General features: G+C 38.0%; 3 protein-coding genes across 7 annotated transcripts; 2 read left to right on the forward strand and 1 right to left on the reverse strand.

The window, feature by feature from the left end:
- The first annotated feature begins 6,485 nt into the window (after positions 1-6,485).
- On the forward strand, positions 6,486-20,341 carry LOC136825029 (NAD-dependent protein deacetylase sirtuin-3-like). Its single transcript, XM_067081057.1, is given in 7 exon segments — positions 6,486-7,222; positions 10,908-11,020; positions 12,109-12,231; positions 13,415-13,510; positions 13,513-13,565; positions 15,160-15,276; positions 18,779-20,341. Coding segments are annotated over 7 exon segments (1,266 nt in total). The 5' UTR covers positions 6,486-6,656; the 3' UTR covers positions 18,977-20,341.
- A 6,740-nt stretch (positions 20,342-27,081) lies between these two features.
- Positions 27,082-48,743, forward strand: LOC136825031 (pre-mRNA-splicing factor RBM22). The gene is made up of 4 exons (XM_067081064.1): positions 27,082-27,234; positions 34,753-34,868; positions 37,551-37,665; positions 47,167-48,743. The coding sequence occupies exons 1-4, from the start codon at positions 27,181-27,183 to the stop codon at positions 48,343-48,345; spliced, it is 1,464 nt and encodes a 487-aa protein (XP_066937165.1). The 5' UTR covers positions 27,082-27,180; the 3' UTR covers positions 48,346-48,743.
- Positions 48,744-57,869: 9,126 nt separating this feature from the next.
- Positions 57,870-116,102, reverse strand: LOC136825030 (longitudinals lacking protein, isoforms H/M/V-like). Of its 5 annotated transcripts, none has more exons than XM_067081059.1 (8): positions 78,911-79,168; positions 78,003-78,295; positions 68,022-68,168; positions 66,120-67,101; positions 65,433-65,826; positions 64,980-65,227; positions 64,092-64,282; positions 57,870-60,582 (listed from the first exon to the last, which is right to left on the reverse strand). In XM_067081059.1, exons 3-8 carry the CDS (start codon positions 68,137-68,139, stop codon positions 60,392-60,394), a joined length of 2,124 nt encoding a protein of 707 aa, XP_066937160.1. In that variant the 5' UTR covers positions 68,140-68,168; positions 78,003-78,295; positions 78,911-79,168; the 3' UTR covers positions 57,870-60,391. The 5 variants fall into 5 exon arrangements, with proteins under 5 accessions (XP_066937160.1, XP_066937161.1, XP_066937163.1 ...); XM_067081060.1 differs by having other exon boundaries at positions 79,032-79,140; XM_067081062.1 differs by having other exon boundaries at positions 78,961-79,044.
- Positions 116,103-121,896: the final 5,794 nt, after the last annotated feature.

The following is a 121,896-nucleotide window of genomic DNA, read 5'->3' on the forward strand; positions in this document are numbered from 1 at the left end:
CATGCTGCAATCTAACTTGATTTGTGACAGAATCTCGATTTCTCTGGCTTTTTTTTTTTTTTTGTAAAATTAACCTTAAACTCAGATAAACTAGCATTAATGAATAGGAAGAATAAAGGAAAGCTTATAATAATGACGAAATCAATGCGGAGAAACAGATAATCAAATAAGGAGAACTTGTAGTGTAACTTGACAGAGAATCGAGAAATGGAAAACTAACAGAGAGAAATTAGTAAAAGATGCATGAGTGAAATGAAACACGTTTCCCTTTCTTGTCATTTACTAACGTCCAAAAATCTTTTTTTTGTACGCAGGGAAAACGTAGCCAGATAACCCCATAATTATAATCGCCGGATAACCTTATCCTGAAACAAAGGAACACCCAGATGATATACCATTTATAGAAAAAAAGACAATATTCTTCAAACTCTGCTTGAACAAGTTATATGACAATGAGAGAACGAAATCTTTGCTTATCACTGATATATAATACGACGCCAGGACACAGTATGGAAACTTCAGCAGTTTCAAAACCACTGGAAGGACAAGAAAATCCATCAATATATACAAAAGTGTAATACAAATATATATATATATATATATATATATATATATATATATATATATATATATTATATATATATATATATATATATATATATATATATATATATATATATATATATATATATATATATATATATATATATATAACCATATTTAACCAGTTGTAGGCAGGAAGGTTAAACAATAACAACAGCAAAGGCTAAAAAGAGATGACTACAATTATCATTGAAGTATATGCCCTGGATATGCTTGGTACTCACGGTAGTCGATCCCAGCAAGAAGCAGATCACGCTGATACTTCGTAGAGCGTTGTAATAACGTCAGAATCTTCCTCATTGATGAGGTACTGTCTGAGATCAAGGTACGTAATATATACTGTGGTAGCCAGAGAATATCCAGATGGACACAAAAATTAAGTCCAAAACATGAAGTCACAGGGACAAATAGATACAGATGCTTCTTTACTCTTTGGAGTTGATTCTAGCATTCCTCCCCATGGAGGAGCTGATGGAAGTGCTGTATATTGCCTTAAACAGACGGGAGAACTTTTGGCTTGAATCCTTGTTGAGTAAACAGTGTAGTGAGTCCTTGGTGCTGTCATAATCATGCTTTCCAGAGCTAAGTTGTGTTCGGTGGCCTTCAGGTCTAAAGAAGTCAAAACTTATCTTGGCCTTGACAGCTATGGCGGCGTAGCCAGTAATGGATCTTTCCCATTTGTTTTTTTTTTTTAATAAGACTGCTGATTTCATTGCTCCTAAGATTACTACTATTTTCAGGAGATTAACTGGACTTTCAAGTTTTCCTACTGTTTGGAGGAAAGGGAATACAAGTCGATTTCAATTACCCTTGGTTTATCTAAGGCTTTTGAGAAGCTTAGCTGCTCTCTAAGGTTCTTTGCGGGTTTGTTGAAGATAATAACCTGTTATCGCCATTACAGTTCGGGTTTCATAAAGGCCTTGGTACTTGAGATGCACTCTTGTCAATACCTACTGTCTTGCAGAGTGCTAATGACGAGGGTGCAGAGGCACGCATGGGCGATCTAGATTTTAGTACAGTTTTGGACCATGTCACTCATGAAGCACTTACATACAAGATGTGATCATGGGGAATCTGTGGCTCTTTTATTAATATTCTAAATTAATTTTCAATAGGGAGAATCCAAAGGGTCTGTGTTGATGGCCGGTATAGTAGCTTTAGTAGTGTCATTCAGGCATTCCAAAATGTATTGTGTCCCTGGAAATTTGCTGTTTATTATCAATACTAGTGACACGTGTCAAGGTTTGGAGAACAAACTGATTGCATTCGCTGTTGTTCTTTCTCTGTGCCTTAGGTCTATGGTTGCACTCTTTGAATAGAGACCTAGCACGTCTTCATGAATGGAGTAGGCTTTGGGGTATGAAGCTTTGCTCCTCTAGAACTCAAGGTACGATAATCGGTCTAGAATATTTTTGCCTTTACATCCTGGTTTACATTTAAATGGTAAAGTGTCAAATGTCAGCGAGTCGGCCTACCCGCCCAGTTCTCCTCGTGCTGCTGGGAGAAAGGGAGCGGGGGATTCGGTAATACATGTACACATTCGTTACCGGGGTCTACCGATGTCAGGCAGGGCAGCCGATCGAGATTACTGCTTACCCCACTTTCCTTCAAAGAAGGCACCGTGCTTACCCCATATAAAAATGGGAATAAAAGCACGTTAAAACGAAGAAGAAGAAGAGTGTCAAATGTCAGCGACTCTTTCAAGACTTTAGGTGTAGCTTTTGATAACAAAGAAATTGACTTTTGAGAGGCAGATACATAATATTGCTTCTTCTTTTTCTCAAAAAGTTAGTATCTTTCGGAAATGTTTTCAAATGTTTCGAAGTCTTTTTCTTCTTCCTTGATTGTAGTACTGTTCTCCAGTGTGGTCTTTTGGTGCTGACTCTTACCTCAAACTCTTGGATAGAGCTCTCACGTCAGTCGTATGCCTTTTGCCAGCTCTTAATGATGACTTGTGGTTTTAATGATAAAGTTTTATATATATATAATATATATATATATATATATATATATATATATATATATATATATATATATATATATATATATATATAAAAAATGAACCATAACGACAAACGTCCTCTCCACTCTTCTTTCCCAGACCTAGCTGCTTATGCTCGCAAGAATAGACAGGCTGCTGCTGTAAACAGTGTGTCGTTTTCTAGCACCAGGTCTAGTACTATCTAATACTGCTCAGTTTGCTAGGAGTATTATCTTGGCTACAGCTAAGGTTGTAGCCAAGATAATAGTTTGCCTAGTACAGTTGTGGAATCTTCTGATCTCCAAATATTTTTTTGTTTATCACCTTTTCCTGTAAATTCTCTCTCTGCAGGCTGATTTCCCCTTGGAGCCTACTTGGTTTATAGTCTGTTGACCCTGTCCGTAAGGGTTTTCGGCCGAAGATGTCAAGAAAGAGAGATAAGAAAGCCTAAAGCGCTCCTGCCACTCTCTACTGCGTGTCTGATTTTTCCCTCAGTCCTTCTAACTCCTATATCACCCGGTATTTGCAAGAGTTAACTTGAGACGTTAAGTGCCGGTAATACAGCCTTCTAAAATGTCCATCTTCTTACGGATAATCAGAAAAACCTGAAGATTTGTTCCGCTAGTTGTCCTGTCTCGTGCGTGCAGTTGTGTTTATCCATTCCTTCCGTTCTACTCCCCGATAGCTCTTGACATCTCAGCAAGGATTTCACTCTCCTCGTAGCCTAACCTACTTTGCTTTTAACTGGCCCCTCGTTTCTTCTCCTTATTGGTGGACCTTTCAGTAATGATGTGATAATTCTATGCTTCTTCCTGTCAGCTTCAAATAGTTTTGTAATATGTTGTATTTTCTCCCTCTCTCTACACTCCTTCATAATTAAACTTTCTTTCTTTTGTTTCTCTTTCTTCTCTTATAGATTCTATTCGCTCATGCATTTTTTACTGATTTTTCTTTCTAAGTTTTTTTTATCTTGATACCTACTGTCCAGAACCAAAATTGTCCATTGCTTGTTCTCCTTATTTTATTATCTACTTCTTTGTACTTGATTTCAACTCATTATAATCCTCACTTTATTCCCCTACCCATTAATACGAGCGTATCTGAGTTTGAGATTGATTTTACAAAAATCCACAAAAGTGAGATTCCTGTAATAAATTAAGTTAGACTACCGCACCTTGCTTGAACAGAATAGCTTTTGAACTCTACCTCATCTAACAGCAGTTTGTTTTTTTATAACCCAGTTAAATTATGTACAATATCAAGGTAATTTGTCATGTCTTGCAATTCCAGCAGTATCGAATGTTAAAAGTTAGGCTACTTGATATTGGTTTAGCGGTGTGATTGAAATATATTTTAACATTAAAACGGTTGGAGTCGGCGGCAGTTTTAGGATTAAAACCACAGCGGAAATATAACGGTTGAGTTATGCCACTCAGTGGCTCTCTCCCAACAGACTCTAGTACGTTCTCTCTCTCTCTCTCTCTCTCTCTCTCTCTCTCTCTCTCTCTCTCTCTCTCTCTCTCTCTCTCTCTCTCTCTCGGAGAAGCAGAACATCACCACCAACAAAACTTGAACATTATTATTTATTTAATAATAGCGTGAATGTTAAGCCATTTCTGATTGTTTATTTTGGTCAAGAAATGATTTGTCCATTCTTGTATATGAGAATAGGAACCAACGAGAGAAAGTTTATGCCTCATTAGACGGACTGAGTGGCCTTGGTGGCGAGAGAGCAAAGCGTATCATGGGATGAGGTTCCGAGATAGATTCCTTCGCCGGGGCGAGTGGCGTCGCCCTGTAAACCGGCGTCTCGGTGGCTTGGGCCAGTGGATGGCTTGCGGTGGGGATCACTGCTGCGGAACTGTCTATGTTGAGTGGGTGTCCGCACTAAGCTCGGCATCAATATGGGCGCCCTTGGGGAGCCATGGGGCGTCCAGGTTGCCTAAGGAGGTGTGAACCGGGCCAGGGGGGAAACCCAACAGCCAAAAGCACCCATGTCGACCAGTAGTGGGATCGCGCCCGTGAGTGGCCAGCCCGTAGCAGCCTTACCAACACAGGTGGACCTGGTCCTTTTTTAATCTCCCCCCAGTATTTTAATTATTCAGGAATGTTTGGAGACATTCATTATATTAATATAATAAGTACCCTTATTTTACACGGACCTGTTTCGTAATCAAATAAACAAAATTACAGAAGGTATTTTGAAATTAATACAGTAAATTCATGTTTTTATTGGAATAAGATAATAAATTTAAGGGGAAAACGGAAATTAAAAACTTGAAAACAATTTAAAGGTAGCAGGGTCTCTGCAGAAGGTTTGAACAGGAAGAGAGTCTATGGAAAGATAAAAGAGTCACCCTTTATAAAAGCGTACTGAAAGATATTTGCAGGAACAACAAAACAACTAGATACCTCACAGTAGCACATAACCAACACTGATGAAAAAAAGTGAATGAAAACTGCAATACACAATTTACTCTGTTTCCGGATATCAAAATTAAGAAATCGGTAGGTATTTGAGAAAAATTTGGCAGATGTCAGAAGCAAACACGAGAGAGAGAGAGGCGTAGGGTACGCACCAAAGCTATGCATAAAAATAAAAAGAAAATAGCTAGCCATTGATAAGTGGAATAAGTAGTCTGATAATTAAAAGGATTCCTGTCACGTACGGGAAACTGAAAAAGAAATTAAAAATGAGATATAGTACAGGTACTTTGCCTATGAATGTATAGGTGAAAGTATTTAGTCTTCTTTTTTTCTTTATCAAGAATACGAGGAAAGAGCTATGAAAGTGCATGCATTAGGCATCACTCAGGTAGTTAGGAAAGTGTTGTTTTGTAAACAGAGAGAAATAGAAACATCTTGTGGAAGAAAAGTAACTATGAAAGAATCAACACACCAATAGAAATGCCGGCAGGATACACGAAAACAGGAGCCGTTGAAAAGGTCGAACCTCCTCCATACAACAAAAGGGAAGTGCCCAGCAATGAATTTGATGGAAAAAATGCATAATTATGAGAGGATTGCAATGGGGGTCAAGTATCCTCTTTAGTCACTTATTTATTCGCAGAAAACATGAAGAAACAACGGTGGGATTTAAAAATTATTTCCTAACAATTGTTAAATTATTGTATGCAGGTGATGGATTGGTTCTAAATCGTCCTTTAGAAGAAACAACAGAGACAAACAATATATTGAGAGTATAAAAATAGTGAAACAGTTAAGATAAGTAGAGGGTGCGACTATCAGCATGAAAAACTTCCAGAAACTTAAAAAAAGTGCCCATATCAAAGCAGAACAGACGAGCAACATCGCATATAAGTTGCAGAGTGGTTATGATATAGCTGTGCCACAATGATGAGCAATGCTAACTTTTATGTATGCTAAGGAAATAATTGGTTACCCAAACAAGAAGTAAAAGTTACAGTAACAGATAACCAAGGGAATAGAACAACAGTCTGCTGAAAGCACTAAGTTTTAATGTATACTGTGCCTTCAGATCCAAGAGAAGTTCGAAGCATTCTTTCTACATTGGGATGGTCTCTATAAGGTTACTGTAAGACTAAGCAACTCGAATAAAACATTTATATCATAAACAGATGAAAGTCAACCATAACAGAAGCCTGCTATGATAAAACGAAAAAGGAAATAACAAATAAAACAATGTACGGTGAGCAAACCAAATGTTTACTGTATGAAGAAGAAAATACAAGTTAGGAAAATTGATGCCATGTAACAGCCATGCCAAGAAAGTAAGGAATAATTAATACCTAATGTGCAATTGTGTGTAAAGAAGAACGTGAAAACTGGAAAGAGTTTATAAAATCATGATATCAAAGGAAAATAAAATGTAGTATGGAGGGTTGAGTTTTTGTAAAGCCACATTCATCCAATTACTACTACTATTACTGCTGCTACTACTACTGTACCACTTTACAACGGTGTATCAGACTGCAATTAACTTGAGACCAGAACGCTTATCTACATTATGAATCACACCGTGATGGTCACAGTTCACATTAAGATGACTCATATTTATTAAGTGGTGTATATACCTAATATAATACCAGATATGAATTACCGTAGTAAGGTTGTCGTCTTATGTGCTTTGGTTCGACCAATGAGTCGTCTTACCAAAAGTTATGTCAGTCTAATTGACATGGGTTTAAACTTATCTTTAGGCCCGTTTGTCAGCAGACGCAATGGTACTTTTTGTAGGCAGTATATTAACCTGAACGGTTCTACAAAGTCACAAAGCCAGAAGTGTTCGTTAACCGAATTTGCTGTCAAGACAAGTCGCTCATCATGTAATCAAGTCCGCCACTTTTACAGTGGCTTGAACTTGAACAATATAAGCCTTAAGGCTGGAAAAAGGTTGCTATGTAGTCCTGGTGACTCCCACAAGTTTACGTCTTCGTCATACAGTATTTTAAGGACCGCACACCAGTATTTGGGTGTAAGAAACCATCGCCCACCACTGTCAGCGGGCTCGAGCCAAGGGAGGTTCTTCTCTACCTCGGAGAGCGAGTCTGATGAGATCTACGAAGAGGTGGCCAACATGATCAAATGCAAAGCAACAAACATTTTAGTTATGGCGGGAGCTGGCATAAGTACCCCATCAGGAATTCCAGATTTCAGGTGGGTGTGTCTTGAGGTGCTCATGAGCCATCCTCTTCCTATGTTAGGTTAGGTTACAGAGTGGCCATTCACTTAACTGTGATACAAATAACACTGATCACATTGTACACCCAAATGCAGATGAATCCAATATATGTTAAACATTTCAGTTATGTAGCGACAAGTCAACCGAAGGCCAGTGCAGATCACATTGCAATTCAGTCATTTTATATGGCAGGCAGCATAGGTTAGTGTAGGTTATATAATAAACAATTTTGTGAACTTTGTAAGCCACTATATTTGACGGCATATAAAACCCTGTGCATTTTCAAAAGGGGATATTAAGAAAAAAAATTTTTGTTGATGTGCAAGCATTTAATGTTATCAAAATATATATAGCAACAGTGTGGCAGAAAAAACCAGGACACCTGGAAAATCTTTTCAATAATAAATCTGCTGTAATTTACAAGAGAAAATGAAAGCTGCTTTCATTTTCTCCTCAGCCTTGATGGATAACTCCAATGTGACTGTGAATTTATAAGTGCTTACCTATTAGATTTTCTGTAAGTTTTAAGTAAAGATGTGTACATGATTGCATATGTGTTCCTTAAAGTAGATGTGTAAACCTAGCCTATAGGCTAGCATACATGTGTGTATGTAAATGTATGCATCGTGTTAAGTAAACTAGTCTCTCTCTCTCTCTCTCTCTCTCTCTCTCTCTCTCTCTCTCTCTCTCTCTCTCTCTCTCTCTCTCTCTCTCTCATACAGTATGGTTTTGTAATTAATGAAGTAGCCTAATTTATTGTTACACATATATTTTCCAGTATGTGTATACATACACATATGCATTACATTATGGTAAATTATGCACCTACTGTGTGTTTACTTGCCCCCTGACTCCTCTCTGACTCTCTCTCTCTCTCTCTCTCTCTCTCTCTCTCTCTCTCTCTCTCTCTCTCTCTGATAAATCTTTTTTTATAAAGACTAATGAGAGAGAGAGAGAAAGGCAAGCAAATGCACAGTAAGTATACAGCATTGCTGTATACTTACTGTGTGTAGTTTCAGACTGTTTGCTGTCTAAAGCATCAGCGTGTGTGTTTGTGTCTATCATCTGCTGTATTAATGTATGGATTTAATCAGTACAACCCTTGGGCCCAAGTTCTGGTTATGAGGGATTCTATTGTAATGACAATAAAACAGTATTAACAATAATGATTTTTTAGCAGTTACCAGTAATGTTACAGTACAGTATTATGGAGTTTGTCTAGCTACAAGGACTGGCAGTATGTGGTGCCTGGGTAAACAGCCTAACTACCAGGTGCCTCAGCTTCACATTTAAGACCTGGTGCATATTTTTAGGCAATGATAAGATATGTCATTAGGTAGAGTGCTTGACTAACATATGTCTTAATTGGCTTAATTCTAAAGATTAGGTAAATTTAAATACTGTATCGCCCTTATTGCTCTTATATATAATGTAGAATCACAAAAACCCTATAACCTTAATATTCAACCCAAGGGTTGGGAGAATAACGTACAAATTACACACTGTACAGCTCTCTTATTCACCCATTTGTTGGGCAGTAAAATGCAGGATCAGGCTTATTCCCACAACAGTTGTAGCAATTATGGGAATAACACACTACAGCCCAATTGGTGGGGTGTAACAGTTTGGCTAAAAGGCTTTTCCAGTTGGTCAAGAGAGTGTCACATGAGCTGCTTCTGGCATATTGTCATTCATAGCCACGAAGAAACTCAAGTGTGTGTTGTCACAATGGCCAAATACCTTTAGAGAGCATCTAAGTAATACACAGAATACAGGATACACTATTTATTATTCTGAATGTTAAGCCTTAAAGACACTTTGGTTCTAGGACACTTGTTCCTGGACATTTGCGTCTGGTACAGTTGCTTGGATGGTTGGGTACTGAGGCAATATCTGAAATGTTTGAATGAGTTAAAGATAATCTTAAATTTTTTAAAAGTTTATTTTTGCATAAAATACATCATCAAACTAAAAGATGCTCCTATTTGGAAATGTTTATTTCAAGAATCAAAATATGTTTTGAAAAACTAAATCAACAGGTTGTGAGCTATCCCCTATGTGAAATTTATTTTATCCTTAGGATTGTGCCCTTCTAATAGTGCCATGATTTGCTTATTTGCATTTTTCCTCTTCTGTCACACTGAAGTTCCTCTTTAAAAGTCACTTTTTCTCTGATGCAATGGCCTCCTCCTTATGTAATTCATTTATTAAATTCCAAATAGAGGGCTGTTGGCAGGTTACTGAGGACTGCAAAGCATTATGCAACCCCCTCTAAACTATTGTTAGATCTGGGCAACTGGTTTAAAACTCCGTGTTTATGCTCATCAGTTTTTGTGGTTATTGAACTATTCACTGCATGAAATCTTGCTTAACAAGATTGCTCTACACATTTCCAGTACGTGTTTGTGGCATTGGCATTTTCCTTATGACAGTGATAGCTGAAATTCTCCTCGTCCACAGATATTTTACCACCAGTGTTTGATTTCCGAAACTTAGCCATGGGTCTTGAGATAAAATCTAGAATCTAGGAGATGTTTGTTGTGCAGAGTTGTTGAAAGAACTAAATTACAAGTGTTTTGGTTAATTTTCACTGGGTTTGAAAAGTTGCTTTTCACACTTCATGGTACAGTATATACTTGTGCTTATTTATCAAAACGTATGGTAACTACCCTTTTGGTTTTTTTAGAATGGTTAAATGTTTTGGGGATGCAGTTAGCTGTGGCAAGTGCCAGTTAAAGTGGATGGCTCACAACCGTTTAGTTTATCAGTGTATTTTATGTAAAAGTATAATTCACAATTTTCTAACTATTATGCAATTATCCAGGGACACATTTGTCCTGGGACATTTGTCTGGTATACAACTATCCATTACACAACTATCCATTACACAAATGTCATGGCTGCAAGTGTCCATCCACACTTGATACTAACTAAGGTTGATCATACACTTACAGTTGCCTACATAGCCTAATTTTAAAAATTGACATTGTTTTTGAGTAGTCATTAAGAGAAAACCTTTTACAGACTATACTGTTCTGTATAAATCAACTAGTACTGGTTAACCATACATAAACCAGTTGTAACTTGTGTAATTTTCAGTTGGAGGAAAATGTTAATCTTCAGCAACAAGATGACAAATACATACCATGACAGATTTACCAGCAATAATGAAATGATTACTTTGTGCAAGTTCTGGTGACAGTACACAAAAAAACTGCTAGGAAATATGCTCTCATGTGACATTTTTTTTTATCTCTGCACAGCTTAGTTTATGCTAAACCTAAGGACTTTATTTAGACTGATGATTGCATTTATGGTAGTTGTTCATCTATATTCACTCACCTAAACTTTAAGCTTCCTACTTTGAAGAAGATACAGATTACTGTGGAGACATTTATAACATTGCAGTGCCATATATTTTCCCGTAGTATTTTCTTAACTCTTCTTGAACAATACATAAAGTAATGTATCTGAGAGGGCAAGCCAATTATTTTTCTGAATATTGGAAGAGATACTGTATTATTATTATTTTGTTTAATAGTACCACAAAATCACATTTATAGGGTTTTATAGAGAAATAATCCAATGAAGTTATCTGTTATAGATGGAATATTTCAGAAATCGTTGCATAATTAGTACCTGTACTAAATATTATTTCAGAACTCCAGGAACTGGTCTATACGACAACCTCCAGAAATACAATCTTCCGTATCCTGAGGCAATTTTTGACATCCACTACTTTATGATGGACCCCAGACCTTTTATTGCTTTGGGTGAGTTCTTTCAAATTGTTGTGCATTTTCTGTATCTTTATGAGTCTCTGGTACATATCCTCTGTTTTCAAAAGTAAGTATCTCACCAAAACCAGAGTCACTTTCATAAATTCTCTTTTGGCTTGTCCAAAGGATTTACCCTTGAATGACATAAAACAGAAGTTTGGACAGCTAGATTGGAAGAGACCAGCAGGAAAGGATTAAAAGTAAAACAGCAACATCAAAGTAGCCAGAAGCCAAAGTGACACTGTAAAGAAACCTTGTTACCTTCTTTAGAGTACCATGCTTGACCCATTGTAAGCAGTATACCCCCTATGAAGCAAACGCCATTGATTAACATAGGAAGCTTATACAGAAGAGACTGCTTATATGGAAAAAGTGACAACAGAGCAAAGAGAATAATAAATAAATGAAGCTTATCAAATGCAATAGGTTGATGTGTATTATTGTATACATACCTAAATGAAGTCATGAAAACTAGGCAAAGATACTTGATGATTTAAATTACCGAGTGATATAACTTGTAAACTTACAAGTGCTGTATCATAAGCAATACTAGCATCAAGAAGGCTGTTCTACAATTATATACTGTAAAAGGAATCAAGACCTTTGGTACATTTCAATGTGAATTTGTGGAACCTCAACAGGTTAGGGAGTAAATAATTTAGGTGAATAAAGTTTGTGTGAAAATAGGTTATCATAAAATGTTTTACATTATTTTTCCATTATTAATCTTTCATTTTAATGTTTGTAAATTCTGGTTACTTTTTTTATGAAGTGTTTTATAGTGTATTAGCATAAAACCAAAAGACATTTGCAAAGTATCATTTGGTTTTATGCTAATAGACCAGGTGCTGTAACTTTAAGATTTTACTTCAGTTGGAAATAGTGAATGCTAACACAGTATCCCTGTTAATTATATTATCTTTGTTTTGAATGACAATTAACACAATTTCATTATTATAGTGTCTTTGTTTTGGGTTACTGGATGTAGATTTTGGTATTTTCATCACTTGGATTATAAATATTGTATAAGTTTTGCTCTCCCTTATTTATTATATTCAGTCTGGTTTCATATTTCTTTCCAGCACAAGAACTGTATCCTGGAGTAAATTACAAGCCCAACATTGCTCACTACTTTATACGACTTCTTTTTGAAAACCAAAAATTACAAAAACTCTACACACAGAATATTGATGGCTTAGAAAGAAGTAAGTATAAACCTAAACTTTGTCACTATTAACGTTTTACCAATTACTGCTGAATGCTTTTTGAGATTTTCCTTGTGCATAAGAGTTAAATTCTCTCTCTCTCTCTCTCTCTCTCTCTCTCTCTCTCTCTCTCTCTCTCTCTCTCTCTCTCTCTCTCTCTCTCTCTCTCTCTCTCTCTCTCTCAATTTTAGAAATTGCTCTAAAACATTTATTGATATTTATCATAGCCTCCAGATGTTCTCTTTGTATTTTACCAGTCTTTGTCCATTTTGTCATATGGTTGCTAACTGGAGTATTGGTATTTGATGTGTATGTCGTTTTAAGTTTTGAAATATAATTAGCTTTTGTCTATTACCGTATCTGGCTGCTTTCTGTCTGATAAAAAGGCATCCAAGAACCATTCTTTGGTCTTGCACCTTATTGTTTACTAGGTCTTTCATTTTTGTGTTCTCGTGTCAATATTTATTTATAGAAGTACTGTACACTGTTCATGAATCCATACATTTATATCTTCTTAATGCTATCCCAGCTTTTTCAGAAGTGATATTCTCTGTTGGGCTTTTTGGTCAAATTAACATCCATCTGTTTACCTTCATTCTCTTCATGAAATAGCTTTCATAATATTACTGCAGTTGTTGTATTGTTTTTTTTTTTCAACTTTAATGCCTCAGTTTTCATCTTTTATGTATTATGTACAAATATTGTCCTCCTTCATATATTTTTGTTTTTCTTCACCTTTTCTAGAATTTTGGGCATTTGTTTCTTTCATCTACTCTGTTAAGACAAATTTTATTATCTCTGCATCTTCTTCCTTACCCAGGCTGCTTCTGTGGCCTTCCTCCTTATCTTTATTTTTTTCTTCTGCATTATGACTTTAAGATTTATATATTTCTTATTTTCTGAAGTTATTTTAGACTGGTATGCAGTTAAGGCATTGTAAATGTGGAGAGTAGTTGGCATATTTCAAATTGTTAAAGCTTTTAAAAATTTTGGGTACCTTGACGTAATGAATTCCTTATATCTTGCTCATGACTTTCTTAAATTTTGAGTGAAATAAAGTTGTACTTATAATTGCAGGGGTATCACTGACCAGTGTAAAGTGATAATTCTTGTATTGTACATGCATGTATAAACAATTTGATATAAGGCCTTGTTTTGAATAGTGCCTTCTGTTATCTGACAGTGGCTGGCATCCCAGAGACAAAACTCATGGAGGCTCATGGGACTTTTGCAACAGCTTCTTGCACACTTTGCAGCAAAATTTACCCTGGAGAAAAAGTGAGGAAGCAATCCTTAATGGGGAAGTTCCCTTTTGTATAGAAACCAAATGTAAAGTAAGTGCCGTATGATTATAACAGTTCTCATGCATTTAGTTCCTCTGTTGAGCAGATATGTCAGAATAATTTAGGAAGTTTTCTTTTTAATTTTTGATGATAAATTTTTGACGGTAAAATGCCTTTCTGGAGAAGTGGTTCTGACCTGCTTCCAACATTTCTTCTTCCACTCTTTTATGGTGTTTGTGTCTGAGGATCAGTAAAATTAGAAGAGCCATGATTGTGTGTCAGTAATGCTTGAAAGTTATATTTTTTAAAGGACTTTTTGCTGTGCACTTGGAAGTTGAAATGGACTCATCTAGTTTGCACTGTTGAAAAGTAGAATATGAGGAAACCCTTTTATCAGGAAGCCAGTGATATTCTTTCTTCTTCTGTCCAGTTTCTTTAACATTTTATCATGTTCATCTGTCAACTTGTGCAGCCCAAAACTGGCAAACAGTAAAATGTTTTTCATAACTTTTTGAAACATGGAGTAATGTCAAAAAGGATCTTCAATAAATGAAGTTCAATACAGAGCTTGTAAAAAAAAGCTTGCCCATTAGGTACAAAGGTATAACTGCTTAGCTATTTGAGTCTCATAAGACATTTTTCTTTTGCTTCCCAAGAATAGAACAGCATTTCTTTTATGATCATTGTTTATTAATTAACACTCTGGTTCTCTACCAGTGTCAGTAGTGTGTTAACTATTAGCTGAGAGAATAGTTTTCTTGAAAGAAGAGTGAATAACCTTCTTGGGCAAGTGTCGTACCTTTGCAGAAAGTAGCCACATACTTAGACATGTTATCAGACATCTTTCTTTCTCATGGCTAGCTGCTGAGCAGGTAATAGGAAGTGTTTTTCTTCTTTTTTAAATCAAATTGATGGTGGGGGAGTTCAGCCAAAATATGGTAAAGTACACCACTGGTGCTGGTTATTGCCCCATGAGCAGATAAGTATAGTACAGTGCAAGTATAGTATAGTATAGTGCAATGCCCATGGACATTTTTGTAAAGACATTTCTCCACCTAGATAGGTGACATGCATTTACATTAGGATGTATTTTTCTTACACTATTTTTATTCTCTGCTTAACTAGGCATAGTTAGTTAGCTCTGCTTCATGGTGTTCATTTTTATTTTATAGGCGCATGGTGGCTGACTATCCATTTAAGGATTCTGAGAATATATCTGTATTAGGTTGTGTTCAAGTCTTGCTATACATTGTTGACTGAAGTGAGAATACTGTAGCTTTAAATATAATTTACCATTAATACATATCATTCTCCATTCTGTAGCTATATTATGAGGTCTGGATCATTTGGTAGCAATTTGTTAAACATATTAACTGTACTACTGTATAGCCTAAGACTAAATATTTTGAAATATTGTGGTGCAGTACTTGATCTAAGATCAAAATTCCAAGGAGACCTCCACAGTTTCTTAAAGAAGAAAGTTAGAGTTATCTTTGAAGTGTATTATTGAATGTTTTAGTATTTCATTAAAGGTATAAATAAGAATAGTTTTGCAATTCTCATGGAGCTGGAACCAATATAAGAAAGTACTTTATGAATTTTTAGATGAATATGAATATAACAGTTTGGCTTTTCATTTGTACAGGGTAAAGTGAAGCCAGATATTGTTTTCTTTGGTGAGAATTTGCCCATGCAGTTTTGGGATTATCATACAGAGGTCCACTTCACAGATCTTCTCCTTGTTATAGGGACATCATTAGAGGTAATAGTACTCTCTCACATGGATCTTTCATGAAAATCCTTAAGTTTGCTGTAAATTTCTAAGGTCTTTTGCTTTGGATATAAAATCATTGCACTCAACCCTTAAAGTTTTTTAACTTTGAATAGAGAATCTGACTGAAATGCAGTATCCTTCACTAAGGAAATCCCCTAACTATTAATGGAACTGCATTTATGTATACATGTACTGTATAAATAATGCAGTTGTTTATATGGATTCCATTACAACTTATAGTTGCAGGACATTACCTCCTCACTGGTTTGATCTTGAATCTGAGCAGAAATCTGGTTTGCTTAGTTCTTTGTTGAATCTCAGGATTAATGTGTAATTTTAATTTTAAGGTATTTTAGTTATTTAACGTACAGTAACAGACCAGCAACTCTATGGGGCATTATTGTGAATTTTTGTTCTTTCAGTCTTTCCATGATTACAGATCCACAGTTTGTCTTGTGTATTATATAATTCACTTTCTGCATTTAACCAATGTATGGGTTGCTCTTATTTTGTTCATCCATCCTTACATTTATCGTCAAGGCAGCTGATCTGTAACTATGGTAAAGGGAATGTGAGACGGTTTACCACAGTTTATTTACCACTTGACTTGAATTACTCAGACAGTTCTGTATCAACTATCATCTAAAAAATATTGATTTTAGTGTTAACAGCTTGCATATGGTATTTAGCAGTAATCTTAACAGTCCTCACATGGTGTGTAGCATTAATTTATTATTATCTGTTATCAAAATTACTGTACTGTAACCGTAATCACAAACATGCTCAAATTCTACGAAGGGTGATGTCACAGGGAATCTATTCATTATACTCTTGTAAAATTTCTTTCATTGAAAATCTGATCATCGTAACTGCTTGCTTGTTACTTATTAATATTTTCATCAGGCTGTATTCTGTTGAATTGCCCTGGGAATAATAATAATAATAATTTCCAAGGCTGTGTGACAAAAAAGACCTTTGTGACATTCTGCCCATCATGCTATGTTCTCAAAAGATTTAAGTAGTTTCATTTTCATACCATGATTCATGCCCTTATACTGTAGTAATACTAACTGTACGAGACATAAGTTAAAATCTTATTTTCACATGCAGTTTCAGTCAGTTTTAATTTTGAAATCTTGTTCAGCCTGGCCATTTTTTTTTTTTTTTTTTTTTTTGTCTTCCACTAAACTTTAACTCAATAAAACTATCATTGTTCCAAAATGTCTGAAAGACTCAATGTCACTGGTACTTTCTACATCTAGTGTTCTTTCATCCATTTTTACACTCAATGTCCTCATTACTTCAGTTTTTATTAGATTGATCCCATCTCTCCAGATAAAAGATGCATTCTCTTAACCAGACTGTGTACATATTGTGGTGTTGTGCTGACAAAAACAGCATTATCTTCATGTTCTTAGTCTGTTAACTGTCTCATTTCTCCAATGTAAACCTTCTCCTCCATCTCCAACCACTTTTTTCATTATAAAATCCATGAGAAAAGCAAACAGCAAAAGTGGTATATTGTACCCTTCTGGCAACTCACTAGTTACTGCAAATTCAGTTTACAAGACCCTGTCCACATAACTTTGCATCTACTTCATTCTTAGGTCATCTCAATTAGCATTGCACTTTTAACAGGAATGGTGTAATGGTGCAAGACTTTCCATAACTTGAGACTAAGGACACTGTCAAATGCCTTCTCATAATCAACAAAAGCCATCAGAAGAGGCTCTTTTAAATTCCATTCATTGCTGCACAATATGTCGTAAAAGACATATTTGATCTGTGCAAGTCCTGTCTTTTCTGAAACCAGCTTGTTTATTTCTAAACATTTTATCAGTTTCTTTCTTCAGCCAGTTGAAAATAAACATCTGAATATGTTTATTACATCTGACACAAGGGCAGTGCCTTTACAATAACCACATTTGGTCAAGTCACCTTTCCTTGGTACCTTTGCCATGACTTCCAGTCCCCAAGCATCAGGCTTTTTCCTCATTTGTATATTGTGCAAAACATTCCAGTACAAGTTGATCATCACTAATCAGGCATCATTGGAACCAGGCAGGGTGCCAGATTAGTGATTTTGTCAGATTAGAGTGGTTAGGTAGGATACACTTAACCCAAAAGTTACCACCTCATCCTACCTTTAAAATACCCTATAAATCAGTACAAGTTGGTTAATAAGGGAAAAAGCAAAATTAAATGAAAGTTAAATGAAATTTTGATAAAGCACAGGCAAAATAAATGACACAGGTAATTCTGTTAACTTACACAAGAAAGTTCATCACTGCCTCTTCCAAAGTGAAGAGCTGGAATTTGCAACTAAGCACATTTACATGTCTTGAGGTGAAGGGCAGTCAGGATTTCCATCTTCTTCATCTTGGATTTTTTTTTTATGTATTTTACAATATTCACATTTATATTTTTACTGTATTTTCACATTTTTTATTTTTAAAACCCAAAAGATAACGTAATTGTGTGTATGATACATACGTACACACAAACTTATTTGCTGGCATCAGTGAACTTGATGCAGCTTGTTTTGGTTCATGTTGTTACACTTATGATTTTTTGTTATATTTTACTTTATTTTCATATATATTTTTATAGTATTTTCTCATTTTTTTTTAAATTTTTACAACCCAAAAGGTAGATGCAATCATGTGAGTAGGGTATGCACATACACACAGACTCATTTGCTGCCATTGGCGAACTTGCTACAGCTCATTGGTTCGTGTTGTTACACTTATGATTTTTTATTTATATTTTACGCTATTTTCGTTTATATTTTTACTGTATTTTCTCATTTTTTATTTTTACAATCTAAAAGATAAACGCAATTGTGTGCATAGAGTTCGTACATAAGTATACAGTTGATCCCCGGTATTTACGGAGGATGAGTACCACAAACAACCCCCCCCCCGCAAATAGCTAAAATCTGTGAATACTTGACACCCCTCTAAAAGTGCATATAAGTTAAATCTGTAGTTACGCTTATTATTTTCTTATTCACATTTTATACTACAGTACTATATTCTCATTTATATTTTTACTGCATATTTCTCATTGTTTCTACACCCCAAAGATAGGTTGGTGCGATGACCCAGGAAATTTGAAATTATGATAGTCAAAATTAGAGCCAATTTAGTGATAGAACCAGATTAGCGATTGCCAGAATAGTGATAGTCAACGTGTAATTAGGTTACCAGGTGTCATTTCATGTTCATCAAGAGTCATCTTGGCAGTGATTCCATAATAGCTTGGTGTTATCCATCTCAAACTAATAGTATATTAACAATAATGACATTCATTTATCTAATAAGTAGGTTTATCAATTGTAAAATAAAAAATCTTGTAATTATCCGATGTAAAAAAATTCAAATATTGACAGTAAAAATAAGGTGATGAAAGTCCAAATCATGATTTATTTCATATAATTACTGCTTTGGAAATATTCCATAATACTGTAGCTTACTGTATTTTTTTTCAGGTGTATCCTTTTGCTGGCATAGCTGATGCAGTTAACCATCAAACGCCAAGAGTCCTTATTAACCGGGAGTTAGTTGGTAGTTTTGGTACACGTGCCAACGACTACATGCTGCTCGGAGACCTTACGAGCTCTGTAAAACGACTAGTAAAAAGCATTGGATGGGAAAATGAGCTAAAAGACCTTACGAAAGATCATTAGAAAGATGAAGACCATGAAATGCTGTATGTGTCTACTTTGCTTGTAGCATCAACCGAGGTAACAATCCATATTGTATTGCAACTTATCAAAAGAATATGAAACAGAAAGTAAAGGGAAATATAGAAAGAGATCACTTACTAAAAAAAGAAAAACATAAATTAACAGTTAGTGAATAGATGAAAATGTAATTAAATTATTAAAAGACAAGGAGAATTGTATTAGGGTAGTGATATATTGCATCTTCGCTTGAACTTCTGAAGTTCCAATTGCACGACATCTTCAGGGAGACTGTTCCACCATCCAATGGTGTGAGGAATACAGGACCTCTGGAGCTGAGAACTTTGATAGCGAGGCATATTTCCTGCATATTGGTGCTGCTGTTCAGCAAATCTGGTTGCTCTTGACAGAAAAATGGGATCAGGGATCAGTTGTGAATGCAAAAGATCTCTTTTAAAATAGAACTTGAGAAAAATTGACACACAAGAGACCTACCACCACTAACCACTTCATCTAAAAGAGATGTCTCTGGCAAAAGCAGACATCCACACGGGAGAACAGTATTCTAGTAAAGGAAGGACAAATGATCTAAACCAGGTTGCTGTGATTTTGTGACTTACACAGTAAATACATAAGGCCTTACATACAATACCTAACTTTCGTGCAGGATTTGCTTACACTTTCATTAGACGTATCTCAAAAGTAAGATGTGAGTCCAAAGTTACACCTAGAATAGTTAAAGCTTCAGACTCATTCAGCAGAGTTGCATCCACCTGAAGGGGAGGATGTGGTGGAAAATCTCTCTGAGATCTGGTAATCAATAGTGTTCTCGTTTTACTGGAGTTCAGCCTCATACCATTTTCAAGGTAATCTTAATTTCTTGAGTTCACAAAGTCAAAATGACCCTCTTGGTTAAGCTTGATTATAGATAATTTTCAAAAAACTTGCAAAATCTAGAGCCAATTTGTTGTAGGGTAGGAATGCATTCCACCTTCGCTTGAACTTTTGAGGTTCAAATTGCTCAGCATCCTTAATGTCTGTTAAGATTTCATCTTTAATATTTAGATGTCTTTGACAAGTTATAGTCCTGTTATAGTTTGGAAGCTAATCTTTTGATAAACAGTAAACGCTTGATGTATATTTTTAACTCACGTTAGAAAAATACATACTAGTTTAAATATCAACAGTGAACTTAAAAGGAAATAGTAGGCTGAAAGCTGAGTTCCACCAACGTAACAAAATGTTGTTATTATTCACTTTTCTAACGTCTGTTACCATGTAATGGGAAATGCACTTGATGTTTGTCATACGTTAGGGGAACGTTTTTGAAGGCTACGTTGTCAATAAAACAATTTTAACAATAATAAACGTTTGTTTTAGTAATGTTTCTCAGTTTTGTCAAAGAGCATTAATGTTTTAAGTACTAGTGGTATTATCCACACACACTCATATATATACATAAATACATTATACATATATAATATATAAATATATATGAATATATATATATATACTTATAAATATATGTATATGTAAAATATATACATATATATATTATATATACTGTATATATGAAATTTTATATCACACCATGATTTATATACAATTATGAAGCTACAAATGTCGCTTAATATCAAATTCACACTACCTCGGGAGTATCTCCGATGGAGAATTATCACCGAAGGGGAATTTATATAAGTGATAAATGAATTAGTACCACCGGGACACGAACCCTTGACATGGACCCATTCAGCGACTCCAGTAGACGTTACCACCGCGGTGGTAACGTCTACTGGAGTCACTGAATGGGTCCATGTCAAGGGTTCGCATCCCAGTGGTACTAATTCATTTATCACTTATATAAATTCCCCTTCGGTGATAATTCTCCATCGGAGATACTCCCGAGGTAGCGTGAATTTGATATTAAGCGACATTTGTAAATATATTCAAGTTACTATAACGAGCAATCCATCAAATCTTGAGACTTTGTCTTCCTTTCCATTAATACCAATCTTATTCTTTACAATGTATTTTTCAGTAATCAGCTCCGTTCTTTGGAAGCTTCCGTCTTCTGGTACCTCCAATTTTTCCCTCGTGTAGTTTTTCCTACGCCAAACTACTTGCTATCAATTACTAATACGTATAGACACCCAAAATGATTAATCTCTCAGCAAAATTAATCCCAAAACCAGTTGCATATAAATACAGTCATCAACCATTGTGTGCAAATTAGAGTTATTCCACCTCAGTTTGTAAAATTCTTTATTCTGAACTTATGATATTGTGCCAATAGCTTTCGAGCAATTATAGATGAAAACCCCATTTGCTAATATAACCCAGTCAATTCCACTGAGCTATAAACGAATAGATGGGTTTTAATAAAACTGGAATCTCATGCATAGCAAGCATTGAGGAAGCAGGTGACTTGTTTGGGGGCATTCTGTTTAACTTAGGTTTATCCCCAAAAATGAAAAGTTACTCGTTGTTGAATTGCTTTGCTTGTATCCCGGATCTCTTTCAGATGATGTGGAGAGAAAAATCTGTTGCGGTATTATTCGTAAAAATCAATCCCAAAAATGTAATCTGCAAAAATTTAAGCATATAGAAAGCTAAAACCAAGCTATAGAAAACTATATAAGTCATTCTTTTTTTTGAAAGTTTATTTTACATAGGTATCTACTGGCATGTGCAATTTTATGTTGCTAAACAGATTCCTATTTTTAAAGGTTCATTCGTTTTCCAAAATATTGAATACCTATTTTATATATATATATATATATATATATATATATATATATATATATATATATATATATATATATAATTCTGCTTTGTCTCCCTTTCATTGTATCATTTTAATCAAAGATCCTGTTGGAATTACTTTTCTTGTGAATTCTTACTTTTGAGTTATAAGAGGTTCTATCTCACCATTTACCAAAAAAAAAAATCTAGTGAGATAAAAGACCTCTTTCATTTTTTACATGGAAATATTTCAGTCATAATGATCAACCCTTAGTAATATTTAACGTGTGTAATGATCAAAAGAAATAAATCCATAACAATATTTGCCTTGCTTATATGTTCATGAGGTGCCTCAAGCCCTTTTTGAGATTTCCAACTCAAAAGATAAATTGCATTAGTCTAAACTGACATCTCATGATTAGCAGTTACTTCTGCAAAAGACCATACCTTTCTGTGCATTCCTGGAACTTCGATTCCAGTGAATGGTTACTGGAATCCCTTTGAAATATGCAAGAGAACGGAAGAGATAAAGATTGCAGAACAAAGGGGAAAACGAACGTAATTGATATAATATAATAAGGTTAATTTAAAAGTCATTGTTTTCCCATTGTCAGAATTGAAGAAGGGGACCTCAGAGAAAGTAGTTTTATATTGCTGTCGGATTTATACACTTTTTGATTATTCAGTTTCTTTTGTTTTAATGAAAGGGTCTGACAAAACAATTTTTTTTTTTTTTTACCATTGGAACAGAGGTTTTACAAAAATGCTCCCCTGAATTGTTCAATTTCACCTTACTTAAAAAACAAATCCCACTGAATTTTTTTTAAACCTGCCTCAGTATTATTCATGTTTTGTTAACGGGAAAATGATGCAGTTTCATCTTACTAAAAAAAAAAAAAAACAGTTTCTAGTACTTGTGAATAAACTTGAATTTTCTTGTTTTTAAAAAAAAACCGAATTTATCATCACTCGGCAACATACCACTCCAGCACTGGTTTTTTAATTTTTTTTTTTACTTTAGTAAGAGAATCATAATTCATAATATATTTTCTTAAATCCCTTTGTCAGAATGTATGACACACATTGACATTTGCTAACAATTTTCACAGAGATAAAGATACTGTCAAGAAAATTGTTCAACAATGATTGTGTTAATGTCACTGAAGAATTCTTTTAAATGTTTTCCGTACTCTGCAATGTGGGATTCCTTGTCTAATAAAAATTCCAGTACCCACATTTATTCTCAGGGAGAATGAAGACTGAAAATCATGATTATTTCTTCGACGCGATCGAGTTTTCTGTACAGCCGCTACAGCGTATAATCAAGGCTACCAAAAATAGATCTATCTTTCGGTAGCCTTGGTATAATGCCCTATGAGCCGCAGCCTATGAAACTTTAACTATGGCCCGATGGTGGCCTATTCTGCATCGTTGCCAGAAGCACGATTATGGCAAACTTTAACCATAAATAAAATAAAAACTACAGAGGGCTGCAATTTGGTATGTTTGATGATTGAAGGGTGGATGATCAACATACCAATTTGCAGCCCTCTAGCCTCAGTAGTTTTTAAGATCTGAGGGTGGACAGAAAAGGTGCGGACACAAAAAAGTGCGGACGGACAGCCAAAGCTGGCACAATAGTTTTCTTTTCAGAAAACTAAAAATAAGTCATTTCGTTGACTTGGTGGCTACAGCATCGAGCACCTCTCTCGGAATAAACTGATTAAGTATAAGTGTAAATCAGTGCTGGAGTTAATTTACATCAGTCTTATGACTTTAATAAATAAAAACGGGTAATTCAGGAGTATAATCCAACGCTGTTTCAATACCTGCGGCCATTATATGGTGCTGAGAACTTGCAGAGAGGTGCTAAGTTTAATAAATACTCATGAAAGATGCTCCTGTTGTTACGTATATAATTTTGGTGCTGGGAGTTCTATAAAAGGTTAGCTCACGCTTATGACCAATGCATCACGAAGGGACACGTCCTTGAGAATATTATAATTTATTATAATAATAACCTAATGAGGATAATTATTTGAGAAAGTCTCTGTCTGATCTACGATGCTCCTACACTTATAATAAGATAACTAACACTTGGCCGTCAAAATTGTTTCTTTAGAGAAGATTTATGAAATTTAGGCTGTCAGGCCAAACACTAGGTGGGCACTTTCGGCCATTCAGCGCTTGAGAAAGTGAAATGAGGGAGTTGGAGTGGTTGGACAGCAAGATAAAGACAGCCAAAAATTATGAAGGGAAACAACCCCACAGTTGCACTAGGCAGTAATAGTTAAAGAGGTTGGACAGCAAGATATCTGCAAGGAAGCGAGAATGGAAGTAGAGTAAAAGAGTATAAAGTGGTGTTGATGTACTTGGTGTGTACTTATTTTTTTTATTAAATCATAATTGACAAGCAATCATAGGACGCGATGCGCTAACAGCTATATATAGTTTTTCACTTCTAGTTCCTATAATAATGATATACTGTTTAGTATATCATTACTATGACTTTACATGATACAGCTCCGTAATAAAGCTTGTCATCCTTAACTTGCTTTAATAATCTGAAAGGAGGTTATTCTCAAAGTTTATGCCATAGCACAAAATACATTTGAGTTTACCTACCCTTAAATATTTTAAATTTTAGACAAATAGCAACAACAATGTCATTATTGGTCCATTATCATGATATGGAAAGTATTGTGAGTTATCAATTAACTAATCACGAGTTTAATGAATGAAATTTTGCTCTACACATGTGTACGAGAAGAGATTCTGTTACGAAACAATGGAGCAATTTGAGGCAGGGACCTGAAGACACGAATTATTTTGGAAAGGTCAACATTGAAGATATTAACTGAGAACAGTGGTTCTTAACCTTTTGTCAACGTATGCACCCATTCAAATCGACAGTTAGTTCTCGCACCCTCTCAATTGCTGAAATAAAAGAAAAGGCAAAAATAATAGGAGATGGTGGATAGCAAGATGGAAGAAAGATAATATGAAAGGAGGTACAGTAAAAGGAATGAAATGTGTTGTGACTCGAGGCCGAACGGACGCTGAAAAGAACCCTTTAGCATATATCTCCCAGTGACCTCTTTAGCAAATAAATGACACGTGTCCCTTTGGCTTATCTGCTATTCGTAAAAAATTTACACATGTAAAACCGAGGAAATATTATCATCATTTATTCATGGTAGTTGATGTAGAATAAATGAATATTCGTTATTTATTTATAAATATAACTTACGAATGATATTCATAAATATTTATGAATATTCAGTTTTCCAGGTCAACGACTTAGCTCAAGGGATGTATCGGATTTCCAACTCATTTCCTCTTCGTTTCTTCATAAAATATATATCAGAATACATGACAAAAATCTATTTGAGTTCTACAATATTGTATTTCCGAGGAGACGCTGCTCAGTTATATGATTGTATTTATGCAATAACGTTTCATATATAATAGTTTTTAAGTGTATTGAATATTCCTTGATATAACATTTTTCATAAGTGGGAGATTTGTTTTGGGGAGGAGTTTGAAACAAACACCCAAGTCCCTACCAGTTTTCTTCCAGCCCAGGTAACTGAATGAGGGTGGCTTCCTAACTAACAAATCTGCGGTTCGGTTTGTTAGTTAGGAAAAATACAAATTGATTAAAAATTTGTCATTTGTTCATACTCAGAACAAACCTTTGGTCTTGACGTAAGGGGAGACTTACTCTTGGAGGGTGGATGAGGAAAGCCTCAGAACTGACTGGAGGGTCGGCTCACCTGGGCTCACTTCCTGGCCAAAGATAGGACAAAGGAAGGAGTCGTAAGCCTCTGATCTGTTGAGCATAAATTTAATGAACAGCCAAACATTTGGGCTGAGATAATGTGAACTTATATCTGCATTGTGTCTCAGAGGAAGATAAAGAACCTATAATTGTCGGAGACAACAAAACGTTACGTTTTCTCTCTGCTTGTAAGAGAGAGGAAGGGACATGCTTCTGCAAGGAATTTGTATTTTGTAGGACTAATCAAATATAACAAAAATAATGGGAGTTCCCTCACCTGTGTCTAACCAGTTCCAGCACATGATGAACCAATTCTCTCCAATGTTTGCCGGTAGAAGAGAAAACGAAAGAGAAAGGAAGAAGACCAGTCATCCTATTCACTCACTTTCATAATCAACGCCTTAGGTAAGATATAAACTGTCCCACTAGGGGCACTGGATGAGTTACACAAGTGCCCAAGGACCTGTGGGAAACGTGCCTTCAATCCTGTGAACCAACAAGTTCTTTTTGAAAGAGATTGAAGGGCCTAGGCCCCTAACACCATGTGCTCTTGCTAGCACTGTATCGACATCTGAATGTGAAGAAGTACTGTAAGCTTGTCTAATGATTTCGTTACACCAAAAGGAGACTGTGTTCTTGGATACTTCTTTCTTGTTCTGGCCTGTGCTAACAAAAAGTCTTCGACACTCAGGTCTGAGATGACGAGTCCTTTTTAGAAAGCTACGCAGTGCCCTGACAGGGCATAAGAGTAATTCATCTGGGTCGTTACCAACAAAATCCCCAAGGGAGGGGATCGAAAAAGGCTCGAATCTGTCACTATGAATCAAGGGATTTTGAATCTTGGCTACGAATTCCGGTACAAATTCGAAGGCTAAGAATCCCCTCTTATGTCTAATATTAAAAGAGAGTCCATGAAGTTCACCAACTCTCTTTGATAAGGCCAGTAAGGAAACCATTTTGAGGATTAAATTTCTGTCTGTTGAATCATGTAGAACTGATTTAATATATTTATGAATGGTTTTCACCATTTGTAGCAACATCTTCCAGGTTGAGGTGAACATGTCATAAAGTCCCACTACCTATTCAAGTACTTTGCATTTTAATTATTTTACTGTTGATAGTTTTTCTTCATTAATAATTGTTTTTCTGGATTTTTGTTCGTTTATTTAATTTCACTTTCCCCTTCTTTGGCCCTTGCCCCTAGCCGCGTCCTGGCCTAGTAAAAGTGCGTAAGAGACGTATCAGTCGTTTTAAGCGTTTCACTGTCCAGAATGCGTAATTCTATAGGCAAAGTTATTACCATTATAGCATGAAAATTAATACTTTAATTTATACGAACCTCAGGTTCAAAGTACAGTGCGTTACATTTTGCATTATGCTGAAATGGCCCACTATAAATCCTTATTCATGCCATGCAGCCTTTTTCACCTGGTGTAGTTCAGCATGCAATTTTTTTCAAACAATGTCAAATTGTGGAATCTGAGCATTCACGATCGATATTTATGTTTAAGTTTTACTTTTATAGTAATAAATAAACTATTTACTGTATAAATATATCTTAATTTTTGAATATTTTAGATATTCCTTTACACCGTTCGAAAAACTCGGCCTGAACTAAGCACGTCATTCATGTATAAACAAAAGTTTGCTGTCGGCGTACAACTACAACATTAAGAACGTAAACATGGCTATGTCCAAGAGCACCAACACGTATAACAGGCAAAATTGGGAAGATTCCGTGAGTTTTAGTGGCCTGTTTTTGTCGTAAAATACCATTATTGAATACAGAGTATTCATTTATGGCTTAGTTGTAGTAAAATTGATGTCCGTTAGCATTCCCAGTGGCCCTGACCTTCCATCACCAAAGAGGTTTGCGTATCCGTAGACAAACTTCCGTCTTTTAGCTCGGGCCCAATACATCGACCACCATAGGTTGAAGTGTCTTAAGGGATTATAAGGATATATTTTGTATTTGTGGGGGATTACAGGCTAGCCAATATTCTCGGATGACGCAGGCTAATCCAAGAATACTCAACCTCTCTTAGGCTAGGTTAGTTGTGTCCGAGGCTGGACCATAGGCCTGTTAATAGAATTTGGACTGGTCATCTTTAACACCAGACACTTACTTTGCATTAGATTCTACCGGTAATTCTAAGCCGTAGTTCCGCCGTGAGCTAGACTATGGCAGTTGACGTCTTCCTATTTTATTTTACTGGCTTTACAAGAATTTTAAAGTAATATTTTGTCGGCTGGCTGTAACTAAACTGTAATTGACCTTTGAAGACTACACTACCAACGCGGTAGATCTAAGCCGGCATTCCGCGGCGAGCCCCCCACCCCTCTCCGTAGCTAATACAGGAAAATTGTAACCAGTAAACACCCCTGACATGCCCTAGGGCTGTTTGCTGGTTACAATTTTGCCATTTCAGCGTATTAGCTATGGAGGGGGTTGGGGGGCTCGCCGCGGAATGCCAGCTTAGATCTACCCCAGTGGTTCTTAAACTTTTTTGCCTTGTGGCCCCCTCTGCATTGTATAGACCCCACACCCCCCTACCCCTGAAATTTTTGCCAACTATAATCTATAAGCAATATGTTGTCTATTTGTATGCTATTATACTTATAACAATAAAAGACAATTCATAAACAAGATTTAAAATTAAAATTTACTTATATTTTGATTTTTTGGCATGTTTTGAGATAATAATTAGAAAACATATGGAAGCAGTGATAACATTTTTGGCAATTTTGTAGTTAACATCACAAATTAAAAAAAATAATAGGCACCATCTGGCAACTCCGCTTGCACCCCCCTTGGAAGCTTCTGGCGGGGGCGCGCCCCCCAGTTTAAGAATCACTGATCTACCCTGTCGGTACTGTAGTCTTCAAAGGTCAATTACAGTTTAGTTACAACCAGCCGACAAAATATTACTCTAAATTCTTGTAAAGCAAGTAAAATAACATAGGAAAACATCAATTGCCACAGTCTAGCTACCCGTGGAACTACGGCTTTGAATTACCACTCTACCAATTGACATAACTTTTAAGCAGTGTGTTTAAAACTGACAAAACTAAATATGAGGCCTAGAGGCACTCAAAAACTGTTTCCCATAGCCTAGGCTAGATGGTCTTCTGACTTGACAGGCCTAGATGTAGAGGCAGGGTAAAGGGTAAAACAGAGGACTTTTTCCTCACCCCTCTGGTTCAGTAACAACAAGTTTACGTGCAAATGGGTGCCATGTTTATTACCAGCCTTTAAACACAAACAAAAGACTAACATGAACACAAATATAAAGAAAATGCAGTAAATCTTCCAGTTGGCGACTGGTTGGAACCAGGCCGCAGTAGTAGTCTTCAGTCTTTTACCAGGTAAACTGCTGATCATTTGGAATGCACGTGCACAGTTACTACACTGGCTGCCTTATTGTATACAATGTTGGTGTCTAAATAAACATTTGTTCATTATGGTCTGACACCCTAGTTGTTTGCTGCCATTTCCTCAGTTTCTCCATAATATACTGTCTTTTGTTAATGTTTTTAATGTTCATCTCTAAGCGGCTGGGACTACGCCTAATGGTGGAAGCTCCAGAAGATGCTGTTTAGTACAAGCCTGTCAGGGATGAAACTCAATGAAAGTAAAAACTTGAAATAAAAACAGCAATTTTCTCATTATCTCAGGAAGTTTCACAAATTCTCTCACTTGTATTGCATTTTGTACATTATTTTCTGTATTCATGAGTCAGAAAACTACATCAGTAAATGATATCTTCGTCCTTCTGTCTCCTTTAGATTTACTGAATTCTGGAGTTGAAGATGTGACTTTTCTGAGCTTTAGTGTGTGTTTTAAATGTTTCTGACCTGTGTATTGGTAGCAGATTTGTAGTTTTTGAGATTGGTTGGGGTAAGAGAGAACAAGAGGCAAACAGGGGTGTAGTCTAACCTAACCTAACCTAACCTAATCTAGGACACTGTAAGTTAAAATAAATAATAGGGTGAAGCCTAACCCAACCACACCTAACCAAACCTAGGGTGCTGGGTCCTTACTGGCCGGGTGGGACCTATGCCCCCCTTGGTCACTTCCGTAACTTAACCTAGGGCAGTGTAAATTTTAATTAATTATAAGGTTGCAACCTAACCCACTTAACATAGGACAGTGTGTCCTTATCTTCCTTATCTAGTTTGTGTGTGTGGTGTCACTTTAAAAATGTTCAGTAAATGTTATATTAATCAGAATAAGGACTTGTAAAAGTATGTTAGAATATGTTACTGTAATTCACACATTTTGTGTTTTTTCCAATGCAAATGACCAGGTTTCCCACTGTGCTCTTGCCATGGCTATAGGATACATGAGGGTTCAATATTAAAATGTCAGAAACAAAAAAATCAACAAAAAATGTCATATGAAATTTTGCTATGCAGCCAAAATAATCTAAGGAACAAGAGTTGCATGTCTGCACCAAAGTAGCCATGACTGAGAACTGAAGCTGGTTTTTTTGGACAATACCTGAATTCCAGAATCCCACTTAATTGATGAAGCTTGTAACAGATGAACCAATCAAGTTCCAGCGTTGTCCAAGTACCCACATTTCAAGATGAAAATAACAGAAGGCATTGAAATTATATTAGCCATCCTTACTCAAAATCCACTGGGATGAACAAAATCCAGTTGGGCGCCCTACTTGCATATGTACCAAAATACAGTATAAACAAAGAACATGGGAAAAGTCAAAATGGGTAACAATTTTCATTTATAAATATGTCAGTAACAGTAAATTTGCAGTAGATTTACTTCATATTTGTTCCTACAGGAACACAAACCATCACCTGTTATACAGGAGGGGTTGTCAGTAGGAGCTGGAATGGTCATTAAAACTTAGTAACAAGTTAGTTAAATGGAGGTAGGTGGGTACATGGTGGGACCCTCCCCTTTAGTAATTCGCTCTAATCAGGCACTTTTTCTTCACCCTGTCAAGTTAAAATGTCTAGCTGTGCTCTGACTGACTATGAAGTTGAAACTTCTTTAATCTTTTTAGTTGTGAGTATGATCATGTGTGTTTTTGGTTGAGCATGGATTGGAACAAGAAAAGTGAACAGTGTGAGGTATGAAGGCTGTAAGTTGGCATTTGTTTGCAGTTTTGTTGTTCAGTATTAGTAGGTGTTGTGAGAACTGCAAACTGGCCTTCTTTGCAGTTTAGAGGTTTGGCAGTAAAGTAGAAAAGCCAAAAGATTTTCACCAGGATTTTTTAAGGGAACTGCTTAGTACTTGGCCTCCGATACCACCAAATCCTTTTGGCTCCTTCCTCCCGGACTGCCTTTCTCTCCCCCTACCTTCAGCTTGTTCTCCTGTGGCTTGTCAAGGGTGATATACATGTGAAGGTAGGCAACCAGCCTACACTTTCTGACAGTGCCATCCCAGGTGCACATGCTGATCTCTCCCTAGTTGAGTCAGCAGCACATGTTTATAGTTCACTACTGTCCACCAATGCTTCTTTGGCAGCTTTGCTGGGGTAGTGACTGGCATTCAAACAGAAAAGTATCTTACCTGAGTACTGGCTTAGTTTAAGTCTGATGTTGAATGAAGAATGACTGGTCTCTCTCTTTTTCCTTCCAGTTGGAGCATCAGTGATTAATTATTAAAACAAGTTGTTTTATCCTAGGTGTGCAGACCATAGCTTTTTATAATATATTTCCCACCACAAGCACCTTACTTTGTCCCTGAGACCAAAGGAAAAGTGCTTGATGGTGGCAGGTTATTAAGGTGTATTCCCCACTCACTCCCCATAATACAATCAGTTACCTACCTTGTTACCAAGTTCAGTGACCTTTCCCAGCTTGCAGTAAGGAGTACTCCTATGTAACAGGCTCTGGTTTGTATACCTGTAAACATTCTGAGATTGTGTGCTGGGTTCACTCCATAGTGATTTTTAGCAGCAACATAATTGTTGTGGCTTTCATCAACAAAGGGAGACAGTTTCCGTTCACCTGTCAGTGATGATGCAGATGAACAAGGGAGTAGTTCAGCAAGCTGTCAACCAAATACATCCTGGATAAGAGGAATGTTTTGGCATACCAAATCAGCTGCCAGGTCAGGTATTGGACAGATTATCCTTACAGACTTGAGTGTTAGAAAGGTTTTTCAAGTGTTGGGAAACACCAGTGATCGGTCCATGCATCCTTACTTAGCAGAAAGGTTACCTGTTCAACACATGGCTAAGCAGAGAGCTCCCTGTTTTCTTCTTCACAGTGCCAGATCCATGGGAAGCCCTGAAAGATGCTTTCTAGCCCCCTGGGACAATCTGGACGTTTACTGTTTCCACCATTCACTCTGATTCTCCAAGTGATTAACTGCATGTTGATCACCCTTGGTAGCTCCTAGTTGGAGTTTTCCCCATGGCCCACTCTCTTCCATCATCCGCATGTTTAGAGGTGCCATCACATGGCATGGGCCCTCCAGCTTCATGCTTGGAGGTTGTCCAGCAGCTCCTTCAAGAGAAAAGCTTTTCCCACGAGATGGTACAGTGCATAGAAAGGCTATTGCTGTGCCCAGAGTCAGTTCTTCAAACTGGAGGGCATAGACCTCTCTGCCTCGGTTTAGTTGTGTATGCAAGTGAGGAGCTTTGAAGAGTTGCCCACCTTGGGAACTTTTGCTTCCAAAATGTGACCCTTGTCCTCTGCAACCTAACTCATTTGTCAGAATAACCCTTGGGTGAGGCCTTGGACCAAGATCTCACTTCTAAGCTGTCTTCTCGCTAGCCTTAGGGTCAGTAAAGCATATTGGCTAGTTGATGAGAAATTCAAGAATTTTACAATTCTCTTTCTCCAGGACTTAGTTGATGGTGATCCTGATGAGAAGCTTTTGTTGCTAGTGCAAGTCTTGAAGTACTACCTAAGAAAAGCCTGACCTCTTAGGCCAGAGTGTAAATGCCTCTTTGTTAGTATAGGCACAAGTAGGAGGTAGGCTTCCTGGAACACTTTCTGGCTTGTGCTGCAATCAAACTGGCACGGGGACCTATCAGCCTGTGTATCCCAGTGCCAGGTTATATGGAAGGCTCCAGGAGTCAGCTCCTGTTTGTTCATGGCAGTAACTGCAGGCCAATTTCTGTTCTCCCAGTGCTCTCCAGAGTTGCAGAAAACTTATTTTGAAGCCACTATATGAATATGTGGGGTCCAAAGGATTGTTAGCTGATAGTCAACATGCATATAGGAAGCAGTTGGGTACATACGATGCTCTTTCAAATTTGACATGCTCTTTTAAATTTGACCAGCTATATGCAAGAGAACTGTGGTAAGGGTTTCGAGTGTAGAGTATTATAAATAGATTTTAGTGCTGCTTTTGATTTAATAAATCACAAGTCACTTATATATAAACTTCAGAATCTTGGTGTGGGTGGGTATGTTTTAGGCTTACTTCAAGATTTCCTTACAGCAGTGAGTTGCTGTTGATGGGATCTTTAGTGAACCAAGACCTATTGTGTTTGGAGTTACGCAGGGTAGTGTTCTTGGTCCACTGGTATTTTTAGTGTATACAAGTGATTTGGTTGTTGGCCTGGAAAGCAAAATTGTTAATTGTGCCAATGATGCAACACTTGTGGTTGTAGTTAAGTCTCCACTTATGACGTGGAGTGGATTCGTGAATGGTTTAGTCGATGGGGTCCTTCCTTTACTAGAATACTGTTCTCTGGTGTGGATGTCTGCTTCTACCAGAGATTTATCTCTTTTAGATAGAGTGGTTCATGGTGGTAGGTTACTGTTTCCTAAAATTAGCAGTTATGACTTGGACCATTGATGAATGTTTTCATGTTTATCAATTTTTCACAAGTTGTATTTTAACAAAGATCTTTGACATTCACAACTGATCCATGATCCCCTTTTCCTGCCGAGAGCAACAAGATTTGCTGAACAGCAGCATCAATATTTAGTAAATGTGCCATGCTGTCAAACTTCTCAGTTCAGGACGTCCTGTATCCTCAAACCTTTGGACTCTGGAACATTCTGCCTGAGGATGTCGTGCAATTGGAACTTCGAATGTTTGTGAAAATGCAGTGCATTACTACCCTTTATACAGTTCTCCTTGCATTTAATAATTTACCTACATTTTTATCTAATAATTTGCTCATTTATTTTTTCTTTTTTAATAAGTGAGGTCTCTTCTTTCTGTATTTCCATTTACCTCTATTTTCTAATGAATGCCATATTCTTTGGAAGCTTGAGTTTCAAGTTAATGGCCCTTGTCGGCTTGTCCCTTATGAATAGGATTCATCTTTTGAAAAATAATACTAATAATAATGTACATGACTGTGAATCTGATAATTCCTGGTGGTTGTGTCACTGTTCCTTCAATCTTTTGCTGTAAGCATGGACTTGTGGAATGTGACAGAGATTCAAAACTTCAAATGATCTTCCAGTAATTCTGTGAGATGACCCTTCCCCCTTAAGAGTATTCTCATTTGTACTTGTAAGAAGCAGTGGTTTGTATTCCATAGGAATAAATAACAAATTTTCAAGGTACAGTCATTTTTATTTATCTTAGATATACAAACCATCACTCCCCTACCTGCATCTTGTAAGCACCTTGTTCCCAAGTTTCAGTGACCATTTCCAGCTTGCAGCAGGAATACTGTACTCATATAAAAGACTCCGGGTTTGTATATTTTTGAAAATGTAAATTTATCTCAAAATAAGGTATTTTAGCATAATGCACTTACGTTACATCTTGTTTTTGTTCCTCTTTTTTCCTTCTCAGAGATGTTGATGTACAGTAACTAGCTACCTCATATCTGTTGTCATATACAGCTCAGTATCTGAAGTTTTGTTTCTCTTAGAGTTTTGCTTCACCAGTAGTTTTTGTCATCGTCTGTCATCTGTTATTTCCCTCCTCTGTTCTTAAATTAAGGTAGTCATATGCTCAAAATATAATTTTTATCTGATAATGAGTGTGAGCTTCCATAAAAGCATTTTTGGCTATTTGAAGCTCTGGAATTGTTTTCAGGTGTGTAGCTAAGGAAACATTGTTTTACCTGCTGTTCAGTCATCATTTCTTAAAATTTAATACAACACCATCATGATATTATTTGTTACACTATAGAATGAGGAATTTAAAAGGCGAATTTCTGTTAGTTATGGTGACTCTTCTAGTGTCAGAGAAGATCGTTATTTCAAACTTAACATTTATATAAATTACAGTAGTGTGTTCACCATTTTATATGTTACATTTATGCTTTACATTATCTGTATTTCAACTTTGTACTGATCTTCGCAGGACTTCCCAATATTGTGTCAGACATGTTTGGGAGACAATCCATATGTGCGGATGATGCGAGATCGCTATGGTAAAGAATGTAAGATCTGTACAAGGCCTTTCACAGTCTTCCGATGGTAAGTGCAACGTTATTCTTTTTACTTGTTTTTCATGAGACTTAAACTGTTTTTACTTGGCTTTCATAAGCCTTAAGCTGTTCCAGTTTGAATTAACTTCAAATTCATTTATTGTAGACATCCCAAACTTGCTTTTTATTCAAATGAATTGAGTATAGACCCAGAAAACTTTTAAAGAATAAAAAGCTGTTGAAATTTATAAAGGAACTGTAGAGAAAGGTTATGGCATAAGCAGCTTTTATTTTTTATTTAACAGAAGCTTACAGTGGTTATAAGGTCTGTATAATACCCTAGGCAGCAGAAACATGGAGGACATTTTGAAAAGTTTTGGACAAAACATTAAGATTCATGGCTGGAGTACAGAGCAAAGGTAGTATTATGAATGAATTATTGATAGAGAGATGTGGTATCAAGTAACTAAAAAAAAAGACAGATGGTTTGGACCTGTAATGAGAATGAATTAGGAAAATCAGTAGCTATGGAAGTAGCAGGACAAAGACCTGTAGGAATGTGTAGGAACTCAGGGAAAATGGGATAGATGAAGACTTAGGCCTGGTCGGAGTTAAGGAAGAAAAGATTGGAGAGAACTCACTTTTTGTAATCCAATACAAGGAAAAGCTTATGATGAAGTTTATGATGATGATGATGCTGGTTTGGGTTTGTATAGGACATATGCCTCTGAGGTAGTTCGTGTATACTTTTAGATTCAGTTATAATTCAAGGCAGCTGTATTTTATTGTGGCAGTTGATAGCTGAGAATTGTTGGTTATGTAGTTTTTAGCAAAATTAACCTTTCCTGACTGGTTTTTCAGATCCTTTTGTTCAGGGACTTTTGTAGTTTTCATCTTAACTAGTGAATTGAGTTCATGATTGTTTATCATGGAATTAATATAGGGACTATAGTATGCAGATGATGCTATTCTTGTTGCAGTTATTTGTCTCCCGGAAATGCAGGGTTTGTTGCCATCCATGACAGATGTCAAGAATGGATCAGTGAGTGGTGTGGTTAGTAGGATATGAGTCTTAACTCCAGTTTAACTGGAGTGTCATTAATTAGGTGATTTTGTAGCATGCTTGAACTGTATAATTCACTTAGTTTAGGAAAAACTATTCTGTACATGATGACTGTCATTAGTTTAGGAAAAACTATACTGTACATGATGACTGTCATTGACAAAATAGGAACACTAAGGAATGTTGCTCTTAACTAAATAAACCCGATGTCAAATAAGTCAGAGACATTGGCCTGTGTCAGGATTGAAGATGTCCTGATCAAGAATTGTATATGGGATGGCCTTCTAGACCCTCTGCTCATAAGGAAAGGAATGAATGGTTACTTCCTGGTTCACTACAGGAAGACTGTAAGATTGTCATGACTGACACTTTAAGGCAGAACTCTAGGAATCATGTTAGAAGGGATATTACATTCCAAACTGGACAAATATTGCTAGAATCGTGCAGTATGTGTGCAAGACTCGTGTAAGATCTTTTTGTGATGTTTGATCAGATGATGATTGGAATGTACATTGCTTAGAGAACCTGCAAGATTACTCCTTTTTCCTTATATGGTCTTTGTTCAACATGGTATGTCTCTGAATTACTCACTGGCAAAAGGAGCATTACCTAGTCTCTCATCACTCTTATTGCAGGTGTCTTAGATAAACCCTTCAGACTTTGTCACGGTCTACAAACACTACTCATCTATGCTTTGAAATTTCTTCCATTTCTTGAATCAACTCAGCTCTCACATATCATTTTGTTGGACATTCCAAAGTATCAACAGTCCTTGTCTGTTAAGCACACTAGGATATATAGACTCCTGGAAGATGAAAGGATTCTTTCTAATCAATTCATAGTAAATTTAATAACCACTAAGTCTTTTGGAGAAGGGGTGCTCTTCACCTGTCTGTGAAATACTTTAGTGTCAGGTTACCTGTACCAGCATTTAGGTTGGTATCACTCACAGTTACATTTTAGTGATATTTCACTAATCAGACTACATTGGTAAGTTTCCATAATTTATAGAGAGGATTCTACAGAAAATAGTTTCTGTAGAATATATTGATTATAGTCAACTTCCAATATCAGGTACCTACTTCTTGAGAATCCTTAATTGGAGAAAAATAACAACTGAAGGATTAGGAGTTGTCCAGGTAATTTTAAGTAATTATAAGTACTGAATGTGTGAAAGAGCTTGTAGTTCATGAAGGTTTACAATTTTTTTTTAGATCTCTCAGCCACAAACTGCCATCCGCTTTAACTGGCTTTTTCCAATCCCCTTCAGTTAGTATCAATATCTGGTATGCAGACAGAACTAAGGTTGGGGAGGTTGTACCTGTTATCAAACAACCCCTTTAGCTTACTGAAAGCAGCTAATGAAAGCTTTGTTAGTCCTCCCTGATTGTTTAGGCAGAAGATAAAGCTATAGGTTCGTATTTTTGAAATGTATAACTTTATAATATTATTATTGATAAATTTATTGCTTCTCTGGCACATGATGGTGAGAAGATTGTACTCATTGCAGTACAGAAGATTGTACTCATTGCAGCACAAGATTTATGCTAATGATTGTGACTTTTTTATGTACTCACATTTTATATATGTGTTTCATAGTTGTTTTTGTAATTTTTCAACTTTATTAGTTCAGTAATAAAGGGTTCTTTATTTTCTCCCCTAATGAAGGTGTCCTGGGGCAAGGATGAGGTTCAAAAAGACAGAGGTCTGCCAGACTTGTGCAAAGCTTAAGAACGTGTGCCAAACTTGTTTGCTGGATCTGGAATATGGCCTTCCAACACAGGTAAGTCGGAACTGGACGTTTGAATGATATTTGCATTTGCATTGTTACGTACCTGTGTTCAAACAAATTATAAACTTGCTTATTACTAATGGTATCCCACTGGGCCTGAGGTGGTAAAAGAGGAATTGAACCGCAGCTTTTAACAAGTGATGTGGCAGTTTGAAAGTTGGTGATGTGTCCCAGTAAAGGAGAGCCTCGTATCTTAAATGCTTAATTGCCCACCTTATTTCTTGGGTTAGTAAATCATAAATGTGTGTTTTTGTTTTCACTAATTTTAATAGCATAAAGTAATCTTTAATATATTTTAATTTTGTATAAAATCAGCATAAAAAAGTAGTTTGTTTGCAATGCATTTATGTTATCATTTTCACTAATTCTTATCACCATTAGCATTTTGTATAAAATCTTAGATTAGAAAAAGTATATGTTTGTTTGCCACCTGCATTTATGTTATTACATCTAATGGAAATCAAGTCTTAAGAATCTATCACAGCTGTCACTGTGGATGTCATGAATGTTTTATGAAAGAACTAGACACTTCCAAACACTAAGGAACAATGTATACATAATGTAATAAGGATGTATTTATTTAAATTACAGTTTTCAAAAAACAGGCTTAATTTTTTTACAAACCCATTGCTTTACAGTAGCCCAATCCCATGATCTGGAGATCTCCAGACTCAGTCCAAAAGTTAAGGAGACTTACACCGGATCAGGTAGGCAGTGTTTTTAAACAATGAGTAGGCACGAATTCTTGCCTGCTTTGTGCTGCTAGTTAGGACTTGCATCATGCTCTCAATAGCATTTTTGAAGAGGAAATGTCATCAGCCAGGGAAAAAAAAATCGTGCTGCAGATCAGTCTGCATCTTTCTGTTTGGAGTTTTCAGTGCTGTTCCTTATTTCCAAAGTGCTTTCCTCTGAAATCAGAGTAAAAGAGCTGATTTCCTTTTAACATTGCTTTGTTTTGAGCTGCTGAGCAAGTTTGCTCACAGAACCTTCCATCTGGCTGCATCACCCACAGGAATGGATATCTGCACCACTATTTTTTGCTCAGGGCTCAGACATTGTCACCCCTTTAATGTCTGACTCTATCAGCCCTGCTGTTTCAGTGATGTCCCAGTGCCATTTTTGTCATTTCTGCCACCTTTTTCTTTTCCACATTTGACTTGTTTTCAGGAGTAATTTTTGATTAATTGTCAAATGTAATGCAAGAACTTCTTCAGCTCAAAATCACTTCTTTGATATTCTCTCTTCAGCCCTTTGTTACAACTGCTCCTGCTTCTTTGCTCCCAGTACCTGCAGTTTCTGGTTGGTCAAGTTTGCCTGCTACTCCATATGCCTTCTTCCTTCCTGCTACAGCTCCTGCCACACAATTCTAGTGGATTTGATGCTTTAGCTACCACTTCATTTTTCTCCTTGCTCCCTCGCTGGGTGAGCTGGTTCCGTTCTCAGCTACCACTCTGTTGGTAGCGAGTTCTACCAGCCAGTGAAGTTTTGATATAAATTCATTTCTCGCTTTAATGTGGTTCGATTCCACAATAAGCTGTAGGTCCCATTGCTAGGTAACCAATTGGTTCTTAGCCACGTTTTAAATCCTAATCCTCTTGGCCAGCCCTAGGAGAGTTGTTAATCAGCTCAGTGGTCTGGTTATACTACGATATACTTTTTTTCTCCTTGCTCCTGCTTCAGTTACTTAACTGCCACAGTGTCTGTGGACCTCCTGGTCTCAGTCACTTGGCTACTGCAGTTGTCAGTACTTTATTTATTCCTACTTGTCATTCTATCATTGTCTCTGCATATATTTGAGGAGAGTTATGTGCTTCTGTTGTATCCATGGTAGCACCAGCTTTTCAATATTAGAAATTCAGGCTCATGCACCTTCTGCTTCTGTGCTGTCTGCTGCTGTTGGGATTTCACCTTTAGCCCAATTGCCTGCCTCATATGATTTGATCTCAGAATCTTCTCATCGCTGAACAGCAGCATCAATATGCAGTAAATGTGCCTCTCTGTCTGTCGAACTTCTCAGTTCCAAACGTCTTTTATTCCTCACACTGTTCGACTGTGGAATAGCCTCCGAGAGGATGTCGCGCAATTGGAACTTCAGAAGTTCAAGCAAAGATGCAGTGCACTACTACCTTAATACCCTTCTCCTTGCATTTTAATACATTTTTATCTATTTATTATTCTTATATATGTAACTTACCAAGTAATTACATAGCCTATGTTTCTAACTCACGTGGCAGCTAAAAGTTTGAAATTCACAATAGCATTCAATTGTTTTAGTGTAGGTGACTAGGTCCCGCCCACTATTGGGGGAGGAAAGGTACAACACCGCTGAATAGCATCAGTCTGTTTCTACCAGTTGATGACTGTAGTTCAGTTGTCACAGCAGGTATTGTTTCGAGATTGGTCGCCAGATGGTTGCTCTGTCTCCGTTTGGTAACTTATTCCGAACTTTTGGTAGCATTTAAGCTATTTTCAAATAGCCCAGGATTCATTAGACCCACTATTAGTGAATTATTTCCCGATCTTGACTTTTCATGACAATGTCTGACACTAGCTCTTCTAGTATCCAGTTTTGCAGCAAAGGTGCAAAACTAGACTTATGAAAGTGTCTTATGACTCCCACACAATCTGTACTAATTGTAAGGGACAAACTTGCTCTTTTGAATTACATGTATCAAGTGTAGGGACTGGGATCAAGGTAAAGTTAGAACGAGACAGGAAGGGGGAAGTGGTTCTTAGAGCTGAGGCTAGGAATGTAACTGATGTAGAATGTTTCCCAAATCAGCAGTTACCAATTTACCTGTTCTGTCTCCTTCTCCTACTCCTATTTCCCCTTTAACCAGTCCTCTACCTATCCAACCTGGCCCCCATGCTTCTGAGCCTAACGTCATTGTTATCCTTGAAGCCCGTGTTGGTATGAAGTTTGGGCTCATTGTTTCGACTATGGAACAGTTAAGTGCGTCGGTGAAAGTGCTTATGGATCAAGCCAGTAATAAAAGTGCAAGTGTTAGTGGTGGAGGAGGTGTCTACTTGTCCCGCCAGCTCTCTTAAACCAAGGTCACTGCCAGGCTCCCATGCATCAGGGAGAAGGCATACTGGTAGTCCAAGGGAGGTCGGTGGGGTTTGCCCACAGGTCAGCGCCCCCTCAACCGAGCCTGTTGAGCGGTCCCAGGACAAGGCAGACAGCCACTGGAAAGGCATCCGTAAGGAATTGCACAACCTTTCTTCTAGTTCTTTGGACTCCAGTTTGGACAAGAGGTGCCACGGGCGCTTTTATTAGATCTCTCGTCTCTCAGGAGGTGCATAGTGGTTACCGACCACACTTCCCTGTCTCCTTGCAAGTGTGCAAAGGATATTGAGTGCAGTCCTTGGCCTTCTTGTAGTTTGTGGGCCATCCCTGAACAATCTTTGCCACTTTGACAGTACAGTATTCGCCGCCCAAGCACTCGTCCTTCTCACGGAAGCGCCCCCCCCTCATCTCATAAGCGCCCAATGGATTTGGAGTATTTAGCTGCTCCCGAGCGCCCGCCAAGCACCCAGTGCCCATTGACTGCCCAGCACCAACCAACTGCTCAGCGCCCACTGAGCGCCCAGCACCAACTCCTGTTCGTCTGGTGCCAAACTCAAATCTTCCAGCATCGCTCCCCGAGCGCCCGACTGAGCTCCTGGCATCCCCTCTACTGTTGATTCCTTTGTCTGCTATCAGCCCCGCATAGCATATTTTGCTGATTGGTCCTATTCAGCACCATTTGGATGAAATTATGAACCTCTTGCAGAAAAATCAATCGGCAACACAGGATCCCCTTGACTTGGCGCCTTCACTGATTTTTTCAGAGGAACCAGTCTGTTGAGGTCTCCAGGCTTCCCAAGGTGGTCTTGCCTTCCTCATCCAGGAAAGCCTTGAGGGAAATGTACTTCTGGCTCTCAGACAAGAGAGAGGACAAGTGGCTTTCTGCAATCCACCCAATCATCTCACTTCTAAGAGATATCAAGTGTACGCTACAAGAGAAGCTGCCTCCTCCCAAGGGGACTTCTCCTGTCTGATTGACTGTAATAGGAGGTCATCCTTTGCTTCAGCTAAGGTTTTGCTTTTGGCAACCAAGCTTGACCACATCATCAGGAATATGTTTAAAGTTTTCAAGGTCCTAAGCTTTTTGGACTGGACTGTGGGAGCACTGGCAAAGAAAATCGAAGACTGCAAGGATATGTCAGAGGGCTTGTCTGCAGACTGGCTGGAAGTTTTATCCTGCTTAGATAAAGCTATCAGGGACGTGATGGAACTGGCTTCAGTATTTGCGATGGGTGTCATGAAGAAACATGAACTTTGATGCTCTTTTACCACCAAAGGTGTAACTACATCTCAGAAGTCAGCACTTCTCTTTTCTCCTTTGGACCGCATGCACCTCTTCCCTCAAGCCATGGTCCAATAAGACAAGATTCCACACTAGACGGCGCTCCAATCTGCGTGCAGCACGCTCAGCCAAAAAGGCTCCTCAGAGCCTCCCTCTTGTAAATGAGGATCCAGTCTTCCGTGTGCCAGTAGGCACAAGACTCCTGCACTTTTGGGAGAAATGGGAAGCCAGAGGAGTAGACCAGTGGGTCTCGATAGTACTCAAAGAGGGGTTGTCTGTGGCTGGAATGTTGTTAGGGGAGTCTGCTCCTATCCTACCTCTTTTTGCCTTGATTAGGATGTTGAGTTCTTGGGGAGCCTGGGGGCACTATGTACCTGGAGTACCCACCAGTCCTTTTTTATGGTTGAGTAATTGTTTTAATTAATATAGTATATAGGTGACAGAGTTTTCTGGTTGTATGTATTCATGGTACTGCGCCCAGGGCAAGGGCACTCTTGTATGGTTCTGTTATCCATCGGACTACTCCATGAGCTGCATAACCTCCATTGATGCTTTGTGGCATTCGAAATACTCCTTTGCTGCAATGTCTCCCATTAATATAGGGGCACTCCACAGCGTCACTGCTGTGCCACTGCAGTTGAGCGCCACCCAGAGGCAGTATCATTCTGCAGCAGCTCTCTTAACAGGTAAGGGTACAACACCTTTGTTAACCAATGCTAACTAGAATTTTTGTCTCATATTCATTCTTTTACTGAGAGTTTTTGAGATTACATATGTCCATGCATCCTACCTCCTGTCAATATGGGATTCAGCTGTGCAATTACTTGGTAAGTTACATATATAAAAATAACATTTTTATAATAAAATAAAGTTTTATATATACTTACCAAGTAATTACTGAATCAGAGCCCTCCCTTCTCCCCTCTCACGGACATTGAGGGCACAAACAGACTGACGCTATTCAGTGGTGTTGTACCTTTCCTCACACGATAGTGGTCGGGACCTAGTCACCTACATTAAAACAATGCAATGCTACCACAAATTTCAAATTTTTAGCTGCAGGTGTTAGAAATATAGGCTTGGTAAGTATATATAAAACTTATTTTATTATAAAAATGTCATTTTAAAATTTATTTTTTCTTTTTTATAAGTGGGATCTCTTCCTTCTGTATTTCCTTGTACCTCCTCTTACTTCTTCCTAATGAACATCATACTCTTTGGAAGCTTCAGTTTCAAGTCAGTGGCCCCAGTGGGCTTATTCCATATGAATAGGTTTAATCTGCTGAATAATATAATAATAAGAATAGCCAGGCGTTATGCATCAACACTTTTTTCTGATGGTGTTAATCCCTTCTGTAAAGTATCCTTGCTTGTTCAAATTTTTAGGGACCACTGCTAGGCCCTACCTTCATGCTATAATTGCATTCTTGTTTAGTTTGCCCTCAAGTTAACTGCTAAGACTTTGGGAGTTCAGTCGTCAGTGATACTTTTGCCCGTGGTTTGTGGGCTCCTGGTCCCAGGCAGGCCTTCCACTGATGGTTTTTCTAGAACCTTGTTCCTTCCAGATATAGTTCCAATGAATCTGCTTCTGCAGGATTCTCTTCACCTAGCATTTATTCTGTAGTTGTTGCACAGCCAGAAATTCACACTCCTACAACCAGTGGTTCAAGTTTTGCTGACCATGATGTTTTGAAAGATTATCAGATGGATGGTATTTTGAAAGATTCCTCCAGTTCTTGTGCTTTGAGTTGGTGCCATTCCTGGAGATCTCTTTAGTGTCTTAGAAATTGTGGTTTGGACAATGCTACCAGATCAGATTGGTTTTCAGTTGTCAGTCTTTAACCAGTTAGCTACTCCCAAGCTTCCAGGAAAGTATCTACCAGTAAGCTTGTTTGAGATTTAGCCCCCACACTGTGGAAAGGAATTTCCATTTTGTTGTGTCTCCTTGTATTCCAAGTCTCTGTACTCTAGTGATGCTGATGTTTCATTAAATCTCTAGACATACTGATCGATGTCTCTCCCGAGCTGAGCTAAATAGTTGCTATAAGTCATTTATCGACCATTGAAGTGCTATGAATATCTTTCCTGCTAAATTCATCCAAACCAAATGGCACGTAATATTAATACTCATATGAGGATTCCCATCCGTTAAGGGTTAAGCTATCTGTTGATTCAATACATGATATTGAAAGGAACTGGGTGAATGTCAGATTGCTAAAATAATGAATAAATGTTCATTGTATATTTTTTGTAAATATATGCATTTCATTTATGTTCCAAATATAATAATCTTAAACATTCTTTCATGACTTATGAGAAGCACAACAAATTTCGATAAATTTTAGTTTCTTGCAAAATGTGTCACATAGTCTAACATAGGCTACTGTATTTGCCAGATTACATATCAAAATGTTTTCACACATCAGTTGTATTGATGGAATAGGGTAATACTTTTATCTGGAATTCACTTAATGCAGTACTTTGCCAGCATCTTTTCTTGCTGAGTAATAAAACATTTTAAATCATGGGAAGTACATATATTTTTGAATTTGGACTTTGAATTATTGCAAAAGTCACATACTACTACTATTTTGGCAGACTGACACTTTTGCCTGAATTATATAATTATAATGGATTACTTGTATTATTTCCATAATATAAAACAACCCAGAAGTATTCCTGAATAGTTGGGTTTCTGCTGTCATACAAGCCATGAGATACACTTTTTAAGATAAGATAATGCTTTGATGGGTTGCTATTTTGTGATGTTGAATCTGTATCCAAAAGTAAGGCAGAATTCTAGTAATGTAGCCAAGCTACCTGTGTTTCTGAAATACATGTTAGGGTTCCAATTTTGAACGCCACATTTGTGTCTTTTTGGGTTCTGCCAGCAAAGCTGTGATCACAACCTTTTATGGAATAGTGATTAAGAGTAATATTTTAGTTACTGCATAAGTTCTCAGTCTGAACTGTACTGATGTTACTAGTGCCAAAGATCTTAAACAATTGTTTCAACACTTGGAAATGGGATCTTTCCTGAACTATTTATTTCCTTACCAAGGCTCCATTTTAATCTCTGGTTAATACCTTCTTAAAAGTTCTTTCCATGGAGATTGCCTTATTACTGGCTTTTGCTCTCGTCAGACAAGTGAGCAAATAGGATGCTGTATTAGACCATGTCACCCACACCAGGAATTTGCCATCTACTAGTTTTTTCCTTTTTCTTGACCTCTGCTATCCCAGCATTGGCCACTAGCTGTGCTTGGGATCATCATCTTTGGTCACTAGAACTGTTCAACACTATCTCAAGATTACCAAGGATCTTCAGTTGGAGACTGACTGGCTGTTTGTTTTATACTAATCAGCAGAGAAAGTTTATCTTTAAAAATGTATTATCATACAGTACTGGCTTTAGCAGGATATCCTTCAAGCAAATTCTAGGGCATCTGAGGAGGAACCTTCTCAAGTAAGAGTGACTGTTCACGAAATCAAGGTTCATTGAACTTTTGCTCATTCTAAAAGGAATCTTGAGGTTCAGTTCATTATAAGAGTAGGGACATGGAAATACAGTATTGGTTAACCTTCACCAAATTGTACCTAAGAGATGTAATGCTTAAGAGATTTGGTGTTTACTTAGTATAACTGTTGTGTTTGGAGGAGGATGTGTTACCTCTGTTTGAAGAAATGTTACATTCTTCATTTTATTCTTCTTAATTCAGCCATCACTCATCTTGGAAAAATGGACTCCTGGTTACAAATGGCTTTGTCTTACTTTGAATGATTCCTTTCTTGCATGCATTTTGAAGTTTTTATGATACTAATCATTACTTCATATTCAGGTTGGGTTTGGACAGTTGGTTCCAGATTCTAGACTCATCAAAATTTTGTTGATGTTAGGAATCATTTTCTTTAGTCCTTCCACCTAAATATTGGTTATTATTGATGGGCTTGTTGAAACAATTACAGCTTGTATAAAGTAAGGAAGTTTTCTTATAGACCCATCAATCTTAACAAAGTACCCTCCCCCTAGTCTCATTGTTCGCAATGTTTTAAAAGTTTTATGAAAAAGAATGAAGCCAGCTGTTTTAATGTGCTGAAGGGTTAAAAGTGTTCAAGTGCCTGTTATCACTCAATGGTTAATTTTTAGCTATCTGTCCTCTCATCTTCAAACTTCATACACTGTGTCGAATGAATTCAACACTATGTATTAAGACTAATAGTGATTGATGGGCTTAAATGAAAGTGTTTTATTTTTTGTAAATGCTGCAGTTTTCTAGTGTCACCCCTCTCTTTGGGGATGGAGTGTTAGTGCTGTCAGTGCACCTCATGTGGTGCACTGTACTGTAGGCTTTATTAAAGGGTGTTTGCAGCATCCTTTCACCCCCTAACTGCAGTTTTTTTTTTTTTTTTTTTTTTTTCCCACTTTACCCCATTCCCACTTCCCTTCTTCAGTCTTGATGTCCAGCATCTCTGGTCAGCACTTCTTAATGCAGCGGTGTGGTTCCCACAGTTCCATCTTTAGAACCTTGTACTTCAGCTCCCACTTTTCACTTTTAAACACAGAATGGCAAAAAGTGCCTCAGTGCTGGGCTTGACAACCAAAAATTCATAAAATCAAATCTAGTGTTATTGTATTATTTCATCATTCATTTATTAAATAATGGTGTTATTTTTCATGCTTTGTAAAGGTTAATTAATTTCTCAGTCTGCTATTACCCTTGATCAGGTTTGAAGACATTAGTTATAACAGTTTGTATCTATAAAATGAAAAAGATTTCTTTTTATTTATAAAATAGTGGTGAATTTGTCAAGAAGGGCAAATAACTGAAATGCCTGTAGCAGCTGAAGTGATGTCTTTTGTGTTTAGGAAATAAACTCCAGAATTAAGAATGCAAGCATTTAACATTATAGTATATATAAAGTTCCTGTTGCAGTGACCCTCTGCTGCTCATTACATCTTGTGATTTCTTATCTGCCATAAGTGGTTCTTATATTGCATACTCCCCTTGTTAGAACTTATATTAAATTGCATGCAGCGCTGAGATGTCATAATATTCTGATGGGAGAAAGATATTTTTCCCCACTGGTTTGAATGGCTCCACCATAGTCTTATTTTTGAGCTTCAAGACTCATTTATTTTCAGGTGAGGGACTCTGCTTTAAGCCTAACAGATGACATGCCCAAGAGTGAAGTCAATAAGGAATTTTACATTCAAAATATGGAACGCCAGATGGCAGCAACATCTGATGGAAGCACACCTGGAGGAGTTTTGGGTAAAACAAAAACACATTCTGAGATGTTGTTGCGTCTTGCCCGCACAACACCATACTACAAACGCAATAGACCACACATCTGTTCTTTTTGGGTTAAAGGAGAATGTAAAAGAGGAGAGGAGTGTCCTTATCGTCACGAAAAACCAACAGACCCGGATGACCCACTTGCTGATCAAAATATCAAAGACCGTTATTATGGTGTTAATGACCCTGTTGCAGACAAACTCCTAAAGAGAGCAGCAGCAATGCCACGGTTGGAACCACCAGAGGATAAGTCAATTACAACTCTGTACGTAGGTAACCTTGGTGACAGAATTGGAGAAAAGGAACTACGTGATCATTTCTATCAGTACGGGGAGTTACGAAGTGTTAACGTAGTGGCAAAACAGCAATATGCTTTTGTTCAGTTTACCACAAGAGCTGCATCAGAGGTAGCTGCTGAACGTACTTTTAATAAACTTATCATACAGGGTCGCCGTTTGAACATAAAGTGGGGTCGTTCACAAGCCAGACAGGGAGCATTAGGTGGCATGGAAGGCCTTGAAGGAGAAGATGTTGCACCTCAGCCATTAGAACCAGTACCAGGTCTCCCAGCACTTCCCCCTCCTCCTGAAGAACTGCAGAATAACTTCTTTAACCTACCCTCTGCAGCAGCCAGTATACCTTTGCCTCCTGGTCAAGGTCCTCCAACGTCAGGGGCACCAACTATACGACCACCAAGGCCACCAGGCCAAGCACCACCAAGACCACCAGTTCCACCACCTGGAGGCATTCCAGGTGGACCTCCACCACTAGGACCATTGGGTCCTCGGCCTCCTGGTGTGCCACCAGCTCCTCCTGGCCATTTACCGCCTCTACAGCCACCTCCATTTTTTCCTCCTCATTTGCGGGCACCTCTTCGTCCACCTCCTGGTGTTCGTCCCCCGGCATTCTTCCCTCAGCCACCACCTATTCCCGGAGTCGGTCCTCCCCCTCCTCTTACTCATGGTATTATTCATTATCCATCACAGGATCCTACTCAGATGGGTGCAAATCCAGATAAGAAATAGCATGATGTTATTTGTACTTTTGAGTAATTGCTGGTTTTATGTGACAGGTGTGTAATTCTGTTGTCTCAAAATAAAACACACAACTTTGATGTTTTTTAAAACCCATATGAGAATTGATGCTTGTTATAGGTTTGGTAATGTCGTAAAATCCTATGTAGATAAATCAAAAGAAAGCTTCAGTACACTGAGTAAGGGATGTTTAGAAAGATGAAAGTGAAGACTAAAAGGTCCATTAGTTGTCTGTTACTTAGGGATGTGTACCACAATACAACACAGTATAGTATGAAAAAACATGTTTCAGTCAAATTCAAACAAAGTGTTTCACCAACAGTGCCAGATTGTTATGTGCTTGTGAGAGATGTTTGCTCGACATATTCAAATAAAGAAGGGGGAAGGTATGAGTATCTGTATCTGCTGTTAGCCTAATGCCTGATTTCTTCTATTTTTCCCTAACTTTCAAATTATTTTTAACTATCTTACACTTTTCATTAAGTGATTGGTAAACAGTGATATAGTTTATAAGATGATCCAGTATGTGTGGCCAGTATGAGATATCAGTTAATCAGTGACAGAAGCAGGTTTTTAAATTAAGCAGCTACATTATAGAAGGTGTATTATATAAAAAGGAATAGGCAATTTTCATAAAACTGTGGAAATTAAAGCAGAGGATCCCAATAAGACTATTTAAGCTCTTGATGCTGTATCATAAGACAAGATTTATAATGAAGACAATGGCATGGTTATCAAGAATTTGAGGTACATTGTTGGCTATTAAGGTTCGTCACACAATTCTGTACATACACTTTGTATTGTAGTAAAAGAGAAGGCTAAAAAATGTGAAAAGTCTTACCTCTTCAGTGTTCTTAGTGTAGATGACCTGATGGTAACAGTAGAAACTGAAGAAAAGTTTGAAAAAATGCTTAAAAGATAAAAGGGTGGAGTAGAGGCTAAATGGTTGAAAATAAAATTAATTAAAACTGGTCTTATGTACTGAGAAAGGAAGCAATGGAAAAAGTACAGAAGAAGGAGCTTTCAGTTGGATGCTGCAGAATGTTTAGGGATGAATGCAGTATTGTGTATCCAATGCAACTATATTACAGGAGATGCTCAGGATTGTGAAATATAAACGGATTGAGGCATTTTTGGTGTCTAAAATATATACGTAAAGTCAATGGGGAAGATAGTGAGAATGAGCATGTAGTTGAATGGCAGTCCTTGGAAGAGGCACATTTCAGTCACCTCAGAGACAAAATGGATTGTGCAACTGATACTGAGAAGGTAGTAAGAAAAAGAACAGCAACAGGTTGATTGACATGCAAAGAGGACTCTCAGCTACTAGTGAAGAAGAGTACTCCATTAGTAAAGAGCAAAAATTCATGATGCATGTAAAAAACCTGTAATGTGTTTAATTGCAGGAGAAATTTTGAATATGCCAAAATTTATAGCTGGAGCACTTTGAGGAAGTCACATGACATTAAGTTTCTGAAAAATAGATGAAGATTTCAAGGAATGAGATGTTTTGTGCACGTAGTAAGAAGGAATGAAGGGCAGTAAGGAAGTATGTAGCAGAACAAATACCTACTATTGGAAGGCCCAGGAAAGCATAGAAAAAATTATACATGAACACTTCAACCACATCTGAATTTAGGCAGAAAGGTCATAAGACAAGAGATTATGGAGGATTCATTTCGGATCTAACCTCAGAAAGGGTTAAATGACATAGAAATGTTAATATGATGAAGTATTACAGATTATCTCCATGATTTTCACTTGACAGAGCGAACTCTACGTGGTGAAATTCTTGTATCACATTTGCCATCATGCAGCATGGAAATAATTGCCGAGTTGGACTTGCTTTCTATCAAGTCCTGGTGCAGTAAATCCAAGGAGCAGCAGCATTCATTGAATTATGCTGGTTGGATCTATTTAAAAAAAACATTATGAACTGTTACCTGGAATCCTGGAGTGAAACAGGGCTATTCCCATTGTTTCATGCCTTAATAGCAAGCAATTTGCTCCTGTGTTGTGAATGTGACACAGTTGCTGGTCTGGAAAATAAGAAATTTTTATTCACATAGATCCACGCCGAAGGGATTGTTTTTATAAAAAAAATCTGCAGCGTATGCATATGCTTGTGCTCTTATTGTAATTATTTCCTACCCCAAGTGCAAATTGGAGTAAGTGCCAGCAGTTACAAATCTGTAACTGAACAACAACAATTACTGTCGATTAATTATTCCTACTTTACAATTCAAAGTATTTGAAAAAGTAATCAAGGCTCAAGGCTTTTTTTTTTTTTTTTTTTTTTTTTAGCACTTGGACTTTACTAATTACATAAATATACAGTACATACCTTGCATGAAATCTTGTGATCTGTAACTAGAATATTGTTTCCCTATTTGGATAGTTGGTCTTATGGGATTTTTATTTTCTAGACAAGGCTGTTAAAGTATACAGTAATAGTTTCCTCTTCCTTAACAAAGATGACTGCCATGGAAACTATCATTAATTAGTATCTTGCTTTGCCATCTTTTGTAAATTTTAATTTCAAGTATGGTTGAAACTTTCCTTAGCACTTTCAGTGCCATTTGCTTTGTACTTTGATCTACAGTATATGGAACACTTTATAAGCAGTATTACTGTATTGATAATTAAGCTTATTTTAGGAGACACTACTTAATGCAGTACAGTACAGCATTAAGCATTTACTTAGACCACCATTCTCGATGGCTTGAGAGATTTTGACATGTTGCTGTCTATGTTTGTTAATGAATCATTATACATTTGATGTTTTCTGATCTTTTTCCATTCATGGGTACCAGCTTTACAAGTTCTTGGCTTTTTTGGATTGATTAGTTGCTCTACTGAATTATAATGTCAAAGACATTTTCTTACAGCCAAGACTTCTTAAAATGTTTTATTAGTCTTGAGCTGTGAGAAATTTACATAAAGGAGGTAAAATTTGGTAAAATCATAACTAGCCTTCATATTACTGTCTTTATTACTGTGTTTCCAACATAAATGTAACAGTTACAGTATTGTTAATATAAAATATACAAAATGAGTACACATTAATAACAATTATGGAAGGAAGGAAGTCAAAGTGAAGATATGTATCTTTGATATGGCAGCTAAATACAACTATGGTATTACTTGAGTTAAAGACTAATGCTGTTTTAAGACGATAAATGAAGAAAGTGCTATAGCTTATTGCTTGTGCTATGCCATCTAAGAATTCAGTCTTAAGTTACTTTGGACACAAAACTTAACAAAACTCGTAACAGTGATATCAGTCATGGAAAGTGATGCGAGAGTTGCTCACAGCACGTTCATGTTACAAATTGGAACAATTTAAGATTACAAAAATAAAATGAACAACATTATGGAATGATTAGGAATGCATTCTTAGGAATGAATATATTTTTTGCCCATTTGACTTAAAAATTGCAAGTACTTGGTTTGTTCTATACCGTACTGGTCAGTGCAACTGAAAGTCAAAGGGAATTCACAGCTTTTAATAAACTTTCACTTGTCATGCATTTTTAAAGTTAATGCATCTCGTGTTTTAAAAGCCATGCAGTTTAAAACAAGTGAAAATGGTTGGGATAAGAATATTTAATAAAAATATCCAAAAAGTTAATTGAAAACAATGGTATTAAAAATAGATAAATTCATTGGAAATCAGCTTATACTGGATTACCAGCACTTGCAATTAAGGAAAAACATGAACAGCCTTTTGAAGAATACAATGTGGCATTTGAATACGTAATACAATTGTTAGTTTTCAATAGCCTGCAACTACTACTACATCATCATCTGATAAAATGATTCCGTAACATTTCTAGGTTTGTAGAGTTGGCCCCAAAAGATTTTGTCTTCACCACGAGATGAATTTTAGGGCAGGATGGAGTTAATGAATGATATTGACCAGTTAGGCAGGCAGAGACCCATGGAAACAGGTAAACGTAAAATGACAGAAAACAATAAAGCTGGGGCTGAATGAATGCTGTAAGCCACCTTTAGCACTGCACATACTAATGTGGTAACACGCTGAGCAGATCGCTCATTGTACCTTAATTTTGGGTTCATCTTTAGATGCTATGTATCAATCTTGAAAGACACCATTCCATATCTTTACTGTAGCCTTATTTTCACTGCTACTATGAGTTTCTCATTACAGTGCATTATCTATTGTTATATTCCAAGCTTTTACTTGCATTTCATAGCTAAGCCAGGTACACTTACTGCATAGGGAATGGCTACATTCTTAAAGAAATTTCCTACCAAGTACATCTCAAATTCACGCTTTTTTTCCACAACCCTTTTCCCACTTAGCATCTGTATTTTCATAACTGGATATATCATGCATTTCATATTTCATACGTAATTGGCATGAATAACTGGCGTGGTCTGTACCCTAACAGAAAAACTTTTGCATATCCATAATTTTCATATAAGTTTTAAAGAAATGTAATAAACAATTTCCATGATATTTTCAGAACTAAACTTATCAAACAAAGTTTTAAATTTAACTTGACTGAGTTACCTAAATGTCTGTATAATGTAAAAGTGGTAGGTCGAAATTTTCCACACACTTGACTTACAGCATGGTAACAACAAAATAAAGAAATTATGATACTTTTTGCAATTTTCAATTAGTAATACCAACTACAGCAGAATTGACACCTAAAAATTGTTTATATTTTGTTACAAGCTATTGAAAACAATACAGCACTTTTAACAAGATGACAGCAAATGTCGTGCAGTTCTCACCTTGCTAGGTAATAATGAAAGAACAAACGCTTTAGTACTACTAAATGAAAGTCTGTTTCTGTGAAATACACAATAAAGCTCTAAACGCTTAGATTGGAAACCACAATGCAACTGAAAATATTTATAAAACAATTACAGTACTGCATATTTTTTCCAAATATTATCTTTAACATAAAGACTCTAAGGTATCTTTAGCAACCAAGAGGGAAGAACTGAAGGAGAGTGGTTTCCCATTTTGTGAGTGTGAATTTGCAAAGTTTGGCACAGCATTTCTTTATATGGCACCAATTTAAGAAATCAAATAAATAAGTAACAACTGTTCCTGTCTATGGAAAATCATCTACTGTACTATGACTGTACTACTTGTTGCTGTGACCCCCAGTAGTATATTAACATATTTACAAACACAGAACTTCAGATTCACTTGACAAGAGTTTCCAAATAATTTTATATACTTTTCTTTGGAAAACTGAAACAGAATAAGTCAGTGATAAGGAACCTCTGTCATAACACTGGTCTAGAGTCATCACAGCTAAACAAGAAGTCAGTACAGTAACTCGATAGTATTTGAGCTGCTTTTAAAACCATAAATATATTTATATATATTTCCTATGTGCAATACATATATAGCATTATTTTACAAACTTTTGCAAATGTGAAATATTACACAAGAGAAAAAAATAAAAATTCTTTTACAGGAGGGAGAAATATGTGATATAATTACTGCATATCATTTATATATACTGTATATGTACCGTATTGTGCTATTAATACCTTTGCATAGTATAACCCTTAGCAAGGTGCTTAGTTAACTACGAGACAGCTTTCACATTAAAAAAAATATATAGAAAATACCTTTAAGCCTAAGATAAATAAGGCATATGGATCTGGAACAATAAATGCTTTTGTAATGTTTCATGATTCATATAAAAGTAAACCATCAACCCTGGAGAACTGCACTCTTTCAGTTTTACCATAAAAAATTTTCCTTCGCAAAACAGTCAACTAATTGTACAATAATTTTCTCATGTTTTAACATCTAACTTCTATCAAACTTGAGGACTTTGTCACTACACATGTACTTTTAGAAACTTCCTGCTTGCTCACTGCTGCTTCATGCAATTAAGCAATGACCAATGGGAAATCTGTAACTAATAAGTATCACACTGTACTCTGTGATATTATACATTCAGTGACAGTCAGTGATATGAAAACTTTACTCTTTATCTCTTGTTAATCCAAGTATCTCAGCTTTAAGCAGTTTATTTTCCTTGGGAGGGATTTTTTTTATACGGGAAGCAAGGCCTGAAAAGTGTACAATACAGTAAACTGGGATGAGTTCAACATGCATAATTTTCACATTAGCCCCTAAATCAGAAAAAATACAATAATCCTGCAAGTTTCTGCTCATGAAAAATAAAGTGACTTGACAGAAACATATGAACTTCATAAAAAAAACCATAGCTATTATGGTTTATGTGTACAAAATGTTTCTTAACCCAAGGTCAATTCCCGAAGGGAATCCCTTCAAAGCATAAAAATATCACAAAAAGTTTTTTAAAATACAAAACTTTTTTAATATGTATCAAAATGAACAGGAAACCTGCTATCCACGTTGGCCATTACATGAATCACATTAGCTTTCTTGCTAAGGGCTTTTGCTTAGATATGAAATGCAATTATGTGCTCCTAATAAACTTCACTACCAATTATATACAAGAAATTAAATGTTTCATTAAATTATATTAATGAGCAATAACAGCTAATCATATCTATCAAGCATAAGTTCATAAACAAACAAACAAAAAAAAATATAAGGCCACAGTCAGCAAGACTTTTCATGTGAAAATTGTAATACAATGCTTTGGCAACAGACAAAATGGAGAATGACCATATTCTAAGCAATATTTTATTTCATTTTATAAGTCTTCAATACTTAAAACTATTTTGTAAGTATAAAAAATGTGAATAGTCATGATAACTGTGTCTCTTCATGAAAGTAATAGCCTCTACAACAATATTAATTAAGCTAGTTAGAATATACTGAGAAAAAAATTAAAAACAAATTTCCATGTTGTCATTGATCGGGTGCAAAATTAAATTGCAACTACAGTAATATCTACTTAGGTTCAACATCAAACCTGTTATGGAGTGATGGTTATGTTTAAATATGAAGTACTGTTAGGCATTTTCCAACCTGACAAAACAAAATACAAAAGATGTTGGCTTGCTAGCAAGCTTGAGTTTTTTGTTTTTACAAAATCTTATTATTACATTGCATTAAAGCTGTGCCTGAAATAAGTGTGAGGTAAACTAAGGTTCTACAGAGGCTGTAATGGAAAAGAATTGTTTTGGGACATCAGTTTAATTGTAGTATTTATTATGCTCATGATTACTTATGAATAGTTTTCTGACCTTTTATGCCAGCGAGTGTTTAATTCAAAGGGACCCAAAAATTTAGGTTAAAATAAAAGAACTATTTTGAGGGTAAACTCCCTGATGTTTCAATATCAGTTTTCAGTTGCTGAATCCTTCTATAAACAGCTGAAAATGTTATTACTATAGCATTTGCATCATAGAATTATGTAAAATGAAGGTGAATGCTGTTTATTACTACTGAATTACTGAATATTTTGTGATAAAGAGCTGAAAAAGGTATTAATAAAGCACTTGCACCATGTGTTTAACACTGAACAAAAAAAAATTATTTGTAATGGGTCAGCATCAGTAATGTAGATCAATTATGTACTACAACAATTACTTCTGCCCAAGAGGCCTGTGCTTAATACTCAAGATTCCCTGCTTGGTGATGTAGTATTATATTTAGAATCTGGAAAAAGCAGCATCCTAAAACATTCCTTTCCAATACCTACCTCATATAACCCTTATTTACTACTGGCAAGTAATTTTTTACCACCTTGAAATTTATGGTAATTACAAATTAACAAAAAAATGTGAACACAATATTTCTTAAAAGCTTAATTGTAACTGACTGGAATGATATTCATAAAAAAATATAAAAATATGGTACTGTACTCAGAACTCTTCAGACATGAATTAAGAAAATAACTTGGCTGACTCAAAAACTCACATTCTCATTTGTCCCTCTGTATTGGGAAAGAATCACAAAATTACACAGTAAATTATCAAAATCTGTAATTCTGAACAGCATTCCTATTAAATATGTACAAATATATTTTATCAATAAAAAAATTACAGAATGTGTACTTCAAACATTCAAATGAACTATTTTCCTGTACGTTATATCACAAAGAGGTGTGGCAGATTAGTGAAATATTCACTTTAATACAAAACTGGGCAAAATCCCTTACAGTGATCACTGTTCATTAACAAGACTTTAATTATAATGGATCTTGATAATAATAATAAAATATTACACTATCACTTAATTGGAAGCTTTGTGTAGAACTGATATGCAATAAAAAGATGACTACCAAAATTGTCATAATGTATTCACTCATCTACAGTATTCAAAGAGCTCGGGATAACAAAGCCAAAATATTGGCAAGATAATAATATTTTGTAAATGGATATTACACTGCTTAGAACAATTTCTTTTACATAGAGCAATTTACTACTTTATATATAGGCAAAGCTTTTTTTTTTACTAGCGAATACGGACAGTTTTGGAACCATCAGGAGATTTTGATTGGAGAACCATACATCTAGCGATAAGAGTATAAAACATGCACGAGCATCAGGTATGTACATTTACAATTTCTGCATTAAATCTCTAAAGGTGAATATGGCAAGATAAGTTGGTGCAGATTCAAAATCTATAGACTACTATTAAAATATATCAATACTGTATAAATCTGTCCACCACAAAGAATATGAAGAAATTTTAGCTTATAAACATTGCTTTTTGTAAGCAGAGTAAATCCTGGACATACTGTAAAAGAAAATGAGAGTGAGCTGATAATCCTAATATTGTAAAATGTCTTATTTCATTAGTACTGTAAATAAACATTTTTTACATTGGGGAACGTAACTTTGAGAATTTTATTGAGGAAAATTTTATATAATATACATATATATGCCATGTGATATATATACTGTACAGAGGACTACAGTATAATTGAAAACAGATCAAAATGAAAATTTTGAAAGTCAATTTACTTCAACCTAATTTTTATATTTTAACCTAACTTTTATATAAGACTATAAAAGCCTAATGAATGACGTTTACAAAACCATATACCACACCTTTTACCTCTCCAAAGGTAAAAATTTTCCTTTTTAACTATCTATACGATCATTACTCTTCTCTGAATGGTTGAGAACGACAAAGGAACAAATACCCTTCGGAGAATGAGCTGAGTACTTGCATATGTAGATGTTAAAGGCAGTAAGAGAATGTTAAATTAAGCAAAAGAATAAGCTCTCTGCCTCTACTATCCCTATGAGAAATTTTATTCAAAATAGGTGAAAGACCAAAACAAATACCTAACTTATAAACCAAATGCCTCAATGAAATCATTCGAAACCCCATGTGAAATAGGTACACAGTAAATCACAATACTATACGTACATATTTCCTAAAGTTGCATCAGACTGTAATGAATGGTGTTACTGAAATACAAATGCATACTTACACGAATCCGTTCGTATGAGGTTTACTGCATTTCTTAGCTTAAAAAAATATATATAATGAATTTTACTTCTGTAGCAAGTAGAAGCAAGGATCCAAATCAGGGCAATCCTAAGTGAGGACCCTTCCCTATTTCCTCTTTGTTTTTTTTAATGGTGGTATGTCCATTTTTTAAATTTAATATCAATGATACATTTGTAATAATTTCTCACAACACTTTTGGAAATGCACCTTTGAAAAATTCTGCTGCATAACTGCAGTACGCAATGAATTCTGCTATAGCTGATCTAATAGTCTGCCTTCAAAACATCTCTACAATAAACTGATAGACAATCACATTAGTCAATAATTCCATATCTACAACGCTATTTTCAATGTAGCATTTTTCAGAAAGTACTCATCACATTTTCTATTTTAAAGAGTTGAAATACGGATTGGGTACAGAAAGTCCTTAAAAAAGATTTAAAAGGCTGTAAAACCAGGGAAGAAAGAACCTTTAAACTAAAACAATAGTGTAGGATTTATCTAGTTTCTTAGCAAACATATATGTATATAATGAAGATGTATTCTTGGTAAGGATTCAATGCTAGTCACTCTTTAATTAATATCACAATAGTAGGATTACAACTACAGTATGAACAGTATTAGAAAGAAATTTATATTTTTCAGGTAGCTGAGGAAAATATTCAAAAGATAAATTTGAAATAGAAATCCTCTCAACGCAGCATAAATATACTGAGGAAAAAATATCATAGCGAGGGTGTAACTTAGTGAAATAACGCATTTATAGACAACTGATATACAGAATTCCAATTCACTTCCAAGAATATACTGTATTTTGACAAAAAGTCTTCTTTTATAAGAGGCATAAAAACTCGCCACCTCTGAGTAGAAATGGGAAACAATTTTAGAGAAATAAAACAACAGGATTTTAACAATAACAGAAGAGAATATTGGAAAAAAATACATGAATATCAATAATAAATAACTGGCAAGACACACAATAAAATAACTTTTAACATCTTGAACATGACAATTAAACATAGGCAAAACTTACGTTATATTTGGCACAATAAAAATCTTAAATGTTTGGCCACTGATTGCATATCAACCAAATGGGTAATCTCTAGATTTCGCAATTAATCACAAGCGCACAAAAATATACAGCATTCAAATCACCTCATGTTAATAATGAAAGACAATGTTGTAATGACAGAACAGAGAAATGATTTGGCAAAGAACATACGAAGCAGCTAGCACAGGGCTTATAGGGATTTCCTCTACTCCTACATAATAAGTAGTGCTCGTTATAATATGATATGGCAGCTGTTTCCTTACCTTGATATGGCAACAATGATATTCTACAAGTCATGATATGCTTCATTATTTTTCTTGATCTGTAACACGATAAAACTCTTCTTTAAAATTCACACTTTTTTACCAATTATAAAAACATACTTGGGCAAAGCAAAAATTAAACCTACATCATATTTTACAATTCTTGTAAAGTTAAGCCACAAGCTGTTTGGTATTTTTCCATTCTAATTCCATTAATATTGCTAAAATGAACAGCAAAAATTTGTTTGGTGAAGCACTAATGCATATTAAAATAAATATCTGGAGTATATTTTGCTAAACTTGAATATTTTGTGGAATTTTTTCTTCTGCACATGTCTACATACATAATGCTAAGATCTCTCAAGATAAAAATATGACACTACACAATGACGCTTCGAAGTTTATGGGTATTGTTGGGTGTCACAGGTGAGATTATGGTATTCATATCCCAAAGGTTAAGAGTAGTATTCATTAAAACACTGGTGATATCAAAGCATAGAATTAAGCAAAAACTCAGTATTTATCACAAGTGCTTAAGAACAATAATGTCCAATTATTTTAATATATCATACTCTTTTTTTGGTACATAAATAGAGACCCAATAAATTAGTGAAAGCAACAAATGCAGGGTACTAGTTGATATCTTTAACCTGTCTCTATCTTACAGAATACATTATAACGGTACTGTATACTTGGAGATCTGATCATTATTTGAAAATATACTGCAATCACTATTTAACCCTATGAGAGCCTATCTCCTGATTATATAAAATCTGTCATTTTGAGCACACTGATATGGCTTCTTTGTTTCTCTAAATGAACAAAATAGTATGCATCAGTTCAGGTGATATGTAAATGGAAACTTAATGCACATCTTAATCCAGATCTAAAATGGATGACATTCTCAATTTCTAATCCATATAAGAATGCAATATGTGAAGTGCAAATCCAAATTACGCAGTGCAATACCATCACTAAAATTCAATGCTAATACTGTACTAGAAGACACAACTGCCTTCTACATACAAACTACATATGGTGCCAGCAGACATCAAAAAGCACTTCGTATTAGTAATAAGTAGAATATTATTTTCTTTCATAGGATTTGTTTCACATCATCACTGATAAAATGTGTGAATGTAAGGAGCAAGGAGTCAGTGGCAAAGGAACACTCAATTCTAATGGCACAACCCACTTTGGGCTTAAATACTGCAATTCATACACCATGCATACAATTAAAATGAATCTAAGATGGATACAAATTGCAAATAAAAACCCACAGGAATTTATAATTTTCAAAAATTTATATATTCTTATTTAAGGTCACACACTCACTGTTGTTGCGGTAGCCGTCTTGGCTCTTGTGCTCATCTGACTTCTCTTAACCTGTGGAGCAACAGAAACATTGTTGTTGTTCACTTTTTCTCGTGGTTCTTCACTCGTTTCAGTGCCCTTGTCATTGCCTTCGGAACTAACTTCACTTTCTTGAGAATGAGACAGACTCTTACATGTTGCTGAAATGAAATTAATAAATTCATTGTTCATCATTATTATTATTATTATTATTATTATTATTATTATTATTATTATTATTATTATTATTATTATTATTATGTAGTTCAACAACCACTGAGTTAAAACTCCTATTTCAGAGGCCTGCCAAAAGAGTTTATTTCTAATATTAGAATTTAGTTGTTTTCTAATATATTTCAAAACTTAAACATTTAATGACTGGATAAACTGAAAATGAAGAATCCAACAAAATTTTCATAAATAATTTGTTCAAACCTTGACATTCAGTGTTGGCTGAAGTTTTGACAAGTAAAATACTGTGTTTAACTACTGTATTATTATTGATCTGCATTCACTGCATACAGTTAGTGGGTAGCATGGATTATTTGTCAAAAATCCATTCTGGGGTGAAACAAGAAAGATGAATCCAAAAAAGAGATTACACTGAAGTTCTTCAGTATATACAGTATAACTGATATACTGTATCAGCAAATTTAAACTTTTGAAAGCCTGCACAAAAAGGTAGTTTTGAATATTCTGACTACACCATTTACACTTTAACAGATAGTTCAGGATTCCATGGTCATTCTTGAGATAAACTGCAAGACTAAGTGTAAGAGTTTGTGGAGATTGTAGTTGCAGGTGCCTACACAGACAGCCTTCCAGGTTCCTCAGAAAACTGAACCTTCTAGTGAGAGTATACAGCAAAGGAATCTATGCTCACATCATTACTTGAGAGGTAGTGGCCCTCCAAACAGTTCTTATACTGATAAATCCTTGCCATGTCTCAAGCATCATGTAGGAAAAGTAGGCCCAGCAACTGAAGACTTGAGCTCTCGTCTATCCTGATTAGGATAGGTGTAACCTACCTGACTATACTGTATGTAGGTAGTTGAAAGTGAAAGGGACCAGTGTTTAACTGGAGCTACAAATCAAAAGGGCCAAAATCAAGGGTAGGTCTCCCACAGAACATTTAGGAGATGCAAAATGACTAGTATCCATCACTTGAGACTGGAGAACAGCTTACTTCATGGCACTCATCTACATTAACCCACCTTCTGGGCTAAATTGGTTCTCTCAAGAAACGTAAAAGAAGGAACTCCTCAAGAGACCATGAACCAGATCCTTCCAATAGGGTACTCATATCCACAAAAGGAGCTTGAGGACCTACAGACCAGATTCCCCTATGAACACAGGAGGAGTCTCCATACATTCTCTTGCTGCTCTAAAACAAGATATAGTATCAACAGGTGAACTCCTGGAACTCCCAAGATGAGGAAGTAGATGATATGAACTGCTGTCTGGGGATCCTGGAGAACTACAGATCAAACCAGGCTGTAAAGGAAATATATTGAGCCTCAACTGGATGTACAAATGATTCCATCAGGAATCATTGCTTCTAGTTAATCATAACAAAATTCTTAAGTATGTTCTCATATAAGTAACCTGTCAAAGTCAAGGCCAAGCAATTAGGAGTAATTTTATAGTAAGTACAACAAATTCAGACCAAACCTCAAGTTCAAAAAGAGTATGTCAGCTTGATAGTGCTTACTCTTACCAAGTGATGAGTTTTGAGATACAAGGAGGAAGGAAATATCTAACAACTTTATCAAAGAAGTACAGTGTATTCAGTTAAATACCCCCCCTGCCATGTTATTCCCACATCCTCTCACACTCAAGACTCACAGGAGAAGGATCAAAACTCCTGGACTGCAGTGGAGAGTAGATCTAGGTTATGTGGTCAGATTTACACCAAGTGATTTAATTAACATTCCATAACAGAAGCTTCATCTTGTCAAGGGTTTGGGAATTGATTTCTGATGCTGGAAATGAGTCATTCCACTTCATGTTCTTCTTTTGTTGGCTCATTTAGCAATGGGTCTCCTTCTCTTGTTGGCTGGAGGTAACACAGTACAACTCGATGCCAGTGAATTCCTTTAATGATAACAACCAAAGGATTTGCATTTGCTGACAAAGAACAATACCTACAATGATCATTGGAACCTTATGAAAACGTCTCAAATCCAGAATTATTGTTGAGGCATTTCCAAAAATTAAAATCCAAGTTCATGTTAATTTCCAAGAGATAAAAACTGGCAATCACAATGGTGCAGAAAATATGTCTTCACAACAATGAGTGAGCCTTGTTTGCTGGAACAACCAAAAGGTACCAAAAAATAAGTCATGTATGCTGGAAGGCAAATGCATTTCTCTTAGCGAGGTGTCAAAAAATTACCATAGCTTACGTCTTGAAAAATAAGTGCTGAGTGCATAAATGGCATAACAGGATCCTGTTATGGCCAGTGATTATGAACGAGACCTGAGAATGACTGGCGTAGCACACCTCTCTTCTGTAGGAAAGACCCATGTGAAGTCACTGCCAGTAATAATGACAGACCTACCCGTAGCATGATGGTGGTACACGCATCATTGGCCTAGGTGGAGTGTGGTGTATGTTCTTCTTCCTTTTGTGTGACCTGGGAGCTGCTGACTGCTATATTAGGCACATGTAAACTGATGGAGTTGGATTAAACAAGTCTTTATTATCTCTGGAACAACACTGCAGACTTATGCCTTAAATACTTATTGTATGCGGGACAATAAGTCATTCAATTATCATAATTTTTTACGTGGAACTCAGAACATAAGGTATTACTGAATACTGTAATATCAAAATGAACTTTTCCCATGATCAGTATATATTATAATATAATATTTATTTCAAATTTACAAAACTTAGAGAGACTGTTCCCCACTGCAGCCTGAAAGCTTTGACCCAATATTAATAACAAGGTTAACAAAAAAAATTGCTACATGATGCACTGGCAGAATGCTTTATAACTTGGACTTTAGATTATTAGTGGTCAAAAATGAATCTATAATGTGACAAGTTGGTTGATAAAAAAAACATTGCATTCTTACCCTCTCATAAGGCTTTACAAGAACAACAAATATGTTAAAATAAGGTCTTCCTCAATAAATTTATAACAGTGTTAAAATGTTAATCACTAGAATTAACAAGATAAGAACAGTGGCAGTGTTACACCCAGAATCATATTTCCACATTCGGGGAAGATAGCAAAGATAGCCTCCAATAAAACTTGAAATTTCCAAGCAAAATCGTCCTCACATTACTGTACAGAAACCAGTTATGTGGACCTAAGCCTGGTGGATGTAGCATTTCTAATGCATGCATAAATGTGATTTGAAATGGCCTAGAGAGGCACAACACTTAATGAGAACTTCCAGACTATAAACAGTGATATATCCATGCAATTTTAACACTCCTTTTCAAACAAAAAGTAGTTTTTAATGCTATGTATTCGCAGTGAAGAGTAATTAAACCACCCATTCTTTTCACTGATAGAACTCATGCAACTTAAAAATTAATTCAGTGTTAGACTTCATACAACCATACCTAGAATGTAATTTAGGCTTTTCTTAAACTATGGCATCCTCTTCCTTACCTCACACTGCTCTCAATAAACAAGAGGAATAAAAGAGTCTATACCTGAACTTGTAGCAGCTTCTTCTTTAATATGTATGTTTTCTGTAGCTGATTCACCTTCATCATGAGCTTCCTGTTCAACAGTCTCTTGTTTAGCTGCAACACCATTTGTTCCAGTAGTGGTTGGAACGTCAGTTACCGCCTCATTTTGTTTAGCTCCCTTCTTTCCTAGAGCTACTATAGCATTTGCTGCCCTGAAAGGTTGGAAATTATTACTGAGATTTAAGGAAACAACTTATCTAGGAAATTTAAGTCTCACAATACCAGTAAACATCATTAGATAAACCTTAATAAAATTATGATAAGACAGTGATATTTTTCAGGAATTAACATGCATTTTAGATATTCAAATCTCTGAAAAACACTGTAATTAAGTCATTTATATTCAGCACTGTACTAAAATTTTTGTACTGTACTCGAAAAAGAACACTAGTTCATGAATAGGGGCTCGAATGTTGAACTTAAAAATACTAATGTGATCATGTAACGCCACTAGAGATATGTATTTGCTAATTACTATACCTCCAAAAGGATGAATTCAGGATGAATATTACCCAATTTTTGTTACATGAACACGTTTGCAAAACTTTTGTTTCCAAACATACAAACTCTCCTTTCATATATACTTCTACCAGTTAATTCATATACAGTACCCTGTACAACACCATAAATTGTGTGCACCCATGAGAGTTCCAGAAGTGAAATCTAAAAAAATGATGAGCAAGCAGAATTTTTTTACATTAAAGTAGTCTATTTCTATTGTCATCGTCATTTGTACGTCAGGCTTCCCTATTATGACTCTGAATGTTGAAGGAGTTGGTAAAAATGCATCTAAACTAACTCGCATATAAAATTTTTTTAAATACTGTACAGTACTCTAAAAAAAAATACCTGTAAGACTTGTTGACTTCTTTTTGCATATCTACATCATACTTGTGGTATTTTTCATACATACTAATGATGAGATCTCTTTCTTCTTCTGAGTATTCTTCTAAAGACGGGTGGAATCGCTTTGCATGTTTTACATAGGTGTTCTTTCGTGGGCCATCATATGACTTGAAGGTAGTGAAGCAAAGCATACAGATACTCATATTGGTTCTTGTGTTGTAATCAACTAACAGCTGACGGCGCCATTCTTCCTATAAATGTTATTGATAAGATGTTATTACAGAAACTAAATGCATATCTAGTACATAATTAATTTCCATGCAGCATCTCTTTCAAACTGCAAGCAGCACTACGCATTAAAGTTCTTGAATTATTTAATGCACTCACTGGTTTTATGTACAGTAAACTATAATGACATCAAACTTCATTGATAGAGAAAAATAAAATACCTCATACCTTAAATGTTCGCATGTTGATTGTTACTCGTTGTGCATTGGTAGAAACTGCTTCCCCATTGGTATTTCCCTCTGCCACTTGACGAAGAATAGTGTGGAAATAGGGGGGGACTTTCTCTTCTCCAGATTCTGATGGAGGAGAAACTGTTACAGTGTTAGTGGCACTGGTAAGGGTGGCTGTGCTGGCCGGAGTTGTATAAGCCGATGATGAACTAACATCATCTATGGCACCAGAGCTGGACAGACTAACTTGAGTAGCTGTAGTGGTACAAGTTGGGACGGGTGTTGTTGCACGTGCTCGACTTGTAGTAGTGAGATCACTTGGAGTTTCAGGAGCACTCTGTGTGTCACTTTCATCACTATGCACTGCTACTTCCTCTATGGCACTTGTATCACTACAAGAGAAAACACATAACTGATGAAGTATTCTTTATCAATCAAGGATGAATGTGATTTGACTGATTTGACTTATGAACTTGATCAGCTATCCTTTCCTTGGAACTACTTGGTCATTCAGTACAGGATCAGTATGATAATCACAAGAAAGCAGACAAAAGTGACAAGTATTTAATGTTTTCATATATGAAATTACGTTAGAAACAATACTTTATAGCCTAGTCATGTAGGTGAAAAATTTTATACTTCCTTTAAAACTCAATCTTAGTACTAAGAAAAGTAAAGGACTTACCTTAAAACCTCAACTCTTTCTGTTTTAACAGGTGACTTTGAGGTGACAACTTCCATTTCTTGATGCTCATGCATTGGCTCTTGTTGAGAAACTGCCACATGACATTCTGCATGGGGTCCAGTCTCATAAACCACTGGCTGGGTCTGAGTAGTTGTCGTGGAATGTGAAGTTACAAAAGATGTAGCAGCACCAGGAGGTAAAGTCAGATTCATTAAAGGAATTTGAAATGCTGGGTGAGCAGGAAGTGTGTTGTTTTGAGAACCTTCTGCCACACGTGGTCGTTTTGTCACAGGTGGAAGAACTGAGGTATCTTGAGTTACCATCACAGAAGCTTCTCGCATAGCTGCTGCTTCTCGTAAAGCAGCTTCTCTGGCTTCTCTTCGAGCTTCTCGTCTCTCCTCCTTTTTGCTTCGCTCAGTAGCTGCATAGAGTAAGTTATCAAGTCGGTTCCTTCTCTCCTGTCTTTCCTGTGGAGTTTCATCATGGATGTTTTTTAAGGTTCCGCTGAAAGATAGATTAAGGGGTGATGGGTCCCGCTCAACATGATCAGGTACAATTTGAGTTTGTGGTGATATTGCCTGTGTAACGAGGCCATACATTCCTACTGGGTATTCAGTTCCTAATGTATATATAGGAGTAGGCTGGCAGCTGTTGGGTCTTGATCGACCCCGATTCACACATCTCTGGCTCTCTCCGTCACTTTGGTTCTTGTGCTCAGCACTGCTACTGCTTGTTACCGAAGATACCTCAGCAAGTCCTTTAATCTTAAGACTCTCTGCGGTACGCAAAAGAGAAGCAAGGTTTTCTTGGTCCACATTAACCTCTCCATGATAAATGAACTGTATTAATGAGGCAACATCTTGTGGATGTGGCCCATCAAGTACCACAATGGGTGACTGACCAGGTGGAAGAGCTCCTAACAACTTTTCAAAATGACTGCTAGAAGCACACAATACCAGCTTGTGCAAACGCCACACCTCGCCTGTAGATAAAGATTCTTGTATATTATCTCTGAAGCAATTATATAAATTTCTTTCAAACAGTGTTTTGTGCAGACCCACAGCAATAAATTTAAATAATTCCCTTTACAAAATGCTGTACCAATCGGGTATTTTTTTTTTATAAAATTTGGACTTACATGAACAATGCATTACAGACCTCTTTACTAATACAAAAATATTAAGAGCAATACTATTCTCATCTGTCCTGTGCAATTTCCATTTGAATTCCATTTGGTCTAGGTCTCCATTTACGCCCTTTTCTGAGATTTCCTGGACCTTTCTACATGGCTTTGTCCAGTTTTTTACAAGTATATTGCTTTTCTAAATAACTGTTCCTTATCCCTTCTCCTAACATGTACAAATCATCTAAAGCTCTGAGATCTGTCTATCTTCCAGCCAGAAGACACCACCACTCTCTTGGAAAATTCCTCAATTGTAATATCTTCCCAAAGCACAATGGCCATGAGTCTACACATTCTAGTTTTACCCTTACAATAATACTGGGCAGATAGTCTGGTGTTGAATCCCTTTCTCTAAGTATAGCAATTTGCATTTACTAGCACATACATAAAATAGTCTGGCATATTCTTTAAACATTCTAATCTTTCCTTGCACATTTGATGACACTGAACATGTATGCCTCACATTTTCAAACCCATCAAAATTCCCAGTGGATTGTAACATACACTGAAATTCTTAACTGCTAAATTGCAACATAACCATAACTGATCACTTCGGCAAACAATAATTCAAGACTACAGTAAAGTAACTAAAGATCACGACTTGTGCATAAAGTAATTACTACAGTATAACTCACTGGCTGAAGCTAAATATATGTGGAATATGTCAAGAACATATATTGATAAAAAAAACTGATGAACAAATATATGCCTATTCTTACCTTGACAACATAATGTCACATCCGTGTGTTGCTCAGATGACAAAATATGTCCAAGGGTCCCAAGAAGGTTTGTGGTGTGATTGTTCCACCGCAAGCAGAACTTCTGAAACGTCCCCATTGCTACTGTCACCTCATTGGGTCAACAACCTGAAAAGAGGGCAGATATAGTTATGAAAAACACACTCACCACGATCCCTCCTGTAATCAGCCTGAACAATTAATTTATTTGTAACAAAAAACACTGATAAAAAGTTTTCAGTCCATTTGGTTCAAATCATAAAAATCAAAATAAAGAATCTCAAGCCTAAAGCATAAATTGCGTGGTTCTTTATCAAATATTTATGATTTAATTACAACCTGCTATAGCCTCAAGATGTACTGAACAATTATGAATAGTCTCTATACAACAAGTCAAATAAGTTATCACTATCAAAAAGAGTAGTTTTAATATACACCATCTCAGATTTGATGCTTAGGAAGAACATACCGACTTCGTGTAACCTGAAAGGTTTTGTCATGAAGATGATCTGCAGACTACAATATCTATTTAGAGAAGGCGTATACTGGGACATATATACTTTCATACACGGACGAACAAAATTATACCTTCATTAACTTCCACTATCTGATAAAGATCTTATGAGACTCTGCCTGTTGAGATATAACTGAAAATACTTGTGCTTCCCTATATACACAAGAGGTTAAAACAAAGAACAAAGGAGCATTCGATACTATTCTGGATCGTAGCCTACGAAATTGCAAAATGAAATTCGGGTAATAAAAAGGCTACAACATACATTTCAGTATATGATTAAAATGGTGCACAAAATGTTTGTATGAACTTGAGTAAAGGCTAATGATCAATTAATATACATTAGCCGAAATGATAAAAAACTTGAGGCGAATTAAAAAGTTCATGTTGCGATTAATTTCCCTGCAGGGATCCCAACTAGGGCCATTGTAGGAGGACTTCGGAGGGCACTTCTTGTATTCAGCGATCATATAATGTAATCTCTCTCTCTCTCTCTCATGCTGGGGAACGACTTAAATGTTCTCTTCTGCCCGACTACTTTCTCATTCACGTCAACCAGTGGCGGCAACCTCGACCGCATACTACTTGGAAGTAACTCCAGATTATTAATAATTATTCGTTTCTTACCCTTTAAGCACGACTATATCAACACACCCACCAGAGAACAAAGAGAGAAGTCATTATTCTCAGCCCATCCCCACTGCAAACGCGTCTCGCATACCTTTACCTTCACTATTAACCATTGGCCATTCATACCCAGGAGGGCAAAGATACCACTGGCTACACTAGGTACAGAGGACTGTGTTTATATTACGGGATGCCTTATGGCGCCGAAAAAATAAACCAGCATATGAGATCTATAATGCGAATCGCAGTCACCAGATCTATGCAAAAACAAAGCAAACATGCAGTTGACTTAATTTCTGGCACCCCAACATTTTTGGAGGCGTTTTCCGAAGGATCTTCCGTTTGTCCACTGACATCATTCAAAAAGAATTTGGGGATGAAACGAAGAAAATCCTTTTGGTTGTAGTTATGGTGATGCCATTTAAGCATCTATAAAGTTTCAAATATGTTATAAATGGAATTAAATGTTTCAAAATACTCCATGTACTAATTTAAAACTATTTCTCTCCAGGCGGAAAACGGGACCTCATCGTTGGTCGGTAGCCATGAACGTGGATGACAGATGCCTCGCTCTTTTTATGGGACGAACAACCTGTTGCCCTTTTGTAGACCAAGCCCAAAGAAAGCAAGGAAAGGACAAGAATGGAAGATGGGTGGTCATTAACCACGAGGAAAGATCTGCCTATTAAGAAAGAATAAAAGTTAGGTCAGGCAAACAGAAGCACGAAAAAAATTCCACAGTTTGGTAGAAACAAAGAAGCAGGCATGAGCACTGAAATCGGAGGATTACCAATTCCCAAAGAGCAAAAAGGGAATAGATGCCTTTAAGGGTGTTAGGAGGCCACCTGGGAAGATGGACGCTTCTTCACTTGAGCTCAATGGGAAGCAGTGACCAAATTAGTATCTGTAAAAAAACGAGAGAGGGGGAGAGAATGCTGCTTTGTAGAGATGAGGAAGAAGATCGTGTTTTCATTCCTACAAACAGATGTTTCACCTCAAAAGACACGAAGAGTGAAGTATGCATACACAAAAATCATCCTCATTTCACAATTTTTGCATTAAAAACATCAATTTTAAGGGTAAAGGTGTTCAAAAAGTAATGGTCTCAGTTTACAATGGAGTGTTGTGAGCTATGGTAAAAAAAAAAAGGCGTTTTTAATATTCTCTTTATTAGCTGATTTACCTTCGGGTGTTCACATGAAGGTGCTGCAGGCTATTGAATCTTGTGATAAGAGTAATTCTTTGCTAAGAAACAAAGGCTGAAGCTCAGAAATACCAATACTAAAAACAAAAGAAAACAGCTACTAAGTTGCTACCAGAGAGAGAGAGAGAGAGAGAGGGATTCAACTACCATAGTTATTTCCACCGTATACAGTCCAATGAACTGAAAAAAGGATCAGTCGAAAATTCGGACCATTTTTGTCCTAATGAAGGAAAATATTTCCTTCTCGAAGAAAAAAAAACAACAGGCAGTCTAAGAATACTGCTTATCCCTTACCAAACCCAGCAGACAAACTCCTCCTCAAAGATGTGTTTGTGAAACGCGAATCCCTACAGTGCCATTCATTTTCAGTATGAAGGTCATGGTCAAGAGCACTGACCTTGGCGTCAACTGAACAAGCCAAATATGAAGTCTCCGTTTCGAATACTTCAAAAGTTATGGTCATGGTCACAATTGTGTTCCTTCCTTTGCACCAATTTTGGCAGTAATCCCTTCACCTGTGCAGTTGCGATGGCAATGGCAGTATAGCAACTATTTCTAGGATGAAGGTTAAGGTTATCAACCTTGATATAACTGAAGGGCCTTTATTAGTGGAGTATGCATGCCAAATACGAAGTCTTTATCTCTTACAGTTCTAAAGTTATGGCAAAGGTTAATGTGCAGACAGACGTAAAATCGGACTTTTTTCACACGCATCTATAGCAGTGTAGCCAATTTGGATGAAACCCTTTCAACCATGTAGGAGTTGTGATGACGAGGTAAGCGTGCAAGACATACTGAAATATAGACGGAAGGAATACCCATGAAAACTATATTCCCCACCCCACTTTGTCGGGTGGGAACTTAAGAATGCCCGGAACACCACAACCACGGGAGCTAGATTTTACCGGATATGCTAACAGGTAAAATGCTAACAGTGGAGGGGTACAATCGGTTGTCAGACAAAATATTTACAGCTAAGAAACCCTTAGTAGCCAGATGACCAATAATAATCATCATCATAAATGCCAAACAGTATAGAACAAACAAAATGCACTCGATCATTTTTACAGGCAAGGTTAACTTGTCTATGGATACGGTTAAATATACACAAAAATTTATAAACATTAAACGAAGACTTTACAAATCATCTCGTTCCTGCAAAAATTCTGACGTACCAACCTTTCGCAAACCATCTCGGTAATGGTAGGCTAACTAGTCCAACGATTCTGACGAAGTAATTATTCACTGATCATCCACATCATGCTAGCAATTCCGATGTAGTAATTAGCCAGATTTGTTTTTCAGAATTCAACTGTGAATGGCTTTTAAAAGGAAAGGTCTGACTAGGTCCAGCATGCGGAAAAGAAGTGCCTATTAGTGGACTCTAGAGGACGGTCCATGATTGGCAATGACTTTTTTTTTTTAATCACACGCTAATGATCAGACCGAATTTGGCTAAACATCTTTAATCTTGCTCGGCCATTACTAGAGAGAGAGAAAGAGAGGATTTCTCTCCCTTAGTGAGAATAAGCTCATTTTAAATAAAACATGAAAGGGAGGAACAGTATTAGTATTGTGTGATTTATAATACTTCCATCGATAGACGGTTAAGAATACGGTAGGGTAAAAATTGTTAAAGCCAAATGAACCTGCTCCTAGTTATTCCTATAACAGTCTAGCGTTTAGCAAAGGCTGCCTACTAATCACTTGCTAAAAAGTGGGCTAGGAAGTAAATTAACTAAAAAAAAATTTCTTTACACGCATCTTTCTCTTTCACATCATATGATAGCTTATGTTAAGCAAAGATCGTAAAGTAGTTGGAAAAGACTCCTGACCCCAATTTTCAGATTCACAGGCCTCACCTGAAGTGTTTGTTCATTAATGAAAGGCCACATCTTGAGCAAAGTAAAATAAAGGAGTAGGAAAAGCAGGTACAACGACTAAGCCAAACGGACGAAAAGTTAATGGCAGAAAGCAATGCAACTCCGGTACTGGAAGACGTTGCAAAGAACAACCTTTAGGGAGCCTTGCCACTGCAGGCGGTAGCCTACTCCCCTACAGGGATCATGCTAAAACGAACCGTGTGGGTATTCAGAGCCGGAGGCGGGTCGATGCCCGAGACCTTACAATTAAACCGATGCTCTTTGAGCCCTATAGCTATCAGCTACCTATGATAATTAGTAATTCCTTGGTACTTTGGTGCTCAAGATAAAGCAGTGGAGAGTGCAAATCCTCACACTGAAATAGCGATGTTTTTACTCGTACAATATGTAGCAGTCACGTTCATCGACAGTAAAAATTTTGATTTCATAAACAAGCTGCAACGACTAGAATGCAAAAAGTATGCATATTTAGCTTCTGTAAACGTGTAAATATCGATTTACAAGAATCCTTTATGGCCATAAAATCATCAGACTTTGCAACCTGTTTATGTTAGCATGTCTTCCAAGGAAGATGCGAGTTCAGGAGTTATTCTATTGATCCTAGAAAAAATCTAACACCTCGAAAATCCTACTTCGTAAAGGCTGCCACAATAATACCAAGATTTAAATGAAATAGCTTAATAAAAGTTAACCTCGAATATACACCAGTATTCAAGCTCTGAGATGACATGCATCATGCTCCTCCTGATTTTGTGACTTAACAGTAATGCATTCATTTTTAAAATCAACGGGCTTAAGGCAAAGGCTGCCGAGCCTTCCTCAAACTGATCTAGTTTCATGGAATTTCTGATCTGGTATCATTACTCTATACAAGTGTAGATCCCTTGGATGTTCTGACAAGGCCTAACGCCTCCAATATTGTCTGATTAAATGTCTGTTAACGGTGCAAGCGCCCAGTAAATCAGAGACTCAGACTATAACCAGGTCTATTTGAAATAAAAATCAGGATCATTACCAGTGTTTGTTTCATGTGAGAGAAATCTGCCGCTCTTCAAGAGATGGGCGCGCTTCTCTTGGGAGAGTCTCCCATTCTCTTTCGTCCTCATTTTAACTTTTTTCATTAGGCCTAGGTATGAGCATAACGAGTACTCCAACAACTGGCTTCTGAGATGAAATATATATAAAATAAAAAGGTTCCTTTAGCAGACACCCTGGGGATAGTGGGCCGGTTGAGGAAGCAAAAGTTTAAAGGTTCTCTCTAGTGCTGTGTATTTCTATAGGGCGTCTAAACATAAAACATTCAGTTGAACACCATATTCTCAGTAGAGGTTCCAGCTGTTATTCATCTTTTATTTTTTTATTTATTTACTTATTTGCACATGATGGGAAGGAGGAACAGATCTAACTGCTCTTTCGTTCCTCGGATAAACATCATCGCTTCCAGCATTTGCCTTTATTATCCGTAACTGCCAAAGGTTATATATTTATATATTATAATAAAAGGGGCTCAAACCCAAAGGACAGAAGTCTAAGGAAACCCTATGTAAAATATTTCACAGCTTCAAAGTAAGGGGTTGGTCGATAAGACTATCACTTGAAAACGAACAAAAAAACTAATGCATAAGACTCTAAAAAGTTCCCCAAATTAAATGGCGTCTGAAAAATAATTCCTCAACCACCTTTAAGATAAGACAGCATAGAGGAACAGCTGATAAAACGTAGAAACAGGTCCTCGGTACCTACGCTTTTGAGATTAAGTTTCCTGGACAACATTCCGACCACCATGGCGTTTTAAAGAGGGGAAACAGGCAAAAAAAAAAAAAAGAGAGAGAGACTCGGCTGGCGCTCGCAATACAAGTGATTAAAAAGACCGTGTAAAATGATTGCTTCTGATTGATGAAACTGCTTGCCAAAACATTTTCATTTTTGACATTATGCCGTTTCACAATAGGGGTGACTTCTCAGAGAAACGAGATTAATCCCTGTCACATTCGACCATATCTGTTGTTAAAGGATTCGGAAGTAACACAAGTTAGATTAGTCTGTATAATAACTGATGATTGATCAAAATATGCTCATCGCAAATCGTAACTGTAGGACTGTGAATGTCCCTCGATGAAAAGTTTTGGTCCATTACAATAGGCCTATAAAGAAGAAGTCTAAAAATTGGTGTCAGTTATAAGAGAAACTATCAATGAAATGGGGAAAAGAATAATCAAATCTGCTTTGGATAATTCTTGGCTTGCGCGCCCTCTGATGAAATTATCTTCCACACAATCAAACGATTCAAATACCGGCTCACCAGCAGTCCCGTTCTTTGTAGCAACAATGCAAAACCCATTAATAATACATACACACACTTATTTATACACACACACACATACATATATATATATATATATATATATATATATATATATATATATATATATATATATATATATATATATATAACTGGACTGCTGAGCCTCGTGAGCAGGATAACTGAAGCACCTGATAGTGTGGAAGACAATTTCATTAGAGGGCGCATAAGCCAAGTATCATCCAAATCATATTTGATTATTCTTTTCCCGATTTCATTGATAGTTTTTCTTATAAATGACACCTATTTTTAGACATCTTCTTTATAGGACTACTGTAATGGACCAGAATTTTTCTTTGAGGAACATTCACAGCCTACAGTTACGGTTTGCGATAAGCATAATTTGATCATCAGTTATTATACAGACTAAACTAACTTTTATCTTATTACTTACTTGGTTAGTTTTTTTTTTTTTGCCTCATTGTGAGCCCCACACACACACACACACACACACACACACACACACACACACACACACACACACACACACACACACTTCTGAATGTAAATTCCAAGAATGTGCTGAAGGGTACCAAGCTCCTACCCAAGGCGCAATCGTTCGTCAGATTTGGCGGAGCCGTCTCCTACAGTTTTTGCCGAGGGGCGCGCCACAAGCCACCGGACGAACTCGGCAATTGACGTAACCACTCCTGCCCTACCTACCTACCCATTCACAACGGCCACCCTCGGGACAAACGGCCTACGGACGGAGCATCACGACCCATTCCCATGTTTCTTGACCGCACAGGGGAAGTTACCAGAAGTTATATCTTTTCATGATGACGCCGCCTAGGGAGTGCCCTCATACGAAAGGTCACTTACCTACGGCCTTTATACAAAAGCCGGTCATTCTGATTCAGAAAGGAATCGAATCATGAAATTGTCGATGCGTGTTACTCACTGCTATTAAACAGGTAATGCCTCACGAAAGCATAGATACCCAACCTTGTTTCAGTCTAAAGGGCTAAAATACACAACACACTCACACTCTCAGAGATGGTTAAGAGTTTTGCAATGCAACGTATATAAATTAAGGGAACCCTGGACCAGCTTAATGAAAATAATAATCCGCAGACATATGCACTAACAAGAAAAAATCATCTTAAGCCAGTTTTATAATTTTTTCGCACCAGTCTCACCACTAGGAGAAAAAAAAAGAACCATGGGCCTCTGGAAAAACAAAAGCAATTAGTCTTAGGACCCTGACAGAAGATTAACTATCTCATGCAAATCTATCCACTCTCATTTCCTTTCTCTACCTTTGTTACATGCCCTGACTCCTTAATGTTATCAGCCTCAAAGGGTTGTTTTTCTTATCAACCCATATCTGATACGTTACACAGACGGTGCGAGAGATCCCCGAGTTAACTCGCCTACTTCGAAACAACGAACTCGACTTTCTTCAGTTTACTCACACATCACACACACTACGCTTTACGAGTGGGCTCTGTAAGACCATCCGGTTGTTCGAACTATCTGGTTCCTCATAAGATTATACTGAATGAATCAAGTTGTGTACGCATGAATGTATGCGCACCAATCAACTGTTAACTTCAAATTGCAATTGCCCTCCCGTCTAGAACCACTGAACTTTCAAGATGCCAAATAAAGAACGGCGAAAACGCTTTTAACAAAAGCTCATGAATACTTTCACCCACCCAAAAGACGGCTATTTCAGGAATAGACTATTTCATTCATTAACTTACTACAAAGTATGAGAAATGGTGAGAGTTTCTTATTCCTCTGCAAAAGAACACAGTATACCTTAGTACTATGTTCCTACCGGGTGTAAAAATAAAGGTATTGACCATTACTTTTTGAAATGGGCCGACATTATCAAAAAGTGTGGTTCTAATAACTTCTGATCATGTAAAATCACACACACACACACACACACACACTCCTGGCCACTTAGGCTCGAACCTCTCCAATCAAAACTGAAGAAATGCAGCTATTGCAAATCATGGTTACAGCCTTCACATCATAACAAAACTAGATACTTTGTAGCTCGAAAAACTAGAAGCGGATATGATATATTACGAAATGAGTCTAAGACGGACATACTCTCCCGGGCAGGACGGGGCACCTTCGCCTCTTATGGGAATGATTCCCTTGGGCGGTTTCTGACCAATGACTGTGATACCTGACGGACGGACGGACGGACGGATGCACGGCCCGATGGAATGACGGATACATGGGCGCTCTAGCTACACCCATCAGTAGCTGACACATTTTAACGTAGTCATGCAAAAATTAGCATCTCGAAAGTGCTTCGCAATGCTGTCAGTTTTGAAAAATATACTCTACAAGTTTTCGATAGTCTGGTTACTTTATTAATATTATTATTATTATTATTATTGAAGACTGGGAACATCCACATTCTGTTAAAATGAAGGTAAATGTATCATCTCGTGCATTATAGGGTTTTAATTGAATAGTAATGAATCAAGATTTAACATACAAAAAGGGGTCTCATTCATCCTCATTTTATCGTTATTTCATACCGTAACTATGACGTACAACTGAACCTGGCGACCGCAACTACTTATCCACCAATTCCCCGCAGGGGGGTAGTGCAGTCGGTGCACCTCATGCGGTGCACTGTAGGCAATACTGAAGGTTTCTTTGCAGCGTCCCTTCGGCCCCTAGCTGCAACCCCTCTCATTCCTATTACTGTAGCTCCGTTCATATTCTCTTTCTTCCAATTTGCCATCCACCCTCTCCTAACAATTGTTGCACAGTGCAACTGCTTTGAGGTTTTCCTCCTGTTACACCTTTCAGACCTTTCAACTTTCAATTTCCTCTTCAGCGCTGAATGATCTCATAGGAGGTCCCAGTGCTTGTTGTACTTTAAGTCGTTTCGACTTCAAAATGCTTTTCGACTGGGAACAATACTCAAGTTTGGACTCGCGTCTTAAACCGAGGCCACTGAGCTGGTCAAAAGTATACTGAAACAACTCGGTCACTATCAAGGAAGGAAGGTTTGCCACGGTCTGCTCTCATAGTCGAGAAATTGCTCATTCTCTGTGAAAACTGCTGTCAGAGGAAACGTCTGCTCTCTGTGGAAATGTTCACTTCCTGGGAAATTGCTCACTGTCTGAAGAAATGTTCACTATCAAAAAATTGCTCATTGAAAAAAAAAATGCTATCTAAGCAGACTCACTGGTCTAAGGAAATGCTCACTACCTGAGAAAATGCTCGGTCTAAGTATATGCACACTGACATAAAATTCTACCTGTGAAAATGTTCAATACTCACTGAGAAAACCTCCGAGATCTGATGAAATATTCAATACGCGAGTAAATGCTTTTATTATCGGAGAAAATGTTCACAATCTAAGATACAAAAAGGCTCAGTCTGGAGAAATACTCACTATCCGAAAGAATGTTCACTATCTCCTTTCCGAAATGACATCAACAGCGTCTTCCGTCATCATCTAATTATACCTTCTCACGCCTTCCTTCACTTCGCGGGGTCACTTTTGAAAGTTCTCTTTTGATAATGACGGACAACCGGGCTCGAAATTTTCTGCGTCTGTTTGTTCATTCAAGAACAAACTCACTTGTTTACTTAGTCTTTTGTGATGCTACAATTAACGGTCACATTCGCCTCGCGCGAGGTTTACTTTCACATTTTTGCCGTCGGTAGCATTATAAAGTTCTTTCACTGTCGAGATGAAATACAAATCAAAGATAGCACAAAGAGGGCGGTAGTTGTTTCTTGCATGGCATCAACCGCTGACATATAACAGTTGAGAGAGAGAGAGAGAGAGAGAGAGAGAGAGAGAGAGAGAGACATGCATTATCCAACACCGTAACAAAGACAGTTCTTTTTTTTTCTCCTCTGAAATCAATGTAATGCACTCTATCCCACAGCAAAAATTTCTAAGATCAACATCTTTAAGCCACATCTACTATTTCAAGAAGTCACATCAGAAATCAGGTGAACATCGTCAGCTAAAATAACCTTTGCTGTAATCTGAGCTTCGCCACTGGAGAAGCTAAGAAAAACTACACAAAACAACCACTAAATCATTATTCTGATTTATTTGTTTTCTGACTTTGAAAAATTCCCCCGCCATGCAGACCACAAGACGACCCACAGAGTGTCTCAAACGATCATGTCCACTTCCTTAGAGTTCCCGTTCTCGTGCTTTTGGTAATCTTGTTCTCTGTTTCGCTCTCCATCGAGTTCGGCTTACAGGCAGCCGAAGTCATTCATAAATCTGACCGCGGGGTGCTGGGAATAATCCAGTGATTGAAAGACAGACCACACTCACACACAGTCAAACGCGTTGCACAGCGGATGATTGGGCAGATGAGTTCCATTACCAGATTACACAACGTTTAACTACATCGACACGACGCTAAGTTGAAGTTGTCACTACTACCACGAGCCACACCTGCTAGTACACTGAGCTTGGCGTCTGGTCCCGTCTCTCTGGGCGTTCAGCAGGACTGTGGCATCAGCCTTGTGGCATGTGGAGCTGCTGCTGCTGCTGCTGCGAGGACCTGTAGGCGTGTGTACGTGCATGTGTCTGTGAAGGTGCATGTGTGTGTAAGTGCGCCTGGAAGCGTGTATGTGTATGTACGTCTTGCGTGCGTCATATCAACCCCCAACACCCTAACCCCAGCTAAACCCCCATTCTCAAACACTCCGCCTCTGATTTCCCAAACACTCCCCACCAAAAATTTTTGTGTACGCAATCACACGTTTGATCGCCCTATTCAAATACGGGAAAGGACACTAACTCCTACAAATCGCAAGCCCAACTTCTCAACATATTGATGAACTACAAAAGCACAGAGCGAGCGCGATAAACAAACGGTCTGGATGCATTTTCCCTAATGAGAGAATGAGAGAGAGAGAGAGAGAGAGAGAGAGAGAGAGAGAGAGAGAGAGAGATACCACAGGTTTATGGACCGAATCATCTTGCAACTTTCTGCAAAATTTCAACTGTTTCAGACCCAAGTAGGCATAAGACGATACTTTAAAGGCTAATATCAAATAATCCACATGCACTGATGCATTTCCACTGAGGTTATTTATTTACTTGCTCCTGAAATCAAAGGAAAATCTTCCGATGACACATCTCTCGAGTATCCAACTCTACGTTCTACCGAACAGAATCTCTTAAATGTCCACTGTATAACTACTTCATAAAAAAAGATCCCAAAAATATTTACTAAACTACCTTATTTTACTTTTATTGGAAAAATTACATTAAAGCAAGTCGTAGGTACCCCCAATGGCCCAGAATTTCTCATATGCATTATGTTTACTTACACAAACACAAAGCCAGTTTTTACACCAATAAATTTAAAGGAATTTACACATAACATGGGTTTCATTCTTCTTATTGGCAGTGGAAAACGGATACTGTTCTCTTCATATATGACATAATATCTTCAAAACAACCAAGGCCCTACGGCATTGCTGAAACGCAAACAACATCCCCCCTCCCTCTTATAAGGGAACGGGGGGAGGGGGAAGAGAGAGAGAGAGAGAGAGAATCTAATGGAACGTCCTTTTAAAATCTGAAACAAACAAACATCACAGAGACTGTAGGCAGGTGGCTAGCAAGGCATTGGTGGAAGTTAAAAGCAACATTCTCATGCACGGAGTTGTCATAACGTCCATTTCTTGACCCAAATAATGAGGAAGAGGCTGTCTTATGAGACAATCGCTTAGGCACACTTTTGGCCCGAAGACCAGTTATGGGCTGGGCAGGTGGGCCAAGCCAGGTGAGCGCTGAGGACCCCGGGTGACAGAGAGGGTACAGGGGTACTAAAAGAGGGCAGGCCCGACAGGGTATGAGAGAGAGAGAGAGAGAGAGAGAGAGAGAGAGAGAGAGAGAGAGAAGGGGAGGGGAGTACATGGTGAATGGGAGAGGGATACACACACAAATATATCCTCGGGCGTAACAAAGTCGACGACGCAGGGTCCCTGGAAGCGACAGGATTCGTGGAAGAGGCCCAGAGACACAAGCGACCCCCGATCAGATGCCAAACGGTTTCCCCTTCCAAACCATACCTAGACGACCTACCAAAGTGAACTCAAGGGCGAAAAAACGAGGCAGTTCCGTTTTGAATTTATTTTCGTTTGGAGAATCGGGATGGGCGGAGGGGAAGACATCACGCTGACGACTGCAATCGGCAAAAAAGTGAACAGAGAGATGGTGAACAGCCAAATGGACTTGGAAGAAAGACAGCAAGAGGTCCTTGTGTGTGCGTTTCTAAGACGCAAACTGGGGTAAGGGGGGTGCGGAGGGGGAGAAAGATGGGGGAGAGGAGGCGTGGTGGGCGGGCGACTTGCCAGACAGAGAGGCACCTGGACCACCGCTCGTTCAGCAGCAGCTTGCCGGCAACGCGAAAGCGTTCGCGAGGAAAAATCAAATCCTTCGGATAACCAGAGACGTGGACCAACAGTGAATCGATTTGAGATATGAGATTGATTGGGTTAGGAATCGAAGGCTGAACGCGAAAACGCTGAAATAATACAGCCATAGACAGTTTAATCCCGTCTTTGTTACATTTCAAGCTGCTGAAGTACCTGTCTCCAACACAAACTACAAAAATGCCTCCGGATCGACGATCGTGTCTTCATGAACATTTACCCATCTGGCTCGGATGAAGAGAGAGAGAGAGAGAGAGAGAGAGAGAGAGAGAGAGAGAGAGAGAGAGAGAGAGAGAGTTGGGGGAAGATTGGGAGAGGTTACCCAAAATGCATCTTCGACGCCCAAAATCCGTCCCTATTCGGTAACATAATTTCTTTTTTTTCTTCTTCTTTTTTTCAGGGAGGAGGAGGAAGGTGAGCTTTGTCAACCCTGGGGGTTCTCTGCATCCACAAGCGCCCAGAGTTGCAAAAACCAAAGGGTTCAGTTTACTTGTAAGATGTACATATTTATGGTGAAGATTCAGGCTTTTTTGGCACAAATACTGTACTGTCTCGTTCAAGGTCTCTAAAATACAGTACTGAATTACAAAGAGGGGAAAATGAAACACAGTTATAGAGTGTTTGCTAACAGAGAGACTACCAGCTACGAGACAAAGCTGAAAGAAATGTTGAAGGAAGAACTAACAACGAAACAAAACCCACAGCAGAACAGGGGACGGGAAAACAGGCGAAATTACAAAAAAAACAATCGGATACAACCAATATGAAAATCATATTTTACAAGTACAGAGGAACAAAACCAAATATCCACAAAGAAGAACAGAAAAACATCCAATACAAAAACATAAGTCAGTAAACAAACAACAGCACAGCATTGTTAATCCCCCCCCCCCCAAAGGTTGCATCGCTACAGGTGTGTCTTGACTACGAATAGCGGCAAAGGGCCCAAGTACACTGACATGCCTCTGGCGCATCCAACAAGTCTTTAGTATCTAATACATCCATGTTCAAGGATCTTTTCTATTAAGATTTACTTTTCTGCCTATGATTGTGAATATATATATATATATATATATATATATATATATATATATATATATATATATATATATATATATATATATATAAAAAAATCTGCTGGTCACTTTTTACCAGATGCGCATGCAGTTCTCGATAACCCCAATGTCGTCTTAACATCTCGATCTCACCACATTTTGGAGACGATTGTCACTACTAAGCTGAGATCCAAAATTACACACACACACACACACACATATATACACACATATATATATACATATATATACATGTGTGTGTGTTTGCGCGCGTTTATGTGTAAATGCAGACATTTTTCCAACATAAATCTGTTACCCTCAAGAGGAGGTGCGTCCACAGAAAAGAAAACACATCGATCACTGCCACACTCAAACTTTAGCTCCTGAATCGTGAATGAGCACCGTGTAGAAAACTTCCACAGCATGAGCTGCTTTACAGACTACACATAATGCTCACCAGCAGTGCTTCAAAACCCCTACAGACACTGAGCCGTTCATCGATATCTTGCGCGAGATCTTGTGCTTGCACGATATTGAATCCATTCCATTCCAACACATCTTTCATGCCATCTATCCAGCGCTTTCTGGGTCTTCCTCCCCAACAAACACCTCCAAATGATTCTCTTTCCACCAACCTGTCGTTCCATTCCACAATCCCCCTCCCTCCTAACACTTCCAAATGATTCTCTTTCCACCAACCTGTCGTTCCATTCCACATTCCATTCATGACCAGTTTTCTTGTCCCACAACTCTGTTGCTGCACCAGTTATCCGTAAAAAAATACATAAATAAAATAAAATAAAATAAATAAAAAATTTAAAAATGTAAAATTAAAAATGTAAAAAAAAATTTAAAAATAATTTTTAAAAAAATCAACATAGACACCCAACAGCCAAGTTGACACAACGAACCCTTGTCTGTCTCAGACCCAAATTTATACGAAACCAGTCACTCTCCTCCCTTCGACATAATCTATGATACTTTGATTTCAGAACAGGAACAATTTAACCACTCTCAGTATTCTTATCTTCTATAGCTTACATCTTCAGCAACCTTCACGCTGCCTCTGTTATTACTTTTAGATTTTGAAGGGTCGAAAACTCGTCTGTGGTCCAGCCCTCAGTTCTTTCCTACCGATTATGAGCTTATGAGATCATTTCCTTTTATGGTTCGCTGTAAGTTTAACTCTCTCTTATAAAAGGCTGGTTTTCGGTCTCATTTTGAAGCTGAATATTCTTATTCTATGACGATATGCTTAAAAAAAAAATCATATAATCAGAATGATGCAATGAAGTTAGCCGAAAGCATAAATTTTTTAATTTTACTTTTTCGTGAATCAAATTTTTTAACGCAATAAGCGATTGATAAATCTTTACTTTCCATAAAAAATTACAATAAATTTCCTAAGATCTGTCATTTCATGATGATCTTTCATATCACAGATCCCCGAAAACCATTTCAGCATCAAATGCATCCATCAACAACAGAACTGGCACTGGACGACTTATCACCCATTTTATTTTACATGAAGAGCAGACCAAGATGAAAGCTGGTGCTAAATGTGTGAGGTTAATAAAAAATATTAGATACCTAATGCAACTGGAACACAAAAATCGCCTTTTTATTTATGAATGAAATTTGATGGTATATCATCTGACACCATTAAAATGTATTTTGTTCGAAATATTTGAATTTTCAAGAATAATAATGACAATATTGAAATATCACGCTATTTACACTGAGAGATGTACATGAAGCAACAGCTTAGAAAGTATTAATTAAAAACAAAAAAAAAATTTATACAAAATCTTTCAGTACTTTCACCACCAATAAACACCGTATACACGGTAATTGCGACAGACGGGTAGGCTATTAGTTTACTTAAAAGTGCTAAATTTCAGACCAGAAAGTGCTTAACTCAAAAATATTTCTGCTACATTGAAAAAGATTTCCTTCGTTTTATTTCCTAGGTAAAGTTATATAAGTTATAAATGTTTTTTCTGTAAAAACATCCAAATAATTACGATACAACAGCGATAGGCGAAAGCGTCATTTCATTTACCGTCAATCTTCAGAATCTTCTCCCATAATCCATTTGCAAAACAATATATACTTTTAAAAGGCTGGTCTTCATTTCATACAAAGTAGACCCAGTTCTTCTTCCGTTCCTTCGTCGGGTTTCACAAGCACAGGCTACATAAAACTGCCTTTCTCATATAAAGAAATGCACAATATAGGCAACAAAACTTAACGTCTTATACTTCTTAATAGGATGAACAAGATATCCATAAAAACTGATATCTCCGTATTAAAGCCAAAATGAAGAACTCGCATATATGGAAACTTGTTAAACAACCCTCTTCAATCAAGGCTCTAGTATGCACACCAGATTTAGATTTGGTATCGAGTTCTTTCAGATCTACAGAAACAAACTAATCGAACTGAATGACACCCAAAGAGGAGGAGGAGGAGGAGGAGGAGGAGGAGGAGGCATACAAAAAGGGCTGGTGTAACCTCCCGAAGTCCGGTTACCTGCCGGGCGGCAGTTTTCTCTTTCTGCCGACTGAACTTTCTTCTAGCTCAGGCTGCCTGCCCTCGCTCACGTTCTAAAGCAGAAGAGTTCCGTCACATTCCCGGCATTCGAGGCACAGGTGATGCGGCGATGATGTACGTCTGAATTTTTATACGATGTTTCTTTACCTCTGTCTGAACTGTTTATGCAGTCTGTAGCTGCAGTTTCGATTGGTCTTCTCTTCTGCACTGCTTGCATACCTTGTTTTTTAAATGATAACAGCTGTTTAAGGAGAAATATATATATTTTAACGCTTAAGGTCCCACCCAATTTCTAGAAAAACGCAAGGCGTTCCCTACATGAAGTTAAGGGTCCATAAAATCAAAATTATATATTTCAGCTGATAGACCAACTTCACCCCAAAACACTGGTCGCAAGCATCAGTTTTCGGAACAGACGCTGTATTGTCAGCTTAAACTTATGGTTTTCGAGTGTGGCCCCTCAAATAAATAAAACTGTTAGATTACATCAAGCAGATATTCATGTGCAGTACATGTATGCATGCGTGTATGAAAGATTCTAAACAAACTGGAATATACGCATGCCTTAAAATTTTATTTTTATACAAAAGAAACAGAGATGGCCGATAATAAATGACCTTAACTTTTACGCCAGACCTATTTCGTCAGCTAAAGTTAAGTATATCTTAGTTTAACCAGACCACTGAGCTGATTAACAGCTCTCCTAAGGCTGGCCCGAAGGATTAGATTTATTTTACGTGGCTAAGAACCAACTGGTTACCTAGCAACGGGACCTACAGCTTATTGTGGGATCTGAACCACATTATAACGAGAAATGAATTTTTATCACCAGAAATAAATTCCTCTAATTCTTCATCGGCCGGTCGGAGAGTCGAACGCTGGGCCAACAGCGTGCTAGCCGAGAGCTCTACCCACCCCTCCAATGAAGAACATATTATTCCGTCAGCTACTTCAGTGCACAACTTATAAAAGTAAAGTTTATATAATGTTTTAAAATTTCGTGAAGGGGATGACAACTAAATACTACTAATCAAATCGTTTCAACCACTGTTACCCTTTCCACGAAAGATAAAGAAAATTGCTAGTAGTTAACCCTAGTTACCCAATTTCACTAGGATCAAGAACTGAGCGAAACCGCCCTTGTTTTCTATTTCACTTGATGAAGAAAAGTCACGTTCCAACCTTATTACCCTTTCAGCAAGATATAAAAAAAATCATGCATTAACCCTTGTTACTCATTTCCCCGCAATAAAGGGAAAATCGAGTCACCCAGTATTCACCGTTTTTTCACGAGAATGAAGAATAATCACGAGTCAACTCTTGTTATCCATTTTCCCAGGGTAAAGGAAAATCGCAAGTGTCTCACTTCTGTTTCCTATTTCATGAGGATAAAGGAAGACACATTAGCCGAGACTTCGCTAGTTTCATGATGATGTGTAATACTGACATCTGATGAATAACTCCTTTCAATATAAAAACCAGCTGTGCACTTAAAAAGAAAACCCCTTCAAAAAAAGCATGAATATATAATTCCGACACCCAGTATTTTCGGGTCTTTCCTAGATAGTGGGCTAATATTTCTTTGGGGTCATTGTCTCTATGATATTTGTAGTTTTTTATGTTTTTACGGTCATCCCCAAAGGGCTTGTACTAAACACGCCGCAAAGATGGATACATACCTGGTTAAAACCCTTGGGGGTCACTCTCTTGGAGAGATCCGTAGTATCTCATAGACGATCTGATTACCTATGAATAGCATTATCCATTTAAACAAAAAGACGAAACTTGAATATTCCTTCAATATATTTCAATGACCAATTAGCTTCAGTCGCCGTTTCTTACAGTCGCGTAATTATATTGCTTACCACATCGATAAATACCCACCAGACACTGAACAAAGACAGAAAGAGAAAAACAAGCAAAAAATGCGCCGAAGTTTCTTCAGCGCAGTCGAGTTTTCTATACACCGTATAATCAAGGCCACCGAAAATAGATCTATCTTTCGGTGGTCTCGGTGTAATGCTGTATGAGCAGCGGCCCATGAATCTTTAACAACGGCCTGGTGGTGGCCTATCCTATATAGTTGCCACATGCACGATTATGGCTAACTTTAACCTTGAATAAAATATAAACTACTAGGCTAGAGGGCCGCAATTTGGTATGTTTGATGATTGGTGGGTGGATGATCAACATAACAATTTGCAGCCCTCTAGCCTCAGTAGTTTTTAAGACCTGAGGGCGGACGGACAGACAACAAAAAACTAAAAATGAATGGCTCCATTAAATACCCCAGCTTACGGTGTGCTTATACTGGTTCACCTCCGAATGTATATAAAGACCCAATAGTCATCAGTTTATTATCCTTTGGTGATCCCAAGTGATCACTCGACCCTGGCGAAGAACCCGTTCCAAAATAACAACAAATTCCATTTGCCCATATTGTGAATTCAAGACCTCCACAACGAAAAAATTCTAGAAATTCATTTAGCTAATAGAGGACTTATCTACACGAGGACAGCATCAGAAAAATGGCTAAAAGGGTAGGAAAGGTGGATATTTCCGTATAAGCCTATATCCTCAGTCTGCTTGCGTACATACGAAAACCACTAAAAAACATCGGCCCTCCAAGCACCTTTATCAACGACGCAGGACGGTCGCCCACCTTCCCTCGTTATACCATTGTATTTTTAATTTTGCACCTCCTGGATACCGAGACATTTCTGACACTCTCTGTCCACCACTGCCTTATCTACATGTCACCCTTGTTTGCAGTAACCTTTATTTATTAGCCATTCCTTAGCTGATCTTCAGTCTTCTAAACAAGACATAAACTAGCGCGGTTTATTCTAATTTAGCTTGTTCATCATGTTATTCAAACACAGCCATCTGTTTTTTCTTCTTCTTCCTTATCCACGCAATGCTAATCCTCCCAGCATTCTCTGCAGAAACATCCATTCCCCATCAGCATCCCTTCCTCTTTACAATGCAAATTGCAAATTTCATTGCCGTACACCTCATCATCCGTCGCGTTCTTAAGACATTCTTCCTCTCTCCATCTTCGATGAGTTCACTGCCTTCCTTGCTGCTGCCGATTCCAGAATCGCTTAATTCACTGGTTCTGCCATCACGCATACACATAGCTATCCAGCATTCGAATGAAACTGTAAGCAGCCTCAGTGTTAAGCGTTCTTCAAACCATAGATAGACCGAGCATAGGTTCGACTTGCTTAGCCTAATCGGACCCTAACCGATTGTCTCAACTGACACTACTTGAAATCAAGCTTGTTTTTTTTTTCCGTTCTTCTACGACTCCGAATTTTTGTCAGAACTAAACCTTTTCAATCGATGAACAACCATGGCACACATAAGCATAAGCTTCTCTAAAGATATCTCACCAATTCTCTCCTTTTTTTTTTTTCAGGAGAATCGTGTTACTATGGCGAGAATTTTGTACAGTTTATAGTCTTGATTACACTTTCATAATTCTTTTCGTCGCTAGATAAACAGCCTTATGAATAAACTGTGCGTACGTAGAGTTCTGAATGCTAAGTATGTACTCACATACACACATACAAGCACCACTGTGTGTGTGTGTACGTGTTTATATCTAATTGCATAATATATACATGAATGTTTATGCAAATCGTCTGATTACTGCACAATTAGCATGCACCAGAATACCGTAAGGGAGTAGATTAGAGGTTGCAAATAACCAGCCTCGACACTTAACAAGAACGCAGCTTACTAATTCTCTCAAGATTAGGCTTCAGCCGTAATTTACCTAGGCATCCATCCCGTCCATTGCGCCCCACAGTATACTTGGGGCCCGATGCCGCTGAGACAATCAGATCGTTCTTTTTCCTTGTATATCTGCTGCAGGTGGCTGGCTGGCTCGCTCTCTCTCTCTCTCTCTCTCTCTCAGGGAAGCGCAGAAACAAAAGCAAGCTTGATTTCAAGAAGTGTCAGTTTATTTTCTTAAGTGACCATAAATCTGGAGTTTCGGTTTCGATTATTTTTGAAAACGAGAGAGAGAGAGAGAGAATGTACTAATTTAATGAAGAGACTTCACTTTTCCTACGTGACCCAACTCTTACCTGTTAACTTTGATTTCCTGTGACCTGTCACCTCCAATTTGGCCTTAGGGTGAAAACTCAAACGATGAATTTTCTGAACCCCAAACTCATGAAGTTGCACACTGCTCTTAAGCACGAGCAACCCTCATACAAATGCAATGTTCTTTCACTGTCGTCAATCGCTTGTTAGTTTTCTGCAAAAGAAAACTAATGAGATGGCTATTTGTCTGTCCGTCCGCACTTTTTCTGACCGTCCTCAGATCTTAAAAACTACTGAAGCTAAGGGCCGCAAATTGGTATGTTGATCATCCACCCTCCAATCACCAACCAAATTGCAGCCCTCTAGCCTCAGTAGTTTTTATTTTATTTAAGGTTAAAGTTAGCCATGATCGTGCGTCTGGTATCGCTATGGGTGCCAACAACACAGACCAAAACGGGGCCGTGGCTGAAAGTTTCGTGGGGCACGGCTGAGAGTTTCATGGGCCTTGGCTGCGAGTTTCATACAGCATTATACGTTATACAGAACACTCGACTGCGCCGAAGAAACTTCGGCGCAATTTTCACTTATTTTCATTTCCGATTACTCTTCTTTCACACTAGGGCATTCTCTTATCTGGAAGCCTACTTAGCAAATTAATGACCTTACAGGCTTGATCCTGATGGATACTGACTCAATAACAAGAAAAATAGTCAACTTATTATAAACAATCACGTTCATAAGTATGAAAGATAAAAGGACTTTAAAAAAGTCAGGTGTTAAAGATCTATAGACGCTGCAATATTTACCATCAAATCTTACAAATCCTACTCTTTAATGGCTTTATTATCCTGAATAATAATAACTATATATACAATTCAACGCGTCTTCATAACCATTTTTCTGCGTTTAACTTAGATTACGGATAAGGAACTCAGCATTTAATGTTTCACCAAATCTTAAACAACATGCATAGCAACATGATGTATTCCAGCATTATAATTAAAATGTAATTACAAACTTACTATAATATCTCCATTGTTTTTTACCTTACAGGCACACGGGGAATAATAATAATAATAATAATAATAATAATAATAATAATAATAATAATAATAATAATAATAATAATAATAATATCCAGACTATAACACACATGTAATAATAATAATAATAATAATAATAATAATAATAATAATAATAATAATAATAATAATAATATCCACACTATAGTGTATTTCATTTCTCCAATGAAGAATAGTATTACACTGAAGTGGTTTGCAGAAATAATGGCAATGATCTTTTACGACTTCCAATTCTCCATTTCCCACATTCCACCCTTCTTCATTCCATGAAAGGTCTTCGAACTACTTAGAAACTGAATAGGAGGACTTGTTGGTTCGAGGCCCCAGGAAATCTTCTCGTTTTAGTCTCCAAGACGAACTTGTAGATTCTGTCAATCCGAATCAATTTCAGCGCGCGAGTTTAATTCCTTTACGTCAAGAATTGACTTATATTGTGCAATCCAAAACGTACTAACATACAAATAATATTGCTCTGTAATTACGAATATACAAATAATATTTTTCTGTTGTTAAATTAAGCATTATTTTCGGTATCACATTACCATTAAACTGCATTTAAGAATAAACAAAATGCTGACTTTCCTTTCGTAATGTCTGCATCAACTGATACACCACCAACAAACACCTTGATTTGTAAAGCTATACGATAATTAATCTTGAAAATGATCGACCAAAGGCTATGGGGTTTGTAAAACTAAAATGAATATATTTTTCCCTTGATTTTACTGATTATCTTCCCCCCCCTTTTCTTGTGGGGACCGGGGGGGACCACATAAATTTTTGGACCAAACTGCATTCCCACCTAATTGTAACTCAGTATTGATTTAAAGCACTACTGCTCATTTCATTCTTATTCTTCTCTGGAGTTTGACTCTTGACAAATCTTAATGCATTTAATACCTATGTAAGATATAAAACGCTCGAGCTAGATATTTGTTTTCAAGACAAGACCATTGGACTAGGGAACCCAGCGGCCCATGAACCCACGCCTGAAAGTAAAAGAAATGTGTGCGGAATAAAAAAAAAAAGAGATAATGTACAGAAAAAAGATTAGGGATTAAAAAAATAAATGCGTGTGACAAAATAAACAAGAGAATAATGAGAGATAAAATGGTGAAGTAAATTGCTGTAGGATTCAGTGAAAAATATGCCTTAAGGCAAACGTAATTCTAAACCTCTTCCAAAACCAAAAAAAATCATAAATTCACACACATATATTATATATATATATATATATATATATATATATATATATATATATATATATATATATATATATATATATATATATATATATATATATATATATATATATTAGTCAGTTTCATTTCCATGATCTATTTCACTAATTTTCGTTATTCACGGTCTCGTTATTCATCGTTCAGTTCTCGTACTTTCATAGCAAGCTTATAGTGTTTTTTACGCGTACCATACAGAGAGGCGTCAACGAGGCACCAATATCTGCTTCTCTGAACTCTCGACCTCTCCTAATGGCTTCACTGGCGAGAGAATAACATCTGCCCTATGCTCTAAAATGCTGACAAATCTGTTGCTGACCGGCAACATAATCATCTTTGTTTTTTGCTATTTATCGATGGTTTCATCTCTCTCTCTCCCCCTTTTTACATATAGTCTTATTAACGCTTTCTCTCTCTACAACCCAGGCTTAATTGTTATTCTCTCTTTCTCTGTCTTTCTCTTTATGCTTTCTCTCTCAGTCTCTTTCTTTATTCTCTTTCTCTCTCCCTGTCTCTTACTTTATTCTCTCTCTCTCTCTATTCTCTTTATGCTTTCCCTATCTAACTTTTCTTTGCACCACTACAATATAATATACTGTGTGTGTGTGTATATATATATGTATATATATATATATATATATATATATATATATATATATATATATATATATATACATATACATATACGTATACCCAGTCTGTTTGCTAGTTTGCAATAGGTGAGAATGGAGGCGATAAACTAAAAATTACGGCACAAACAGCTCCAGGGCCAAACGAATTACATCTGCTGCTTTAGAGAAACTTTTCATTAACTTTCTCCCAATCCTAGGCTTTCCTTAATCCGTCCAAGCTACATAAGATGATTTAAGCCCGTCTCATCAGGCAAATTTAGTAAAGGACAATTTTTAACCCGGCTCGGTGCTCCATTAACAGAATTATCGCGTACAACATGAGCGCTCGGAAATCGCAGACCCTGACAAGGCTGAACAATCCATTCTCGTAAAGGTCCCATCTCAAAATTGCATTCCCATCTCTCCCAAAATTTGATTGCTTGTTGCCAGCCAAGAGAACTGCCTTTGAAACAACTTTCGAAAAAATCCTGTTGACAAAGAAGCAAATGGCTAGACAAACAAACAATCCGTACCAGTATCATAAACTTCCTATTTCGCCAAAGGAATTCATAAGGAAAAGACAGGAGCCAAATTGTCTCTCAGATTTTCCTACAGAAAACGTATGTCTATCAAGCATACATCTATTAGTTATGCCAAACAAGGTTTTTTTAAGCAAAAAATGAGATTATTTCATCATACCGGATGACAATCAAGAGAGGGTAGATCAATATTTAAACCAAGACATTTAACCCACTGGGACGATGATGTGACAATGCACTGTCAAGAATACGAAACAACCCAAGACGTTTACCCCACTGGGGATATTGTGAGATAATCCAACGCGTTCACTCCACCTGGGAGGTTAGGATACAATCCAATACATTTCAGCAACCTAAAGATCCCAAGAAAGATTTCAAGACGCGTAATCCACTCTGGATAAGAGGGGCTTATCCTAAGACGTTTAATCCACTTGGCATATTGAGATTTATCGGAAAACGTCTAATCCGCTGTGGAGATTCAGAGATGTTAGCCACTTGGGAGATTAAAAGATTACCCCCATGACTTTTAAGCCGAATATTTTACGGTAATCTAAGACATTTAATCCACCTGGGAGATTTACAAATGATTCAAGATATTTAACGCGCCGGGGAAATTTACAGGTAACCCAAGACTTTCAGTCCACCGTTAGGAGATTACGCAGAGATTCCAGACGTTTAATCCTCTGTCGAGATTAGGAGATAATCATGACGATTGGTGAAACGCCACAACACCTATCGACCCCTCCTGGTCAAGTGTAATTTATGAAACGGAAGAGAGAGTGGCGGGGGAAAGACGGAGAAAAGAGAGGAGAAATGAGAGATGGAGGAGCAGGAGGAGGAGGAGAAGAAAGACGAAACACTAGAAAAAGGAAGAAGAGGTGACTCTGGAAGAGAAACAGGAACCACGAGAGAAGAGGAGGGCAAATGCTAAGGAAGAGAGGAAAACGGAAGATGAGGAAGTCGGTAAAAGGAGAGAGAGAATGGAAAGAGAGGAACTGGGTGAGGAGAAGGAAGCGATGTTGGAGAAAAGTCAAGAGAGATAAGAGTCAGGAGAAGAGGAGGAGACTTCGGTCGGGAGGGAAAAAAGAGGCGACGAAATCAAAGGAGAAAGAGGAGAGAAGAAAAAGTCGGCAGAGAAGGAAGCTAAAGAGGAAGATAAAGAGGACAAACCTGGAGGAGGAGGAGGAGGAGGAGGAGCAGTTGGAGGAGATGGCAGCCGGAGGAGGTACGAAGGAGCAGCAGCATCAAGAAAGAGAAAAAGAGGGATGGTCCGAAGGATGGTGGAGGTTGTCGCGAGGGAGAGGGGGAGGGAGAATTTAGGTGGCAAGGGAGAGGGAGGAGGAGGAGGAGGAGGAAAGGGAAGGGAGAGGGAGAGAGGGAGGAGGAGGAGGCAACTGGCAGGCATTTTGGTGGCGCAATGAATGGTGATGTCATCACAATGAATGAACTAAAAGGATCCTACACCAACTCCCAGGTTTCAAGGACTTCGCCGTCCCAGGTCCTGCAACAGGCTTACGAGAGGTGTGCGAGCTTCGAAACAACAACAGAAAGAAAAGAGAAACATGTGCAACTGATAAATGACATAGAAAATCATAGAGAGAGAGAGAGAGAACGAACGGGGAGAGAGAGAGAGAGAGAGAGAGAGAGAGAGAGAGAGAGAGAGAGAGAGAGAAAGAGAAAGAAGTGGTCAGGAGAGTTGCTGGCTGGCATCTAGAGAGGTGGTAGCCTGAGGGACGATGTAGGAAGAGCTGCCCACCTCCTCCACCAACCAATACCTGACGTCTCCTGGCCCTGGCAGCCCCCAGGACACCGGTGCCCCGAGAACCTGCCCACACTGACCACTGCCAGATGAAGAAGGGAGCTTGGAAGGGAGAGAATACGGCTACACGGCAAGAATGAGATAGAGAAGGGATGGAGAAGGCCGACAAATATGGCTTCTTCTTAAGGAACCAAATCCAAGGAACTGAACTGAAAAATTTAGCAAGCGTAACACGCATTCATAAAATCTCTCTCTCTCTCTCTCTCTCTCTCTCTCTCTCTCTCTCTCTCTTCTTTAGGCACCAGTTCTTAATATAATCTCTCGCGTAGTCTTCCAACTGTTGAGCATATCAGCTGATCCGCATTTATATTTCAAACAACGCATTATGAGGCTGTTAATTTGCATACCATTTTCTATTTGTTAGCATGCATATTAACGCTTATCTCTCTCTCTCTCTCTCTCTCTCTCTCTCTCTCTCTCTCTCTCTCTCTCTCTGTTTACCATCGCGCTAATTCCCCGGTATGCACGTAAAACAATACCAACTACGATACATACACAAAGCGCGCGCGCGCGCAAATACCGAACACACATTCCGACATCAGAATGTATACACGTACGCACGCACACAAAATACCCGAGGCTACACTAGTGGCCAAGCTGTCTCGCGCGCCACCCAGACGATGTCAGATGGCGACTTTTTCTGTCTGGTACTTCTCCGTTTTCTCCTTCGTAGAGCAGCCCAGAATTAAAACTCCGCCTAACAGATGAATGGATATCAACCCCCATAATCACGCTGTGCGACGCACATTCATGCTGATCTTGGTATCTGGTCCCTTTCAACGACAACTGAACAAAATCGTACACGCCACAAAGTAAAGAATTTCGGGAGAACAAGTCGGCTTGGAAAAGTCATGGGCAGAGAAGTTCTCATGCACCGCCTGAATAATCTAGCGTTAGCGTGACAATGTGGGATAACTACGTGCATGCAGACCAAGTTTCTGACGATAACCGAAAAAAAAATCATCAAGCAAGAATACCCAGAGACAGAAGGGGGCCAGCATTTTGGCATTCCGGCCAGTCTGGTGCTCCTGTAACTAGCTGACACCGGGTAGGGGCATGGCCAGTCCAGCTCCCAAGGGATCCCCACCATGGGAATGTGTGGGGTGACTAGAAGGGTGGCAAGTGGATAGAAATGGCTGTTAAACCACAAAGCTGCACAAGACGAGTAAAGCAGTGATTACACAATTGAGATTGTCGAATTAAGGGGGATGAAGCCGTTGGACAAAAGCATTCTTGTGCCTGTCACTTGGGGCACCACACTGTACCCCGTCAAACGTCTTCGCATGACTTGGCACCTCGAGAGAAGTTTCTGCAAATGAAATTCAGAGAAATAAAGATGATTTTCATCAACCAGTCGTAATGAAAGTGAAACGTAACATCTAGCAACATATGAAAAAGTAAGCTAAACACTGCATTGCCCAAACGCCATCGACGGAAAAATTTAAGTGGGAACACGAGAATAAACACCCACTGGGTGATTAAAGTAAAAAATGAAAGCTGATGAAATGTGAAATTAAGCTCTCTTAACCATCTTAGTATACTTTCCAGACGGTCAGGTCAATCTGTCTGGAACAGTGGACAGGTACCCAGACGGTTCCTGCGTAATGACCAAGTCATGTGAAGACCAGGTCAGCTCCCCCATCCCCCACCCCCTCTCTCTCTCTCTCTCTCTCTCTCTCTCTCTCTCTCTGGGTTGTCATAATTTTCCCCATCCCTTTTCAAGAGCACTCACCTCTCTCTCCCTCTCTCATTGAAATCCTCATTACAGGCTAGACTAATCCGTCCATTCTTTCTCTCTCTCTCTCTCATTGAAATCCTCCTTACAGGCTAGACTAATCCGTCCATTGTCTCTCTCTCTCTCTCTCTCTCTCTCTCTCTATTTTAAATCCTCATTCACAGGACAGACTGCTCCATCCATTCTCTCTCTCATTTAAATCCTTATTACAGGCCAGGCTGATCCGTCCATTCTCTCTCTCTCTCTCTCTCTCTCTCTCTCTCTCTCTCTCTCTCTCTCTCTCTCTCATTTAATCCTCATTACAGGCTAGACGGATTCGTCCCCCTCCTCTCTCTCTCTCTCTCTCTCTCTCTCTACTCCAGTAATAACGACGCGAACGACGGTATCGTGATGGCTGGCGACAGAAAACAAACAATCAGTGTCTAATGATACTAGTCCCTTTCGTGAATGACAAAACTTTACAAAGCAACCCACTGATAACCCTGGAAAATTCCATGGAAAAGTAATAGTCAGCGGAATTTCCTTACCAGATAATATATATCAAATCTATAAAGCAGTTGCTGAATTTGATTAAATGCCAGTTTCTGGAGAAAAGTACAATACTAATGAGCACGGGTAATCTCCTAATCGTCTCATTTCACTACAAACGTTGAAGAGCTCATCACAGACACAAGGAACAGACCCGTGTTGTTACGCTCCATTAACATATCGCAGGAGAAAAGGAAACGTAGGAACCCGAATTTTATTCTTATTTCTACTTTTCCTGACTCTAGTAACTTTCCTTCCTTCTCTCAAGAGGTACGTCTGTCCCATTGTGGTTTGTTCTTTAGAAAGAAGCCAAAAGAGCACCATTGGTTTCCGGAAAAAGTATGGAAGTTGAAGATGCATTTGATTTTATCGAATCAATTAAATTGTTGCTTTTATTAATCGCTTCCTCTCAAAACACACTGTAAGAGTAACTTATTCGCTCAAACCTTAATACACCACCGTCGACGTGTTTTAAACCTGTGTCGACGTTGATAATGCATTTATGTATGGCAATTTGATTACGCTTTCTAACGGAAGCTTCAAAATCATAAAGGAAATTAATAAAATGAATAAAAATTCAACTTCCCGAATGCTATACGAATCGAGATGGTTAGAAAACCGAGATTACTAAATCCGAAGAACCGGATAAGATACGATGAAGTCAAAAACGGCCTTCGTGAATAGGCCTACTAAGTACACGAGAGCGTATCAACGAGCACACCTAAATAATATGAAAAGGAGGAATGGGACTTCAAGGAGCTACGTTCGACATCACGAAGTACATCTGACCTTCGGTAATGTCCCCTCGCTTCACGGTTGAAGTAATCCCTGTTCACCTTCTGGTAGCAACGACAGACAGGCCATGTTGCATTCTCTCTCTCTCGTGTCGTTACTTATTCCGAACAGCGTCGACTGCATTGGGTCTACTTTACTTGGCGTAACGTTCAGCAGTGACTCTCTGCTTTGCTTTGCTAGGGAAAAACATTCCTCAATCCCAAGTAATGTATGAGCATGAGAGAGAGAGAGAGAGAGAGAGAGAGAGAGAGAGAGAGAGAGAGAGAGAGAGAGAGAGAGAGAGAGACTGACTCTGGTCATGGGTTTTAGTCAGTAAGGTGCGCGATTGCCTAGTCGTAGTACAGTATCCCCTTTGACTGTTTTATGGTGGTACATAGATACAATATTTCTCATCCATCACTAGGTGGGACCCACAACAGTCGACTGATCGCAAGATAAGTAACCCACTGTTAAGGTTAACAGACGTACAATTGTTTCACGGAAAAGTCCGCTCCACCCCTAGGGATCGAACCCAAAGCTTCCCAGTTGTGACCCCATGATTCTGCAACAATAAGGGAAAGAGAGGGAATCAAATACATATTACAGTAACCAAAACACGGACATTAAGTAAATTCCACGGACGAAGTACATCTGGAATTATTAAGGACAAAAACGGACACGCACAGATGAGCAAAGGATATTCAGACGCAGTAATGTTGCTCCATGACTGACCACAGAACAAACCTGCCTGATTCGTGGATTACCAAGTCATAAATCTCTCCCAAGGAGGAAACGACAATTCCCAAAAGAGCGTGACGTCTGGAATAACTTATCCTTGCTGCAGATTACACTGGAACTGGTAATCTTAGTCAATATTTCAATTTAGGAGCAGAACGTAATCTTTTGCGTCATGTTGACTGTACTTTTACACCGACGTATATGCCTTTCGTGAGGACTAATTTTTTTTTTTTTTTATAAAAGCCAAGTTTTTCTGATGTCATTTAGCTCTGAATTTGTTCGAATCCAAAGTTACTGAAATATCTATGGAGTGACTCTAAAGATTTCTTTTCGAGCAGTCTTTTGACAATTCTAGTAATGGATAGGATGCTGAAAAAGAAACATGTCTTACGTTTATACACAGCTGGGATATCGAAATCTTATCCAAGCCCAAATGGCAGTAGTACGAAACATTTTGGGTCCTTTAAACACAAAGATTAACTTCTTACTCTCTCTCTCTTAATAAACGCAAAACTATACAGAAATATAGTTCCTCACTGGATGGGTTGGTATCGTTCTCCGCTAGCACCCGGCTGGGCCCCAGTTCGATTCTCCGACCGGCCAATGAAGAATTAGAGAAATTTACTCCTGGTGACAGAAATTCATTTCTCGTTATAATGTGGTTCAGATTCCACTGTGGGTCCCGTTGCTAGGTAACCAGTTGGTTCTTATACGTAAAATAAATCTAATTCTTCGGGCCATCCCTAGGAGAGCTGTTAATCAGCTCAGTGGTCTGGTTAAACTAAGGTATACTTTTATACAAAAACAATCTTCGGACAATACAAAATATCTGAGAGGAGCAACTATCAGCCATTCCGTTAAGAAATTATGTGTAACACCTAGATTTTGCCAATACTTGCAAACACTTGCACCTGTCTCTGGAATTCATGGTAACCGTCACCAATTCACCTTCAAATCTCAGCCCCGCCTTTGAGGGCTATTTACTCATTCCACACACAAATCTGCAGTTTCCCCTCCTGTCCCTCCCCCGACCCCTTTCATAACTTCATTCATAAAAATATTAAAATACCTTGTCTTGTACACTTATACATAACAAGTCGTTCTCCAACTTACATAAAATAATACGTCTCCAGTTTCGTCACAAAAAGTTGTTACCGATTTTAACAAATTGCCTTCTACGAAATGCATTCACGATACCCTTCACATCGCATCTTTATCAGTTGTAGTTCCAGTTCCTCATTGGCAGGGGCGATATCGTACTCCGCTAGCACTCTGCTGGGTCCGCGTTCGACTCTCCGACCGGCCAATGAAGAATTGGAGGAATTTATTTCTGGTGATAGAAACTCATTTCTCGGTATAATGTGGTTCGGATTCCACAATAAGCTGTAGGTCCCGTTGCTAGATAACCAACGTCTTATCCACGTAAAATAAGTCTAATCCTTCGGTCCAACCCTAGGAAAGCTGTTAATCAGCTCAGTGGTCTGGTTAAACTAAGATGTATACTTAAGTTGTAGTTCCATGTAACCTGCAATAGAGTTTTCCCCTTCAATTCTCTAACTTCTAAAGTAGCTGTTTTTAACAACGGTCTGATCCTAACAACCCATTCCTTATGTAAAACCATATTGCTCTTTCCTACCAATAGTCCCGTTATCTACGTACAATTGCCCCCGAATAAACAAAGGAGTAAATATAAAGCGCACAACCGTTCACACACACCATGCACGCGTTCCGGGTCATGACGCGAACCGGTACCTCTAGCAAGTGAGGTGAAATGACAATAAAAAGTTCTTTGCCTTTGGCTTTTGCGTGCCATCGAGAGACCAAGACAATTCTGACGAGGGCCGATGAGTCGATGACTAATGTGCAAGTAACCTTAGGTATATAGTGTGGGTAAAAATGCGTTTTATCAGGGTTACATAAAAGAAGCTGTATAATGTAATGCGTACTGCACCCCCTCCAAAGTAAATGAAGATTCGTAAACATAGTCCAGTACAAAGCTGATCATCGCAGACATTTACCTAAAACTTTGCCACCCCAGGTTTCAACTTTCAAAGATCTAATCATTACGAGGTCTGAACTACGAAATGATCCACCAACTCGGTACCAAGAAACTATTTAATATTAATCATTTAAAAAACGTGTTTGGACAGCGCACATTCTTATGAAAATTCGAGCATCAGTCTAGCCAGAAGAAGAGTTTGTCTCAAATGTAATTTTGGAAAAGGAGGCTTCAAAACCAATCAGCCTAGTCTGAAGAAGAGTTTGTCTCAAATGTAATTTTGGAAAAGGATGCTTCAAAACCTATTTCTTTTTCGATAATTTATGACATCCGCAGAGCAAGATACGGGCAATTCAGGAGAAGTCAGATGTATGTACAGAAATTTAAGGTCGAATGAGCGGCGGGGAAAAAAAAAAAAAATGGCACGTACGGAGAAAGGAGGTTAAATCAGACAAGAGGTGAAGGAAAAGTAAAATGGGAAAGAGAAGAACAAGATTTGAAAAGGGAACGCACCGGACGACAAGGATTATGTAAAAATAAACGATGACGTAGAACAAGATAAGCCCAACGGATGAGTAAGAATGTTTGCTGTTGCTAAAAACAGAACACACCTTGAAATGAGGTGTGAGGGCCAGTAGGAAAAGAGAGAGAGAGAGACAAAAAAAAAGAGACGTCGCACCAAGTAGGAATAACAATGATGATGATTATGAAAAAGTAAACGAGATGAATAGGATGACAATGGCGACGAAGTGGGATATGAATCTAAGAATAGAAAAATGGAGTGTGGGGAAGAACAGAAAAAGGGAAGATGGGAATATACTGAGTCATAAGCAAAGAATTGGTCTATACTAAAACAAGAAATAACATGCACAGGGAAGTGGAAAGTGGCGAGAATAGAACTGACCGAACGAGAGAAGTAAATGTTGGAGGACGAAGAACAGGAGAGCGAAAAAGGAGGATGGAAAAGGAAGAGGGTGGAGGTGAAGTCGACAGCGGCGGCGGCGGCGGCGGTGGTGGTGGTAGAGTTGCAGTAGGAGGCTAAGCAACACCCCCAACCCCCTTAGCTCTACGTATTGCCATTCAGTGCCGCACCCATCCCCCAAAAAATGCCCCCTCCCCCTACCCCCCAATAAGTCGAGACCTGTTCTTATTAGGGGGTACTCTTGGATCTCCGCTGCCCAACTTCATGATTTGTTTTATTTATTTTTCTAATTTTTTTTTTTCTAAGCACACTGCAGGGCGCTCAAGAAACTGCCCGTTGATCAAGGCTCCATTATTGGATATACTCTAAATTCCGGGGGGCATGAGGCCTTTGTTTTGCACAAAAAGACATAAAATAAAAAGTATATGCATATAATAAGTATATATATGTAATATATATATATATAATATATATATATATATACAAAACGTCGATCAGTTTATTCAAAGGACTGCTACCGCGGTGGGAATCAACAGCACTACCTAGACATTGCTGCTGTAGTAAATGCCAATGGCTTGGGATTCTACAGTAATATACTGTATCCAAAGGCAGGGGAGCGCCAGATAAAGGGTTGTGAACCCTTTTGGTGGAGGAAATGGTCCTTCTCTCTCGTGAAGCCAGTGGCAACCATATATGATAAGTCAGTCTGTTTACTGGGCAACAGTGAGATGGTAGCAAACACTACAAGAATTATGGTCCACAATCCTTTACAACCGCAGAGGAGCCGTTGCAGAGGGTTGTGAACCCATTGTAAGAGGAAATACCCCTATATGCATTGGAGTCTTTTTCGATGCCAACAAGTTCCTCGTTGGGAGAGTCGGTAGAGTTGTCAACTAGGCCCGAGTTCACGTCTCCGGCCGGCCAATGAAGAATTAGGGGAATTTATTTCTGGTGATAGAAATTAATTTCTCGGTATAATGTGGTTCGGATTCCACAATAAGCTATAGGTCCCGTTGCTAGGTAAACCAATTGGTTCTTAGCTACGTAAAATAAATCTAATTCTTCGGGCCCGCCCTAGGAGAGTTGTTAATCAGCTCAGTGGTCTGGTTAAACTAAGGTATACTTAACTTAAAATCGATGCCAATAGTAATTGCACATTTCTAACCTGTGGGATTCATGCAAAATTAAGGAATGGCATCCCCACCACTCTGCGTGGTGTAAGAACCACCAACTGGTCAGGGGGCATGGTGCGTGCATAGCCTCCGACCCTGTAGTGACATTACAAAAACCAGAGAGAATAAAATTCTAAGTCTTGGGATACTGAATCTGCAGGTTGTGGTACAGTTAAGAAAAAATGTATAACTGATGATTTATTAAATGAGAAAAGGCCAAATACTCTGGCATTTAGAACGAAACAAGGCGAAAGATTCAAGTTCTCAGGAATGGGTATCTGAAAGGTGTAGAGCTGGGAAGAGGTAGCGTCTGAAGATTGGGGATGGCTGAAAGAGTAAAACTGTTAAGTTCGATAACTGAGTGTGATAGGAAAATCGTGAGTGTATTTCCCAGAACTAGAAAAGAATGCGACTGAAAAATAAATGTGTCTGGCTGGGTTTAACAACTATGAAATCTTGGTTGTTCTAGGACATAAGAGTAGAGATAGGTAATAGGAAAAGCTATGGTGGTGCTAGTAGGCACTGATTTTCCGAAGTAAATGAGAATAGAGAATGTCTTATAGAAATGTTTTTGAAAGAGACTTTATTGTTTGAATACAGTATTTACTAGACTGTGCCACTAAAACGTAGATGGACGGCCAAATTGCTGGATGAAATGGTGATACATCTGGTCATTATATTGTTGAACAATACGTTAAGATGAATATAAATTTAATTTGGAGAGAAGGGGGATGAAAATATGGCTGTAAATATAATAAAAAAAAAACTGAGTCTGATAAGAAAGAAGTCAAAAGATAATATAAGGAAATGGATGAACTAAGGGCTAGGTTTAAGACTCCATAACGGGTTTCGAGGGGCATCAGTGAGTATTTTTGGATAAAAGAGGGGAACATGAAGGGAAAAAAACAGTAAGTAGTAGGATGAGAAAATAAAGGATCTAATGACAGAAAAGGGAAATTATTTAGCCGGAAATAAATGACAAAAAAAGATTATGTGCATGTATGCAAGTGGTTGAATGCGGCAGTCACGAAGACAGGGAGAAAGAGACATAACAAAAACAGCTGGAAGAAGTCTGGCAAGAACGTTAGTGAAAGTAAATGCAGAGAGAAAGATTAATGAACAAACTGCAGAACAAAAGATGCAAATGGAGAAAAAAAGTATACCTTAGTTTAACCAGACCACTGAGCTGATTAAAAGCTCTCCTAGGGCTGGCCCGAAGGATTAGACTTATTTTACGTGGCTAAGAACCAATTGGTTACCTAGCAACAGGACCTACAGCTTATTGTGGAATCCGAACCACATTATACCGAGAAATGAATTTCTGTCACCAGAAATAAATTCCTCTAATCCTTCACTGGCCGGCCGGAGAATCGAACGCGGGCCTAGGAGAGTGCTAGGCGAGTACGATATCGACCCATCCAATGAAGAACTGCAAATGGAGAGATGCTGTCTGAAGTGAATGAGTCTTGGATCAATGAAGAGGGTATTCTGAAGATCAGTCGAATATGGAATGTAGAAGAGAGACAGCGCTAAATGGCGCAAGTGTACAAAGCGTGAGTGTAAATTAGGGATTACTCGTGGAAGTTGAAGACGGGAGGATGGCAATTAAGGCACTGAAAAACTGGAAGACGCCATGAGTTGATGGGAATGCAATGCAGCATTTTTCACGTTGTCACCATATGTTCATAAACTCTTGTGGACGGTCAAAAATCATCATAACAAAAATAAAAGATTATACGAATGGGCATACATGTGCGTCTGGGGTTAAAAGTGTGTGTAAAGTATCTGTAACTTCACACGTACGATCATTATTTTTCATATTTCTTTAGCACATCGCCCTGCATGAATTAAAAATCTCATAATCTCTGCCAAAATAATGTTACCGATGTTTAAGAAAAGTTTACAAAATAAAAATAAGACTTAACCAGTACGAACAGCGTCAAAATTTTTCCTTCACAAGAAATTGATTATGGATTTGTCAATGGTTTTCTACTGCAGATCATTGCTCAAACAATTGTGGAGTTTATTTTTCAATCCCAGTTATAATTTAATTGTTGAAGGGTAGGGTAAGCGTCCCCCATCCCCACCCTGGCTACACCAGTGGCATCTTGCGAGAAAGGCCCCAATATAATGAGGACCAAAACAGCGCTGCGAGAGAGACAGTAATTTCATTCGGGACGTCATGAATCCGCGTTGGGGCTGAAAGCTCCCTCCGATTCTATTTGCTTTTGGGGCCAAAACCAAACAGGACCTATGATAACAGAGAAAATTTCCTTTATCCTGAATGATAACCGTATCATTAACAGATAACGACGCTGATTACGCAAGCGTCGTCAGTTTGTCAATAACGAAGGTGCCATTCAACTGAAAGGCAAAGGTTTCGCGTTTAGTATAAGAAAATTTTTTACTGGATGCCACTCATACTACTAATGTTTTTATGCCTCCAGTGAACGCTACTGTACTGCTCGTGGTGTGCGTGCACCTTATGCTTTCTACACGTCTCTCCCCTTGGCACCTGCTCAACCTATTTTATCAACACGCCAGTCTTCTCTGACCCTGTCTCAAGGTTTCGCTCCTGGGCACTTTCTTCACAATCTTCTTCTTCTGATTCTTCTTTGCATTGTTATAGCTCACACACATCATACAGTAGGAGTGTTCCAGCTTGTCTCTTCCACTCTGGATACAATTTACCTTTCGCTAAACGACAGTTTTCGTCACGGTAATTCTAACGAGTGAAACTAAAATTACTTTATAGGACCGGATACGCATACCTCGTTAAAAGAAGATAGATATTTCTCAAGAAAGGGACAAAAAACATTAAATATGAACTTGTCGGGAAACAAGTCAAGCGAGAGCTTTGCCCCACATGAGAAAAGATGGTGCTGGTTTTACTTTCAGTCAGCATTTCGAAATTAACTTTTATTTGTCGTTGTATCAAGACCGATATACAATGCACAACCATCCACAACTATAACATCTATTTCAAGACCAATATACAATACACAACCATCCACAACTATAACATCTATTTCATCTTGAAAACCACTGTCGTTGTAAAATACAGTAATGTCAATAGGAGCTTAATGTATTACAAGATTTGGTTTCCATCGACCACAGCATTCCAAAGGAATGCGGAGAGCAAAGAAAAGCTGGGCAGCCTCTTTTAGGTACTATGACTCTGAGAAGTGTCATCCATCCATGTAAGTGGAAATAAAACACTGAAAAGAAAGGTCTAGGAGACTTTGGAGACGGAGGGTCACAGAGGACCGTGGTGTTGGTGAGGACAAGTGGAGGAGTTGCAAGAAGGAGAGACGTGTTGCATACAGTAAGTTGCATGCAAACCATAAGCAATCGTGTTCGGTGGAGTCGTAATAGTATAAGTAAATTCTGATGATCATTTATAAGTTAGCAAAAACCCTCACAATTCAGATAAAGTATTGCAACGACCTTACAAGTTAACTTTCATAAATTTGCCGGATCAGTTATACTAAGTCTCGATGAATTATTAGTCATTGTTCATCAATAATTGATGCGTAAGCAAAGATCTATGAAATGAATTAGATGACTCATAGGAATGGAATGGAATACAGAATTCACGGCAAAGGCCAAGCGCTGGGACCTATGAGATCATTCAGTGCTGAAAGGGAAACTGACAGCAAGAAGGTTTGAAAGGTGTAACAAGAAAAAAAAAATCACAGTTGCACTATGAAACAATTGTTGGAGAGGGTGGAAAGTCAGATGGAAGAAAGAGAATATGTACGGAGGTACAGTAAAAGGAATGAAAGAGGTTTCAGCTATGGCCGAAGGGACGCTGCAAAGACCTTTAATTAATGCCTACAGTGCACCACGTGAGGTGCACTGACGGCACTAACCCCGCCGCCCTCCCCTACGGAGGATGATTCATAGGATTTAGCGCGTCTTTTGGGACAAACATGATTCGCCTGAAACCAAATGAAGTTTTCTCTTCGATAACCTACAAAACTGACAGTCCTACTGATCTCTGTAAATTCCTCTTGCACGTTATTATAATAAAAGTAAAAAATAAACACGGACACACAAACGTTCATATCTTGAAGCCAGAAGCCAAAACAGAATAACCTGTGCCATTTTTTGCAAGTGGATCTTAAACCTCACTAACAAGTCATCGTCATAATCGGGTCAGGGTAATAAACAACAAGATATTTAATCGCATGTCCACCACTAGTCGCCAAACATTGTGAACTCATCAACCAGGTCACCTACAATCCACTTTTTAAATTCTGGAATTCACCCCTGCTTCCATATTCCCAGCGCCCTGCAATTTCGCTGTTTAAGAGTCAAGTGCATCATCACCTCAGGCTATCCAATGACAATATCTTATTATTCCTTTGATAAGTAACCTTGCCAATTCCGGGTTCATTAGCCAGTCTGTACAACAGACCACGGATGCCTTGCATGCGCCAACCTCAGTGTTCATTATCTCGACTGGAGAAAAATGATTTGCCAACAATTAAACTGTAAAAGGTTTCGCCTGACAAGTCACCTACTTCTTTCAGGAACTATCCCACTTACATCTCTCTCTCTCTCTCTCTCTCTCTCTCTCTCTCTCTCTCTCTCTCTCTCTCTCTCTCTCTCTCTCTCTCTCTCAACAACTTTCAGGAAACTGGTAAGCATCCTACCCTAACAAGGAATATAATTATGGGCATTCCTTGAAACGAGAAGCAGCTCTGGACACTCGCCCACTGAACTAAGCTATTCTAAACACTCAGACGTGAAGGAAATAGCACTGAGCATTCCAGTGGCGAAGGAATAAATTCTAAGCAGTCTCAGAAAATTTGGAAGCGGTTCTAAGCACTACTCTGAAAACGAGGGGTTAGAGGGGGATAGGCTAAGCATTTCTGAGCGTTTCCTTGACAATCGTACGCACTTCCCAAGGAAAACAAGGACTCAGATACAAACACTTCCTTGGCAAGGTAAGCATTTCTGGACAATTACCATGCCTAAGGAAACGTCGTTTTACTACATCCGTGGCACATTTATAACTTCCGGAACTTCCTTTACATATGTATTCATGCTTTGGCTTCCTTGTGACACTATTAGTATGACCACTCTTCCTGCAAATGGAGGAAACATACTTGGAGAGATTTTCACTTAAGATGAAATATGTTCCAGCTGTTTCCGGAAGGGGAAAGAATGTTTAGACCTACTCTCGTATACAAAAAAATTAATAAATAAAAATTAAATGTAATGTCTTTCAGAAAAGACCTTTCTGACAATAATGCACTGGTGAGTTCGAACTCCCTCAAGACAAACGACAAATAAAAGTAAACTGTCGTAAGACAAAGATTGCAAGCTAGGTCCTCTTCCACGAAAATGGTAACACGGGCACGTAATCTCGAAAGACAACTGCGCTCTAATCTACAAGCCAGTAAAAATGTGAAAAAAGAAAAAACAATAGGCGTGTTTGGAATATTCACTTTCGACTACCCTCATCAAAGCAATATTGGTGCTTAGTCTCTTTCCTCCTAACGGGATCATGCGCAATCATCCCACTACAAGAGTAGGCATGTTTGGAATCTGAATACAAAGGCCCATTCGACCTTTTAACTCGGCAAGAACTACCGGAAACCCATGTTTACAGTTCTCTTATCCTCTATGATTTTAGGCTTATGTTTGACCAAGACTCATCTTCTTTGCGTCCCATATGACAAGGAAACATTTATAGACGGCTATATATCGAACATTTAGAATGACGTTTGTTTCATATTACAAATGACGCAGACTGAAACAACACGATTAACAATAAAACCATACACCACCATAAGTAAATGACCGAATAAACACATTAATTGACCAACCCCGCGCACAGAGGCCAAAAAAACATCCACTTAGACAAAAAAAAAAAAAATACTGACGAAAGTTAAAAGGAAATTCCTATCTAATCTCTGTGGACACTACGTCATAAGTTGGGTTGGCGCTGAGGCAAGGACCGCTTAAGAAGAGGGAATAGAATTACACACGCTGACAGCATTTTTTTTTTTTTTTTAATTCACTGTCATATAATTTCTTCTTGCGTTTTTATCCTAATCCAAAACAAACGACGACTAGCATTTTAACTTGAATTTCTTCCATGTAAGAACTGAGGAGCAAAAAAAAAAAAATGAAGACCTCTCAACGTCTAAAGAATCTTCAGACTTTCTGGGATTTTCCGAGTCTCTTTTTCACTGTCACTGGAGCTAATTAATCAGAATCTCGTCATAATTTGTAATTAATTATCTAATACTTTAATGAGGGACTGAAATTTATGCCTAATATTACGCGGGGTTACAAGTCGAATGAGAGACTGAAATTTATGCCTAATATTGCGCGGGGTTACAAATCAAAGTTAACAGAAAATTTTAGGTACTCGAATAATTTTTTACCACACACACACACACACGGGCACGCACACACACACACGTATATATGTGTGTGTGTGTTGTTGTGAAACCTACCAATCACAGTTAACGATTATGTATTCGTTGAGGCTACACAAAATGAACAGTAAACTAAATGATATCCAAGTTTTTATCACTACTTTCTTTGTTTTCCCTCTAAAAAACCTAGAATCCGAATTTAAATAACGAAATAAAGAAACAGTCCACCCAAACCACCGAATTGAGCTCTACACACGAAATCCGAAAGTAACCAACCACAGTGTTTTATAGCATTAGAATTGATATTTCAGCTCATGTGTACATACAGTATATTTCTGTACGTACTTAATTTACATTTAGGTGAGTTGAAATGGATCAATTTCTGGTCTCATAATAATAATAATAATAATAATAATAATAATAATAATAATAATAATAATAATTATTATTATTATTATTATTATTATTATTATTCCTTAAAAGCGACCAGCTAGTTTATGAGTACCAAATACCGCTCGAATAAAATTAAATTTTTCATGGAATCTTATCTACTGTAATCACAATACTTCATGATCGTTATCACAGTCTATTCATCGTCTACGAGTCGCCAAGAGACTTCTTACCTTTATCTCCAAACTTTTGAAGTACTTGATTTCCTCGTTGTTCGTTGTAGCGAATGCCTCATAGTACGGTATATCCTAATCTTCGAATAAAACCCGACTGCGCCTTCAGAATGATTACCACGTATTACCATGTGCTCCTTACCCTTGAACGATCTATAAACCCAGACCTCACACACAATATATCGCGAAAAACGTATTCGTGTGTGTGTGTGTTCGCGTGAGAGCCAATGCGTGCGTCTCACCTTTAGTATATATAACTAAATGTTCTTGTTGACTAAACTAAAGAGAAATTTTATAATTTAGTTGTAAAAACAACGCCTCTTTTTCAACTGTGACACAAAAACTTGCGGGTAAAACAGTAAACAATTTTAAACTAAATATACATTGTGTCTCACTTTGCACATTCTTCAGTTATTTGCCTCTCGCGATGGCGTTCAAAGATGACATTACCCTTGCATTTATCATCTCTACCTTCGCATAATTACTGGGTTACAAATTGAAGAGCGCAGTCTGCAAGTCTTCTTATCAAATAAACATTTTAGTTGCAACAAAAAACACAACGTACTTTATTATTATTATTATTATTATTATTATTATTATTATTATTATTTTTAGCAGTAGAAGTAGTAGTAGTGTTAGTAGAATCTGAGACGTGGGAAAAAGCTCTGTATCCTTGACACTGTAAACAACATAAAACTAACAGGCACTATAACTAAACTGTAGCTCAGGCAATCCTGTCACGGAGATAACGGCCTAATTTTTGTCTACCCAGCACACCGGGTTCATGACAAGGGTGGGATGGCTTTGCCAAAAACTGGCTTTCAGGACATCCCAAGGAAGCAAGAGAATAAGATGACCGACCAAGTAAGGTTCTATATGCCAAGAGAACACGCCAAGATCCACTTATGGGCTCAACAATACAAACCATTATGCTCAAACAATAGATCCGCTCGCGCTAAACAGGAATTTTAGTTCTTGACAGGGATCCTCAAAGCATAAATGGAAAAAGGGTCACACCAAGAACAGAATGGAAGAGAGAGAGAGAGAGAGAGAGAGAGAGAGAGAGAGAGAGAGAGAGAGAGAGACTTCAGACTCGCCCATCCCTGGCAACATATATATCCTCTCCCTCTCTTTTTCAGAGCTGTGGCGACGCCTCAGCATAACTGCCCTCAGGCCAGTCCCAATTCCACCCGACGCCTCGTATATATAGTCTTACCCGGCACCCTAGCCCCTTACACCCACTTATACTCACCCCAAAGGCTGCTAACCCCAGCATCTCTACTGTCTCTTATCATAGCAATCTTCCACCCCCAACAACTCCCCCTCTGCCCAACTCGGCCCCTCAGACACGATAACAAGAAAATTCTCCGCAACCGACCATCACCTTTTGCCCGACATTACAAAGCCCTCAAGTTTGAATGAACCTGAAAGAAAGAAGAAACAATTCTGATCATACTCATCCCAAAGCGACACCACCCCTTCCCTTCCCATAATTAATATAACAATTGCATATCCCGTACATACAAGTATATGTATGTAAATATTCACATACACATCTGGTCGGTTGATTTTACGATACAGTATCTAATCTTTACGAGGTATGTGATTGAGAGTGACAGGGAAATGAGATATACATAATGGGCAATTGCAGAGGAATACGCGATTTCTTGAAATACAGCACCTTCAGTTTTATTACATTATAGCTAAAGAAGAATTCCTTCAGCGCAAAACGAGACTATTCCACTCACAGTCTCTGCCTCTCCCCAGTCCCCTCTCTGCCATGCCACAATTACCCATTATACTTACTCGAATCCGAATCATCACCTGAAACATTCATTAATGTGTGGCATCTGACTCCTGTCAATAAATGACAACATTTCACCACGGCTAATCAACGAATTAATGTCTAATCTTCCTTGAAAGAAACTGAAATCCGTCCAAAAGCCATAAAGAACGAGAAAAGAATTCCGACAGAAAATGTTGAAATGGTACACGGCCCCTGGCGCCTAAAGGGATGTCCAGAAAGACCCTACCTTCTGAATTCTCCACCTCTCTCATCCTTCCCCTCCCTTTTAAGAAGTCTTGTTTCTTCATTCTCTCTGCAACGGCATAAAAACCCCTTCCCGACGTGTCAAAACATATTTCATTCATATTTTGTCAATTCAGATTCATCTTATCACGATAAGATAAAGATTGTTCACTTCCAAGCCAGTGTTGTTGATGATCATCAGGAATGAATGAGTTACTCAAGTGAGTCATAAGTGACGTCACCTTCAAACCACCTTACTCCAATGTTGCCAAAACAGAGCAGTGACTAACGGCAGATGTTAATTTATAAAAAAGAGGTAATTTTGAGCCTATCTGTAAATATATACAAAATATGAGGCCATAACACTGAATAGATCAATACAGCAGGTCTGTCGCCGACGGACGGCACCTTGTACGCCTGGCAGTGATGTCATAAGGAGGCTGGGCTCTTGGACCACGCAAGGAGATAGGACTCTTTCTTGTTTACGCGAGAGGAACGACACCTTCCCCCCCTCCCCCGCAGCCCTCCACAAACCCGCACACAGACTGCGAGGGATTTGGCATTACAGTACAATTTGTCTGCACACAGGAATTCCCAATTAATCTTGCTTACCGAACCATGACATCATTGCATTCGTAGACTTTAAAAAAAATGCAAGAAAAGTGTCGAAACACTTTTAAAGATATACTTACAAAAACATTAAAAGTGAAACTCAACCATCTGGAGATTTGATTAACAAATGCAAAACCACAGTATAACTACGGCATACAATACACCCTCCTCTTATAAAACACATTCAGTGTCCTAAACGTCATTATAAAAATATCAATGACTGGATATAGTAATTTATATCTAATATGGGGAAACATGTAGATGAATAAAATAACTCTACGTGAACAATCTTCTCTTTGAGAATCTGATTGATGGAAATCAGTCAATTATTCTTTTTTTCTTTACGAGAGAGAGAGAGAGAGAGAGAGAGAGAGAGAGAGAGAGAGAGAGAGAGAAGAGAGAGAATCCAAAATAAATTCCAAGAACCACAATGATTTCCACATGAAGTTACAATACTCGAGAGGCGGTCAAAAACAACAGCGATGACAATACAATTTCAATCACACATACATGAGGGCATTACAAGTTCAAAATCTCGACGATCAAAACAGTACGAAAACTACCGGGAGAATGCATTAGAGAACAGAAATCAGAAGACCCAACATCAATTCTGAAATGACGTCGTTCGCTTTTAAACGGGATCCCCGTTAATCTCCTATTATGCGACGATGCAGGCCAGCTCCTTTGCGAACGCGTGCACGCTGAAGAACCGCCAAGATCCTTTGGCGCCCCTTCAAAAATCCTTTTTTACATATCCCACAGAAATACAAGTGAGGTTTCGTTGTGGCAACACTTGCTGGAATTCACAGGGGTCTATGAACGATAGACTGAAGGGTGATCTTCAAGTCTCAACTAAAGAGTTCACAATTAAAGTCCCTTAGCAACACATCATCCCACTCACAGTTGAGCCAAGCGCAGTCGATAAACAGGATATGCCCACAGAATACTAAGTTTCTAAGAGACGAATTCACTTATTTTCTACCAAGCGCTTTCACGCTCATTCACGCATCGTCGTGGGATAAAAACATCTTTTCGTACCCCCGACGACGCGTGAATAAACGTGAAGGCGCTTGGTACTGATCATCTGCCTGTTATTTCCTATGGTATTCGCTTGTAATATATATATATACTGTATACATATATATATATAATGTATATATATTATATGTTGTGTGTGCGTGTGAGCATAGGCCTATGTACGAAAGGAGTCACTTATGGCAAATCCTTTATAAATTAACCCTGAAATGAAAACCACATTTTCTTTGGCTTAATGACAAAACGTTCCAAACTGACTTCCGCAGATTTCTAACACCCAAATCTTAGTCGAAATAAAATCTAGGCTCTTCATGCAACGAGATCTTAGAAATAAGATAACCATTTGTAATGCATGAGAATCTGCTGTAAAGAAGTGTTAAGCTTCTCAAACTTAGCTCTAGAACTTTAAGTTTTTCTCTCAGTAACTGACCTGTAGTCAACAGTGACAGCATGAGAAATACAGAGGCAATGAAATTAAAAGCTAATTTACAGTTTTCTAGTAGTCATGCTTGCACACTTCCTGGGATAAATAATCCCATATCAATATAATGAAACCTATAGACTGATGTAAATTCCACAACTACTGAGTCTGGGGTTACTGTGGCCCCACTCTTAGGTGTCTAAGTGGTTTCTTGCCACTGAATGGAAGTGGTTCTAGCTAGAGGAGGTACAGACCAGGCAACTAACGTTCTCAACAGATGTTCCCTAGCTGTACGAACCTAAGGGCTCATTGGTAGCTGGTTTTGAAGAGAGACAATAACAATAACAACATACATCTTGCTGAAATGACAAAGTTCGTGCACACCAGGGGTATCAGCACTCGACGGTGCCTTTAGAGGATTGCAAACCAAAATCCGTGTCAAAACCTTTAGAGCGATACCAGTTTTGGATGATTGACTGTATTTTGCTGACAGCCAAAAATACTGACAAGAATGTCAAAGAAGCAGCAACAGCTCAAAATGACTCGCTCTCTGGCATTTCTGTGGGAGAGGAAGACTCAACGAGGCAGCTGTTCATCACAGGTGTCAAGTTCACACTCGACGAGCGCACTACACTTGATCCGACCGGTCTAGTAAACAAACTGGGACCACAGTCGCAGCGTGTTTGCCTGTGTGCCTGTGTGTGGCTACAGAACTTTAGGCGTAGTTTGTATATCTTTAACTATGGCTACAGAACTTTAGGCGTAATTTATATATCTTTAACTATGGCTACAGAACTTTAGGCGTAATTTATATATCTTTAAAAGATCTCACAATGGACAGAGACCTGTCGGCGATCGAACTTGCGCTGGCAACAAAAGTAATTTTTGATGGAGCCGTAGCTGTAGACGGGTACCAGAACCATGCTCAGTTTCGGGAGGAACAAGAGATTGCAATGATGGCTAAGGGACTCAGGTAACCGAGAAGGGCAGCGGGTATATCAAATGACTCGGGTAACAGAAAAGAGCAAAGATATATAAAAGGACTCGGCTACCAGAGACGGGCAGTGATATCGAAGGTTCGATCGGCTACCTTCGAATCCGAACCTCGTCCCGTCAGGGTAGCTTTTCTGACAATTCTGCTAAAACTCGCGTACAAATCATTCTTTGCCAGGAAAACAAAAGTATTATAAATAAAAAAATAAAACCTTCGTATACTGAAAATCACATTTATTGTCGCTGCCTGCAATGAAAATAAATAAACCACCGAAGATATAAAACCCATCATGAAGAAATGAATTCCAAAATAAAAGCTCAGTCAACGATCAAGTTAGAAATTCCACTTATGTACCAAAAACATCGACTCAAGCCATTTACGCTTCTGAGAATCTCCCCGAACCTATCTCATGGCCAACATCACGTCTACAATTATCCCACAACGCGGATTGCGTCATTCAGAAAACCGTAACTTCTATGCAGTGCATTCCAAACATCCTTCAGGAGTCAATGCACAAATAAAAACAATTTAAATGGAACTGCAAGAAAAAGAGGACTACACGCTGTAAGACTGGCGAGTTGCTAATGCCGTGTATGACGTCACCGCAAAGGAATCCTGAGACATGACACAACACACACAGGAATAATCGTGGCATAAACAATCCTATTGCTACTCGGTTACAAAGAGGCCGATAACGATGTCAACATGACAGCTACTGAGAATGTCCTCAGTCCTCAATGTTATGTATTGCCAATGACCGCGACTCTTTTTGGAAAATGTCTGCATGTCAGCGACACTTCAAAGCAAGTCAACACATAGAAATGAAATATTAACACCTAGAATGCATTAGTATACAATACCATGCAAATTTACCCAGTATGATTAGTGTTCCGTCAATTTCTATTTGCTACGTCCTCCTATGAGCATACACATGCATGCTCCTTGAAACAGTGAAGGCTAAATGTACATTAAATCAATTTGCGATGAAATGTAAGTACATACTCGTATATGTTTAAACACTTTGGCAACGTACATCACACACAACACACACACACACACACACACACACACACACACACACACACACACACACATATATATATATATATATATATATATATATATATATATATATATATATATAGTATATGTATAAGCGCTCGTGCACGTGATTTAACATAAGTTATTTCTACAATCGTATAATTATTATAAATTTAGTATTCACGCAATAAGACCCAGCAAGGGATACTTGTATAAAAAAAGGAGAACATTCGCAAAGCAAGAACTCTGTGATATCAGCAAACGTCTTCTAACAGGAATGTATAGACGCTCAAAAGTATAAAACTAAACATAAGCTTGTAAGCACAAATCGGAATACTCCCGTTATGTTTTCAAGGGGGTTTGTCAAGCACAAATCTTTTTCAATAAAGAGTTACAGACTACAGAGTAATTATCACTGTTCTGAAGCACTGCTAGGGAGCATCGTTGCTGCTTCCGACAGCGTTCGATACATCACCGAAGAGCAAAAGGCTTTCAGTGTTATGTATTTGTTTTGACTAATCCGGGGGTTGAGAAACGTTTGTTTACATAGAGAGGATACATAATGGAGGCCAGGACCGTCACACGTTTATTCTAATGAAGTTTCTCGTAGGAGCGCTCTCTAGTTTGGGGCACACTAACAAAAAAATATCAACGCAAAGTCTTACAAGATACCTCATCAAATTTTTACCTCAGAAATAATGCAAACCCGTGCCTATACGTTTGCCTCCTTTAAAGATGGCGTCCCCACGAAGCTGTCTCGAGCGATTTCCATGACCACTTCCACCACCGTCTGCTGCCATCCTCCTCCTCCACCACCACCACCTCTTCCTCCTCCTCACCCTTGGCTCCAGCAGCAGCCCCGCGGCGCCAACCCCAATTGGTTGATTATTTTGCCTCATTTTCCTAAATTCGTTTCACTTGCTTCGCCTCCCTCAGGAATCACTAACACCTTAACACTATCACAAAGCCACTCAGAAGTCAAGTCGACAATCACACTTACCTCCAGCCACCACCGACTGCGTGTACGTCCAAACGCCACCACCCCCGGCCTCCACCACACACACACTGACACTCACGCACACGTCTTCCTCAGGTGTACACACTTACACACACACACCCACTGCCACTCGTTCGTGCGTGCGTGTGTGTGCGCCGCCTTCGGGGTTTAGGTAGTTGAGAATTTTTCTCTCTTGAATACAGGGAACATCTGAATTAGGACCCCAGTTGCCATCTTTAGCATGGACTCGGTATCCTAAATATTCAGCATTCTTAATTTAAAGGATAATATTTACAATAGTCCGGATAGTCAGTGACCTGTAATACTAACAGTTCTTTCAGAAGCCAAATAAAAAAATAAAATAAAGGAGGCGGGTATTTTTAGATGTGCTTCAGTTTTATCACGATATTTAAAGGATTTTAAAACTATTTTCAACTGGCCAATAAACAGGAAAAATAAGTTCGAGCTCGATACACATTACGCATAAATCCGACAGGAAAACACATACCACACATAAGTGATGAAAATAAATTCAGGCATAATATACCTGCCCTGGGAATGCCAAGTTACCTTTACAAATAACACACGAGAAATTCTACGGAATGTAAACATACAAATTCACGATAAACCTTTGTCAACGTAATGTCTGCGTCAAACAAATTACAAGTATATTGTCGAAGTAATAATATGACACAATATCAACGTTATATCAGTCAAATGACATATCAGCTCACGAAGATTTTAATGACCATGAATGTGGACAATGGAATTATACTTTTTTTTGCCAACTATAAACAAGGGTGGATGGTTTTATTAAAAAAAAATGTTCAGATTGTTAACAAGAGAATAGGTAAAGTAAGCATTACAATTTATATATATATATATATATATATATATGTATGTGTGTGTGTGTGTGTGTGTGTGTGTGTGTGTGTGTGTGTGTGTGTAAAATTCAGCATCTCAGGATGTCTCACTGGCGGTAGACAAGAAGTTGCGATCTGATGAAGCGGCTCGTACCCAAGATATTCCTCCCTCACAACACCAACCACAGATGGTCTACTTTGAATGGTAGACATCTGCTGTAGATTCTTAATGGTACCCAACATCTCTCATGCAAACCTTCAAGAAAAGCTTTTCTCTCACGAGGGGAGCTGGATAGTTTGCTCGATAGTGTAGAGGTGCTGCGTAGTGTAGAGAATGATAGTGAAGTCCCACTTGAGAGACAAAGTTTCCGAAGAAAACAAGACTACTCAAATCTCCTCATAAACATGGATAACTTTACTGAAGTGGAAAGATTATGCTGATCTATACCCTTCCGTCTGAAAACGATAGCCTTTTTCCACCTAGACTGACAGGAGTTTGCCATAATAGAGGTAGCCTAGATGAGGAAGTCTGATCTGCTAACCAGAAGTTTTGATAGGGAGAGAGAGAGAGACCTTCTACAACACCAATCACTTTCCTTGGTACTACACATTCCACAAGGATAATCTCCAAACATGTAATCAAGAGGGTTAGCAAACTGAGGAACGTTCCATATGGAGCCAATGAGGTGCCACCAGGGTCATTCTTAACCTTGGTGTAATCAACTCTCGACTGATAACCCAGCAAATCAGACTCAATGATAGAAAGGCATACCTGTCCAAAATATCCAAGGGCTACTGAAAGATATCTCCCGTCACCAACCAGAGATCTGGTACGGGAGAGCAGAACACTGGGACCTTTCTGTTTAGCCATGTAGTGAACGGGTCAGTCACTGATGTTCCTAAAGCTCAGACAACAGCTGTCCCAGCTGGTTTGCCACCACGTTTACCTGCCAGGAAAATAATATTTATTTCACAAGATGTTCAAAAGATATTTAAAAAGAGAAACTAAAGAATCTCAGTAATCTATGTTAATGTCCTTTGCCTCTGTTTTTTTACAATACCGGAGTTAATCCCAGACAGCTGTTCTTCACTTGAAGAGCTACCTCAAATGCATACACTAAAATGTTTATATACTTCTTCAAACTCAGTTGTCGTTTGCAAAGCTGAGTCTTTTTTGTAATTTTTTTTTTTTTGTTCCATTTTATATTGTTTGTTGAAAATGCTTTAAAGGCAAATGATCTTGCACTTTGTTTTTTCCGTTTCTTCATGGCCTATATATATGTATATATATATATATATATATATATATATATATATATATATATATATATATATATATATATATATATATATATATATATATACAGTATATATAATTTATACACTGAGGGGGTGTGGAACTTATCATGGAAACTCTCAAATCTGACTGAACGAGCTGAAACAGGTAAAACACCAATATAAAGTCTTCAACAGGGAAAGTTGCAGATTGCAGATAAACACTTAGGGTTACTTAAAATCACTTATATTTACAATTAACAATTACATCAGAAGAATGGGGAAATTCGAAACGGACAGGTACAACAGAGTCCTGTCGAATAACTACATCTACAACAAATTAACCGATAACAGAACTTGGGAAAAATCCACTTTGAAGAACACCGTTGGGTGAGGGGCAGGGTTAGGACCACGGCACAAGCACAAGGTGAACAGTCAATTCCACACTTAGCAACTCCGTCTGCAATTGAGAGCTCATTCGGTTGCTTACAAAAACTAGGTCGCGCAATTAAGGAGAATCGAGGGATGCACGGAAGGTGCCAAGGCAACTCGATTCTAAGCACTGGTAAAACACGTGTGAATTTTGGACATTTAATCACTGCACTAAATAAGCCAGGTCTCTGTGGAAAATCGCACTTAGGAAATTAAATAAATTTCAGTAGAAGAATAAAAGATTTGTGACTCATTCAAAACCTCACGTCTGGTACATTACCTTTCCGTTGGAGACAGGGGGTCCCCGTCTTCAGCGCCAGCATGGAGGGCAAGAATTTAAGGGGCTTACACTGTAAAAAGACTGAGGCTCAAAGCAACCACGTGGGAATGTGACGGTAGAAAGTCACTCATCTAAGTAATATTGGTTATTTACGAACTGATTCATCATCCTTCTAATTATAAAACCACGAAAAGGAAAATTTTATTTATCAACGAATGTATAGCAGTGTAGCCACCCCTTGTTTTGTGTTTTTCTTCTCTCTATGCTATGCCTGAATTATCCCTATTCTTTTTGGCAACACTTATACAGCGTAAAGACTGGCGGACGCCACTTTTCTCATTTATGATGAATATCTTCTATACTAAAAGATATATCCCCATTGAGGTAAGATTTGAAGTAATAATGAAGTGTTAGTTCATCCGTGAATAATTAGAATGAAGAGAAATAGAATTAGTGAATTAGAACAACTTTGCAACATGGCATGCCGATTGCAGCGCGCAAGGCGGACAAAGTTTTCCTGATGTAACCTTGGGAATTTCCATTGCTGTTGACGATCTTGGACTAGGCTAAGCAGTGATTTAAGGAGGCCAAGCCTAGACTATTCATGATAAATGAACGATTATGCCTATTTTTGTAAACTAGTTATTGAAACAATGGCTACTTTGTTACCAGGAAAATCTCCTGAAGAGTCAGTTTCTGTTTATCATTGCTATAATTGAGGTCGGCTTGGATTGCATAATATAACAATAATAATAATAAGACCGGGTTTTAGACGCCCCTTATAACGAAGATGGTCTGTGTAGTGTGAAAATGTAAAAAAGGCACCCACCCCCGGAGACCGTGGTTGACGTCTGTAGGAAATTCTAATGGAATAAAGAAAACATGAAATAAATGATTTTTCTTCATCCAGAACTGAGACATGTGGATTCAAAATATCCCCCCAGAAGGATAGGATAAGGCAGGAGATTTTTGGTAATCATCACTCCCCCCAACTCGTCTTCACCAAGTATCAGTACCAAACACATCCTGATGAAGACTTCAGAATCTCCGATCCAGCTACGAGGAAATATGGTGTATGAAAATTCACTAATCTAGTTATGGATGAATAATGTCACGGGAAAATCATCCGTGACAGGAAGGGTTAAGACTAAGGAGCAGAGTGAAAGGGGCAAGTTTATGGAATCTGCTGCCAGGTGTTTTTGAGAAAGTGCCACTCGTGTGCTGCCTTTTAAGACTTTGGCAAATTATTTTTCCTCTTCCTTCCAGATGGCGTTGTCTATTCGCTGGGCAGTCTGTTTTCTGTGTATCCCAGACCATGTGGCGGGCCACTGGCCACATGGTGACCCGTTGCTAAGGCGCCAGTCACTTCCTCATTTGGATTAATCTCCTTCACCGGCTCATTGCACCTCTGGCAAGGATTTGGTCTTCAGAAGGCATTGGTAGAACTGTATAGTAGCTCCACGTCTGCGACTACCTTCTAACTCAACTTTTTCTACAGTTTTTTGGTTGCTAATTATGAATTTACCTTTAATTTTTGGCGCTCGAGTGTAATTGACCTGTAGTTAATCCCTGAAGTCCATCCAACAAGGGGTTTCCATACGCGATCTTCACAAGACAGAGCACGGTACGTGTGTTTCAAACGGTTCATATCCCATCCGGCAAGTGCAATAACTTGTTAACGTATGGGTACCCAACCCCCCCGAGCCAGTACTAAACAAGGCAAAAGGACATTCCATTTGGCCGACAACAAACAGATGCACCGCCAGTATTAGAACCCCTAAAAGTGTAGAAAAAACCAGTTGAAGAGGTAAAACAGTTAAGTATACCTTAGTTTTACCAGACCACTACCTGGAAAAAGCTCTCCAGCAGTCACTGGTCAAGGAAGAGGGTAGAGAGATTTTACGGGGCTAGGAACCAGATTGATTTCTTTAGAAGGGGGACCTTTTCCCACAACCTGCCTTTGTTAGTCAGCAGGGTTATTAACAAATGAATTTCTATCACAAGAAATAAAAGCAAATCTAACTTTCATCAGAGCTATACTGAAAGTTATTGAAAAACTTAAGAGGGTGGGATGGACAGAAGAGGTCTCAACGTTACACCCAACAAAGACATTCTGCACCTTGAATCGAGTGTAAAAAGTCAGGCGACTGAATAAGCTATTATAGAATTCCAAGGCATTTTACCTGGAAGAAAAATTATTAGCAGTCACTAATCAATTGGAATGAGGATGGAAAGATTAACGTTATCGGGGAAGACTGAAAGATTTCTTTAAATTAGATTGATATGTTTCCCAACAATATCCTGCAAAAAGTATTGTTATTATCATAAATTAACAACACTAAAATTGTTTCCAAGAAATAAAAAGCAAATCAAATTTATGAGAGCTATGACTGAAAGTTATTGCAAAACTTAAGAGGGCCTGATGAGGCATTAGAAGAGGTCTCCCTGGACTTATGTTATGCCTCCCCCAACCAAGTTGACATTCTGCACCTTGAACTAACATTGCAGGTAAGTCACCTTGACATGATATAAACTATGCTCTCTCCTTAATTTTGCCCCTTTTAATATCATTAACTTCAAAAAATTAACTCAAACAGAGTCAATCAATTGCAAATTATATATCATAACGTGACTAACTGACTACACTCTGGCAGGAGTGCCACGTTGTGACGGGGTTGGGGTAACAGGTTATTATTTCAGTCATTAGTTAAGATGCCTGGAAAGGACATCAGCGATCTTTTTATCCATACCTGTAATGTGTTCGATCCTCCAATTGTAATCTTGGAGGTTGAGACACCAACGCATCAGGTGCGTATTCTGATTTTGGAAAGTCGTGAGATACTCAAGGCAGTTATGATTGGTGTAGACAGTCAGTGGGAATTTGTGATCGGCATGATAGGACTCAAATTGCTTCATGGCCAGGATCATGCCCACTTCTTTTTCTATAGTGCTAGTCTTAGCTGGTTTGAGTTTCTTGGAATAGTAGGCTACTGGGTTCCTAACCTCGTCCTTTTCTTGGAACATGACCGTCCCAGTGCCAATCAACCACCATGCAG

The sequence above is a fragment of the Macrobrachium rosenbergii genome, chromosome 36, assembly GCF_040412425.1.
Source record: "Macrobrachium rosenbergii isolate ZJJX-2024 chromosome 36, ASM4041242v1, whole genome shotgun sequence".
NCBI classification, from domain to species: domain Eukaryota; kingdom Metazoa; phylum Arthropoda; class Malacostraca; order Decapoda; family Palaemonidae; genus Macrobrachium; species Macrobrachium rosenbergii.

Bases quoted from the DNA above. Each gene is read 5' to 3' on its own strand.
- LOC136825031 (XM_067081064.1), top strand. From the start codon at position 27,181: ATGGCTATGTCCAAGAGCACCAACACGTATAACAGGCAAAATTGGGAA. The intron at 27,235-34,752 runs GTGAGTTTTAGT...TGATCTTCGCAG, and splicing joins GGCAAAATTGGGAAGATTCC to GACTTCCCAATATTGTGTCA. The intron at 37,666-47,166 runs GTAAGTCGGAAC...ATTTATTTTCAG, and splicing joins AATATGGCCTTCCAACACAG to GTGAGGGACTCTGCTTTAAG.
- LOC136825030 (XM_067081058.1), bottom strand. From the start codon at position 68,139: ATGGGGACGTTTCAGAAGTTCTGCTTGCGGTGGAACAATCACACCACA. The intron at 65,827-66,119 runs GTAAGTCCTTTA...TTTCTCTTGTAG, and splicing joins GAAAGAGTTGAGGTTTTAAG to TGATACAAGTGCCATAGAGG. The intron at 64,283-64,979 runs GTATTTTTTTTT...CCAACCTTTCAG, and splicing joins GAAGTCAACAAGTCTTACAG to GGCAGCAAATGCTATAGTAG.